At 42.8% G+C, this 121,896-nt stretch overlaps 4 protein-coding genes across 5 annotated transcripts in view; all 4 read left to right on the top strand.

Annotated features, from left to right (window-relative positions):
* Positions 1-5,796: 5,796 nt before the first annotated feature.
* PIR (pirin) lies at positions 5,797-49,794 on the top strand. Its single transcript, XM_056861950.1, has 9 exons — positions 5,797-5,909; positions 11,954-12,046; positions 27,173-27,256; positions 28,418-28,624; positions 39,401-39,485; positions 42,706-42,750; positions 44,738-44,820; positions 46,923-46,989; positions 49,664-49,794. The coding sequence occupies exons 1-9, from the start codon at positions 5,814-5,816 to the stop codon at positions 49,777-49,779; spliced, it is 876 nt and encodes a 291-aa protein (XP_056717928.1). The 5' UTR covers positions 5,797-5,813; the 3' UTR covers positions 49,780-49,794.
* Positions 49,795-50,893: 1,099 nt separating this feature from the next.
* VEGFD (vascular endothelial growth factor D) lies at positions 50,894-77,991 on the top strand. Its single transcript, XM_056861699.1, has 7 exons — positions 50,894-51,050; positions 64,304-64,514; positions 66,671-66,861; positions 68,537-68,685; positions 69,526-69,623; positions 76,292-76,487; positions 77,762-77,991. Exons 1-7 carry the CDS (start codon positions 50,967-50,969, stop codon positions 77,886-77,888), a joined length of 1,056 nt encoding a protein of 351 aa, XP_056717677.1. The 5' UTR covers positions 50,894-50,966; the 3' UTR covers positions 77,889-77,991.
* Positions 77,992-84,675: 6,684 nt separating this feature from the next.
* On the top strand, positions 84,676-102,481 carry ASB11 (ankyrin repeat and SOCS box containing 11). 2 transcript variants are annotated; one of them, XM_056861700.1, is made up of 7 exons: positions 84,676-84,912; positions 89,329-89,408; positions 93,337-93,444; positions 94,377-94,527; positions 95,740-95,874; positions 98,004-98,195; positions 102,324-102,481. In XM_056861700.1, exons 1-7 carry the CDS (start codon positions 84,735-84,737, stop codon positions 102,446-102,448), a joined length of 969 nt encoding a protein of 322 aa, XP_056717678.1. In that variant the 5' UTR covers positions 84,676-84,734; the 3' UTR covers positions 102,449-102,481. The 2 variants fall into 2 exon arrangements, with proteins under 2 accessions (XP_056717678.1, XP_056717679.1); XM_056861701.1 differs by lacking the exon at positions 84,676-84,912 and adding an exon at positions 87,057-87,229.
* A 10,477-nt stretch (positions 102,482-112,958) lies between these two features.
* Positions 112,959-121,896, top strand: part of ASB9 (ankyrin repeat and SOCS box containing 9) — a 21,167-nt gene continuing 12,229 nt past the window's right edge. The window contains exon 1 of the mRNA XM_056861703.1: positions 112,959-113,077. Coding sequence (XP_056717681.1) covers positions 112,990-113,077 — 88 coding nt within the window. The 5' untranslated portion in view covers positions 112,959-112,989. The remainder of the gene's footprint in view (positions 113,078-121,896) is intronic.

Here is a 121,896-nt window from a genome sequence, read left to right as displayed (position 1 = left end):
GAAAGACCAAAATGGGTTAAAGAAAGACTCATTGCCTGGTTTTAAGAAGCATGTGCATTGCTTAAGGGAGCAGGAGATTTTAGTCCCCGGTTTGTAATCCATTACCTAGGTGATGAAAACTTGTACCAGCCTTCATGTCATGGAAATCGGAAATCTCCCAACAAGCCTTTCGTGGGTACCATGAAACAGGTGTTTGCAGAAATGGAAAGTGGGCTTGAGTTGTACAAAGAGCCAATGAAGGTGTATAAACATTTGCAAAGCATGAAATCTCAGGATGCTTCCATCAAATATATGCCTGTTGATCGTCCAGCAAATCTCAAACAGGTACAAAATGTGTCATACAGGCAAAAACAGAGAAAACGCATCAGTAATGATGAAGTGTTTAGCACTGTTGAACTCTCTGTCCATCTTGATTCATTTATATTCAAGTTTATGATGCTGCCTGACCTCACTTTCTCATTTGGACATCCAGAGCTCATTAAAGAGGCATGTGCTCTTATTTCCTTATCAAGTGAGGATGATAGCTTGCCCCAGCTTGTCTCATATGATACAACCTTTAAACTTGGGGATTTCTATTTGTCTCCCATAGTGATGAGAAATATCACATTGAAAGGTGATCCAGTATTCCCTTTGGCTTTAAACAAGGACATTTTACTCCTTCCTTTCAACACTGATTTATACTCTACTGGACTTCACTGGGTACTGGGCATAATAATCTTCAACACAAGAGAAATTATCATTGTAGATTCGGCAAAAGATCTGGATCGATCACAGCGACATGGCAACATCTTGTTGTCAGTTGCTGCTGCATGCCATCAAATAGCAGGTGTTCCTTTTAGGCAAGTACAGTGGAATTTAATTTTGTGTGCGGACACAGCTCAGCAAAACAATCCTTATGACTGTGGAGTATACTCAACATTAAATGCCTATAGCATCATATCAGGAGAAGAATATGGTTACATATGCAGTGAACGTGTCTGAAACTGTAGGTTTGCACAGGAATTGTAAATGCAGACAGAATTCAAAACAAAAACTGGTTCAAGGATCCTACCGAAACTTACACCATCAACTTCCTTCCATGGCTACTGAAGTACACATACAAGAACAACCTCTGCTATGGTACCTTTTGTCATTAGCTAATAAAAATACCAGCCGATGGTCAACCTGCCCAGAGAAGTCCTGCCAGGGCACCTTCACACCAGAAGATTGCATGGTGTTCTGCTGCAGCTGCAGACGCTGGTACCACACAGCCTGCCTACCACCACCCACCATCAAACTGCCAACATATTTCATTTGCCAACAGTGTGTGCAGTTGTGATGATATCAAACAAGTTTTGTTAAATAGTTAAGAAGTTAAACAGTTGCACAGTTGAACAGTTAAAAGTTAAACATGCTCTGTGGCATAAGTATGAGCGGGTCACAGGCCACAAGAATCAATCAGGTTATGCTCCAGCTGCATGCCCATTTTACAAGGAACCACACTGCATCTTGAAAGGGAATGCCAGAGTTCGGCTAAAACGAGTTGCCTGAAGTTTGACATACAGTGAGTCACTGAGGAAACAACGGCAATCCAGGAGTGCGCTGATGGTTCAGAGGAACTTTTTCATGATGATCTCATCACCATCAACCAAGAGGGCATTAGATGTTCCACTTCCATAGAAGCAGGTAAGGGACAATTGTTTCCCCCCCCCCCCGATTGCCGATCAGAGTTGCAATGAATCGCTCCTACTTTCCCTGACCACTTACTAACTCTGTTCCCCCAATAGGTAACAGGGGCACTACGGTGAGTGGTGGGTCTACCAATCCATCTTCTGGCCAAGACCTTGACGAGACCATCATTATTCCCCAGTTGCAGCAAGGTTCGTTGGAGTGAAGAGGGGATAGGCATCTTTATTTGTTGCTCCCCTCAGTGCTCAGGTAAGGGACACCTGGAAGCATGGCTGGGATGTGGGTGTCTGGTTTTTTATGGGGGGGGGGTTACCATGGACTTTTGCCATTTGGAAGCATGCCTGGGATGAGGGTTTCTGGGTTTCTTAAGGGGGGAGATGTCATGCCACCCCCTTACCTTTCTTAGACCATGTGTTCTTTTTGTTCTAAAAAAAAAGGAGCATGGGTTTCCGCAGATGATTCCTTTGGGAGGCTTTGTTTAAAAGCATGAAGTGATATGTTCAAGGGAAGATGAGAAACATGACCCATGATGCATATTTTCTCTCAATTCCAGTGTTTGGAAAAAGTAGACCCACTGTCCCCGTCTCACTGCCTCTCACATGATGGCCTATGTTTGTTCTCCATGACAGGAGGTCATCCATCTTCGGGAGAGCAAGATGTCACAGGGGATCTTGATGGAGGCCACAAAGCATCAAAAAATGAGGAGCAGGGTGGTAAATACTTTTTCCATGAAAGCATGTTCTTAGTGAGAACAATATACAGCCAGTAATAAGCATCTTCAAGAATATGTGCCCAACACGGTGCTGGGGCATGCTGCTTGTGACATTTCTGCTTGATCTGCCTGTTGTTTCCCAGGTGTATGGTTCTCTGTTGATACATTAGGAAACACGACAGGGTGCCACCATCCATTATGTGCATGTGTTAGCACTCTCCTATGTACACTAGTTTTGGGAGGTGAGTGGACTTGGTAGAAGCTGCTCAGTGAGTGTCTGTGGGTGGGTGTGCAGGACAATCATCTCAATCTTTCACTGAGTATTTTGTTCCAGGGATGTGTCCTTTAATGGCTACAGTGTTCTCAGTTTGTGAAAGATGTCATAAAAAATACAGAAATACTCTTTTGTTTCTTGTTAGCACAGAGCAACAGGATGAACATGAGGTTACTGAGCTGTCTCTGGCATGACGTCTGGCCAATGCCAGAAACCAGAAAAGGCGACTTTCAGTGCCAACCAGCAGATGATATGCCACTGTGCCAGCAATGCAGACAGTATGAGCTATTGACATCATGAGATATTGAAGAGGATAGATGGCGTCAAGATGAGAAGGGAACATGCAAGATCATGATGGGGAAAAACAAGCTGTGAAGGAATACCTTTCAGGATGCCATGGACAGAAGCATGACTGTTATGCAGGTGGCTTTAAATGCATTTATATCCTTGTGTGAGATTCTGCTGTCCATGACAACAGAGGAGACATCAGGTAATGATGCCAGTGAGCCAGTAGATGCCCAGAGTAACTCAGGGGGAACTTCACTTGCTGCTGGCCATGACAGTGAAACCTGTCCTCCTGCACCTGCCCACGAAAAGCGATCATATGCGGGATCCAAAATGACTCAGCTACACCTGCAGTTTTAGTTGTGGTTTTCCATGTTAAGGTGCCCAATTCTTGCTGTTTAGTTGAACATTAAAAACAGTCATGTTCTATGTTCTGCTTCTAGGGGTCTTTTCTCATCTTCTATGAGGGTCATAGGTCAGTTCAATACATGGTTTTCACTACTAATGTAATGCAAGAGGAACACTCTCGTGTATGAATTTTTAAAATATACTATAAACAGTTACAACAAATTTTAATGATAAGAATGCATAAATACAAATTTATCTCACAACAACACAACTAAAGACCCTGCCCCTAAGCTCCATAGAAACAAGCAATCGAGGGAAACCTTAATTATCATTTATCCTCTTGACATTCCTTTACAGACAGTGATATTAATGATGTTAAAAAATTGAATGTTTGGAATCATAGGCTGTGATTAGTGTCGTCTGCTTTGAAAGTGACAGCAGAGTAAGTGATTCTGTCACGACTACCCCCAAACACTTGTGCTAGTCCTAGGGGCTTTCAATCCCCTTGGGGGGCTGTCATCCCCTCTTCAGAACACTTCTGGGGGTCCCAGGGGCTTTCAATCTCCTTGGGGGGGCTGTCATCCCCCCTTCAGAACACTTCTGGGGGTCCCAGGGGCTTTCAGTTCCCTTGGGGGGGCTGTCATCCCCACTTCAGAACACCTCTGGGGGTCCCAGGGGCTTTCAATCTCCTTGGGGGGGCTGTCATCCCCCCTTCAGAACACTTCTGGGGGTCCCAGGGGCTTTCAATCTCCTTGGGGGGGCTGTCATCCCCCCTTCAGAACACTTCTGGGGGTCCCAGGGGCTTTCAATCTCCTTGGGGGGGCTGTCATCCCCACTTCAGAACACCTCTGGGGGTCCCAGGGGCTTTCAGTCCCCTTTTTGTGCTGTAATGTATTTCAATGGAGTCAATGCAAGTCAACCGACATTCCCCGCTCCCATTATCTTCAATGGGCTGGGCAGCCTCTCCCATTGCTTCCCATGGGCTGTCTTGTCATTCGCTTTAGTACATCCCGTCTTGAAGGTGCTCCTGGACTCTGGCCCTTTTCTACTACTGCAGGCAGACTAACACGGCTACCCACTGTGAATTAAAGACAGATGGATTCACATCCTAGCTGTATCTGAAGAAGTGAGCTGTGGCTCATGAAAGCTCCTACCCTGCCAGGAAATATTCTTGCTAGTCTTTAAGGTGCTCCTGGACTCTTGCTCTTTTCTACTACTTCGAAGCGAGCTGTGGCTCCCGAAAGCTCACACCCTGCCAGGCAAATATGTTTGTTAGTCTTTAAGGTGCTCCTGGGCTCTTGACCTTTTCTACTACTGCAGACAGACTGACACGGCGACCCACGGTGAATTAAAGACAGATAGATTCACATCCTAGCTGTATCTGAAGAAGTGAGCTGTGGCTCACGAAAGCTCACACCCTGCCAGAAAATATTCTTGATAGCCTTTAAGGTGCTACTGGACTCTTGCCCTTTTCTACTACTGCAGGCAGACTAACACTTCGAAGGGAGCTGTGGCTCACGAAAGCTCACATCCTGCCAGAAAATATTTTGGTGAGTCTTGAAGGTGCTCCTGGACTCTCAGCCCTTTTCTACTCCTGCAGGCAGACTAACACTTCGAAGGGAGCTGTGGCTCGCGAAAGCTCACACCCTGCCAGGAAATATTTTGTACTACTGCAGACAGACTAACACGGCTACCCCGTGTGAATCAGCCCAGGAAAAGATGAGCGGCGTCTCCCGCCTAACCAATCAGCAAGCGAGCAGCGGCGGAAGGTGATGACTCAGCCTTTTGCTGAGTCATGCCGCGTCCGCCGGCGCTGGCAGGAGCGGAGTCGCGCCCCGCCTGTCCTTGCGCGATCCCGCCCTCTTTAAGCTGCGCCAGCGTGTTTATTATTATTATTATTATTATTATTATTATTATTATTTTGGTTTCTGGTTGTTGCAAACCTCCTTCAAGAGTCTCCCCCCCCCGTCCTCCTAAATCCACGTGCGCGGAAGTCAGTCCCCCCGCACACCCGTGTTCCCTTCCCCACCCTCGTTTCTTCACGCTTGATCCAACTTGCTCAAAGCCCCGGGCCGGCCTTTTGCTGAGTCACGCTGCGTCTCTTGCTTGCCTGCGATCCGTGGTGGAGACGGGAGCTTTTGCTGAGTCACGCTGCGTCTGTTCTCTTTCCCCGAGCCGTGACGCAGCACTCCTGGGGGTTGGCTCAGGGTGGAGACGGGAGCTTTTGCTGAGTCACGCTGCCGTGACGCAGCACTCTTGGGGGTTTCTGCTCGGTTGGAGGGCAGGGATCCCCGGTGGGGGCGGGAGCTGGAGAGGAGTGCTCGGGGGCCGCGCGTTTGGCAGAGGGGAAGCCCGAGGGCGAGGACGCCAAACCGGTTTCTGCTCTGCCCGTTTGCATAACAGGGGTGTCGTCGAGGTCTCGGTGCCCGCCCCTGCTCGTTTGGCTTTTCGGGCCGCTGTAGTTCCCCCTCCCAGGCTGCGAGAGGTTATTGAAGGCTCCAGGCTTGGCTTTCCCCCCCAGGAAGCATGGCTGCAGCGAGGAGAGTGGTCCAAACCGTGCTCAGCAAGGAGCAGGCAGAAGGGGTCGGGGCTCGAGTGCGCAGAAGTATTGGGAGGCCCGAGGTAAGGTGGAAATGGCTGATCTGATCTTTGGTGCATCTCTTCTGATCTTTGCTCTGATCTGCCAAATCTGATCTTTGGTGCATCTCTTCTGATCTTTGATCTGATCTTTGGTGCATCTCTTCTGATCTTTGCTCTGATCTGCCAGATCTGATCTTGGGTGCATCTCTTCTGATCTTTGCTCTGATCTGCCAGATCTGATCTTGGGTGCATCTCTTCTGATCTTTGCTCTGATCTGCCAGATCTGATCTTGGGTGCATCTCTTCTGATCTTTGCTCTGATCTGCCAGATCTGATCTTGGGTGCATCTCTTCTGATCTTTGCTCTGATCTGCCAGATCTGATCTTGGGTGCATCTCTTCTGATCTTTGCTCTGATCTGCCAGATCTGATCTTGGGTGCATCTCTTCTGATCTTTGCTCTGATCTGCCAGATCTGATCTTGGGTGCATCTCTTCTGATCTTTGCTCTGATCTGCCAGATCTGATCTTTGGTGCATCTCTTCTGATCTTTGCTCTGATCTGCCAGATCTGATCTTTGGTGCATCTCTTCTGATCTTTGCTCTGATCTGCCAGATCTGATCTTTGGTGCATCTCTTCTGATCTTTGCTCTGATCTGCCAGATCTGATCTTTGGTGCATCTCTTCTGATCTTTGCTCTGATCTGCCAGATCTGATCTTTGGTGCATCTCTTCTGATCTTTGCTCTGATCTGCCAGATCTGATCTTTGGTGCATCTCTTCTGATCTTTGCTCTGATCTGCCAGATCTGATCTTGGGTGCATCTCTTCTGATCTTTGCTCTGATCTGCCAGATCTGATCTTTGGTGCATCTCTTCTGATCTTTGCTCTGATCTGCCAGATCTGATCTTTGGTGCATCTCTTCTGATCTTTGCTCTGATCTGCCAGATCTGATCTTTGGTGCATCTCTTCTGATCTTTGCTCTGATCTGCCAGATCTGATCTTTGGTGCATCTCTTCTGATCTTTGCTCTGATCTGCCAGATCTGATCTTTGGTGCATCTCTTCTGATCTTTGCTCTGATCTGCCAGATCTGATCTTTGGTGCATCTCTTCTGATCTTTGATCTGATCTGCCAGATCTGATCTTTGGTGCATCGCTTCTGTCTGGAATGCTTGGGGGCGGCTCTGAAGCAAATCCCATCCCGGCTACTCTGATGTATACCGGCAGCTGTAAGGAAGATTTCCACATGCAGTGATGTAGGCTTTCTGGAAAAGGCTGACAAATTTCCAAAAGGCTTCCCATAGAACCCGCTGGTGCGCTGAGTTGATCGGCATCTTGTGTTTGGCTTATACTTAGCATACAAAATTAAAACCATACGCTGAGCCATTCTTGTCTGTAGAAATCACAGGAGATGTTTTCCCTAATAACTAAAAGTAATTGACTTGAAATACTTGGTTGGGTAGAAACATATAAACAATATGCAGTGTGCTTTGGTGGTCATAACAAGTTCAAAGCTGTAGATGTTTTAAGGTGTGATAATAGCACATTTCATAGTTACACAGTTTGCAGTTGTCTGTAATTGTCTACCAATCACAGATACTTGTTTGGGCGTGCTAAAATTAAAGTTAACAGTCTTCGTAATTTTCTCTTTAAAAGTAATTTTAGCATGCCCGAACAAATGTCTGTGATTGGTAGACAACCCATTAGACTTTAAATACTAATCACACCAGGAAGCTGAAAGTTAATCTACTCATTGTGTTACTTTAACCCAGGGGTGGGGAACCTTTTTTCCACCAAGGGCCATTTGGATATTTATAACATCATTCGCGGGCCATAAAAATTATCAACTTAAAAATTAGCCGACCAAGCCCCAAGCAGGCAGCTGCCCCAGATGACCCCGCCCCCATGCTGGTAAGCAGGCAGGCATCCAACCAGTGGCGCACTCGCCCACCTGGTGGCACAGGATGGTCTGTTGCACCAGCTGGGCATAGCCGTCCAGCCGCACACCGGAGTTGCTCCCCGGGGCCAGATTCTACATCCGGCTCCTGCTTCCTCCGCCTGCAGGGATGAAATGAGGACACACTGGCTAAGAACTCACCCCCCCCCATTCTGGCCCTGCCCCCTTTAACCCCTCCATTGTCACCACTTCTGCACCCAGCCCTCTTGGAGTACAGCGGGAATACATTTCTCCACGGCCCAGGTGGGAAAGGGTTAACACCGTTTTTTGGGCGGTCCTAGCAGCTCCATAGCTAACGACTCTTCTGCAAGGGGGAAAACAAACTCACATCCACCTTGAATAGAGGCTATTCCTGTCCGCGGGAGGGGGCGGATCGCCAGTCTTAGATCCTTCTGAGCAAGAGATCTGCCAGGACCCATGAAGGGCCAGACCAAGTGATTTCGCAGGCCTTAAATGCCCCCCGGGCCTGACATTCCCCACCCCTGCTTTAACCCCTATATCATAGCATCAGACTAGGGCCTAGGAAACCCAGGTTCAAATCCCCACTCGGCCATGAAAGTTTGCTGGGTTACTTTGGGCCAGTCACACCCACTCAACTTAACCTACCTCATAAGGTTGTTGTTATGAGGATAAAATGGATGAGAAGAAAATGACGTAAGTCGCCTTGGGTCCCCATTGGGGAGAAAGGTGGGGTATAAATAAATAAAAATAAATACTAATTTATTTTGTAGAGCAATGAATCTTTAAAAATACAAAACTTTGGAAAAAAATATAGTAGGGGAAATATTAACATTATGTTGTTTACAGAAAACATTATGCCTCACATCTCCGGCCAAAGGCCAATTATCTGTATTTCAGTGCCTCACTATACATCAAGCCAGGGGTTAACAGTTTTAATATGAGTTAATAAGAGTTGGGTGTATTAAGATGTGTTAGATTGACTAAGGTCCATCCCAGTCTAGCGTTGCCCATGATTAACAGCAGCTGTCCTATCTGAATTCCTTTACCTGGACTCACTTGGGGTTGAATGGGATGCTTGGCATTCATAGGATGAGCTATATCCCTTTGCAGCCCACAGATGGATGCTGGTGGAAGAACAGAAGGTGGGAAAATGTGGAAGCCAGCATACAGTTAAAATGCATACAGTTGCTACAATGGCCCAAAGCCATTTATGCATGGGAAATTTTGCCTTAGATTTGCCGCTCTCTAGATGCACATTTTCCTCACCCGAATTCTCAAAACTCTGCATAGGGGCTTATTGTTGAGTTTTGAGAATTTGGATGGCGAAAATGTGCATCTAGAGAGCGGCAAATCCAAGGCAAAACTTCCCATGCATAAATGGCATTGGAAAGGGTGAAATATGCTGGAAGGTCTGGGAGTAACCTGTGCTTATCTCATGGCACTCAGGTATTCTCTTCTTAGCCACGCATCTGTGAAGGATTGCGTCTTCGTAGGATTTCAGAAGTTTGAGGACTAATCTTTCCGGTTATGCAGGGCAAACATGGTCTGTCTAAGAGAGCTATAGCTACACTGGAGAGTACACCAACATAATTAGTTTCCTAAAAGCATTCTGGGGAAAAAATGTAGTAGAAAGGCGATAATAAGTTATATTTCATTTTGAGCAATTTCTAGCCTACTTTTCTTTTTAAAGGAGCAAGGGTAGGTTATGCAATCAGTTAAAATCCATAAATAATAGTGATCTATTATCAAGCATTTGGTTTTTTATCCCACACTTCCCACAAAGTCTGGCTTTGTTATCAGTGAATAACACTGATATACAACTCCAGAGATGATAAGCAAAATGAAAAAAGGAGGCACGGATTTATGCTGGAAATGTGGAAAGGAAAAAGGCACTTTTATGCACGCCTGGTAGATATGTAAAAAAATAAAAAAAAATGGAAAAAGGTTATAAGAGAAACTAATAATTTGATTAATATGAGAGTAAAAAGAAATCCTGCATTTTGTTTATTGGGGATTCCCCAAGAAAAAAATAGATAGAAATGATACGGTCATTTGTCAATATAGTTTTGCTGCTGCAAGAATTGTAATAGCCAAAGTCTGGAAGCAAGTAAATGAACCTTCAGTTAGGGACTGGAGAGAAAAATTATGGATGTATATTAGGATGGCCAAATTAACAGAATTCCTACATGGAAAAGATATGGAAGAATTTAAAATAACATGGGCGAAGGCCGTCACATATTGGGATAAACTGGCAAAAATGGATTTTACTAAATTAGTTAGTGAGTTATAGAAACAGGTTTTGTATATTCTTTATATTATTGTTAATTATGATATCTTTAAAACTGTTTAGACACTTCCTCGGAAGTCCAGTGATGGGTCACTTTTTATAGTGGGTAGAGGGGCAAAGGGGTTCTTTGAACTTTGTTTTTTTTTATTTAGATTGTATTAATGTAGATTATTTCATTGATACTCTTTTGTATTTTCTTTTATATTTTCTTTTATTATTGTTTTATTGTTTGTTTTATTTTATGTTATATATATATATATATATATATATATATATATATATATATATATATATATATATATATATAAAAAAATAATAATACGGAAAACACCAAACTTGAAACAGCAGTGCAGTTTTAAACTGCAGTGGTGGAAGGTCAGATATTCTTACGAATTCTTGCTTAAAGAGCACTTCTCTGCAGAGCTTTCCAAAAACGAGCAGAGTTACCCCATTGAGTCCAGCAACTCAGTCAGCGCCCATCAGTTAAACCATCTGCGGCCCTCACTTTAGCTGGGTGAGGAAGTCACCAGTCAACACATGGCGATACAATGGCAGCATAATGCAACACCATCCAAACTTTCCTATACACTAAATATTCATAGCATCTCTTACAGCATATCTAAAGCCGAAGCCCAGTGGTTAAGACGGCAGCAACCCATGCCTGCAGCCATGAGTTTCAGGCTCTCTCTCCCTGGGCAGTCCTTATGGAACAGAAAAGGGGCCCTGACACCCCACATAAGGAGGGACTGCTTTTCCAGTCACAACAGGCACCCAGCTCCATAGCTCATGAGGTGTTTTTCCTGACACCGGTCCTTCAATGGAGAATAAAACACGAGTGTTTGAGTAGCTGGATTGCAGGTCTTGGCGTTCACCAGCCAAGGTGCTTATTCACTGCCCCCTCCCATCACTTGCACTGTTGTGAGATGGGAGCTTGCCTGCTTGGGGATGGGGTATTCCAGTAGTGCCCTTAACTACAAAGTTTTTCTATATCATTTTTTTCTATATCATCATTTTTTTCTATATCAAGTTTTTCTATATCATTTGTGTGTACACTGATGCTCTCCGTTGAGCGAGGGAGCGTATCCAGCCACAAGACTGTTTTTCCCCATTGCGGGGAAGGTGGGAAGCACTCTAGCCATGGGTGTTTGGATGTTCTGCACATCCATCTCTGGGTGTGTTTTTTTGGGGGGAGTTTTATTGGGGAGATAAAGTGCCGCAGTCCTATTTTTAAGTTATAACACACTCACACGCTGTTTTTTTTTTTCTTTCCTAGTATTTTGTTCGTGAAATCCCAGTGCTGGGAACAAAGTAAAGGTTCCTGCTGGCAAGATAACTGTAAGGGGTTTCAGTAAGAAAACTTGTCACCATCTGCCCTTCCTGGATTTGTTTTTATTGTTGGCCGCTCATGTTGGCTGCCCTTACTACGTAATGTGCCTAATCAATGTTATCCTTCAATGCAAGCCATGAGGAGCTGTCCCCTGGCAGGTCCTTAAATGTATGGGGGCAGTGTCATGTTTGGCTACAGAGCTGGACTAGCCTCCACTGTGAAGGTGAGAGGGAACTTGTCTGGCGGTCTTCCTTTAATTCTTTGGGGGTATTTTGACTCAGGCCACACCTTTTGCAAATGTAGCATTCCAGCTCGGATCCGTTCCTCCTCTGCCACCCTCTGCTCGCTTTTTTGCCCTTTGTGACCATGTGGCATGAATCTTCCTTGCCAGTGTATCTTTTTTTTTCTTCCAGTGGGCATTTAGGGATGATCTTGTTACTGAATGGGCATAGCTCGAGGACAGAATTGCGCTACTGACGTATGTTCACTGTTCTCACCTGTGTCTTTCCTCCTAGCATCAATATTTCAGAAAAAATTATAAAGTTCTGTTCTTTAATTTTCAGTTAAAAAATCTGGATCCATTTCTGCTGTTTGATGAGTTCAAAGGAGGCAAGCCGGCTGGCTTTCCTGACCATCCTCACCGAGGTTTTGAAACTGTAAGTAATCCCTGCTTTCACTAGACGTAGTGCAATCCTAGTCACTCTTATGCAACTATTCATATTGGAGACAGGTTGAAAAACAGTTCTGGCTGGTCTCCCCTTCTCCTTCATTTCTGACTCGGCATGGATTCTAGTGTGTATGTGTTTATTTTCTTTAAATAGGTGTTTATGGATAATGGTTGCTTTTTTACTATTTGCTGGTTTGTAAACCACGTCCAACAGTAATGTATGCTTGTCACGTACATTTCCTGAATATGTCACTGGTTCTGTAAATAGCAGCTGATCTCTGTAGAAATGAGCGTAGGAAGCACGGAGCCCTGGTGTCGCCTTCCTGTTTCTTCTATAGACCATTCAAGCAGCCAGTCTGGTGTTGTTTGTAGATAGAGCGGCACACTTAGGACCCTGAGTGACCTGGGTTTGAATTCCTGCTCATACTGTGGAAGCTCACTGGGTGACCCTGGGTCCTTTACAAACTCTCAGACTGGCCTACCTCACAGGGCTGTTGTGAGAAAATGGAGGAGGGGACAACAGTGTTGTAAAAGCTTTTTTGAGTCCAACTGGGGAGAAAAGCAGGATATAAATAAATGTAGATACATACACATGTCTTAATTTTTTGGACTGCAAAAAACAAAAACAAATCAGTAGGTTATAGATCAGTGGTTCCCAACCTTTTTTTGACCAGGGACCACTAGGGCTTTTTTGTTCGGTGCAGAGACCCCAAGGTTCAAAATAAAAATTCCAAGAATTTGAAAATAAACTTTAATCACAACTGTTAGTTAAAACATTAAACTTAGAATAATATTTGAATATATTTTTTATAATAGAGAACTTTTAATTGAAAATATTAATTTATTATGGGTTTATAACTTTGTTTTGCGGACCTTAATTTAGTTCTCGCGGACCCCTGGGGGTCCATGGACCCCTGGTTGGGAACCAGTGTTATAGATCAAATCAAGCCTGAACTGACCCTAGAATCATAGAATCATAGAGTTGGAAGGGACCACCAGGGTCATGTAGTCCAGCCCCCTGCACAATGCAGGAAATTAACAACTACCTCCCCCCACATCCCCAGTGACCCCAACCCTCACCCCGCCATGCAGGATCCCACAATCAAAGCACTCCCGACAGATGGCCATCTAGCCTCTGCTTAAAGACCTCCAAAGACGGGGCTAAATTGACTAAACTGAGGCTATTGTACTTTGGTCACATTATGAGAAGACAAGAGTCACTGGAAAAGACCATCATGCTAGGAAAAGTTGAAGGCAGCAGGAAAAGAGGAAGACCCAACAAGAGATGGATGGACTCAATAAAGGAAGCCACAGCCCTCCGTTTGCAAGACCTGAGCAAGGCTTTTAGGGATAGGAGGTTTTGGAGGACATTGATTCATAGCATTGCCATGAGTCGGAAGCGATTTGACGGCACTTAACAAACACACACACACACACACACGTCTGCCCTTCCTTAATTCCTTATTTATGTTCTTCATATTATGTCCATTTTTATATTTCTTTAGCTGTCCTTGTGTGGGAATTCTGGGCTTTGAATCATCCAGGGTGGCTTCAGTCATACTCATGTACTTCAGTTTCCCTCACATCTGTATTACCACTGACCTAGTTCTCACTGGGGTTTGGAAATCTGTGCCTGGACCTTTACGGATTTGAGCTGCAAGCCAGGCCTCTCATGACTGAATGCTCCTCTCTTAAAAAATAAAATGACCCCTTGCTGACAACCTGGGGGAAGTCTTCTCCCTGATGTGCTCGTTCTCTATTTGCAGGGAATTTAGTTTCTTTGGAGGAGCGTTCAGTCGTACACGCGTCTGTAATGGTGTAGGCCTGTTACCAGTTTACCACTTCAGCCATAGTCGCCCAATTTTCTTCCCATATTTTTACTGTGGGTGGGAAACGAAAGGAGAGAGACAAAGTCTCAGATACTCAGCACGGTCCAGCGGTGCGTTCTTCATATCAACACTGTGGGAAGTGTTTGTACATTTGGGGGAATTAGGACTGAGAAAAAGGAAGTCACGGAAAATATTAGTGGGAGCAGTTTCCGAGCACAGGGAGAGGAAGAAGTCAAGAGCCTTTTGGGGACAGAGTGCAGACAGGAGTTATTTGTGCTAATAGTTTGTGTGTATGTGTTAAGAAACATATCAGTTTTGACCTAATTTGAAGGAGTGAACCTTTAGCAGGACATTAATAATGTAAGAACGAACAATAAGTTCGCAGGTTTTCCCCTGAATCTATGAAATATCATTTGAACGTTTATTCTGAAAGTTGTTTCTCATTCCCTAACACTTGTCGTCATCATCTTCTTTTTTTGCTGTCAAGTCACATCTGACTAATGGCAGACCCCTGGTGGGGTTTTCAAGGCAAGAGGCGTTCAGAGATGGTTTGCCATTGCCTGCCTCTGCCTCACAACCCTGGAGGTTCCTTGGAGGTTCCCAGTCCAAATACTTGCCAGGATCAACCCTGCTTAGCTTCTGAGATCTGACAAGATCAGGCTAGCCTGTCCCTTAAATCCTTTGACAGATCCCAAATGTCCTCACACAATCAACCCAGTATTCCAACCCCCCAATCTTTCTGGAATAGTAAGTAATACTGCTTCAAGCACTCTTGTAAATTCAGGGATGTGTAGAGTGAGAAGCCAGTCTTTATATATTGCCGTTAATTTTCATTGCTTGGGCAGATTATATAAGTAACATATAGAAAGAATGATCACTATCTATGTCTAATTGATGTGTCAACAAGTCTAATGATTATAAATGAAATGCCCATCTTTTGGGCATGGGGGTATGGGGGGCTAGTTTGGAATTTCCTGCATTGTGCAGGGGGTTGGACTAGATGACCCTTGTGGTACCTTCCAACTCTATGATTCTAAATTAAAAATACATTATAATAAATCCAACTGAAATCTCATCTTTCACTTTCTCATTGTTAACCTCGACATACGTGAGCCTCGACATACTTATAAAACGATTTTCATATCTCATAATGCTGCTCACAAGACGTATCTTTTTTGCTCAAAAGACGTATTTATCATATCGGTCATTTTTGCCATAGTGGCGCATTCCATTAATTTGTTTGGGCTGTTCCATCAATTTGTCCTACCATTCTTCTATATCTGGAATGAGTGGTTGTTTCTATTTCCTCGCTAAAATCACCCTCGCAGCGGTAGTGCCATATTTGAATTTTTCTTTAGATCGTTATGGGAAGTTCTGCAGGTGTGATGCCTAACAGCGTATTTTTGGCATCAAAAGGAAATTTCTGCTGATACATCTTTTGGAGTTCTTGATGAGCCAGATCGCCCTCACTCTTGATGAGTGTTTCTCCAATATGTCTGTAATTTTGGACAGGTCCACCATACATGATAAAAAGAACCGTCTGATGCATCACATTTCCAACAGGCTGCTTGGCTGGTCTTATTTGTCTTTTTTTTTTTTATCATATTGGGAGGGAGAAACATGTAGAACATTTTAAACCAGTTTTTCCAACCTTCTTGACGGAGTGAGCAGCCAGTCTTGAGGGGAGAATGAGTCCCATTTGAAGAGTTGTTTGGCTGGTTCACATTTGCTAACAAATGTTGGGGTGCTTCCTTTGCATGCCAGCAGATGGTGGTATTCAGCAGCAGCTGGGAGAAGTCGGTCTTGACCTGGAGCATTACAACTCTTTAGGAAAAGGGTCTTGAGTGGGCGAGGGAATGACGCGGTATCAGCCTATAACCAACAATATTCCCCATTATTTCCACACTCTGGACATCCCACCCCTCCGCAGAGCCTTCTCTCTCGCTCGGGTTAATGCCTTTCCTTCAAGGATGCTATATCGAAGGTATCAACAAATACCGATCCAGGAAAGGACTTGTCCCTGTGATACCTATTCCCTGGACTCAATTGATCATATTCTGTTGGTCTGCCCTCTATATGAAACACCCCGTGGGAAATGGTTAAAAAATTGGCTTCTTTCCAAATATCACCTATCTACCCAAGCAAAATGTCAATCTTTATTAAATGACTCCGATCCAGAGGTTACTGCAGATGTTGCCAATTTTCTAGTGGATGTGATGAAAGTTCAAAAAGCCCAAAGTTTGTAATTTGTACTTTTGGAATTTACTGGCCTATGTTTGTATCTTAATGACTGCATATTTTATGTACCTTCTGTAACAATTGTAATATTACGTATGCCATTAAAGGTTTTTCATTCATTCATTCATTCATTCATTCATTCATTCATTCATTCTTATATTTATTTTATTTTATTTATTACATTTCTACCCCGCTCTCCCCAACCCGAAGAGCGGCTTACACAGTCTAAAAACACAATAAAACAATAACCCATTAAAATAGTTTAAAATACAATTTAAAATAGCCCAATGATGCCCCTCAATGGGGCCAAAACTCCAGAGACAGAAATTTGTAATAAAATTAATCTAACCGCACCCTAAGGTGGTATAGAAGGGGTGGTGCTCAGCAGCGGGGAAAGGGGGGGAAAGGACTAGGGAGGCCAGTAATTATAATGAGAACCGTCGCTGGCCTCAACCATAAGCCCGGCGGAATAGCTCCGTCTTGCAGACCTTGCAGAACTCCTGAAGGTCCCGCAGGGCCCTGGTCTCACTAGGGAGGCTGTTCCACCAGGCAGGGGCCAGGGGCAAAAAGCCCTGGCCCTGGTCGAGGCCAGCCGAATACTCCTTGGGCCAGGGATCACCAGCAAGTTGGTATTACATGAACGTAAGCTGCTCTGGGGAACATACCAGGAGAGGCGGTCCCATAGATACGAGGGTTTCAGTGGGTAATGATGGTTTATGACGCTTTCAGTGGGTAATGATGCAGCAGCTCAGCTCACTGTAATATATTCAAGCCCATATGAATAAATACATTCTCATGAAGTGTGCACAGCAGTATTTTTTTGTACCATCAAGTCAGAGCTGACTTTTGGCGATCCCCCCCTAGGGTTTTCTAGGCAAGAGACGTTCAGAGGTTGTTTGCCATTGCCTGCCTCTGCGTCACAGCTCTGGTGTTCCTTGGAGGTTGCCCATCCAAACAGCTTCTGAGATCTGGCGAGATCAGGCAAGCCTTGGGCTATCCAGGTCAGGAGTATAGCCTTTAAAAAAAAACAAAAAACCAAGTTGTAATCCTAAACACAGGGGGCAGAGCAATCCTGAGGGGTGCTTATGTCACCATGGCTGGCCACAGCATAACTGCAGCGTTGCTAGTCCACTCCCTGTAGGGCTTAGTTATGTGGTGGCTGGCAGGAACACCATGGATTTTCTAGGATTTCTATGCCCACAGAAACAGCACCTGAGAGGTCCTCCTTGGCATCTACTCCATGGGAGTCCGCTCCTGCAAGGGAATGAGTCCAGGGACTGTGGGGTTACCGGCTACACTTAGCATGGTGGGGCTGCACACATACACACACACCCTCGCACCTTGTCCGAAGGGGAGCCTGGCAATTGCCTCAGCTGCCAGTCCACTGCTGAGCTGACAGCTTGGGTCCCTTCCCCAGCAGCTGTTCTGGCCCAGTCCCCACGCATCGCACACTCTTGAGTGTGGGGGCAATAGTGGGGGTCTGGGGCTTCTGCCAGCTGCCGGGCTCGCGAGTGGGAGGCGTGGTGGCCAGGGCAGCTCCGGACAGTGAGCAAAGGGGAAGGAGGTTTGGGGAAACGGTTTGCTGCCTACCTCTCAGTGTGCAGTCACCCCCTTTGGGTCCTGGCTGAGGAGCTGGGATACCTGGTAGGGTTTAGAGCTGGGAGAGGACAGCCACAAAGTGGACTTTGCTCTTCCTGCAGGGTATTTTTACAGTGTGATCACCCAGTAATGCTATGGGCCCTCTCTGTGCTTTCCCCACCCCTGGGGTGCCTCGCTGCTCGCTCTAAGCTGGCACGACAGAGAGCTGTCAGACAGAATCCCATGCTACATGTCCTTCCTCATGAATTGTGGGGTGGCCGTGTTTGGGCCTGGGAGGGGGCTTGGCTGCCTCAGGGGAAGGACGATCGGTCGCGCCCTTAGTCAGCATCCTGAGCTGCTTGGGCCCTCTTGGGCATGGCCATGGCTGGCAGGGAGGGCGCTTGATTTTGCACTTTAGCGGCTGCCCATGGGCTGCGCCACCATTTTCCTTGGTGTCATTTTGTGCCTCTTAGGAGGTGTTCCAGGGCTGAAAGGACTCAGAGAGCCCACCAACTCCAGCCACACCCCTTGAATTGCCTGCTGCCCTGCTGGTGCAGAGCCCTGCATCTGGGTTACACCAGTAAGCAGCCCCTGCCAAGCTGCGGCAATGCCCGAAAGTGGTGCAGTGGTGCTGGGGGCCTGTGCTGGCAAAACGACCTTGCGCTGGTGTATCTCCAAGATACGCTGGCATAAGGATCAGTCCGCTCCTTGTGTCCTTCCCCCCCGCCTTAAGATCACACTGAAAGTCTGGTACTGTAAGGACTGCACTGTAAGTCTGGTGTTGAAATCAGTGGGGTTTTGACAGCTCAGTTCTGCCAGACGGCAGAGTCCAAGTAAACCTTGGGCCAGTTCTTAATTCATCCTGTCAGCAGCAATGTAATTGTCTCTAACTAAAGTATTTATCTTCTCCTTCTGTTCTTTATATGTTAGGCATACAGGATTCAAAAAAACGTTCTACCGCACTTAGTTTCAATCAAAATCTTAATTGGTTCTTGTAGGTTATCCGGGCTGTGTAACCGTGGTCTTGGAATTTTCTTTCCTGACGTTTCGCCAGCAACTGTGGCAGGCATCTTCAGAGTAGTAACACTGAAGGACAGTGTCTCTCAGTGTCAAGGGTGTAGAAAGAGTAATATATAGTCAGAAAGGGGTTGGGTTTGAGCTGAGTATTGTCCTGCAAAAGTATTGTCCTGTAAGTATCAAGATAATGTGCTAATGAGGGTATGGTATGTTAATATGGAACCATTGTATCCTGAAGTGATCTGTTAATGTGTGTAATCCAAAACTAATCTGTATGGCTATTGTTGAATGTTGTCTTTGTCTGGAGGTGTTTCAGGGCAGGAAGCCAAGCCTTATTCATTCTTAAACTCTCCTCTTTTCTGTTAAAGTTGTGCTGATGTTTGTGAATTTCAATGGCTTCTCTGTGCAATCTGACAAAATAGTTGGTAGAATTGTCCAGTCTTTCAGTGTCTTGGAATAAGACCCTGTGTCCTGTTTGTGTCAGTCCATGTTCAGCCACTGCTGATTTCTCAGGTTGGCCAAGTCTGCAGTATCTTTCATGTTCTTTTATCCTTGTTTGTATGCTGCGTTTTGTGGTCCCGATGTAAACTTCTCCACAGCTGCAAGGTATACGATATACTCCTGCAGAGGTGAGGGGGTCTCTTTTGTCTTTTGCTGATCGTAGCATTTGTTGTATTTTCTTGGTGGGTTTAAACACTGTTTGTAGGTTATGTTTTTTCAAAAGTTTCTCCATCCTATCAGTGACTCCTTTAATAAATGGCAAGAATACCTTTCCTATGGGAGACTGTTTTTCTTGAGTTTTCTGATTTTTGTTTGGTTCAATGGCCCTTCTGATTTCATTCTTGGAGTAGCCGTTTGCTAGCAGTGCATGATTTAGATGGTTAGTTTCTTCCTTGAGAAACTGTGGTTCACAGATCCGTCTTGCACGGTCCATTAATGTTTTGATTATTCCTCTTTTCTGTCGGGGGTGGTGGTTGGAGTTTTTGTGTAAGTAGCGATCTGTGTGAGTTGGTTTCCGGTAGACCTTGTGACCTAACTGAAGGTTTGATTTACGGATGACAAGGGTATCAAGAAATGGGAGTTTACCCTCAATTTCCTTTTCCATGGTAAACTGAATGTTTGGATGGATATTATTAAGATGGTTTAGAAAGTCCATTAATTTTTCTTCACCATGGCTCCAAATGGTAAATGTATCATCTACGAACCTGAACCAGACTGTAGGTTTGTAAGGTGCTGATTCTAATGCTGTCTTTTCAAAATATTCCATGTAAAAGTTTGCTATTACTGGACTGAGTGGACTTCCCATAGCTACTCCATCAATCTGTTCATAAAATTCTTGATCTCATAGGAAATAACTTGTTGTCAAACAATGGTGAAATAAGGCTGTTATATCTTCTGGAAAAATCTGGTTAATCAATGAGATTGTGTCTTTAACTGGAACCTTGGTAAAGAGGGATACAACATCAAAACTGATTAATATATCCTTTGGATTGAGTCTTAACGGACTGATTTTGTTGATGAAGTGAGTTGAATCTTTGATGTAAGAAGTGGTTTTTCCAATGTGGTCCTGTAGGAGGGTGGTCAAATATTTAGCTAATTCGTATGTTGGGGAACCAATGGCACTCACGATGGGTCGGAGTGGAACGGAATCCTTATGAATTTTAGGTAGTCCATATAATCGTGGTGGTTGTGCTTCAGTCTTGCATAGTTTTCTGTGTGTGTCGGGATGAAGAGTGGAATTCTTGATCAGAATGCTAGTTTTCCTGGTAATTTTGCAAGTTGGATCTCGTTTTAGTTTTTTGTATGTGGCAGGGTCCAGAAGTTCCTCAATCTTCTTTTTGTATTCTTCTGTTTTCATGATCACTGTGGCATTGCCTTTGTCAGCTGGTAGAATAATGATTTCTGGATCTGCATTGAGGGTCTTGATGGCGTTTCTCTCCTTGCGAGAAAAGCAAAGCCCCCTACCAGCAATATACGAGAAAAGCAAAGCCCCCTACCAGCAATATAACACGCAAGGAGAGAAACGCCATCAAGACCCTCAATGCAGATCCAGAAATCATTATTCTACCAGCTGACAAAGGCAATGCCACAGTGATCATGAAAACAGAAGAATACAAAAAGAAGATTGAGGAACTTCTGGACCCTGCCACATACAAAAAACTAAAACGAGATCCAACTTGCAAAATTACCAGGAAAACTAGCATTCTGATCAAGAATTCCACTCTTCATCCCGACACACACAGAAAACTATGCAAGACTGAAGCACAACCACCACGATTATATGGACTACCTAAAATTCATAAGGATTCCGTTCCACTCCGACCCATCGTGAGTGCCATTGGTTCCCCAACATACGAATTAGCTAAATATTTGACCACCCTCCTACAGGACCACATTGGAAAAACCACTTCTTACATCAAAGATTCAACTCACTTCATCAACAAAATCAGTCCGTTAAGACTCAATCCAAAGGATATATTAATCAGTTTTGATGTTGTATCCCTCTTTACCAAGGTTCCAGTTAAAGACACAATCTCATTGATTAACCAGATTTTTCCAGAAGATATAACAGCCTTATTTCACCATTGTTTGACAACAAGTTATTTCCTATGGGATCAAGAATTTTATGAACAGATTGATGGAGTAGCTATGGGAAGTCCACTCAGTCCAGTAATAGCAAACTTTTACATGGAATATTTTGAAAAGACAGCATTAGAATCAGCACCTTACAAACCTACAGTCTGGTTCAGGTTCGTAGATGATACATTTACCATTTGGAGCCATGGTGAAGAAAAATTAATGGACTTTCTAAACCATCTTAATAATATCCATCCAAACATTCAGTTTACCATGGAAAAGGAAATTGAGGGTAAACTCCCATTTCTTGATACCCTTGTCATCCGTAAATCAAACCTTCAGTTAGGTCACAAGGTCTACCGGAAACCAACTCACACAGATCGCTACTTACACAAAAACTCCAACCACCACCCCCGACAGAAAAGAGGAATAATCAAAACATTAATGGACCGTGCAAGACGGATCTGTGAACCACAGTTTCTCAAGGAAGAAACTAACCATCTAAATCACGCACTGCTAGCAAACGGCTACTCCAAGAATGAAATCAGAAGGGCCATTGAACCAAACAAAAATCAGAAAACTCAAGAAAAACAGTCTCCCATAGGAAAGGTATTCTTGCCATTTATTAAAGGAGTCACTGATAGGATGGAGAAACTTTTGAAAAAACATAACCTACAAACAGTGTTTAAACCCACCAAGAAAATACAACAAATGCTACGATCAGCAAAAGACAAAAGAGACCCCCTCACCTCTGCAGGAGTATATCGTATACCTTGCAGCTGTGGAGAAGTTTACATCGGGACCACAAAACGCAGCATACAAACAAGGATAAAAGAACATGAAAGATACTGCAGACTTGGCCAACCTGAGAAATCAGCAGTGGCTGAACATGGACTGACACAAACAGGACACAGGGTCTTATTCCAAGACACTGAAAGACTGGACAATTCTACCAACTATTTTGTCAGATTGCACAGAGAAGCCATTGAAATTCACAAACATCAGCACAACTTTAACAGAAAAGAGGAGAGTTTAAGAATGAATAAGGCTTGGCTTCCTGTCCTGAAACACCTCCAGACAAAGACAACATTCAACAATAGCCATACAGATTAGTTTTGGATTACACACATTAACAGATCACTTCAGGATACAATGGTTCCATATTAACATACCATACCCTCATTAGCACATTATCTTGATACTTACAGGACAATACTTTTGCAGGACAATACTCAGCTCAAACCCAACCCCTTTCTGACTATATATTACTCTTTCTACACCCTTGACACTGAGAGACACTGTCCTTCAGTGTTACTACTCTGAAGATGCCTGCCACAGTTGCTGGCGAAACGTCAGGAAAGAAAATTCCAAGACCACGGTTACACAGCCCGGATAACCTACAAGAACCAATGAACTCTGACCGTGAAAGCCTTCGACAATATTTCAAAATCTTAATGTTTCTGACTTCATACAAGTAGATAAGATTCTAGGCAAATGACCCAAAGTTAAACCTCGTTGTTTTCAATGGGGGAGATCTGAGTACCAATGCCCGAAGCTTGAGCAGTAAGGAGTTAGAGCTCCTAATGCAGACAGAGGGATATGATTTAGGAGGCATTGCAGAGATTTGGTGGGATGATGCCCATGACTGGGAGGTAGTAGTGGATGGATATGAGTTTTTCAAGAAGAACTGAAAGGGCCGAAGAGGAGGTGGAGTGGCGCTTTATATGAGGAGAGGGTTTCCTTGCCAGGAAATACTGGAGGAGATGGGTGACAGCCCAGTGGAAAGTATCTGAGTGAGGATAAGGGAAGGAAAGGAAAACAGTATTGTGGTTGGAGTCTGCTATAGACCGCCTGACCAGGGTGAGCAGATGGTTGCTGCCCTCCTTGAGCAGCTTGACAGAGTATCCAAACAACATGACCTGGTAGTTATGGGTGACTTCAACTTCCCTGATGTGTGCTGGGAGACAAACTCTGCAAGGGCCACAGTCACACAACTTCCTTACCTGCCCGGCTGTTGAGAGTAGTTCAACAGTGGAATCGGCTGCCTAGGGAGGTGGTGAGCTCCCCCTCACTGGCCGTCTTCAAGCAGCGGCTGGACAAACACTTGTCAGGGATGCTGTTGGCTGATCCTGCATTAGGCAGGGGGTTGGACTAGATGGCCTCTGTGGCCCCTTCCAACTCTAGGATTCTATGATTCTAAGCTGCCTTTTTAAGTGCCTTTTCCCCCTTTCGGTTATTTTACCGAGTGTTCAAGGATGATGTTTCTAGAGAGGCAGCATGTACGTTTTCTAACAAATAACTGATCTTTCAATGAACTAAATCTTAATCCCAAGAAGACAGATGTGGCACTGGTGACTGGAAAGACTGATTTGAGATTTGAAGGGTCTCCTGTTTCTGGATGGGATTACACTTCCGTTGAAAGAGTAGCTTTGAGCTCTGGGGGGTACTGCTGGATCCAGGCGTCTGGTTGGATAAAGGCATGGCAGTGGTAGCTAGGGATGCCTTCTACCAGCTTTGGCTGGTGAACCAGCTGCAGTCTTTTCTGATTAGGAAAGATCTTGCTATTGTGGCACCCGGGTGCTTGCCCTGGTAACATTTAGATTAGACTACTGCTAAGTGTTAGGATGTTGTCTGGAGAGGGTCCTGGCTAATTCAATTCAAAGTGCTGGTATTTACTTTTAAAGCCCTTTATGGCCTCAGACCTGCATACCTTAAGGTCCACCTACTCCTATATGAACTAAGGTCCATCTACTCCCAACCATTATGATTATCTTCAAGGGCCCAGCTTTGGGTGGCCCTGTCATCTAAACCTAGATGGGGCCTTCTTGGTTGTGGCACCAAAATTATGGCATTTCCCCAAGGAGTAAACGTCTGCTAGGATATACTGCTCCCTACTGGCTTATATAGATAACTACAGCTTACAAATATAAAATGATATTATATACTTGTGTCTTCATAGAGTAATATTTTTCTGTGCTTTTATCTTCTTTATATATCTTGTGAATAACTAACATGCTAAGATTTAAATCAAAATAAACTGAAATTCTATACTTCCCACAATGGGGTGATGTCACATCCCGACATTTTCTAGGCAGACTTTGTTTTTATGGGGTGGTTTGCCAGTGCCTTCCCCAGTCATCTTCCCTTTACCCCCCAGTGAGCTGGGGACTCATTTGACCGACCTCGGAAGGATGGAAGGCTGAGTCAACCTTGATCCGGCAACCTGAAACCGACTTCCGTCAGGTCTTAGGCAGACCTTTATCAACAACCATTGGCTGAGCTCATTTGAACTGGAGATAGCAGGAATTGAACTTGGGGCCTTTTGCATGCAAAGTGCAGAAATGCAGCCGCTTCCTTTTCCTCCGATAATCTGTCGAAGGAGGTAACAAGCAGATGAATGCTCTGTAAATTATGTGGAAATCTTCTGAGTTACATAAATTTTGGAAGGAAGAGTAGGAGACAAGATTTTTTAGTCTGGTTTCTGTATGATTAGGAGTGTGGTTCTCTTATTTTATGTTATAAAAAGTAATAAAAATTTATAAAAAAAAGGAGTGTGGTTCTTTTGGATGTTTATGAGGTAGGGACAATATAGCAAATAACTAAATGTCCAGAAATTTCTGCAATAAAATATTCCACAATAAACAAGTGTGGCATGTTCAAAGATATTGTGACAGTTCTGGTGTGTGTTTTAATATTTTGATAGCTTAGCCATTATGGTCTTCCAGAAACAGTTAAGAGGACCCCCTGCGGTGTTTTGTCATTAGTTCTAAACCATTTGCTGTAAGCAAGGCTTAGATTACATCTTTGCCTTCTGGTTGTTCATCTGCAGCAATTTTAATAGCTGATTAAACAGCTGTATTTTTTAAATAAAGCTTTGGTGTGAATCATGACAGATTTTCTTGCAGGACTTGAAAAAAAAATGCTCTTGCAGCTTTGATCTTGATTTGAAACTTTGTGGGAGATGCAAATACAGCTGTGGGGCTAGGGAGGATTCTGAAGGGACTCCCTTCTACAAAAAGGAGAGACACGGGGCGAAAACGCACGGTCGCTTTAGCCTCCTTTCTTCCCTGTTCCAGTCAGGATTCAGCCAGGATCGAACACACGACTGTGCGTTCGATCCTGGCTGGATCCTGGCTGAATCCTGGCTGGAACAGGGAAGAAAGGAGGCTAAAGCAACCATGCATTTTCGCCTATGGAGTAGGCCAGAACGTTGTATTCTGTCGGGATAATTTCATGGGACAAGTGAGGTGCCAGCGTTATGGCTTGGCAGGGAAGTAGGCTACCACAGGACAAAGTTGGGGAAAACATATTAGCATGGCTATAGTATGTTTGCCCTGACCTGGATGGCCCAGGCTAGCCTGATCTCATCAGATCTCAGAAGCTAAGCAGGGTCAGCCCTAGTTAGTATTTGGATGGGAGACCACCAAGGAATACCAGGCTTGCTGTGCAGAGGAAGGCACTGGCAAACCACCTCTGTTAGTCTCTTGCCATGAAAACCCCAAAAGGGGTTGCCATAAGTCGGCTGTGACTTGAAGGCACTTTACACATACACACATAGTATGTTTGGCACAATGTAAATTTAATCCAAAATGCTAATAGGTTTTATATCATATACACACTTTTACCACTGGCCTAAGAGGGTTTAATTTAGTGCCGTGACTAGGGGTTAGAAATTGCTGTCTGCACTTAACTAGGGATTGCAATAATATTAACTGTAGCGGTGCAGTTCCTCTCTTTCTCTCTTTGTTTCTTCTCTAAACCCTACTTGCCTGCTGGGATGTTCAGTAGGAAACTCCGCAGCCAGGATCCACCCCAAACCATTTCCATTCATAAATGTTTGTATGTGTCCCAAATCCAAAGGGAACTCCCTCCAGCATTCTGCAGCGTCCCAATCTGACGGTTCTTCTGGCGACTCGCAGTCTGGCTTCAGTTTCCTGGGAGGTGGGAGAGGCAGAGAGTGGAGAGCGAAGATGCAAGCATGACGGACGTGTCATCTCACCCGAACCATTAGCCTGTCTTCCTGCCAAACCGGGTTGCCCCAGGATGGCGTTTTGGTGTTCAGCATTTCCACGCCCTGCCAATCGCTGTACCCGCTCGCTGGCATTGAGTTTCCATATAAACATGGTTCTTGTTTGTGTGAGCTATTTTATATTCTGAGGCTGTGCCTGCTAAGCAAGAGCAAAGGATTTGCTTGCACATGCGGTTGGGCACAGCTGCGGAGATCCAGGATTTGCTCCCTCCGTGCCTGCTGCCCTACGGAAAGGGGTTAGTGTAGAGGCAGAGGCTTAAGGCTTCTCCCCTTCCATGATGGGGAAAGCAAATGCATGCTCACATACCCCTAGGGTTGCCAGGTCCCTCTTCACCACCGGTGGTAGATATTTGGGGCAGAGCCTGAGGAGGGCAGGGTTTGGGGAGGGGAGGGACTTCAGTGCCGTAGAGTTCAATTGCCAAAGCGGTCATTTTTCTCCAGGTGATCTGATCTCTTATCGGCTGGAGATCAGTTGAATTAGCAGGAGATCTCCTGCTACCTGGCAGTTGGCAACCCTGCATACCCCTAAGAGAGAGCAGCGATGATGAGGGGTCAGACAATCTGTGTGAAAGCCATTCATTCAAGAGCTGAGGTCAGAGTCAGGGGTCCCTGTTGCCTGCCGCCACTCCGAGCAGTGGTGGGAGGAGGGCAAAGCACGACACCGGCTGCAGCAACACATCACTTCCGGTAAAAATATGGAAGTGATGTAGAATAGCTGTAGGAATCGCCACTGGTAGTGATGTGCCACCATGTTCCCCCCGCCCCCCCACCATATTCCCAGCTACGGCCCTCCCCCTCCCACCAGGCTTGAGCTGGTTGCTGTAAATCCTTCCACTTTCTTCATCAGGTTTCGTATCTACTGGAGGGTGGTTCCATGGCCCATGAAGACTTCTGTGGCCACACGGGTCAACTGAATCCAGGAGATTTGCAGGTATTCTGAACTGAAGAGAAATTAGATTGGTTATCTTAATGAATTCCTTTATGATTTCCTTACCCTTTTATTCCCTTTGCTTTAAGAGGGGGTCCTTTAAAAAAAACCAGCTACTAATATATGTATACATGTATGTGTATACAACAGGTTCTCCAGATTCCCAGTTTTCATTGGTAAAAAACCTAATCTTTAAACGTTTTGTTCTCAGGAAAGACAGAGAAAACCCAGGAGGTGCCTGTAAGCATCATGGTTTGCAACTGAAAGTCAGATCCCAGAAACTAGATGCATAGTGAGGCTTCCATACCTCTTAATAATTCTGCAGAAAGTGTGCAAGGTGTAGTTTTACATGATAAGCTGGCACCTGCCACTGCTTCTGTTCACCTTTAAAAATACAGGAATCCTGGGAGCTCTTTTGCATCAGTTAACTGCAAAGCAGGAAGAGAAGTACCAGGTTATACTGTAAAATAAGTGGGCCCAGTTTTTCAGCTTGGAGATTACAGGTGGGCCTTGGTTTGAAAAGAGTGCTATTGTAGAAGTCACTATTTCCAAAACAACTCATACAATATTTTCAGAGGTGTGCAGTGTTTACTTGGTAGATAAAGACCCTCCTGTGATCTGCCTTAGACCATTCTGTTCCATAGCTAGTTAAAATTCTTGTAATATGTTCAGCTCTGTTTTCTTTTTCTTTTTTTGCCGTCAAGTCACAGCTGACACGGTAGGGTTTTCAAGGCAAGAGACATTAGGAGGTGGTTTGCTGTTGCCTGCCTCCGTGTCATGACCTTGGTATTCCTTGGAGGTCTTCCATCCAAATATTAGCCAGCGTCAGGGCTGAGAGTGTGACTGGCCCAAGGTCATCCAGCAAGCTTATATGGCGCAAGTGGGGATTTGAACCTGGGTTTCCCTGTCCTAGTCCAATACCTTAACCATGACACCATGCTGGCTCTCTGTTATCATAGCATGAAGCGGTGTCCTATGGTGTCTGTGAGCTTGACCTAAATGATTTTATTTTAGATAAGATTGCCATCTTTGAGTGAGAGTTTGAATTCAAAGCCATTACGTGATTTTGTAAAGGGGAAATTTTTGTCTTACACTTCTTTACAGACTCTTAAAGGTAAGTATTGTGATTCTCTGCCTTCTATTCCCTTCTCTTTTTGCATCTAGTGGATGACAGCTGGCCGTGGTATTCTACATGCAGAGATGCCTTGCTCTGAAGAGCCAGCCCATGGCCTACAGCTTTGGGTCAACTTGAGAAGCACTGATAAAATGGTGGAACCTCAGTACCAAGAATTGAAGAATGAAGAAGTACCTAAACCTTCACAGAATGGTGTGACAGTGGCTGTCATTTCAGGAGAAGCTCTGAATGTAAAGGTAAAAACATTTCATGACAGTCTAATGAAGGGTAGAGTCTTAAAACATCAGATATTCCTGCAGGTCATCTTGTGGCGTAACAGTATTTACACTCATGATTTCCATTAGCATTTTTGAGTCAACCCTTGACCTCAAATCATCATACCTTTCTTATTTAAAGCTTCCTTCTATAGGACAAGAAAAAACATGCCTTTTGAGCTGTCTATCCTAGCCTTGATGATAAGTTCCTCTTCTGGTCTTTGCTGGTATACATGGTGGTGGAAAGTGCCATCAAGTCACAGCCAACGTATGGTGACCCCATCAGGTTCTCAAGGCAAGAGACGAACAGAGGTAGTTTACCATTGCCTGCCTCTGATTAGCAACCCTGAACTTCTCTGGTGGTCATCCATCCAAGTATTAATTGGGGCTGACCCTGCTTAGCTTCCAAAATCGAGCTAGCCTGGGCCAGCCAGGTCAGGGCACAGGCATGCATACAGACCCTATAAAGAAGACTTGCTGCTGAGGAAGGATTCCAACCTCCTGCCTCCCTTACAAGCAACTATGATAGTGGGGAGTTGGGTAGAAGCAACAGTTCTTCCAAACAAGACTATCTACTTGGAAGGAACAATTGTATATTATTCCCTGCCAACTCCAGCTAGGCTTTTTGGAAGAAAAGGCTACGGCTTGTTGGGTGGAGAATCAGAGTGCCTACCCTCCTGCCTTGCATGGATTCACTAGCTGGAAAGGAGCAAAATGCAGCTCGTAATGGTGATTCATGTGCATTGAAAGGAAAGTGAGAATCTCTTTAAGTCACTCGATTTGCACAAAACACTCCAGAAAAGGAGCCTGAATGAGGGAATCTGCCATGATGAAATGTCAGCTCCGCTGGCAGTTCACAGGTCATACATACACTGAGAACAGCTGGTGAGACACTTTTGTGTCTTCAAAACTGACTTCCTAAGAAATGTGGTTTGATTGTGTGCCCCCCCTAGTTTGTGGTGATTTTCCAATCTCAAACTATGCTTATTGGTCAACCTTGGAAACCTTGGAAACCAAAAATTTGGGGTCACCATGAATCTGCCCCAGAGGAGTATGTGTCTTGTATCTGACAACACAATAAACGTTGATCACAAGAAACTGAAGCACAGAGAAAGTCATTGACAGTTTCCCATCCTTTTCCCATGCTCCAAGCTCACATAAAGAGCAGTACAACACATAGAAGATCTGTACCTGCTTTCCTCCTTCTTCTCCTCTTACTCTTCCAAGCACACAAGCTGCTTATTCTTCCTCCCTTCACAGAACTTCTGTGTGCTAAGCACTTCTAAAATGTGTGCCACTGTCATTTGGGCTGCTGGAGGACAAGGATCACTCTCAAGTGTTAAATCATTATATCCACCTGAAGGATGCTGGGAAACAGAGAAGGGGAGAAAACCTGTGTGTTAACTGCTAGCTGGAGTTGCGGGAATGTGCAGCTCATCATACTGATTGGAAGGGGAAGCATGACCCTCACCATGACAAGCAGGACTGGGGAGAGACTGTGTAGTCTAGTGGATAGGGCAGCGGACTGGGATCCTGGGTGACCAGAGTCCAAATCCCCACTTTTACCCTGGAACCGCACTGGGTGGTCTTGGGCTCATCACAAAATCTCAGCCTGGCGTATCTCACAGGGTGGTGGTTGTGGAAAAAATGGACGAGGGGAGAACAATGTTCTAAAAGCTGCTTTCATTCCCATCTGGGGAGAAAATGGGATATAAGTAAATAAATGCAAATGCAGGGAATGCACCATGTGCCTCCAGTCTCTAGTATTTTTCAGCAAAGTATAATAATTATGTAACCCCCTATTGTGGAACAAGGGCACAGTACAGAGACCAGACATTCTGCCTGATTCCAGTTGTAGAGAGCATGATCTATGAAACAGTGGGTCTAGGACCAGGTGTAGGCAACCCTTGGTGTGTGTGCTTGGCACCCAGGACCAGATCTTTCCCCAAGCAAAGAAGGCACTGGCAGCACTGCTGAGGCCGGTGGTTCAGGTGAATATGACAGGCATCACATGCCTGTTATCGTTACCCCTCAGACCTGCAGCCACCAGCTAAGTCCAAGAGTGTCTGGCAAAGTACAACTCTTGTCTCTCCCCTTCCACCTCCCCCCAATTCTGTTGTCAAAATTTTCACAGGTAGACATTGCAATATTTTCAGCACTTGGGCCCAGAAAGTTTGCTGACCCATAGTCGAAGTCCATAGACTTGGGAAGAGTGTGCTCTCCCTTCTGATCTTTCTGGAAATAGTTTTTGCCGTTGAATGAATGCCACGAAACAGCGTAGACTTAAAATTCCACTCTTTAAAACACTACTTAAAGCTGCCTATAATGAGGCAAAAAAAGAAAAAAAAAAGGGAGTCAGGGCCTTGCCAGCAGAGGCTGAGTATCAAGGATTGTAATCTTGGTATTTAAAGCAAGCATTTTATTGGGTATTTTATAAGCTAGTTTGCCTTACAGTGACTGAGGAGCACGTAAAATAAGTGATCGAGTCTCGTCCCATATAATGCTGAGGCATGCCTTGGTGATATACTGGAATGTGGCTTGCAAAAGAAGCCAGCCGTCTTTGTTCTTGCAGTGAACCCACATCCACTTCCAATCAAGAAAGGTTACAAAGGAAAAACAAGCAGCACAGCTTGTGAGGCCAGTTTGAGCTGGCCCCAAGCAGAAAGCTGAAGCCCACCCCTCATTTTCAGAGGTGAACCCTGACCTCTCTGAGTTCCTCTTCTTTGTTTTATTAACTGAGCCACTACCTGTATAAAAAGCACAGTGGCTCTGGCATTCCTGCAAAGCCCGTTGTCAATCCAACGGCTGTTTTGTCTTAATTCTTGTCCCCATTTTGGCTTTTAGGATTCTCACCCATGAGACGGGTGGCGATGGGAGGATCTGTATTCCTGCAATGTGGGGTAGGATCACAGAAATAATCCCCTTCTTCCCATGTTCTGATGCATCCCATTTAAAACTGGACGTGTCCGTTCTGGGATCTGCGTGGTTTTTCTTTTTTCTGTATTTGGTAGGCAAGAAAGATAAACCCAGCTGCACAACAGCTTTAGGATGTTAAACTTTGCTGGGCTCAGCAGAGCTTAAGCAACACACTGGGCCAAATTGGTTTATGTCCGCAATCCCCAAACGTGACAGCCAACTCTACTGACTGGTGTTTCCAGGAGAAAAATATTGTCTTGATAGTGCTCATCTTGCCTGTGGTCAGTATTGGAACTTCAAACTGTGTGGCACTTAAAAATGTTGTATGTTAAGGACGTGGTACATGGGTGAGGAACAATTCTGTATTGGATATATATCATTTTCACTGTATCCTTCACTGTTTAAACAGTTGCTGACCTTCTTCCAAGTGGAAGAACTCAAGTTTCATAATAATATGAAGGCTCAGGGATGCTTCGATCTAAAGCATGGAAAACAGATCTGTATTCCAAGCTTGGAACCAAGCCTGAATTGAAGAGGTATTTTGAACTTCCCACATTCTCAGAATCTGACATTCAGCTGTGGCAATTGGCTTAAGGATCTAGTGCCTCTTCTGTATGAATTTGATCTATTCCTGTGTTCAAAATCAAATCATTGTATTCGGACTGGATTAAGTAACAAATTTACACGACCCTAGCACATGCTCAAAACAAGCAACTCTAGCTTGGGGATGGGTAACTTGGTTTTCCATTTGCAAGATATTGAGGCATCCACCCGGATCTGTGTGTAACCATGTGTCAAATGTTTGCTTAATAGTCAGTAATGTTTGCCTCTGTTGATTCAGATGGATCACTTCATTCATACATATTGTTTTGTTTTCCCCCGGAGATTCTTACCTACTGCAAACTTACAATAAATTGGAACTGGGGGAGGTAATTGTGAAATGTTTTGGAATAACAGCATATCTGGTAGAATCTCTGAGGTTACCCAAGTGTCTGCCTCAACCTTTCCTGTCAATCGATTCCTAAGCTGCAAGTAATGCCATTTTTCCTGGGGTGGTAAAGAATACTTATTTTGTAACACTGCAAAACATTCCAGAGTATGTCATTATCATTAATATCCTCAAGGGTTGTATGCCTTATCATGCCTAATTTGTCGAAGTAAAGATTTACTTTTCAGTTTTAACATAGGCTAGGCAGGGCTTAAATTATAGGTATCCATGTCTTTTTGAATTAACTACACGTTTCCATATATTTCTGGGTGATCAAGTATGTTACTTTTTTTTTTAAGGCTTGAGTAGGTAAGCCTTGAGTAGAGAAAGCAATAGTTATCCTGCGTAAACTCCATTTGGTAGATATGGGCGAAAAACGCATGGTCCCTTAACCCACTTTATTCCCCATTTCAGCCAGGATCAAATTGACCCGGGCTGGGTGGAAACTGTACGCATTGCCTTGAAAAGCAGGGACGAGGCTGTGCGCAAATCCATCCATGTAAACAGAAAGTGCAGGACACGTGCACCATTCCTGTTTAGCTTGCAACGCCCCCGGTGATCGGTCGTTTCCCGGGGCAGGGAAGACCTTCATTGGTCAATTTGAAATGACCAGTCACCAGGGGAGGGGTGTGACCCTACTCTTTGGGTGAGAACGCACGGTCACTTTATCCTCCTTTAATCCCTGTTTTAGCCAGGATCGAACGCACATTAGGCGAAACGCATGGGTTCGATCCTGGACGAATCCTGGCTGAAACAGGGATTAAAGGAGGATAAAGCGACCGTGCGTTTTCGCCCTTTCTGTTTTCATGGATCGATTGGCACAGTTATGTCCCTGCTTTTCAAAGTAATGCGTACAGTTTTCCCCCCAGCCTGGGTAAATTTGATCCTGGCTGAAACGGGGAATAAAGTGGGTTAAGGGACCATGCTTTTTCGGCCTGGGATAGTCTTCTCTTCTCCTCCCACCCCTTAAATTGCCTGTGTGGAAGTAAAATATCTGTGATAGCTTTGCAAATTAACAGCTAGATTCAAGTCCATCTAGCTGTTCCGCTGCAGGCCAACACAGCTCGCCTCTGAAACTGCCGTTGCAAATTAGCTGCTGCTATTTTTGACTGAGATTTGCAAGTATTAAATATGCATGATGTTCCTGGAGCTGCCTGCCAAATTTTGTAAGTATTTGGGCCAAGGTGTCGTGGTTGTTTTTAATGTATGGGGGAGGAATAGACACAACTACATTGGTCCATGTGATATTCATTTTAATTACCAGAAGCTTTCCCTATGATCAGTTTCACAGAATTTTTTTGTGACTGGACCACCTGAGTATTTTAAACTGTTTTTCTTTCATTTGAAGGGCTGCTTTTTGGACAATCATTTTGATTGTTCCTTGCCTAATCTTAGCAGTAATTTCTTACTCTCTCACTCATTTGATCGGTTCAAAAACATGTCTGTAAATTGCAATAAATGGAAGGCCCGTATCGTCTGTGCCCAGACCCAACTGTGTTCAGCATATTCAAATTCAAATACAATTTATAAATTGTAGAAGGATAAAAATTAAAATAAAATTTATATATAATTCATTCCTTGATGTTACGGTCCTTCTTCAGACTCAGTTCCCATTGGTTGGCTGTTATCATCCGGAATCTTGCCACGTTTTCTGTGGTCTCAGGATCTTGATCGACTAATAGTTTATAAAACATTTTCCTGTTGTTTGGGGAAAAGTTCGAAACTAGGGGTTTTATAAGTGTTCAGCATATTAGCACCTATTGGTCACCCTGACCCTGTCATAGTTAAAGAGTTGCCGGCTCCGGGTTGGGAAATATCTGGAGATTTTGGGGGTGGAGCCTTAGGAGGGCAGAGTGTGGAGAGGGGAGGGACTTCAATGCCATAGAGTCCAATTGCCAAAGCAGCCGTTTTCTCCAGGTGAACTGATCACTGTTGCCTGGAGATCAGTTGTAATCTCAGGAGATCTCCAGTCATAGTGCATCACTTCCAGCCAGTCATGGGCTTTCACCATCACCTCAGCCCTCTGGAACAGTCTTCCAGGCAAACTAAGGAAGAGCCCAACCCTTCTGTACTTCCCAAAAGGGCTATAAGTTGGAATGTTTTTTAACAGGCCTTGGGGGCCGCTTGATGGTATTACACAGTGCAGTCCTAAACACTTGCGCTGATGAGATGCTAGGATATTGGGAGCAGATGTCTATTTTAACTGTTTAAATGGTTTGGCCACCCACCTTGAGTCCCAGGTGCTGGGAGAAAGACAAGCTTGTAAGTATTTAAAATGAATAATAAATTAGGAATTGATTTAAAAGAATGAAAAAAGCCCTGACCTGGATGGCCCAGGCTAGCCTGATCTCATCAGATTTAGAAGCTAAGCAGGGTCAGCCCTGGTTAGTATTTGGATGGGAGACCACCAAGGAATACCAGGGTTGCTGTGCAGAGGAAGGCACTGGCAAACCACCTCTGGTAGTCTCTTGCCATGAAAACCCCCCCAAAAGGGGGTCACCATAAGACGGCTGCGACTTGACGGCACTTTACACACACACACACACACATATATAAAGATACTTTAATATCTGTTCTTCCGTTCTTAAGACCCCGGCACAGACAAAGACCACCTGCACAGGGTAAAACAGCAATGAAGTCAATCCCTCTCTTGAATCTCCATGCATGGAAAATTATGCTGACCAGCATCCTTTAGTTGCATCAGGCAGTTTACACTATTGAGCATACTCAGAAACCATGAACTTTGGGAATAACTATATTAACCTTGGAGACCAGAAGTACTGGGGGAGGAGCAAACTGAAACAGAACCAAGGGAGGGTGGGTGAGAGGGTAATTAGGTAAGTGACTAGCAATGCAAATTAATATTCATTTACATATGAGCAACAATATTGCCCTTATAGAAAAAATGTTTTGGAAGCTTGCCTGGTGACCTTGGGCCGGTTACACACTCTCTTCCTAAGCTGCCTCGCAGTGGTGGTTGTGAGGGTAAAATGGAAGAGAGGAGAACAATGAAAGCCACTTTGGGTCCCCATTAGGGAGAAAGGCAGGGTATGAATGAAGTAAATAAATTTTACAGTTCCTGTGCACAAAAAATCCTAGATTAGTATATGTGTTTTTATTAATTAGATTGGTGTTTGAGTCCTTCAGAGTCATTGAAAAGGGAAATACTTGACCACATCTTGCATGTTATGACATAGCCTTAAAGAGAAAGCTCCATCAGCTTACCGTAAGAACATAAGAAGATCAACGCTGGATCAGACCAAAGGCCCATCTAGTCCAGCATTAAGTTCATACTGTGGCCAACCAGCTGCTTCTAGGAAGACCACAAACTGGATGACTACACCACCATCATCCTGCCTGTGTCCGATAGATTTTAGCTAGGCTGGCCCTGCATTCAGTGGCAGACAAAATCATTTTTCTTTTCACTGATGAGGATCATTTTGTCACCTATATGATGGCTCTGTATGCATTGGCAGCCAAGAAGATTTGTGCCAAACTCTCATCCTGATGTTTAACATGCTGCAATCTATGTTAGGCCCTGGCCCCAACAATTTTAAAACAGTTTTTAACCTTGTGGTGTTTTCTTTATTATTATACATTTATTATTTCTTGGGCGGTTAGTTTTGCTGCATTATCATCCTGCCTGTGCTCCCTAGCAACTGATACAAAGAGGCACACTGGCTATGGTACTGGAAGTATTTTCTAGGGCTTTTTGTAGAATTCTCTGCAAAACTTGAGTGGTGAGGCGGTTTGTGTTTTCCTCCCAGACCAATGCAGTGCCGATTCAACTTCCTTCCAAGCAAACATTACCCTAGTGAACAGTTCATAGCACCCTTGAGCATGCTCAAAAATTGTCAAGCTAGTTGAGGGGAGGCCCGCACAACCTCTGCTAATAATGAGCTGTTTCTTCCCTGCCACCACTGATGCCTGTACTCCTTCACAAGTTTCAGTGTTGCGTCATCATGGCCAATGAATGTTGAAGGCGCCTTCACCCATGCCGCTACTGCCCAGAATCGCTTAACACCCGCTCCGATACAGATAATGTCAGCAAATATGTTCAAGAGTGGGATGCGGAATGGAATCCCAGGGTCGCATTTTGAGACAGTTACTCATTTTTTATTACAAAACCTACTCAAACAGCACTTGTGTGTGGAATGCAGACTGGGAAATAATAGCATGGCGTTTAATGCTGCCCAGCCATTAGTAAGCAACAAGTGGATCTGACCATATGCAGATACCTGGCATTTAAAAATAAGGCTGTGTCTGTAGTTGTAAAAGTGTTTCATGCATTCAAAGGATGACTTAATATTGCATACTTTTCAGAAGACTTTCCAATTGCAGGTCTTTAATTTTATCACTGTCTTGCATTCCTCTCTTGAAATTTATTAGTAAACGTGGTATTCATTAGGAAGAAAAATCAATGCCACATGTAAACTACATGGCCTAATGAAATTGCATTCATACCGAAGGGAAGCTGCCTGCCCTTTCTGGTACAAGTGTGACAGACAGACACAAATTTCTCCAAGGCCGGCATAATTTTTCCCCCTGCATGATGAAGGTGCCTTATTGAACCGTTTTAATGCTATGGTTTTATTGCCATGCATAACTTAAAAAAAAATAACACAGGTAAGATGAGACAATTTGGGACATGCATACCACAGCAGTCATAAATTCTTCCAACATGTGGCTTCAAATAGTTCCATAAGTACTTTGCAGTGCTCTTTTATATGCCTTTATGATCCGTCTCTTTTCAGAAGGCGCACTTTTCATTCAATACGATGGATTTCCACTTTATTCATTCCTGAAAAGGATTATAATTTGTACATTGATTGAAGCACAGCTTGATATTTCATACTGAGAAGGAACTGTCATTTCAGTTTGCTTTGTTCCTCTAGGAATGGGGATTCTTTTTATACTAACGAAAACAAAATGGATTTGCAAAGTATGATTTATTATGTAGGTAGATGATGTACTTTTAGGGGACATTGTAGAATAACAAAACAAAGCATCACTGAAGCATAATTTGTTTCATTGGTGTAATTTTAATCTGATGAGTAAAATCATGTCTGCATAGAGGGTAATATGGATTTCACCAGTGCTCGGAAACTATTTGGTACTAGTTCATTTTCCTGTGTGGAAGTGATAATTGTGTTGGAAGATTTGACCGGAGGCCCAATATATTAGTATAAATTGAATGGAAACAAATGCTGAAAAGATAAATGAGGATTAAAGAAGGTTATGCACATGCTTCTAGATTTTGATGGTATGTTCCCTTATTGCGCTGCCAAGATTGCTCACAGGGCAGTGAGGCTGTGAATGAATTGCAGTTCTTTCTCCTAAAGAGACCACCTCTGGGGGTGAGAGGTCATTCTTGGCTATATTAATCCCTGACTTCCCTGCTGAGGCTAATGAAGTCTGTGTGGTATTTAGGGATTAGGTTACCTAAGCACTGGCAATGACAGAAAACAGAACAGAAATGCCCTTTTTAATTAACTTTTTGTTGCTATGCTCATTTTGACAATAAATCCAGTTAAGAGATGGTTTATTTTTACCAGCCATTCCTAAGTATGACGGAAGTGCATACGTTGGTATTCTGGTGGCATTTCCATGCCAGATATTAAAATGGTGTGCTTAGTAGATTGTACTTCAGTAAAATAATAATAATGAAGTGTGTATATTTATTTGCATGTGTGCAGACAGAAAGAATGTGTGCATACCTGTGGGTCATTAAGAGAATTTATGTAAGGCACTTTTGACTTGCCTTAACGGCTTCTATGAGTGAGAGATTGTAAGATGTTATAGGGGCTCACACCTGATGCACTTTTATATGTGTTGTATTATGTATGTATATCTGGTATGTTTTAATGCTGGTCTTGGACCGTATAAAACTCTCTTTGGACTTTGGACTTGCCTTTCTGTTCAATGGATGCAAAGTGAATTACATTGTCAATTAAAATATGTATTCAGAGCGCAAAACAATTAAAATCAGCAAGTTCAGGCAACTGTAGATAATAAAATGTGCCTAATCAGTATGGCTGCTAATCTGGAAAAGCTCTTTTGGCATCAGTGTAACAGCAAAGAACAAAAGTACAGAGGTTGTCATCTGGTCAGATGTTAGGTATATCTGCAAGTTAGCAGATCTGAGGCACAGAGCTGTCATACAGGAACATAGTAGGAGAGGTAGAGCTGCAGATACGGCCTGATAGGACCCTAGGTAATAAGCAGATGCATTTAAAATAGGTATATTGATAGGTATATTGTATATACCTATAGGTATATTGATGCATTTAAAATAGGTATATTGTATAGGAATGTATATTACAACCTGATCCTTCTTATAAATGAGCTGCAGCATTCTGCAGTAACTGAATCTTCTGAGTCATCTTCAAGGCCAGCTACATCGAACGTGACAGTAGTCCAGCTGTGAGCTTATTATTTCATGGCCAAATCAGCAGAGTTAAACACAAGCCAGTTCCTGTGTCGAACACAGTAGGTAAAATGAGCTTTTGGCTGCTCAGTTCTCCATGAAAAGGACCGTGGTCACCACCACTCCCAGACTCTTAACAGAGTCAGACATGGATAACGTTATCCCATCAAAGGTAGGGAGCACTATACCCTCTAGGACCTCAGCCATAAACGTCATCTCCATCTTAACTTCAGCTCCTTTACCTTTAAGCACTAGTCATGGACCAAGACGGCCAACCCTTGGTAACATTACTGCTTATTAAAAATACGATGTGTCATCAAAATGCACTGCTGTTGAAATCCCTGTTTGCCTCGACGGGGCCTGTGGTGCCAGAGAATTTGCCTTCTGCGGAAATCTAATTGTGATTTTCTTGCTATTGTGTCTTCAGTCTAAGGTGTATACTCGCACACCAACGTTGTACCTGGATTTCAAGTTAGACAAAGGAGTGAAACACACACAGGCCGTTCCGAAAGGTAGGAGACGTCTTCATCTAAATAAGGAATGTAATGAAGTTTAAATTATAATGCCTGGATCTGAATCTCGTTCATGGTCGATTGCCATGGGGTAAATGGTTCAATGCTTTTCACGTCATAGACGTGAAAACAAAATTTCTGTCCCATGGGAAAAAATTGTCATATCTCAATGGAGTGGAAAGCTTCCAAAACAACAATGAAATGAAATTCTGAATTCCTTCAATGAGCTTGATTTTTTTTTTTGTTCTGTCTTGTGAGCACATGTATCATGATTCACTAGATACAAAGAGGAAGTGTGGTGCAGTAGTTCATGTTGGACTATCACTTGTTGGGCAGTTTTTAGAAGTGCTTTGGTGAGGAACACTGCTGGAGGGGAAATTTATACCAGTTTGAGACCAGATTTTGTGAAAGGCTTGGGGCAGTGGTTATAAAGGTCACATTTATAATGTCTGTTCTGATCTGCCTGCTCATCTGTTAGAGTTTAACCCTACCCTTTCTCCATATAAGCTCACAGTGGCTTATATGATTCTCCCACTTCCCCATATTCAGCCTCATTAAAGCCCCATGTGGTATGCTAGTCTGAGAGAGAGAGAGAGTGACTGGCCAGAATGGCCTCAGAATGGCAAAGTGGGAATTTGAACCCAGGACTCCCAGTTCATTGTCTGACACTCTATCCATTATACCACACCAGCTATCTATTTAGAACACTGGTTCCCAACCAGGGGTCCATGGACCCCCAGGGGTCCGCGAGAACTAAATTAAGGTCCGCGAAACAAAGTTATAAAGCCATAATAAATTAATATTTTCAATTAAAAGTTCTCTATTATAAATATATATATTCAAATATTATTCTAAGTTTAATGTTTAACTAACAGTTATGATTAAAGTTTATTTTCAAATTCTCCGAATTTTTATTTTGAACCTTGGGGTCCCTGCACCGAACAAAAAAGTCCTAGTGGTCCCTGGTCAAAAAAAGGTTGGGAACCACTGATTTAGAAAGAAAGATAGTGTTATTACATCAGAAAATTTATGCATAAGAATTTTCTCATCAGAATCGCATGACTGTCTTCTTGTTGGGTCCTGTGACATTACATGAGATTCATAATTTAACCTGGCAGTGTGGTACAGCTTCAGGAATCCTCAATAGACATCATAGCTTCAGTGCATATATAATCTGTCTGTATGTTGCAGAATCAGCTTTGGCCTTTTTTATGACTGTGCTGTTTTGCAGCTGGTTTCCGTTGGGATGTCTTCCTGAAATATATGTGCCTATTTATGGAGAAAGATGGTGGTCTTGCTTCAGGAGCTTTTACATATCAGGATTTTCTTGTCAAAATGACAGGGCTATCTGCTTATTCTGGGATTTGTGCCCAGAGAGTGAGGAGGCTGTAGCCTTGAAAGGAAAATTACTGTTGCTAAAAATCCTTGTGGTTATTTCAAAGGTTAGACTTTTTTTAGAAGATACTGTTTTTCTGACTGTTGTAGTATCAGCAATTATGATTTAACAAAAGAATGAGAATTACTGTGCATTACTTGGTTTGCATGTAGAATGTTTTGGCAAATAGTTCATATTTGAATTTAAAGGAACTTCTAAGTAAACATGTTTAGGATTGCCATAGAAGAAGACTTTTCAGCCCCAAATATGAAAAAGAATGAACCCACTTTGGCTCACAAATTATAATGCTAGTGAGATACAGGATCTAGGTTCTGAGCGACCTTGATGATTGTGGAAGCTGTAAAACTAATGCAAGGTTGAACAACTGCACAGAAAGCTTTGGTTGGCTAGGTGCAGCCTTCAGGGCTTGGACTGCCATTCCCTGTTAAAAATAGCTTATTATATGTTAAAGATAATTTGTATTCCATCAGTATTTTTAAAAATTGTTTAAATGGAAAAAAGGTCACTTTATTTGTTTTCCTCTGTAGCTTGCATAGTTGAAACTTTAAGAAAACAATTGCAATTAAAACTAAAAGTCTTGCACTCTACCTGGAAAATGTTGCCTCTATAGCCCACTATATAGAATTTTTGTATTCTTAAACATTCTTTGAAAGTGCAAGCATATTAGCAAGTTTAAACAAGAAAGAAACTTGGCTGGACTTAGGTTTAATCATTGGTATGATATATTATGTTTGAAATGTTTAAAATGGTATCTTTAGAATATTCCCTATCATTTATATAGCAATTTTAATTTGAAGAGGCCTTTGCAGTGGCTCTAATAACATCGTAGTGTTGTACACCATTATGGATGTTCCCATTTTATTTATGGGGAATTAAGGCTGAAAGAAGATTTCTGGGCCACACAGTACCCAATGCAGATGCAACTTGACCAAACTCTTAATAATGCTTAAGATACTGAAACAGGGGGGAGAGTCACACGCTTTCCCTCTTTCCCTTCCCCATGTGAAATACCCCCTTCTCTTGTTTCCATTGTGGGCCCAGTGCTTAGTGGGGAGCCCGATGCCAGCCCGCATTTAACTCAGGTATTGTCAGCGAGGTACTGAAGTCTGGCAGGTATAGTGTTACATCTGCACCAACACTGATCATGGATGATGTTATCCACAGTTGGCAAACACATTTCTAACCTTGATTTTGAAACCAGGGTTCATGTTCTGAACCCGGATAAAGCTAAGTTCAGTTAACATTAAAAGCTTGGCTAGTACCAGTGCAAATGTAGCCCAACACCACAGTTAATATGGGAACTAGGAGCGAGTTCATGGACCTGTGGCTCATTCCTGTTCTCTTAACCATGGCTAGAATTTATGTGTCATCATCCCAGTGGAAGAGATGATCTAACTCATCTAATGATCTATGGAAGAGATGATCTAACTCAAAACCTCTGTGCCCACTGACTTACTAGCATTCTAGGTCGCAAAATGCTATGGCCGTTTATGCTTGGCCATTAGCAGCATGTTCCAGGCTGGAGTGCCCCACATATTTTTTTTGAGTTCTTCACGCTGAACCGTCATTCCAGACAGAGCAGGCGAGAGGGGCAGGTGCGGGGAGTGGAATTTGTTGGACTTTCACCTCTTGCATCGGGACCGTGAATAGGCATTTTAAAGGTCGGATTTTAAAAAGGAGCTTTGAACGAGCATCGAAATCGACCCTGCATAAGTGGCCTATATGATTGACTTCAAATATTGATGGAATTACATGAATAGTTGGACGCAGTCAAATACTGGATGCTGTAAACCAAATCCTATATATTTTGTCATTACATTTTAGGTTGGACAGCATTTATTTACACCCTCTCTGGTAATGTGTACATTGGTAAGTTTCTTGTTGAATCCTCACAGTAATTTAAAGAATTTATTCTGTTTTTAAACCTATTTCTTTCAAAAGCAGGTTTACAGTTTTTCTATTTGCTTTTATAAAAAGTAGAATTCAGGCTGTTTTTAACATATACACTGGTTTCTGATGCTGTTTTGTCACCCTCTGTTGTCTGATCCCAGCACACCTGGGGGACTTTCCCACCAGATCTATCTCTTCTAGTCTGTAAAGAGTTGCAGATGAAACCTTGCTGAGTGTCTTCATGGCATTGTGGCACCAAAGACATTTGTTTCTAGAGGCATTTGCTGAGTAATGACTTAAACAGCAGCCAAGATGCATAAAATCATTATCTAGAACAGGGGCCCCCAACCTTTTTGAGCCTGCGGGCACATTTGGAATTCTAACACAGCAAGGTGGGCACAGCAACAAAAGGGCTGCCACAAAAGGGCTGCTGTAGGAGGCAGGACCAGCTTAACTTCAGTAACACAGTGTAGATCCTTGTGCTGTGGTAGCAGCTGGTGCCAAAGCAACATATAAAAAAATCTGCCGTCAGTCAGCAGCCTTGTCAGGCAAAAGCTCTACCTGGCCCCACCTACTTACTACACCCACGAGCACCAGAAAAGTGTTGGACCCCATAGTGCCCATGGACACAATGTTGGGAACCCCTGATTTAGAAAGGTCCAAAGTAATGCCAGATGTCCCATATGTTAGCCAAATTGCTCGGTTATGAATATTTATATGGGGATATTAGCAGATCAATAACCGGCAAGGGGCATAACCTCGGGATCTAACCTTTGTTTACGGGAGTCCGTTCCAAGATTCAAACAAGAGGCGGAAGCAATGGTTTCTTTTAAGAAGTTTACTGTAAAATATGTGCACAAGCACACGTACACAACACACAATCAGAGTCTAAGAAATAAAGGTAGGAGTACAGAGACGTTCGCCAATGTGGCAGTTTCCCTTTGAAGAGGGGTAATACTACACCTGGTCCAATAGTGGGGATGTCCGGGCTTCCGTGCAGCCAGTAAGGAAGAGGAGGGAACGGGGATTCCCAGGACTTGACCAGCAAGTCAGGGGAGTATATTGGCTGGGCTGCGCAAAACGCACACCAGCGAGAGACAGCAAGTATGAGAGGGGAAAAGGAAGGGTTACTTATGGCTGAAAGCGACCCCAGTTATACTCTTTTTGGGGTGGGGGATGATGGGCTTACCCCCTCGTGGTTCCCATGCGAACAGAGGCAGATAATAGCGTTAATGATCGGCTACTAAGGTGGGGCGATGGGTGATTTAGACGGGCTGACTTAAACCTATGGACTTTGCACAGTTCCGTGAGACCCGGGAGACGATCGTTGATGGGTTTATTGAGTTGACACAAAGGCGCGAACAGCTGCATCCGGGGTGAATCGCTTCCTGGTTGCCTGAGGTGTGATCTCTTTGGTGCTGATACCTCGGGGCTTCTGCTGGATCATTAGTCATGCAGATGGAGAGGGGGGGCTGGCTACGTGTCTAGTTGTTCCTTGTGAAATGGCATCTGCTGGACACTTGAACGGGATTGCAGGAAAATGGATTCCCCCTGGTTCACTCGGAGGGGCCGTCCTGCCCGTGGATCCTTAGTGCCTGTCTCACGGGACGGTGCATGAGCTCTCCCCTTTAGCATCTGGGGCTTGCTGCCTGTCTGGAACGGTGGCGACACATATCTTTGGAGTGGCCAGGTAACACAGTCCGGTAGAGGGCCACTGCCAGGTAACACATACTTTAAAGAAATATCCTTTATTTCACCCTGCTTCTACTGATTAAGCATAGTGACTCCATAAAATATTCATTAGACATTTAAAATTCATTTTTGTGATGCGCGTGAAAAGAATTGTATGACCAATTTACTGACTGGATATCTAGTATAAGGTATGGTATATGTTAAAGAAACAACCGAGAATGATCCATTAACTATTTGGGATTATTGGCACTTTTAAAATATGTTCTTTTCAAAGGTCCTAGTAACGATCAACAAAAAGTAGAAGCCCACCACACTGCCGTGTTGGATGATGGTGACTGCGTGCAAGTGGAAAACAAGGTATTTGCAAGTGATCCGTGAGTTTGATAGAGTTTGGCACTTATAGATTCATAGACAGAAAAGCATCCAAATACTATCACCCATGGCAAGAAATAATAATTAAAAAAACATTAGGAAAAGCTGCAGCTGAATTTGTTTTTCTCTGTCTAAATTCTTCTTATGCTTTCCACTTCAGTAAGTCATGGACTCCCACTGAACTATGCTATTAGTGTTAATTTATTAGTGCTAATTTCACGTTTTCTCGGGGATTCTAAAATGGTGATAGGTTGTGTGTTTTTCAGGTGGTCTCCTAATAGCATTGAGGCACACACCAGAGCCCTTTTCCAGAGCAAACAAAAACTGAATAGCTGTGTCTTGAGCAGTCTAACATGTCAGTCATGTGTCCCACGCAACAAGGACCCTTTTCTTTTCACTTCACATATTCGGAACAGCTACACAAGAGGGTAGAACAAGTTGAGATATTACAGTGCGGTCCGATAGAGAATTACTTTAGTCTGAACGGACTGAAAGCAGTGGGTTTAGGCTGGAGTAAATCTTCACAGGATTCGCCTGTCATCTTCTCATGTTCTGGCTCAGTTAATGTAGTGATCTGCAAAGAACATGAAAACTAGAGCAGTGGTTTTTCAGTATGCATGTGTTTGAGACATAAGCCTGTGGCAGCCTCTTGTACTGTCAGTTGTCGTATGCCCCCAGTCCTTCCAAATTATTATTACTAAATCAATGTTTGTTAGATTGCATGATTTTATTTTAAAAAGTTGAATCTGTTTTATCTTTTTTCACGCTAAAGATTTAATGGCTAGAAAATACTATATGTTCTAGCTAATGGGAAAGAGTTCTTCAGTGTGGAAGAAGGAAATAATATTGACATATATGTTAAGTTTTTAAAAAATCATATCGTTTCTGTGAAAAATCTATCTGATATAATCCAAATATTATGTTCATTTTTGGTATGGGCTACACCCTTTTGTCCCAAGACAGTTTTGCAATACTGGGCAATCTGTGATCCTAAAACAGCAAGAGATTGTTCTGTTGCAATTCTTTCCTTATTAAATTTCAATCTGTGCATTCTTTCTTTGTTGATGAGGCAAGACTACTTTGTGGTACCTTGCAAGCCCATGTCATAGGTCAGGGGTGTCAAACATAAGGCCCAGGGCCCTGATCTGGCCCCTTAAGAGCTCTTATCCAGCCCACAAACCGGTCGAGGCAGCACCCCCCCACGCACTCCCCATCTGGGCTGGTAAGGTCGCTGTGGGCTCGCCAGCCAGGCTAGCCACCTCCCCCAGTCTCCCCAGTCCCCCCAGTCCCGAGGTGGCAATGATCAAATGCTGTTAAATAAGAGAAAATACTGTAAAAGCGTTATTGTGTTAATAATAATAACCTACCATACGGTTTTTACCATAATACCACTACCATAATAACATACCATACGTTTTAAATGGGGAGGATGGAAGGAATCAAAAGCCTCAGAATTTAATTACAGCATCAGATACCAAAATTCGATGTGAACTGTGCTTTTAAGAAGCCAGCTACATTTAACTGTGTGTGTATTTTTTGTATTATAATTTAGTGTGAGGATTAGTGTGTTGATTTACTGTACATCATTGTATTACCTAACAAATACTTAATAATTTTATATTCGAATTAATTTGCCATTTAATTTTCTAGAGAACTACTTGAATATCTTGCAGGTCTTATTGTAGTGAAAGTCATGTTATAAGATTAACTCAACATGGGCCTCATATTTTATTGCTTCAGCCTGAACTCTGGCTGAAATAAAGTAAAACCCAAGAGAAAGTAGACATTGGGTCATGGACCTTAACGGACTTTCTCTTGTGATTAACAGTTTGCAAAATAAGACCTTTGAGAATGTGTTTCAACACTGTAAAACTTTATTTCTAATCTTTCCTTTTGGTTTTGTTGGGAAGACTAAGTGGTAAGACCGGCCTTGACACCGACAATTAAATCATGCACACATTTTCTCTCTCATTTTAGTGAGTTTTGATATTGAAGTATTAAAAAAACACTATTAGATAGAAAACGCTATGTATAAAATGTCAATCAACTGCATATATTTACATGTTGTGTTCCATTTGTTGATTTAGGATTCCACAATAAGCCATTTTGTCTTAATTGCTGGTGAGCCGATTAAGGAACCCATAGTACAACGTGGTAAGAATTTATTACTTAAACCCCTTCCTTTTTAATCAGGTTGGGTGTGTGCGCTTTCAGCCACACTATTATTTTGGAGTCCTTTTTTTTCTTCCACCATTGCTAAATGCTAATAGCTTTTATGGTGTTCTACAAGTTTTTATATGAGATACATACAATTAATGAAATATGACAAAATAGATAGATACACACACACAGCTGGAGTATAAAATTACTTAAACCAAAAGGTTCACTTTGTTCAACCATTTGAACACATGAAACATCATTATAACTGATTCAGACCATTGTTTAATTGTCTACTCTGACTAGCAGTAGTTCTCAAGGATTGGAGATGTGCTTCCTAGCCACAACCAAGAAAACCTTAGAGATAAGGAATGCACCTAGGACCTTGAGCATACAAAGAACATGTCCTACCACTGAGGTGTAGCCATCACCATCATGCATTCTTTCAACCTATAGTCTTCTCCATTACAAAAAGAAAAAAAACCCTTGTTATATAAAAAACTCAAAGGCAAAGTACAGTTTTAGAGAGGTTTCACTTTAACATACATTTCAGTATGTTTTGTATCGCTTCTCTTTCCCTTCCGTGTAACACAGGTATGGGAGGAAAAGCTGGAGAAGCTGTATCTTAAATGTACATACTTCAGTTCAGACATTGCATGTTATCATGGTTCAATTAAGCTAACTATGGTTAGTGTGATTGTCTGACTGTCTCAAACTGAGATCTGAAACTGGCTTATTAAGCGCAGTTAGTCTGAACTATGGTTTTGGGCGATGTCTGGGTGCAAACACCATGCCTTATTCTCTTGCAGTGCCCTTCCAGGCAACAGAAAGACAAACATGAAACCAGTATTTATTCAGTGATTGTGAGCTGAATCTGGGTTTCACAAACTAAACATAGTTGTTTAGTTCAGACTATGGTTTATTTTTAACTAAGTTTTATTTTGATATGATCCTCAAGTCAGACATTGCATTGTTATGCATGATGCATATTTTCTTCCTGCTTGAAAATGGGTTCAGAGGTATAAATTTGATATTGAACCAACGAATGGCAGCACGAATGAGCATGTTTTCATTCCAATATGTTGAATTTCATTCATTCCAATTGGACTGTATTGTAGCGGGGTTTCCAGGACCTTTTTAAAATGAATGTGGAAGCTGTTCAATTGAGTTATTGTGTTGCAAGCAAGCAGAATACCAAAGAGGCAAGTTAAAACAAATGCCTCTCAACCTTGGCCAACAAATGCACTACTTTGAAAGCATCTGCTACATATTAAGGCCAGGGATGGTGCACCAGTACATCATTACAATCTGGAGTGCTGCGGTACCATCACAAGTCAGTCTGGATCATCATGCAAGTGGGATCAGCGTGAGTTGGTACTGCCATTCTGGCAACAGCCATTGTTGTTAGGAGTGTCCCAGTAAGCATTGCAAGGAGCTACTAGATAGCACAGAATTTGATAATACAAAAGGTGGTAAAAGGTAAAGGTCCCCTGTGCAAGTACTGGGTCATTCCTGACCCATGGGGTGACGTCACATCCTGACGTTTACTAGGCAGACTTTGTTTACGGGGTGGTTTGCCTTCCCCAGTCATCTTCCCTTTACCCCCAGCAAGCTGGGTACTCATTTTGCCGACCTCAGAAGGATGGAAGGCTGAGTCAACCTTGAGCCGGCTACCTGAAACCAACTTCTGTTGAGATCGAACTCAGGTCATCAGCAGAGTTTGGAGTGCAGTACTGCAGCTTACCACTCTGTGCCACGGGGCTCCACAAAAGGTGGAGAATAATTGAAATTCCCAGGTGTACACAGGACCAATTCAATATGTCTGGGGGGAAGTCTTTGTGGGAGGGTTTCTGAATCGTGCACTTTTAGAGCATATCCTCAGACCACGTGTAGGTGTGTAAGTCTGTGAGAGAATGTGAATGCATACTTGTATGATAATTTCTGCTTGGTGTGAACTCACCTACCCTTCAGACCTTTGCTGGTAGGTCCAGGGAGACATGTCCCACTGTTAAATAGAAGGCAAAGAGAAATGGGGATGGAAAGTGTTATGTCTGCAAGGATGATACACAAGACTGGAGACGGAGTTCCAACAGCAACTGCTTTATTAAGAACAGTAGAACAGAACTGGCGAATGTTGCCCCAAACCCCTGCTTATATGCCCACTCGACCACCCACAGCCATGCCCCCCAAGTCTGTGATTGGGCAGTTGTACCTCGGGAACCAATGAGAACAGACAACTCAGGAGCCTGGGGAACTCCAAGCTCAACAATAACCCAGCTTCCCGCTGCATACATAACAGAAAGTGTCCTACCTCCTTCGATCCCACCCCCTCTGCAAAAAATTGAAATCCCTTAGTATTATTATGCACAACATGGAAAATCCCCCATCTCCAATTACTCTCTTTTTGTGTGTATGGACCCTCATGTTATTCTCTAGAGGCAAGATGAAAGGAAGACTGTTCCTTATAATGCCGTTCTCCCATGTGAAGGTGATTGTAGTGTGAACCCTCTATATAGCTGAGCTTTGTAAATGGACTTGGGGACCAAAAGGAGAGAAGAGGGAGAAGAAGACAAGATCTGTTTTGAGTGTTATAGTCTGAAGACTGGAATTATATAACAAACAGTATTTTAAACTGGAGAAGTGAGTCAAGATTTTTTCTTTCTTGTCCTAGGTCCATTTGTGATGAATACACAGGAAGAAATTCTGCAAGCCATTGACGACTTCAGAAATGCTAGAAATGGATTTGAGAGAGCAACCACTTGGAAATCAAAGATTGGGAACAAATGAATGGCAACAGTAGAAGTGGGATGGGCCAATTTCATATTTGCGGCTGTGTATCTTGAGCTCTCTTTCCTTGGCTTATGGAGCAGCATCACGGGTTTTGCTGGAGCTAATCATATGTGCTTGCTGAGTGAAGCCTGAAATATACAGCTACAATACCTATAGAACCAAAGTTAACTGTTATGGCTACCTGTAATAGACGTATTTGTGACTTCATAACATGGAAAAATGATTTCTATTTCTCTGCAATATTTGTATTTTCATGTTCATTTTACATTTACATATATATATATATATATATATATATATATATATATATATATATATATAAAAGACGCTTTTAATGAATGTAATTCACTCCAAAAAATGGTCAAAAGTGTTCTACAGAGTAGAAAACATAAGTGTGTGTGTGAGAGAGAGAGAGGGAGAAATGGAGACCAGCCGGATGAGTGGTGTTGGTAGGGCCATATTAGCTAGGTTTGCTATGGCTTATGTGCTGGAGTTTCATGTTTCATTCAGGTAATGTCTTTAAAATTATGGCAGCCTACATTGCATCAGTTAGTTAGTAAATGCTACACCACTGGTAGGGGTGAAATGGGATAATAGCCAAAATGTGACTGTGTCTGATTTCTGCCAGTGTCTGTATCTGATTTAAGACGCAGGCTTCTGCAGGCTTCCATGAAGGCTCTGGGAAAAAAAAGTTTCACTACAGAGTTGGATTACAGCTCTCTCTAGCTCAAAACATTGGCTGTTATACTGCCGTCTTAAAAGGCAGCTGTACCACGGAGCACCAGAACCCCAGCATATTTGAACATTTCCGGAACTACAAATAAATACCGAGTTTCTGTTGTGTCCAGGTGGAAGATGGATTGAGTTTATCATCTGGAACCTTTATTTTCCTGCTTCTGGAAATACAGGGTTTTTGGTTGGTTGGTTTTTGTTTATTTTTTAAAAAAACCAAACTTATTTTTTTATCTTAAAAGTATCAACGGAAAATAAAATTCTACTTAAAAAAAAAAAAGCTCTGTGCCATAGTTGTTTACTATTCCATATTATCAGCCGTGGAGGAAAATTCGGGACGTGCGCTTGTTGTTTTTCATAAACAGTTCATAGAGAAATGCATTTCGAAACGGATTTCTTCTCAAGCTGTATGATATCAACTGTTTAGCGAAGTGTGGATTTTAAACACAAGGATGTACGAGCGGTGGGCAGCTGTGAATGTATTCATGGTGTCCTTTCTGCATCTGCTGCAAGGTTCCCAATTTGGCTCTGTAAAGGTAAGTTTCCTTGAACTTATTAGGACTCTGCTCCAGTGTATTTTGATGCTGAATGGATGCTTCTGTCTAAAATGACTGTAGGGTTATAATGATATCTTTTAAGTTCTCCGGGGTGGGGGTGGGGGGGCTTGTGTACTACATAAATCTATAACCCAATGTATAAATTGCATACATAGATAACCAAAGAGGAAACTTTCCATTTGCTTTGATCCAGCCAAAGTTAAGCACTTTTAAGTTTCATGATTCTAATGGGGGTGGGGGGATTTCAGTGAATGCCTAGCTACCCCATTGAAAGCTTGGTGGCTGAAAAGTGCTTTATCTTGAGTTAATTAGTGAATGGTTTTTTTAATGAAAACATATACAGTTTTTGACCATTTCAAATTATATGGCTGTTTGTAGTAATTCACTTTATTTCAGTGACAAAATAGAACTGCTTTTCTAGAGTTCTAATCTAGTCTTCCATTAATCTACTTTAAGAGCAATTGTAGCACTTAACTGTAAGGTTTCTTTTTCTGGAAAACAACAACAACACAAGTTTCATGGGGTTTTTTTTTTTAGTCCTGTCTTTGCTGTCTTGTTGCACAACTGTTCTTTTTCTGATCCGCTTTGGAAAGTATCTGTAATGTACTGTTTCCAGTTTTTGCTTTTCTGTTCCAAATATCCAAATATCCTCTGTTCTTTCTCCTACTGTTTAATTAAATAATTACATCCTTTATACCCCCACTTTCTTCTGAGTGTGGACCCAAATCCGCATATATTGTTCTTGTGAGTATAAATGGAGGAGATAACAACAACCCTGGGAGGTAGGCTGAGGGTATATGACTGGCACAAACTCATACAGTGAGCTTTCACGGCAGAGTGGGGATTTGAACCTTGGTCTCCCAGATCCTGTTCTGAAACACTAACCACTACACTACACTTGATTCCCCCTTTCTAATACGGTTTAACTTCTATATCTCTGAAATGTTATGTCATCATTTTAGCATGTATTAATATGCTAGAGAGGTTCTGCTTTCAGTAGTGAAACTGTCTAGTCAGTGGAATAAGACCAAATTGCCATCTGTTTTAATAAAACAGACTCTTTGCTGCCAAATACAACCTAGAAAGAACCTGCTAGAGTTAATTTATATCCTAAACTTTCGATGCTCTGTTAGCTTTTTTGTTATGTAAAGATCTCCTTGTTATTTGACACACTCTGCATTTCCTTTACATGTTACATGAAAAACCCTGAATCGCTGATGGCCTTAAGCTTAACCGAGTCATAAAAATGGATTTAGGACTCATCCAAGATGTTAGCGAATAAATGAATGTTATGACCGCTAGGATGATTCGCATCAAAGTTCTGAAACAATGAGTTAAATAGCAAAAGAATGCCATTTCCTTGGAATAACTTCCACGTGTTTACATAGAAAGTACGGTCTTTGCATGAAAAAAAGGGCTTGGTGTTTTCATGGGATAATCCTGTTCTGTCCGCACTAGCGAAAACAAAACTGTTATTAGATTAGTGCTTGGCTTCAGAGTGAAGCAGTCAGGCCCCAGGGCATTAGTGCAGCTCGAGAGAATGGCAAATGTATTCCAGGACTAGCGGAGAGACACAACACTGTTGGTCAGTTGGAAAGAAGACACCCCGTGCTCATTACTTCATGCTGCGGCAGAATGTAACTTTTGTGTTAGATGTTTTCTTTTTTATTGGTCTTCTGAGTCTTCTTACTTTATCGTTGCTCACTTCTAACAAGATTAAGGCTGAGATCCCATGTGAGCTTAATCTCTGCTAAACAAAATGGGATTTTGTTCAACGCAAAATTGGGCTGTAAGAAATTTCATCCAAGGAATAAGAAAAAAACTATCTTGGTTAAATCTCTCTTAAGTTTTGAAACCGTTCATTTGTAACATGCCTATTACTTGATAATTTCACATAATTTGGTCTACATTCTTTGACTGTGATACTGTCAGATAAGGGGAAGACTGTTCTAAAATCCAATTATTATTAGTTTATGAATAATGGATCCCTGAATAGGATTAATTAGTAATTATGCTAAGTGTGTTACAGAGAAGATCCCATACTTAACTGGTTTTTTCCTTCGATAGTGCAGTTATCTTGGAGCACCTTCTCATGGAATTTCCCCTTCAGTGGTCTCATTTACAATGACCCCACGGTGAAGAATACACTAACTGCGTTTACTGTTTCATATTACAAATTAATGGTCGTGTTTCATGTTCAGGAGAACTTCACAAAACTCACAGCCAGCCCAACGTGTTTTCTCATAATACTGTAACAAGTGCAGGCATGTGTTTAGCAAGGCAAAGACTGAGAATCTGCCTCTGTATTACATGCAAGCAGATGAAAGACATAGCAATTGGACCAGGATGTTGTGGGGTTTAAATACCATTCAGTGTAAGCCCTTGGTCGTTTATGCATGGGTACTTTCACTCTTGTTCACACGCACACACCCCCATCTGTCTCGGTTGTTCCTTGGAGTTATGCATAAGTTTTCCATCCACTGGAGGTGACCTCACTGCCTGCCCTCACAAATCACGGGACCTCCTGTTCCTCTGTTAACCCGATTCTTCCCTCTCCCCTGAGCTCAGCCCGGGTGAAATTCCTGTTCGTAAGGCAAAGCGTGGGACACGCAAGCTTAGTTTCTACCACAGCCGATTACAAAGCAGCATGTAAAGAGGCAGGGATTCAAATGCTTCGTGGGAGCTCTTTCTGAGCAGAAGAAAGCCTTTTTCGAACTGAGGCTTGGATTTATCCTCCCCATTCCTTTCAGATTGCTCTGTTTTTTGTTCTTAAAAAGCATTTTTATGCAGCAATTGGGTTGGGGGGGATTTTCTCTCACAGTAAGCTCTACAGAGTAAGCCCAATTACAAAGCAGCATTTAAAGGGGCGGGGACTTGACTTGAGTTTGGAGACTGCTGGTGCATAGATTCCCGACAGGAAGGTGTGGGTCCAGCAAGCAACGGACATCAGGAAAAACTCCCGTGCATAAACGACCTTTGTCTAGCTTAATCCAGTCATGCCTGTGAAGTTGATCTCTGAAGGGATCTAATGTATCTGCAGCAGAGCAACTCAGGCATGTTCCAACCCTGAGTTTCACGCAGTGGTATTTGCTGTGAGGCCCTGGGAGAGCCATATTCACAGCATCATCAACCAAAAGAGCCACAATGACGCCTGTCCCTGGCTTGAGGCCCACACCTTAGACTGGCTTACAGCTTGCCCATTACTCTGGTGGTTGTTCCAAGGTGTGTACAGTCTGCCAGCCACAGGCCCCACTGGGCAGTGGTCTTGCCCACTTTCCTGAAATATGGGGCAAGTACCACACTGGAGAACAGTGTTCAAAAAAGCCACAGGTGGCTCTTGAGTCACTAAGTGTGCATCCCAGGTTTAGCATCTTCCAGTGTTATTGACAAATGGCTAGATTCTGCACCTATTACCAATGGGGGAGGACCCTGGTCCCTGAGAATTCAGCACATGAAATTGACTTAGACCATTAGTGTCTCAAAGTCAGTATTATTTTCTCTGACTGGCAGCAGCTCTTCAGGGTCTCAAGCAGTGGTTTTTCAGATCACCCACTACCAGATCCTTTCTTTAAACTGGAGATGCTAAGTATTGAACCCACGACCTTCCGGATATATGAACCTCCCCTTCTGTTTTGTCATCATGAAAGCATTACGAAGGTTAGGCAGAGGGAGAGAGTGGTTGGCTCAGTGCCACCTAGTGAGCTTCATAGCCAAGTGTGGTTTGAATCCTGGGTCCAATACACTAACAACTATATCACACAGCTATATAACAACTATATCAACTATACACTAACAACTATATCAATACACTAACAACTATATCACACAACTATATAACAACTATATCAACTATATCTCACAGAAGTCAGAAAAGATCTGGCCTGATTGTGGCCCTACAATCCAAGATCCTCTTCTACTGGAGTTAACAGAAGTTGGAATGTCTACTCTAAACAGCTGATCAGACCCAAAAGAAAAAACAGCCCACATTTTCCTTTCACCAAAGCTAGAACTTGTAGTACATCTCCAACTTGGCATCATACTGAAAGAGAGAGAGAGAGAGAGAGACTTCTATCATGTACAGAGTACTTCAGCAAATAAGCATGAGCAGGTCTACTTAGTAGGGCATCCTGGGGCAGATGTGGCATGGGGAGCTGTCACCGTCTGCTATGAGGAAAGGAGCAGGATGTTTTGCAAAAGCATTAAAGCTGGAGAGGAACCGAAGCAACGCCCATTCTGGGGACCGAATTAGATTTCCAGCTCTGTGCGATCGGGCGGCTGCCAAATGGGCCCCGGTCCAAACAAGCCGCTGGCCTTGCCAACCCAGTCCAGACTTCCTGATTAACCAGGGGAAAAAAAATTATCTTTCAAGCCTGCTAGTTCACAGAACTTGTTTTTCGTTCTCCAGGAGATAAATGCGCAAGTGGAAATAAAGCCAAGGCAGTGCTCCAAGGCTGCTGAGAATTGCCTTTCCAATTACGACTAGTGTGCGTTCCTGTCTTAACTGTAAAGCGAACTTTGTAAAGTATCAACACTGTCAATAAACATTTGTTGCCTTTTAGTATCTGTTGCTCCACTGTGGCTAAAATGACGAGCAGCAATGCATAAAACATGAGGTTCCTATAAGTGAATCATTCTCCTAGAAATTGCAGTTGTTTCCCAGGAAGTCATGCAAGAAAGGTAAGCTTGCTTCGGCAAAGGCAGATAAAAGTATATTATTATCCCACAGTGCATCTACCCTTGACTCATTTCCTTGTCAGTTGGGGCGGGGGGAACGAAGAAGGCTTTTTTGTTCATGAGAATGAGCAGAGAGAAATCCTTCCTTTTTTTCCTATGTAATATGAGAAATACAGTTGTATTATATTTTCTTGATGTGACTAAGCAAACAGACTCAAGATAGTAGCTAAGGAAATACGAGTAGCTGTCAACTCTCAGGGATCCCATCATGAAATACTTTACATTAGTCACCAGCAAGATCCTTTTATCTCTGAGATTTGGTACTTTTTAAAAAAATCAAAGGCATTTTAGTAATACCAATGCTACTTGCACCTTGTGTAGATGCCATGCTAAGGCACTTGCAATATTCTGCCACGCTGGATTCCTGTCGTGTTTGAAAGCTGACAGAAGAAATGGTAGACGATTTTATACACATGATTTAAAAAAAATTACATCAGGGCCCATACTGGCAAATGTATTAGATAAATACCATCCAAATTTCCCTGTTCTGTTGGATGTTGAAAATAAAACCATCAGTATACTAGTACGCTTGTGTGCAGTGATATGGTGTGGCCTCATTTAGAATACACTCTATAGCTACAGTCACTGCATTTCAAAGAACATTGTAGAGCTGGAAAAGATGTAGAAAAGGAGAACCAAAATGGTCAATAGGATGGAGCGCATTCACTTTCAGGAAAGGCTAAAGAGGGGCTTTTTAGTTTAGAAAAATGTTGGGGGGGGCCATGAGACAGACAAAATTATGGCATGGAGAAATGGCTAGAGAGAATTTCCCCTCATTTTCTCATAATACTACAAATTGGAGGCACCCCATGTAGATTGTAGGTAATAGGTTCAGGCCAAACCAAGTATCTTTTCATACAGTGCATCATTAGCTTGTGGAACTGACTGCCCAGGATTTTGTTTACGATGATGGGTACTAGAACCGATGGCTTTAAAGGGGATGGTGGTTAAATAGAGCCATGCTCAAAGACCGTATGCCTCTGTGTGCCTGTTGGGAGTTACAACAAGAAGGAGGCTTTGGCCTATGTGGCATGCTTTTGGTCTTCTAAAGATATCTGGTTGGTCACTATGGGAAGCTGGTTATTAAATTGGATGTATCATCGGTCTGACGCAGCAAGATCCTTCTTATATTTTGTCATATGATCCACTGGCATAATCTCAGGCAATAATGGGTTGGGGAACATATCTTCTGAGCTTGGGGTAAGAACTGCAGTTTTACACTGAAGAATGCTTTCTGATTTGTTGGGAGGTTTATTGGTTTGTTTTCCTGATCTTGCATCTTTTGAACATGCCTAATACTTTGAACCACAAGGAAAGGTGGGATATATATGCTTTAATAAATAGATAAATGTAGCCATCAGAGGCGGCTGCTCTGGCCACTATTTCCAGCCTGCTAGTTCAAAAATGAAAAGAGGGACTAGACTCAGGACCAAATCCATGAGAGTTCAGCAAAATATAAATAAACCTCAAGACTATTTGGTCCCTTTTTTGTTCTTTGCCCAGTTCTAGTTCAGGGTGAAAAACTACAATCAGGACAAAGCTTAGAACAAAGTTGGTAGGCAAAGTTGATGCAATGACAGCTTGTCTCAGTAGTTATAGGTAGGGTAAGGTTGACTTTGACCAGGTGAAAAGTTTGGGAATTCTACTGGACCCTCCTTTGCTAGGAGAAACAGGTTGGTGTTGTTGCTTGCAGAACCTTCTTCACTATCCTATCTTCTAGACTCAGGTTAAGACACATGGATCTTTAACTTCTAAACTGAATTATTATAAAATATTCTACATGGGGTTGCCCCTAAAGACATTCTAAAAGCTGTAATCTGGAAGGCCTTTCCTGGGCAAAAAAAGGTCTTGGTGATTGGTATATGCCCTGATAACATCTAGATTGGACTACTGCAATGTGTTCTACATGGAGCTGCACTTTTAAGAGTGTCCAGAAGCTACAATTGGTACAGTTTCAGTATCACTGTAGCCTTGTTCCACCTACACTGGTTCCCAATTTACTTCCTGCCCCAATTTGAAGTACTGGAATTCACCTTTAAAGCCCTATACAGCTTGCGGCTAGCATACCTTAAGGACTACTTACTCCCATATGAACCTACACAACTACTAAGGTCATTTTAGAGGTCCTGCTCTGAGTTCCCCCCGTCTGAGGTTGGATTGCTGGCAACCCAAAAAAGAGCCTTCTTGATCTTGTCATTAAATCTATGGAATTCCATCTCCAGGGAAATTTGTCTATCCCCTTTGTCATTGTCTTCTGCCAAAGGGTGAGGACATTTCTGTTTTGTTTGGTATTCACTCACTGGTTCTCATTGACCCTCCTTCCCATTTATGTGTTGATGTGATTTGTTTTGTTATAAACTTTTTGTGTGTGTCCAAATCACACAAAATGATGGTCTCACTTTGCTCTGTGTATACCTCACTTGGAGTATTGTGTTCAGTTTTGGGCACTGCAGTTTAAGAAGGATGTTGACAAGCTGGAACTTGTCCAGAGGAGGGCAACAAAGATGGTGAGAGGTCTGGAGACCAAGTCCTATGAGGAAAGGTTGAAAGAGCTGTGTATGTTTAGCCTGGAGAGGAGATGACTGAGAGGTGATATGATAGCCATCTTCAAGCATTTGATGGGCCATTATATAGAGGATGGAGTTAGTTTTCTGTTGCCCCAGAAGGTTGGACCAGAATTAGTAGGTTGACATTAAATCAAAAGAGTTTTCAGCTAACCTTAGGAAGAACTTTCTGACAGTGGAACAGGGCATCCTCATCACACGGTGGGCTTCTCCTTCTTTGGAGGTTTTAAAGCAAACTATGTTTGCTGCCTTAGGAAAATGTTTTAAATAAAAATGTAAAATATAGCTGCTTCCTTGTTTCTAGGCATAGGGCAACACATGCACATTAAATCTGTGCTTTGTTGGCAACAATATTTAATCATTTTATTGGCTGATTATTATAAGCCACATTGAGCATGGGATAAGGCATGGTCACATTGCATAAATATCTGTTGATAATATAAAGGAATGTATTACAGACAACCTACCGTATAGGTGAATAGCAATTATTGCAACATTGTGTGAGCACAGAGGTAAGACCATTTACACGCATGAGAAAAATGCAGTATAATGTTTTGAGTCAGATCTACAACCCAAGTTGTACAGGATGAACCAGTGGAGAGCAGACATACTCTGCTTTCATATGAAGAATCTGATTTGTATGAAAAATCCTCTGCATCTGGTAATTAGTTTAGTTCAAATAAATTCAAGTACCACTTAACAATACATCCATGTTTTCCCACTCAGTTTTTCCTCTTGACTTAAAGTATTTTCTCACATGAGGCTTAAATCATGCTCTGGTTGCTGCACTATTTTACGTGAATGTGCATTCTGACTAACACCAATTTTATATCTGCAGTTCAAACAAACCTAAGGGGGGGAAATGCTTTGACCCTCATATGTGACAACAGGCACAGAAAACTCTTCTGCCTCAATGTACTTTCAGAAATCCTTGCATGCATTGCATCAAGCCCCGCTGCCAAGAAGCTATAAAAATCTCCAGCTTGGCTTGCTTTTGTAACTTTTAACATCAACCCTATTTGTAGAGATCAGCAGGAAAAGCTTTGCATAGCACAGAGATAAGTATTATTGCTGGCTTATGTCCGCAGGTCAAGCATTTCAGCACTTCTCTTCTGGCAGTGGTTCCCCATGTGAATAGTGAGTTAGTATGCGTAGACTCTAGCACACATGAATTATTTCTGGAAAGAAACCATATATGCACCACAATGAGTGAACAGGCTGGTGGACAAGGACTAGAGAGTGCTATGCCCAAATCCCTGCTGAGCCGTGAAGCTCAGTGAGACCTGGTCTACACACATGCAGTAGAATGTGATGAAGAAGTTATGAGGTAGTCCTACTGTAGCTTGAGGAGTTCCATATTTTTCATGGTCCCTTGTGCAAAAACTTCTCTGCAAATTAAAATTTTGCATCTATCAGTGGAAAATAGATCCAGCCTAGCCCTTCATAGGCTATACTGGTTTTCCATTTTCAGTGAACTGTCAGTCTAGGGAAACTGTGACCAATATAAAGTTCCCCCCGTAGTCTGAAGTAGGACATTCCACTCTACCACTTTAGCACTCTGCCCCTCATTATGCTGCCCCTGAAGACCAGATCTGAGTCACCTTGAATCAATCACCATCTCTCAGCCTATCCCACCTCACAGTGTGGTTGTAATGGTAAAATGGGATAACCCACAGGCATGGCCTTCAACAAGTGCCTCCGTCCTCTCCCCTAGCCTTGTGAGACTTCTGGGTATTGTGAGACTTCAATTCCTAGGCATCTGCTGATCTACTGGGTAGCAAACTCTATACAAACATGCACTGCCCAAGTGATTGTGCTTTGTTGCTTTATATCAAGCAAGGGTCAAACTTCAAGGGCTCACATCAGGTAGTGCTGGGGTTGCCAGCCCATGAATGGCAGCCCCAGGGAGCTTTGGGGGTGGGGCGGACATTGCACAGTGTCAAGCAATACTGTAATGTGACCTGGTTGCAATCCAGAAGTGATGTCATGCATCACTGGGACACTCTAGAAATCCTCCAAAACGTTATGGCTTTATCAGAGAGATTTGGGAGATTACTACTATGGCCCAGTGATACATGATGTTTATGCAGCCGGAAGTGATGTCATGACTTTTCATGATGGCACTTCCCTCCCATTCCCCCCCTGCTGCACCAGACAGCAGCCAGAGGCCAAGGGTAGAAGGTCTCCCTCTATAGTAGGAGACCTGATCCCCCTACGTAGTGCCCACTGCCAATGGCAGCCCTTGAACAGTCCAAAACACCCAGCTAACTGGAGGTTTCTTTGGGAAAGCACAAGATCTCCTAGAGTATGGAGCCATGAACAGTCACTCCAATTCTCTCTCCTTCCCCAAGGGAGTCTCTGCCCACATGTAAACTCTGTGGGTTCCTTGGAGGAGGAAGACAGATCATGTCTCCCCCTTGCAGGAAAATAGGAAACCCGTGCCTGCTTTGTTCTGATTCTTAGAATAGTGGCCATTTTGTTCTGAATCAAAGGAACTAGGCACAGGCTGCAAAAGCTGACCACTATTCCCAAGCAATGTTCACAGTGAAGTGGTTTATGTTGCAGCTAGGATTCACTGGGATCACTCTGCCCAGCAAATGGAATGCAGTACAAATAAATGTCTTGGACTAGACCATTCATATTTTTGTGGTGCTGAAACAATATATCTTCTGGACAGGAATCTTTAAAAATAGCTTGGTTAACATCCAGCATTCAGTATTATAGCTCTCCTAAAATTTCTGGTGTGCAGACTCATTAGCTGAACCCTACAGGAACATCTCATAGAGCAGAATGTTTCAACATGAAGCAAATTCAGCACTCAAATTTATCCTAGAAGTAATTTGAGAATATTTATATCTGAGAAAAAGAGAGGAGACGCTCTAAGAAAGCCTGACACTATAGTGTTGATGAAACACCATTTCAGGGCCATGGAAAATATGGAAGCAATGTGCATTGATTTGTGCAGTGTGTAACTGAGTGTCATCAAGTTGCTTCCAACTCATGATGATCCTATGAATCAATGTCTTCCAAAATGTCCTATCACTAACAGCCTTGCTCATGTCTTACAAACTGAGGCCAGTGGCTTCCTTTATTGAGTCAATCCATCTCATATTGGGTCTTCCTCTTTTCCTGCTGCCTTCAACCTTTCTAGCATTATTGTCTTTTCCAGTGTCTCTTGTTTGCTCATAATGTGACCAAAGTATGACAGTTTAGTCATTTTAATTTCTAGGAAGAATTCAGGCTTGGTTTGATCTAGAACACACTTATCTGTCTTTTTGGCAGTCCGTGGTATTTGTAAAACTCTCCTCCAAGACCACATTTCAAAGGAATCTACTTTCTTCCTGTCAGCTTTCTTCATTGTCCAACTGTCACACCTGTGGATAATAATGGGGAATATTATGGCATGAATTAACTTGATCTTGGTTGCCAGTGACACATCCTTACAATTCATAATCTTTTCCAGCTCCTTCCCAGTCTCAATGACCTTCTGATTTCTTGGTTAAGTCTCCCTTTTGGTTGTTGATGGTGTTAGCGCCCAGACTGCCCCAGCTACCTGGTATGCCATAAAGGCATATAGGATCAAGGATGACACTAAAGCAAGGCACTGCTGCACAGATATGAAATCCATCTTTGTATCTGTGTGATACTTTGGAACTTGCAGGCAGTAACACATCACTTTGCATTTCCCCAGGCTCAGGGCGTGAAAGGCTGACAGGCAATGGGAGAAAGCAAAGCCTCCCTTGCATACGAAATGAAGTGCTCCTAGCAGACACCTGGACGATAGTGAGAACTTTTAATCCCATCAGCAATCGAGGCTGTTCAGCCAAAGCCCAGCTATCCTTTGCATATCCGATGCAAGCATTCAGGGGAGGTTGAAACCATTTCCTGTATGACTCACACCTATCCTTGGACATTTACTCACATTCTAATAACTATGCAGAGCAATCACGGGTATTTTTTGCTTCCTGACATTATCTCATACTTCTCAACCCTATTATCCAAGCTACTGGAAGAGCAATCAGGTTCTTTGTCCCAGGCAAAGCTTTGTTTGTCCTCAGGGCATGAGCTACCTAAGTCGGGTACTAGGGCTGCACCGAAAATAATTTTTTAAAAAGCTGAGCTGAAATGGCAATTCTTGAATAAGCCTAATATATATTCGGCCAATCAGGAATCAGCTATTTCCCCTTGTGGCAGGCAAGGAAAGTGAGTGATTATTTCCTTGCTTGCTGGGGCAGCCTACCTGGACTCGAGGATAACTTACCAAATAGACGCAAGGTGGAGAGGAAGTAGGCTAATTGAAAATTCCCACCACTAAAGTCTATGGGGATTTTGTTCCAAAGCTCCTGTGGGGACATTTTTGGAAGTAGAGGTCCCAAATTTTCAGGGTAGCTTGAAGGGACTCTCCTTGCAAGAACCCCCAAGTTTGGTGAAGACTGGGGCAGGGGCTCTGATTTTATGGGATCTGGAAGAGGTCACCCCCTCCTCCATACAGAAGCATTGCAATGTCTCACTTTGCAGTGCTTCTGTATGGAGGAGGGGGGTGACCTCTTCCAGACCCCATAAAATCAAACCCCTGACCCAGTCTTCAACAAACTTGGGGGTCTTGCAAGGAGAGTCCCTTGTAGCCATGCTGCAAATTTGGGGGCCCTACCTGCAACCCCCCCCCCCCAGGAGCCGCAAAAAGTCTCTATGGACTCGAATGGCTGAATTTTTTCGGGAAACTCAAAAATAAGCTGAATTCCCATATTTACCGGTATGGGAATTCAGCTTATTTCAGGTTTCCTGAAAAAAATAAGGACTAATAAACCAAACCTGAAATTTACCAAAACAATTTTTTTTGCACACCCCTAGTGGGTAACAATGGAGCCAAGGAATTGAAAACCTTGAGCAATTTCAATTTCTTCATTGTCAACCTTAAAGTTGTGTAATTATCCAGTAGTCATTACTTTTGTCTTGATGTTCAGCTATAATCCTGCTTTAGCAGTTTCTGTTTTAACCTTCATCAGTAGTCATTTCAAGCCTTCACGATTTTCTGCCAGTAATGTAGTATCATTGGCATATCTCAAATTGTTAATGTTCCTTGCACCAATTATCATTCCATCTTCATCTAAATCTAATCCAGCTTTCTTTATGATATGTTCTGCATGTAGATTGAACAGATAGGGAGATAAAGTACATCCTTGTCTGACACTTTTGCCAATTGGAAACTATTCTGTTTCTCCATATTCTGTCCAAAGAGTAGCCTCTTGTCTGCAGTGCAGGTGAAAAATCAAAACAATCAGATGCTGTGACACACCCATTTCTTTTAAAACCAACCAAAGCTTTTCATGATCCACACAGTCAAAAGCTTTGCAGTAATCTATGAAACACAAGCTGGTTTTCTTCTGAAATTCTTTTGTATGCTCCAGTGACCAATGTAAATTTGCAATGTGATCCCCAGTGCATCTTCCTTTTCTGAATCCAGCTTGAACATATGGCATTTCTCGTTCCATATATAGTACCGGTCGTTGTAAGATTTTGAGCCTCGCTTTACTCATGTGAGAAATTAATGTGATGGTCTGATAGCTGCTGTAGTCTTTGACTTTGGGCAGTAGTGGGTAGTTAAAATTTATTATACTGTGAAATGTCATAAAATCCTTCCCATGTTGACAAGCCTGCTCGCTGGGCTGATGGTCTGCAAAAGTGAGCCATATCTGGATCTGGGTCCTGACCCTCCAGTTATTTTACTAATTCTAAGGATTGTAATCTTCAAAAACCAATTCCTTTTGGTCAAAGTTTTTTCTTTACTGCTAATGTGATGTAATTATGATGTAGTTGGATATATATTACATTGGCACATTCAATAGATTTGAATGCTCTTTTCCCAAGATCTAGATAAGCAGGAGACTTCCATTCCACCATTGTTGCCCTCTTGGTTTTCCTCCTTCCATCCAGAGACCATCGCTTTCTGCGCTGGAATGGTCAGAGCAGCAGATCAGGAAAGCTGCCAGTCTGGAAGAACTCCTTCGAATTACCCACTCTGAGGACTGGAAGCTGTGGAAGTGCCGTCTAAAACTCAAGAGTGTGGCCACCCAGGACTCCAGATCTGCATCGCATCGCTCCACAAGATTCGCTGCTGCTTTTTATGATATAGAGATACTCAAAGGTAGGTGGAAAGTTTATGAACTTCAGATTTCCACATCCTCTACACAACATGTGTTGATAGGAATTAAATACACCGTTTTGTTTCTTATTTTAATTATAAATACCTGAGATTATGCCTGGGGATTATTCCTGGGTATGAAATATATACACATTTACTGAGGTTTGTCTCTTTTTCATTGGTTTGTTTATAACAAGGTGCTCTTGAACGATACAAGCATGGGGCTCTCAGCCTTTAAAGAGAGTTCTAAAAGAAAAAGGAGTATTTTTAAATGGCAAAAAATGGCACCGGTGGTGTAAAAGTAATTGTATCTTTAATTACAGTGATGCCACAGGCATCCTTCAGTAGATGCCCACACTACTCCCAGGGTCACAGCTGCTGTGTTTGTTAGGGGACAATGGCATTTCTTCAGCCAATGAAATAGTGAAATTTATTGTTGGGAACATCTGACACCCCACTGGAGATCATCAGCAACAAAGAAGAACTGTGCATTTATTGCATGGTTTGGCAGTGCTGTCCCAAGCAGAGTTACACTCTTCTAAGTCCATTGAAGTCAATGGGGTTAGAAAGTGTAACTCCTTTTAGGATGGCATTGCAAAATGGTCACTTGGAAAGTCCCTTAAGAATAAGTGCACAGGTTTATTTTTTACAAAAAATAATAATGAAATGTAAAGTTTTAGAAAGGGGGCTGACCTGAGATGGAGAAATGAGTTCATATTTCTGCTGAGAGTCAGACATATATGAAACTCATTCTGAGAAGCTATTTAGACTTGAAGAATCTGATGCCCATGCCACATCTGTATTGTATAATATGGGGAGTGCCCCCTATTGACAGATACCCACAGAAGTGAGGAAAACAGGATTGTGTTGACAAAAAGGCTTCTGAGCCAGATCAAAGTTATTTGGGTTTTGTGGTCAAAGCTTTTTGTTTTCTTTTTTTGGCTCATTCATTACAACCCAACAGATATTTGATTTAAATAGGGATTTTTTCCACTAAAAAAGAGAGTAAACATGCAATGTAGTCATCTGAAGAATCTGCCAACAGCAGCTTGTAAACACACAGAACTTGCCAACAACCCAGAAATAAATAGGCTGTAAAACAAACATTTAAATTCCTGTTTTTATGAGGAGTGTCCTGATATAAAACACCTCATTATCTTGGACATGGGTGGGTGGGAACGGTCTAGAGGAAGGAAAGCCCAGCATTGTGAAAAGAATAATGTCTCAGATCCAGTTCACAAACCAGTGATGGGCTGTGGTTGCTCCTTCTCTGTGTCTGGGCGTAAAGATGCTGTTGAAGCTGCCACCTGCCACATACGATATGTGCCGGATTTATGTATAAGCTAAACAAGCTATAGCTTAGGGCCCCACTCTCTTGGGGTCCCCCAAAAAAATTTAAAGGAAAAAAAAACCTGGATGTTCATTTCCAAAATATAAGATAAAAAACAAATAAAATAAAACCTACATGCAGCAACAGTGTTTTGTGTTGTGTAGGCTCCTATGACGTAAGTAATGGGCCCCGTCTTCTTAATTGTATTTCAGTTCAACAATTACTTTGATACAATGCATATTTTGTGATGTGCAAATGGCTTTAGATACCGATTAGGTCCATAAATTACCGTATAGCATATATTCAACACACACACACACACAAAAAACCAGCGACAATTTGTTGTTCACAAAGGACAGCTGGACATATAAAGGGTCCCATTACCTTCAATAGCTTAGGGCCTCATCAAACCATATCAGGCCTTTTTAGAAGACAGGCCAGGCCAGTGTTATTCCTGGCTGTGGTCAACCTCAGCTTGGATCACTTGTCATGCCAGCATTGTTTAATAAAAGATGGTAGTTCCTACAGCAATGCTGTACCTGCATGGGGGCTGGCCACGCTGACAAGGCAATTTCTGGCACAACCCCGTTTCAATTCTGTTTGGGTTCCACAGACTTCCCTGTAAGGTACAGAAAGGTTAAGGAGGAAAATGGTATCATTATGTTACCCGTAGAGATTTGTTTTAAGATTTGCAAATCAATGTTGTTTGTATATTAATGGCAGTGCGCTGTCCTTTCTAACACAGTTGTAGCAGGCTCAGTGGTGTGCTGATGCAACTGTGAATCCAGTTGTGACTACTGCACTTTTAGAACAACTGTGTATTCTCCAGTTATAGATGAAGAGTGGCAAAGAACTCAGTGTGTGCCAAGAGAGACCTGCGTAGATGTTGCAAAGGAGCTGGGCACCACCACCAACAAATTCTTCAAGCCTCCTTGTGTGAACGTTTACAGATGTGGCGGCTGCTGCAACGAAGAGAGCCTGAGCTGCGTGAACTCAAGTACTTCTTATGTTTCCAAAATGGTATTCAAACATTTCCTGTTCCTCTGTGATTGTACCACCTTGACACAAAGGAAACATGAGGCTCAAAGAAGTACGCCATGGCTCAAGGGGGGGGGGTTGAATTTGCATGGGATACATGGTTGCTATACTTTTTCATTATTTCACTATGAAATAATTATTTCACTGAAATACCCTTTGTGGGGGATTATTACCATTATAACTGGGTAATAGAAACAAGGTGTTAGTGAAAATATTGTCGAAGGCTTTCACGGTCAGAGTTCATTGGTTCTTGTGGGTTATCCGGGCTGTGTACCAAGACCACGGTTACACAGCCCGGATAACCCACAAGAAGGTGTCAGTGACTTGCTCAAGGCAATACAAGGAGGCCATGGCTCATCAGCCACGTGCACACTAGTGTTTGTAGCACTAAACCTCGAAAACTCTGAAGGGCAGACATAGTATTCAGCCTGTTAAGAACATGTGAGAGAGGCACCCCAGGTAATGGTGGCTGGTTGCATCTTCCCAGAAGCTCAGGTCTCTGTTGCATGAAGTTGCCAGGCTGGGCACAGGACGTCCTGTGTACGGGATGTTGTGCCCACCCCCAGGTCCCCATGCCTGAACCTTCCACCAAGTTGCCAGGCTGTGCCTTTTTAGAAGACAGGCTGTGCCTGGCAACTGGTGGAAGGTTCGGGCATGGGGACCGGGGGTGGGGGTGGGCACAACATCCTGTGCACTGCTACATCATTTCTGGGAAAACCCAGAAGGGGCATAGTGTAACGCTAGGAATCGCTGGAAAAAATCTGTGGTTTTATCATAGAGAAAAAAGAATAGCTGAGAAAGCCCAATAGTGTAATGCTGGTGAAACACCATTTCAGGGCCATGAAAAATATGAAATAACTACTGATTTGGACAGTAGTGTACACTAGTAGTGTTTGCAGCACTAAATATAGTAAAATGTGAAGGAGAGACATGTCTTCACCCAGTTAAGACCATGTGAGAGAGGCACATCAGGCAGCTGTGGGATTGCAGCTTCTCAGAGGCTCAAGTCTCTTATTATCTGGCAACTGGTGGGAGGTTCAGGGTGCGGTCAATGGGGGGCCGTGATGTGCTGTGAGCCGCTACGTCAGAAGTGAGAACCCAGAAGTGATGTACGGTGGTTCTAGGAATCTCTGAGAACCATAGAGTTTCCAGCAATTCCCAGGGCTACCCTCTGTCATGTCCAGGTTCCCCCTGGAAGTAATGTAGCAGAGCACAGGCTGCTAACAGAAGGCCTTCCTCTATAGGGATGCCAGTCTCCAGGTGGGACACAGGGATCCCATGGGATTACCATTCATCTCCAGACTACAGAGATCAGTTCCCCTGAAGAAAATGGATCCTTTGGAGGGTGGACTCTATGGCATTGTACCCTACTGAGGTCCCTGTCTTTCCCAAGCTCCATCCCCATATCTCCAAGAATTTTCCAACCTGGTTCTGGCAACCCTACCCCCCATCCCCCACCAATGGCCAGGGGGGACCTGGCAACGCTACTCCTCCATGGCATGTCTTCAGTAGTAGTATCGAAGAACACTCATAATTTTAATAAGGGATACAGGCCTTCATTTTCCTTCTCCAAAGCTGAAAAATGTGTGTTTTAGGGAGTGGACAGGCTAATAACTGAATTAATAATAGAAATTAATACTGTGTTTCAACTTTCTAGCTCTTTGAGATTTCAGTTCCTTTGACAAATGTGCCTGACCCAATTCAAGTCAACATTGCAAACCACACAGGTTGTAAGTGTTTATCAAATGCTCAGCGCCAACCATATTCCATCATAAGAAGATCTGTCCAGTATTCACAGGAGGATCGGTAAGAAAGATAGTTCTCCCCTCCATGCTTTTTATACCCCTGCCTCTTAAAAAAATTAACCATGAAGCTTTTCTAGGATTGTCCATACATTATGTGAAGGCTACTGAATCCTTAATATTGTGTGATATCGTATATATTTTTTATTCAGAGGAATGTGCTAAGATTACTTTGACAAGGTAAACTATGTTACATTATCTATGGACAGGCTCTTTTAGCAGCAGTTTTTAATTACCATGGCATCTTTAATATTTGCAAAGAAAAAAAATCTAATTCAACATAGACAGCTGTGGCAAATTAAGAAACAGCAGGCAGAAAGAATGTAGTTTGTGGCCCTAGCTTAATTGCTTTGCAAATGTAATTCCTTGAATTGTTCCTTTGATGTTAATGAGCCTTTTTGTTGTACAATTTTAAAGTTGGACATGTTTTTAACTTGCACCTAAATATAGAAGTCTCTCAACAAACTCTCTGAACCAATTTATGGAACTGACCATCAGTCCGCTTCCTTTGATTAGTCAACAAATTTATTTTATTTATTTACTTCATTTGTATCCCACCTTTCTCCCCAATGGGGACCCAAGGTGGTTTACATAATTCTCCTCTCCTCCGTTTTATCCTCACAACAACCTTGAGAGGTAGGTTAGGTTGAGTATGTGTGACTAGCCCAAGCTCATCCAGCGAGCTTCCATGGTAGAGTGGGGATTCGAACCTGGTTGTCCCAGAACCCAGTCCAACAAACTAACTGCATGCTGACTTTCACCCAGTTGGCTCGTTTATTACCATATTTATATTTGATTTACTTTCTCAAGGTTTTCTTAAAATCTGCATTTTGTTTCTTCTCAGTTGTTCTCATTTAAAAAAAATGTGTCTCAATGGCTGGATATGGGACAGCAATAAATGTGAATGTGTTGAAGATGAAGATCATCCCAGCAGAAGAGAAGGTATACCTACTACTATATATTCACCAACTGTGAAAAAGTACATTTAAATTCTATATCAATAGTTTACCTTGCCCTAACAATTTGTGGTTTTTTTCTCCTCAGTGTAGTTACTCATTTTATTATCATTACCTACGTATTGCACCAGGCTGCTGAGAGAATTGGTCTTTGGGAGATACCAGACATATGGATCCTGTCTATTGCTGCCATTGCCAGTTATTCCTTCCTTTGATGGAAGCAGTGTATGGCAAGCTTCCCCCGCCTTCCTCCTCCTCCTACAATATGCTCCCAGAAGAATGATTCTCTCAGCCATCCTGTGCATGGTAGATGTTTCTCATGCTGACATGCCAGCACCATTGGCCTTCATTCAACCTCCTCCATTTGTGGCATTAGCGGTTGCAAATCAGCAGAAGCAACACTTCCATGTAAAGGAGCAGTTGTTAGAACTGGCCCTGAGAGAGACGTAGGCTATTTATGTATGGTCGCTTTAACCTCCTTTATTCCCTGTTTCAGCCAGGATGAAATTTTTCTGTGTGCACATAACCTCATTCCTTGTTGGCTCAACCCTGTTTCAACGCAAAATGAACCTGGTTTTTCCCATTCCTCTTTTGGCCCGAATTAAACCGTTCATCCTGGCTCATTCCGGAATCACTGAGCGAGCATACACCTTTCTCGGGTGGAGCTTCGCCCCACCCTTTTCTAAATCCCTCTTCAAGGCAGCATGCAGAGAGCCAAACGGGAACCACAGAAGATTGGCTTCTCTCACAGCCAATCACGAAGCAGTGTGTAAAGAGGCAGGGATTCAAGTGCTTCCTGCTACCTCAGAGCTCTTTCTGAGCAAAAGAAAGGCTTTTTTCAAACCAGGCTTGGATTCCCCCCCCCCTTCTTTCAGATTGCACTGTTTTTTGTTTTTTTGTTCTGAAAATGCTTTTTTATGCTGCAGTTGGGTCTGGAGGGAAGGAAATCTTCTCTCAGGGTGAGTTCTGCGAAGTCAGCCAATTACAGAGCAGCATTTAAAGGGGTGGGGCTTGATTTGAACTTGGGAGACTGCTTTTCTGTATTCATGCCTCCACTAGCACACAGTTTTGTCCCTGATCATTCCAGCCAATGCATACAGTTTTCCCCAGCCCGGGTTACTTTGATCCTGGCTGAAACAGGGAATAAAGGAGGTTAAAGCGACCATGCATAAATGACCGTACACAAAGGGGTATAGAACCCAAAAAAAGACTGAACCCTGGAAGCTACTTTATCTTTCCTGATTGGAAATGGGTAAAGAGGAAACAAGAGCCATGTTCAGTCACTATGATTTTGGTGATCCAATTGCATGCAAGGGGAGAATGTTCGCCATTTTGTATAAATAGGGTATATTTTCCTGTTTCAGTATGTGTGACCAGAAACCCAGATTTTTGAGGGCAGGGTTCAAAATGTTGAAGCTGGAAAATGCATGCATTGCCCTATTCACACAAAATGGCAACTATGTTGGGAGGTTTGTGGGTAGCATGCTTTCCAGTGAGGCAGGAGCACTAAAAGGGATAAAACTCAGAATACAATACCAGACATGGTGTCATGGGTCAGCCTGTTGTGGCTTCCTCAGACGAAGAAGATCTTGAAGCAGAAGGCAGTGAAAAAGAGGAGCAGCAGAAGGCTGAGCAGCCACAGACAGAGCAGCCTCAGGCAAGCAGGTCCTCCCCGTGTCTACAGCCACCCAGTGTGGGGGACTCACCTGTGTCAGAAGTCCAGCCATAGGCAGTGTCACCAGAGGCCCCCCCCCCCAAGGCCACAGGCAGTGTCACCAGAGAGCCCCACAAAGCCACTGGAGCAGAAGCGCAAAAGACTCTGGGCACAGCTACAAGATTGAAGAAGGGGTGCTAGACTACAAGCCCAACGAAGAACACTCCCTGATGACAGTGATGGGACTAATGAGCTTCACTAGGCATGGAATGGTGAGACAGGGTAATGAGCAATAGCTGGTTCACCCCAGGTCTATTTAAGCCATCAAGTAGGCTTGGCTGTTGTGCAAGCAACTCGTCACCAACCTCCTTGTGTATTGGCTTTGTCTCCCTGTTATACTTCGGATTCCTGGCATCCTGATCTCTTGGACTGACCCTGCCTCATGCCTTGAACTGCTCTTGCCTGTGTTGGTATCTTAGACTCTGCCTGAACCGTGAATGACCTTGGACTGCTTCACAGACTATGCTTTGAACCTCTGTCCCTCACTCTCTGCCTGCAGCACAACACATGGTGGAAACTCAAGCTCATGTTTGACTTACACAGTGTCCTGTGCCTTTAAGACAAGTAGAAATTACTAGGTGAAGCTTCCTTCAACACAGCTTCTGCTTGCTGGAAAAAGATGTGCTTGTATGGTTTATGCCTGTCAGATAAGGTACAGGAGCCATAAAAAGGAGAAACTGACCACATAGTCAGAATACAAGCTTTAAAGGTTCTATAATGACCTTAGATATCTATTTATTACACCCATCCTCCAAACAAATCCCAGGAAGATTGAAGGAACTGTATACTGATGGAAAGGTTCAAAGCCAGACCAAGAAAGCATCAGAATTAATGTTCAAAGTATAATTATAAAGCGACTTCCTATTACTTATTTAGGAAGAGATGAGGTCATTTACATTTTGTTCTGAGGAAAATAAACCAGCTCCTTGGCTCCATGGCAACTATCCTAAGTCTAAATCCTTTTGACCTGAATAAATGTGGAAGTGTTTACTCTTACTCATTTATATAGTCACATTATTATTTATATTGAGAATGGAAATTTGGACCAGCTCAAATGAGAATGTCATAAAACTGGAATAGGTGGACATTGAAGGAATTCCCCCCTCCCTTTCTCAGTAACTTCTATTTTGCAGCAAAAGAATAAATCTGCCAAACGGGTAGTAAAAAATACTGTAACCATCAGTCTCTACGGTTCATGCCTTCTTGACAGATGCCCTCGCAAAGCAGATATCCTCAGACCACTTATTAAAAAAATGCTCCCAGGACCCTAATAATACTTCTGTTGGCCAGTTGCTAGTATCCCTGTTGGGGAATTCAAGCAGGATATGCAGCCACGGACCTTTCTGATGTGGATTATGTAGACCAGGGGTGTCAAATATGCGGCCCGCAGGCCAGATGCGGCCTGCAGAGGCTTTTCTCCGGCCCTCTCCCCTGTCCCTTTCCAAGTTCACTGGGGCCGCTGCGGCCTCGCAGGCCCAGCCTTCAGCCTCACTCATCCCTTTCTGGGCTTGCCAGGGCCACTGCAGCCCCAGTCTGCCGCCTCCCCCATCCCTTTCTGGGCTCACCAGGGCTGCTCCGGCCCCACGGGCCCAGCCTGTGGCCTCCCCCCATCCCTTTCCAGGCTTGTGCTGTGGCCATGGGGTGCAGCCTGCAGTCTCCCCCCATCCCTTTCTGGGCTTGCCAGGGCCAGCCAAGGCACTCACCAGCCACACCCTCCCAGTCCAGATCTGGGCTGGCAAGACCACTGTGGGCTCGCCAGCCAAGGCACCCATCCCCCTCTTGGTCCAGATCTAGGCTAGTGAGTCCGCTGCGGGCTCGTCAGCCAAGGCACCCACCCCTGGTCCAGATCTGGGCTGGTGAGTTCGCTATAGGCTCATCAGCCAAGAAAGCCACCCCCCAGTTTAATTTTTTTTAAAAAAATAATAATGCCAGGGATTAGAGATACAAACGTTATAGACTACACATGCAAAGTCAATTAATTATATTATTTTTACTTTATTTTTCACTTAAAATACAAACATACTTAAAACAATAACAGTAAGACTGTTAAATAAAAGAAAATACTGTAAGAATGTTATTGTAAGCTTGTTTGTTAAGTAAAAAACAGTACAATTAATTGACTTTGCCAGCGTCTTTTATAAAGTTTGTATCTTTAGTATCTGGCATTACATTTTATGGTATTTATTTATTTGTTTGTTTGCTTGCTTGTTTGTTTGATTCACACGGCCCGGCCCAACCAAGTGACATTTATGTCATATCCGGCCCTCCTAACAAATGAATTTGTCACTCCTGATCTAGACCCATTTCAATCTGGTTTCTGGTCCAATTTGGGACTTAAACTGCCTTGTTCCCACTGGGACATGATCTGTGCCAGGAGATAGACTGGGGGAGTGCAGTCCTGTAGGTTGAATAAAATTGAGCATTGATTTATTATCTAGTGGAGTTAGGAGTTGGAAGAATTGTGTTCCATCAGCTACACTATGGCAGGTGTATTTTGGATAGTGGTGCTAGAAGACAGTGGCATGGCATTTATGCTATGGAGTTCCACAGGCCTTTATTTTCTCTAGCTGGAAAAGTCATCTGGAAATTTTGGGTGAAGTCTCATCAGTAAGTGGATAATATTCAATGCTGTTTCTCCTTTTCATTTAATCTCAGTAAGTCAGTGAAGCCCTGACCTGGATGGCCCGCACTAGCCCAATCTCATCTTGGAAGTTAAGCAGGGTCAACCCTCGTTAGTACTTAGATGGGAGACCACAAGAAAGTCCAAAGTTGCTATGCAGAGACAGGCAATGGCAAACCACCTCTATTTATCTCTTGCCTTGAAAACCTTATGAGGTCGCTGTAAGTCGGCTATGACTTGGTGGCACTTTTCCCAAGGCAGTGGATGTTCTGAACAGGAGCTTGGAGTTGGTAATGAGATAGGTTAAGCACAGTAAATTTGAAGCTGGCGTTCAACTGATGCAAGGTTGCACTTCTCTAAAATATCAGGTTTGCAGCTCGAGAGTAATATTAGATCTTGCATTGTTTGTGGATTCACCGGTGATACTCATAGCTTGAAGCACCATCTGCCAACATTGGTTGGTGTGCTAACTGTGGCCACTTTTGGACAAACTTGCCACAGTTTATCCATGTTTTAATGATATCTATGTTTGGTTACTATGATATGTTACACATAGGTCTGCCATATTTGGCAATTTCAGCTAATCCAGAATATAGCGGTCAAATTGCTAACCGGAAGTTATTACAATGAGCACATTTTTCAAGCATGTCAAGAGCTTCACTTGCTTTCAGTCTGCTTCTGGGCACAATTCAATGTGTTTTAAAGCCTTAAATGTCTGAGACTAGTCTTAAGGGTGCTCTTTGATGAACCTGCCCATCAGCTGAAATTGTCATTGGATGTCCTTCCTCAGGTACAGTTCAGACCATTAATGACCTAGTTCTGCACGTTCAAAGGGACTAATTTCTTGAAAAATGATTCTCTGTGCAAAATAGCAAACCCATTTTTTTAACTGACAGCACATTCAATAGAGGTTTGTGAGACAATATTCAAAATAAGCTCAACAGTGAATGTGGTGTAGAGGTTAGAGGGAGTGTTGGAGCACAACGAGTTGGCCATTTAACTTACAGGGAAATTTGCCAGTGGGCCACTGCTGTACGGAGCCACTGGTGGCCAAACCAAGCAGAACCAAGCCCAATCAATTCTGCCTAAGCCTCAGGGGCCACATGGGCCATACCCCTCATCAGCAATGGCAGATGCTATCAGCTCACCAACTATTTCCTCCTGAATAGGGTTGCCAGGTCCTTACCTGCTACCGGTGGGAGCTTGCTTGTAGTGGGGAGGGAAGCAATCTGCGCTCACAATAATGTCCCTTCCAGGTTTGCCCTGGAAGTGTCAGGAACGCTCTAGTACACCCCTCTATGGTTTCCATAGAGTTTTTTGAGAGATGTGCTAGAGCATCCCCATCGCTTCCAGGGTAAACCCAGAAGGGGCATTATTTGCCATGCGCTACTGCGTGTGCAAATCCCCCCCCCTCAGCTGGCCTGCTTCCACCTGCTGGCCAGCTGAGGGGCGGCGGGCATGCCAGTTAATTGGTGGGGAGTTGCCCATCATTAACTAGCATATGGAAACCCTATTCTTGAACCACTTCTAGTTTGGGGGATGATGCAGTGGGTAAGCTAGTAAGTTAATGCCCATTTCCAGCCCTACTGAGCTGAGTGGTTCTGCAGTGCTGGCTTGCTCCAGGGCCATTTTCACTTCCCAGTCCACTCCTGTGTTGGACCAGGACTGGAGCCACTCAAATTCCAATCTCCGCCCAAGCCATAAAGTTCACTGGGTGACCTTGTCTTTCTCTCCACCTAATTTATCTCACAGTGTTGGTACAAGGATAAAATTGAGGAGAGAAAAAAAAATCATGTATACTGCTATGAAATCCAGGGAGGAAATGTAAAATATAAATATGATGGAATAGTTGGTAACAATGCCAGAAGGGGTCTGTTGTTCAAAGTAAGTAAATGAACAAACAAAAATCCCAATATATATTCCTGAGCCCTTGGACATGCCTAAAATAGTGGCTCCCAGCAAATGCCAACCAGAACAGATAATTTTGTTTAAAAAGGCATCTGACCACCAGACTCCATGCTGACTATGCATTTTTTTTTGGGGGGGGGGGAAGGGATACGAATATCCCAATATTATGTTTCTAGCCATATATTGGTGAAAATTCCAATTCTAGGAGTTCCAGGCCTTGAGTAGACTGAGCATTTTATAAATTAAGTAGAAGACTTCTTTTAAATCTGCAGGATAATACCTATGAGTTACTCCCTATTTCTGCGACCTTTAACAAACTGATAGGCTGCCAACGTTTTAGGGGCGTTCAGTGGGAAAGGACTTTATAAATCACTGTCCCTCTGGGCTACAAAACATGTGTCTTTTGTGCCAGGATTTCCTCCACTTGCTGAACTTGCGATGTGTGCACCAAATATGGACTTTGATGAAGAGAACTGTGAGTGCGTCTGTAAATGGAAGTGCCCGGGCAATTTATTTCAGAACAAAGAGAACTGCAGTTGCTACTTGTGCACAGAGAACCAGGAAAGCTGCTTTCAGAAACATAAGACGTTTAATCCAGAAACTTGCAGGTAAGCAATTCCTTGCATTTCCGTTCAAAAACAGCAACAGCCTGTTCAGTCCCCACCAGTATACCTGATGGATCCACCCCCAACTCAAGCTTGGAGTTCATGCTGAACGATGAGGCTTGAGTGAGGATAAGATAGACTTGCTCAGTTAACCGTTTTGTTTAACAACGGGCTAGAGAATTACTTATTTTTAAATGAAAGCTGGGAATTAAAATCACCTCTTAAGCCTGTTGTTACAATGCTTCAGTGATATATCAATATTTCAGTGTTGTTTAAAAAAGAACAAGAAAAATCACTCATCTTCAGAGTGGGGGACAGAAAGAGGGAGTGGTTTGACCACAACAGTGGGCTAAAGGTGGGTGAAGATGGGCAGGACAAAAAAAATGGACAGAAATATTACAAATGAGAAAAAAGCAGACTCAAAATTGGCTTCCAGAAAAACATTGGGGTAAAAGTGGCCTTGAAAGAATTGGAAAAAACCCAGAGGAAAAAAAACAAAGTGAAAGGCATAAAAATGTGGGTTCAGGGGATAAACAAAGCCATATGGGGCCAGAACTGACAAACTAACCATGCGGAAAAGCCCGATTTGCATCCATACTGCAGTCCAGCAGGAGTTGGGCAGACTTAGCTCACACTAACAGCGTCACCTTTATTCTTAACGTTGGTTTCTCAACATCTTGGTGTAATTTTTCTTGCATTTTCTGTACAGCTATGCTTACTAATTTCTGGATGGTGGACTAACCTGTGCAAATGTAAAGCAATATCTAAAATCACAGTCTGGGTAGAAAAAAACCCCCACAAAGTTTGAAGTAAAGGAACAATAGCAAGATAAAGAACATTTCAGGAAGTTGTCCCAGAATGATTGATCTTTTTTAAAAAAACGGGGCCACTTTCTCATGGAGAAACTTAATGCTCAAGTAGCTGTGAAGCTGGGAGTTCCATGGATCTGATATTTTGATAAATATGATCCCATATTTTTCCTCTAAACATCAGGTGTGTGGGTGTCCTAATTCAGATCAGGAGCAAAACATGAAGGGTGGTGTTGGTGTTTAAGCATTTCCAAATGGTGCCATTTTCCCATCCTGAAATAGCTCAAGGGAACAATACAAGTACTAATATAGGGGAGGTGGCAGGGTGGTGTGAAGATGGCCTGGCTTTATGAAACAGGTTTGGATTACATGGTTGTTGTTGCTTTTTTTTTTTAATCACTCCCGGTTCCTATTCTGTGATGCAGAACTGTTTACTGATCATATCATCTTTTCTGTTGTCTTAAACAGTTGTGAAGACAAATGCCCATTCCAGGCGAGAACGTGCCCAACTTCTAGGCCAGTGTGTTCAAGGCACTGTCGCTGTTTCAGAGGAGGACGAGGCCCTCATGGGTCTCAAAGCAAAGAAACCCCTTGATCGAGCTTTTGTTACCCTTGCACAAAACATGCACTCTCTGTTTTGCAAAGTAGCTGTCTACCACTAGCTATTCAACTATAATAATCGTGGGATATGGGCGACATAACTAATTTTTAAAAATCCAATCTGTATTCATTATGAAGAAGGTGAGTGGGAGTGCGAAGACGTTACCATCTGGCTTTAGATGTCTGCTGCAACAGATTATCCTTGTTCTTCAAAGGGTTGCTGAAAAGACCTATATCCATCATGACTGTCAAACAAGAATCTGGTCTGCTTGTTGCAGCAGGATAGTCATCATCCATCGTTTCGGAAATGCAAAAGAAAATAGTTCTACATCATCAACCGATCCGATAGATGTTATTGAGCATATTTCTTTTGAGCGAACTTCCATAGTTTGTGTTCATCATATGTTCAGCACTGAATTATTTGATCTACTGTCATTTTTATTATTTAGATTTATCGTAGAACTACTGTCTGATTTTGTTCCATATTTAAAATGTATATAGGAAAATAAATGCATTATTATTAATAAATGTATATTGCCATATGTCATTTACAATACAATCTTAATCACAAAAAAGAAACTAAAGGAAGGTTTTTATTGTTAAGCCCTTCCATGCACATGAAGCTTCACAAAGAAACTTCTCATTTGGCACAGCTGGATTAATTATCTCTTTTTTTTAAAAAAGAAAGAAAGATAGAAGTAAGTTTCCAGCACTCATTATTATTATGTGGAAAAACAAACTGTGGAAGCCCCTACAATTAAACGGCTCTAATGCAGGGGTGTCAAACTCATTTGTTACGAGGCTGGGCCATGTGTACCATAAAATTTAACGTCAGGTACCAGAGCTACAAACTTTATAGAAGACACAGCAAACCCAATTAATGATACTATTTTTTACTTAAAAAGCAAACATGCTTAACACAATAACACCCTTACGGTAATTTATTTAAGAGTCGTTAATCATTGACACATTGGGATGAGGGGAGGTATCCAGTTCTGGAGGTCCCTACAAGGCCTGATTGGATTAATGCATTCAAATCACATGGTGTACTATCAATCTTTGTTAACTTGAGGAAGGTGATAATGGTATACATTCTTCTGGGCTCATTACAATGTACTCTCCACTTAGAACATTAGCCAAGAGAGATGGGATTTATAAATGATGCCCTGTCATCCATTTTACATGGCCGTCTCTAGCGTTAGTATCCACTGAAAACACCCCAAAAGTGCTTAAATTGAAGAATCAACAACTGTTTTGCACTGAAAGAGGAAAGGATATGATTTGTAGCCAATGAGGCATGACTGGTATATTTAAAAGGTTGCAGCACAGAAGCTGTAGTACTTCCCCTCTTTGTTTTACCCTATATTATGCTAACCTTACCTCCTAATGTCACCTAATGTTGGTTACCCTTCTCATTAATGGAGGAAATCTGCTCAAATTCAGTTTTAGCGTTGTGTAACCCAAACCCAAAGAAGATCTAATTATTTATCTCATTAACATAGACTAGGTCCCTACATCAATCAAGAAATCTGTGGCATATTTTTACATGGGTTATTCAGTAGGGCATACCCTTGTGCACGGTTCAGACAGATGGTTACAATGAGAAACAAAAATATCTAGCTCTGGTTTCTCTCTCAGGAAGATCGTGGTTAATGAAATCTCATGATGATAGCTGTCCTCCCACACTCTCCTACTGTAGCACACTGAACCCTGAATTTTTGCACCTGGGGGGACAAGAGACACTCATGAATTGGGGATTAATGTAGAGTGGGAGAATTGGTAAAACTTCCCATCAAAATAAGTGACTTTTGATAATTCAAACATTGAATTAGGTATTGGCCTTGTTTTGGTATGTGGTGGTTGTGCTGTGATTCTTTAAATTTATCTTTGTTCCTCAAGGTCTGATTTTGCTTTACTGGAGTGGTAGCTTTGAATTCACAGCTGAAAAGCAATCATGTTTGTTCTTCTGACTTTCCAGCACCTTTGTACAATGACCTCAGTGTAAATAACAGCTAGGTCTGCATTCCTCATAAAGTGCTTTGACATTTAGCCAAATGATTATATTTCTCCACAAGGTTCCATTATGATGGACTAGTTTGACGAAAAGCAATTTGCAAAATGGCTTTCATGTTACAGCTATTAGGTGCCTTAAATTCATGCCAGAGTGGTAATGGGTTGTATTTTATAGTAAAATACAGAGAGGTAGTAACTTGCAACTTATTACCATATACAGGCTAATCTCCTTTTAGTCTTAGGGGTAATTAACTGTCCATTTTCACTAATGTCCCTTTGAAGTAAATTGGTCTGGGCTACTGTAAGTAGCCAATAAACCTTTCCTTTCCTCTGGCACAACAGAATAATTATACAGGAGAACATTTATATTCCTATAGCTCCATCTACTGTTTATCATGACGGTATTCCTTTTAATAACAACTTCCTCAAATACTATCTTTGCGGTAGGAAATAAAGGGTAATTTCTTTAGCAGTCTTCAAAAATTGTTTGGGTGTCTAAATACTTTATGTTTCTTGTTCATCAGTGCTGGTGCTAATGTGGCAACAGGACGCTACACTGTACAATGCCATTTTTTCCCGTGGACCAACACAAATTAATCACATTTTAAAAAAAATGGTTATCTAACAATTTTTGAGGTAACTTTGCATTCTCCCCAATATTCTGAATATTCAGTTGAAGGGTGTCTCAATCTCAGTCCTTTTTGGTGGCACTCTTGATGCACATTTATTAACCTGTGGGCCACAGGCTGTGGCTCATGATTGTTCTTAATGCTGAGAATTTGTCCTCTGGGTATTGAGCAGCTATGTAGCCATCAAAGCCAGATGTAATAGCAACAGCATAAGACCTGTAATAAACACTGTAGTAAAATTGGACTACAAAGTTAGAGAACAATGCAATAGAAACAGTAGGAGACATAAGAAATGCAAAAATAGGATTACAGATTTTTTTAAAAAACAGTAAAAACAAAAGGCATACCATTCCACCAAAAGAGGCCAAGATCTGAGGCTGAAGGAACCTCTTAGAAGGAGAGCAACCTCAAAATTGGGGGGCATGTTTATAAACCACATGGTCCTAGGTAATGCAGAAGTACCAAATAGGGTTGTGCAAAAAAAAAAATTCTGTAAATTTCAGTTTCAGTTTTTTTCAGCCTGATTTTTTTTCAGTTAACCTGAAATAAGCCAAACACCCATACCAGTAAATATGGGTATATAGCTTATTTTCGGGTTTCCCAAAAAATTCAGGCCCATTATAGTCAATGGGGATTTTTTGAAGCTCCTGGGGGGCATTTTTGGAGGTAGAGTCCCCAAATTTGCAGCATGGCTGCAAGGGACTCTCCTTCGACAGTCACCATAGTTTGGTGAACTTTGGGACAGGGGATCCAATTTTATGGGCCCACAAAGGGGGTGCCCCCATCCTCCAAGCATTTGCAAGCCGAGCTGTCCATCAGGTTAAAAAATTCAGCGAACCTGAGGACTGGCAGAAATAGGCGATTCCAGGCTGGTGCTTTAAAGTCTGGGGTCTGCCTTTGTTTCTGAGTCACTTTTCTTTTCTTTTGGTGGCAAATTACATCCTGTGAGCAGTCCTCTGGTCACCATGTGGGAAAATGAAGCCTCTACTCAGGGCAACCTTCTTTTGGAAAGCAGGTTTTTGTGGGTGGCGGTGGTGAAATCGGAGCTGACTGAAGTCATGACCACGGTGGCTGTCTGAAGGAGACTGCTCACCCATGTGGATGAAGAAATCTCCTTCAGAAGCCTGGTGGTTTGCTGCTGTCTGGCTATTTTTAGTTGAGGGGTTTATCCCTCCAGACGGGACTGGGTGAGCCCTGTTTTTTAAATAACCCTACCTCAAAAGGGCCCCAACTATGGGGCCCTAACAAAACCAGTCAAAAAAAAAGAAGAAAAAGGGGAGAAAGCACAGAGCCATGCCTCTGAGCAAAGGTGAATAGCCAAACCCGAAAACCCTAATATTTATTCGGCTTTTTCAGGAATCACCTATTCAGGTACAATGTGCAAGTAGATCTATGAAAGTTTTTTATTATTATTTTGTTCTCACCACCTTTCAATCATAATCTCTAATTTAGTAGTCCAACAGTAAAGCACGCATCGGGACTCTCAGGTGGGTCACAGAGTCCTACCTCTTGGAGTCACCTTTTTCGTTTTGTTATGGATTATAGTGTCCCCCTCCCCACCACCCCTCAGTAGGTAATACATATACCATCTCAATCCTCTGCAAAAGAGAACTACTCTAATGGCCAAAATACACTATATGTTGTCATACAAATACACTATATGTTGTCATACAAAGGATTAGTATAACACACCATGGCTCCAAATGCCATGCGGGGTATGGGGAGGTCTTCAGGTTTCTGTTCTGTGCTGTTTTTGCCAGAAGAAATGACTTCTTCCGGCTCACATGTTTTTCCTTTAGTAATGAAGTGAGAAACACCTGTTTCCCTTTTGGTCACAGCACAGGACAGCAACAAGTAAAAAACAGAGCTGAAAGGGAACAAAAAAAAATGCAAGAGGACAGTATTTGTAGAGTGAGAAACAACTATCACTGCTCTCTATTAAAAAGATACAGAGGAATAATGGTTGGTGTCTTGTGATGGAGCTCAATCGCCAGATACATTGATTTGAAGGCAAATCCCTTTGAATCCAAAATTACTCTTATTGAAGCCAATGCTATTACAAGCCATTGTAAAAGTTATAAACCCATAATAAATTAATATTTTCAATTAAAAGTTCTCTATTATAAAAATATATATTCAAATATTATTCTAAGTTTAATGTTTAACTAACAGTTATGATTAAAGTTTATTTTCAAATTCTTGGAATTTTTATTTTGAACCTTGGGGTCCCTGCACCGAACAAAAAAGTCCTAGTGGTCCCTGGTCAAAAAAAGGTTGGGAACCACTGGTATAAACAAATGAAAATCTGTGCAAGTAATGAGTAAAATATTAGTTTGGGTATAAAACTGATCAGTTAAAATCTGAGAATCACAGAATTTTTTTGTTGCTTATGCTAGTACCTGCAGATTGGCAACCCTACACTGAAGTCGCTCCCCTCCCCAAACCCAACCCTCCTCAGGCTCCGCCCCAAAAAACCTCCTGTTGGTGGCGAAGAGGGACCTGGCAACCCTACTTGCGATGCACAGACCACAAGTTAAGAAAGAATCTTTTTGCTATGTCTGGTAGTGGCAAGGATGAGGCTCGGCAGGCCAACCAGCTTATTCTCTCAAACACAACCAAGAACAGAGAACAAGTATTCCACCCACTTCAGACACCCCCCCAAAACTACAGTTGCTGAAGAGGCCCAAATAACCCCAACTAAAAGGCACAATACCCTCCTGACATACATGACCCCTTTAACGGGATTAAAGGGTGGTTTTTCCCTAAGTGTAGTGATAAGCAAGACAGTCATGCTAGGAAAAGTGGAGGGCAGCAGGAAAAGAGGAAGACCCAACAAGAGATGGATTGACTCAATAAGGGAAGCCACAGCCTTCAATTTGCAAGATCTGAGCAAGGCTGTCAAAGATGGGACATTTTGGACGGCTTTCATTCATAGGGTCGCCATGAGTCGGAAGCGACTTGACCGCACTTAATACACACACACAGTGATAAGACTCCTGCAGCGGCTCCCTCCTATCTCATATCTTTTGGTGAGTGCTGTGTATGTAGGTACCTGCACATGTGTGCAAACTAGGGTTGCCAACCTCCAGGTATTTTTAGCTACCACATAACATCATACATAGTGACAATCTATCATCAACCAATGACAATCCATAGTTCATGGCATATCTTGGTACATTTCTTCCAAAGTATGCATTTTTGTTTGTATCCCTTTGTGGAACTTGGCGACTATCTGGAATATTAGAATGCAGTCATGAATTATTGAAGCTGGAATAATATAAGATTGATTATTTAGGGGACTGAGGAAGAACTGAACAGAAGAATTTTGAAACGGCCATCCCCTTTCTACTATGATCTCACATTTTGAAGATACCAGCTGGGTATTGCTTATGCATACTTTGGAAGAAATGTACCAGGATATGCCATGAACTATGAATTGTGATTGGTTGATGATAGATTGTCTCTATGTATGATGTTACGTGGTAGCTAAAAATATATTTTTGCACTTTATTATATATTCTTGCTCCTGCACTAATTTCCTAACTTTGTAGTATCAGTACAGTGGTGTCTATTTTTTCTACAACCTCCAGGTATTAGCTGGAGATCTCCCACTATTACAACTGATCTCCAGCCCACAGAGATCGGTTCACCAGGAGAAAACGGCCGCTCTGGCAATTGGACTCTATGGCATTGAAGTCCCTCCCCTCCCCAAGCCCCACCCTCCTCAGGCTCCGCCCCAAATACCTCCCATTGGTGGTGAAGAGGGACCTGGCAACCCTAGTGCAAACTCATACATGTTGCTCTCAAACTCTAAAAGTCACAATAATCTGCTTCGCCATAAAGTCAAACAAGCTAGTACATTAGAAAATGACGTGTTTTGCCTTGTATGCAATTTAGAATAATGCATATTTTTAACATTATTTGTCTTCTGAGTGTTGTTTATAAATGCAAAGCTGCATTCTATCATTTTTGGACACATTTCAGGGAACTGTGTGATTTAACCATGACAAACTTGCAACACTTTTTATTCTAAGCATTGTTATTTAATACCTTGCCTTTAATAAATAAATAAGCAGGATTTATTTTTGGCAGCTGAGGAGCATCAACTGCTGGAAGGTTTAAAATAGATGTCATATGATGCCAATAACAGTGAAGTGAAACTCAGCAGTCCTGTGAAATTGTACAAAGGGCAAACCGAAATGGAGGGCAGTACGATACTCCATGCTTTCAATAACATTTATTTTGCCATCTTTGCTTTGTTTTGTTTCAAGCTCTTAATTAAAATTTCTTTGGCTTTATTGACTCATTTTTATATTGTGAAAGGGAACAGGAAAGAGGCTGCCAGGATAGCAGAAGAAATCTATGGAATAGCCCCAGGTAAAAAAAAAACGTGATTAAAAACACTAAATAGTCGTTCTGACACACTTTGTGTTTTTTACAGTGAAGTGGTTAAAAATGGTACTTCCTTGCAGTAGTGCAGAATGAAAATGCTGATGATGGTCTTGCAGCTAATAGTGTGGGCTGGAGTGTATGCATATTCTGAATTGACCTGGGAGACATCTACTGCCTGCTTGAACCACAGTAGCAATCTGATTTGCTTGGAGTGATGCACCCTCATTGCTCTTGCTCTCTGTTGCACTGTGACCCAGATTGTGCTGGGGATTTAATGCATGTAGGGGTCAGAATGGGGGGACTTTGATGGCCTTCCAGATTGCTTCCAGTTCTTGTGTTTTTTTGGGTGTGTGTGTGTGATACTCAGTTATAGCAAAATTGCCTGGCAGGAAACTTAACAGAAGTTGCCAGAGTGGAGAATTCTATATAGACAGACTTATTCAATTGGTCTCAGAATATTCTTCATGGCTTACATTTTGCTTAGTACTTTATAGGGTTGCCAGGCCCCTCTCGCTACTGGCGGGCGGTTTTGGGGGTGAAGCCTGAGGAAGGCGGGGTTTGGGGAGGGGAGGGACTTCAACGCCATAGAGTCCAATTGCCAAAGCGGCCATTTTCTCCAGGGGAACTGATCTCTATCGGCTGGAGATCAGTTGGAATAACAGGAGATCTCCAGCTAGTGCCTGGAGGTTGTACTCTATAAAGAGAGCAGTATTAGACCAAAGTAACATTGCAAAAAGGTGCTATATTATATTTACAGTGAACACTCTAACTTAAGCAATTCTTATATTCAGCATTGCTTATTTAAACCAAACAAAAAAAAACCTTCAAACTTTTAGAAGCATTTTCCATATATGTTCCAAACAGGAAGCGTTTAGAGAACGCTGAGTTCCTCCTTTCGCAAAAGCAGATACACTAACTGCCTTGGAGTAAGTAAGTCTTTATACGTACAGTTTATATTTATAACATATTTTTGTAAAGCTTGATATAATTGGATTTAAGTACTGCAAAAAATGTTGTAACGCGGGCAATATTATAAAGCAAGCTACCTCCTCATAATATTTTATATGACCTAAACATGATGATTGATTAACTGAATGAACATGTGCATATGAATTATAGCATGTTCTGATGAAGACAAAGGGTCGAAAGAGGGCGAAAATTACCCAGACCCCTGTAAAACACGCCCTCTGGACTGGATTGTTTGAGAGACCCCAACCTTGCATCACAAGACAATGCAACAAACGGGATACAGTTCCACGTATGCACTCTTCAACACAAAATTGAACTCTTTACAACTGTGAATGGAACATAGATGCAAAATGCTTCTAAAAGTTTGAAGTTTTTTTGTTTGGTTTAAATAAGCAATGCTGAATATAAGAATTGCTTATGTTAGAGTGTTCACTGTAAATATAATATAGCACCTTTCTGCAACGTTACTTTGGTCTAACACTGCTGTCTTTATAGAGTATAACCAACATTACAGCAGGCTGATTACTTGTTTTACCAGTACTTGGAGGCTGGCAACCCTATTTATTTAGTGCATTTTTATTCCAAGCCTCCAAGGAGCTCAGAGTTCTCCCTTCTGCCATTTTATTCTCACAACAGCTCTGCGAGGTAGATTGGGCTGAGAATGACTGACCCCAAGGTTACCAGTAAGTTTCACAGCAAGTGGGAATTTAAACCCAGTCCTAGTTCAAGCAGTCTAACCACTACGCAACTCCTTTGTACTTAAAATAAACAAGAGTGCACAGTAGTAATGCTGTAAATCTTAAAAAGTAAAAACGTGAATAAAAATATTATTTCAAAAGCCATTTAAGATAAAATGCCTAAAAGGATACTTAGAAATTTCCTAGTAGTAGAAAAGAACGAGAGTCCAGTAGCACCTTAAAGACTAACAAAATTTCTGGCAGGTTCTGTTTGGTCACAACAGTTTCTCTCACCAAAGCCTTTCCTATCTCATTTAAAACACAAATTTTAAATTAATGCTGTCCATGACTTTAGCCTCATGTACGCATGGGTCTATCTTCCATCTTTTTCTCTGCCAAGTTGTCTCCTGTAATTCTGTCCATTGGGTATCATCTTTCAAAACAGTCGTGACCACTTCATCACTGCTTTCTCGATAAGACTGCAGAAACATAGTCACAGTTGAGCTTTAAAGTAATGCCATCTACAGAAGGAGTTAAAGCTGGTGGATTTATCTCAATAGCTTCAAACAAATCTCATCTCTCTGGGATGCCTTTAATAACGGGAGAGTTAAGAGAGGCCCCTTATGGGAACTACATTTGCCATACACTTCAGGGAGGTATGTTTCTCTAGTTAGCATGGAATTACGTAGGTGTGTTTGTGCAAAGACAACTGTATGTTTCTAATTTTAAAAGTGGTATGTACAGCTATTTATACATTGCAGATGTTGTGTTCTCAGAGCAACATGTTGAAGATGAGTCATCTTTAATGTCTAGGTTACAGAATTGCAGCAAAGTCACCATTTTTATCATTTGAGTTGAGCACAAAGATTTGAGCAGTCACATTCAAAATCTGGCAACATAGAGTAAAAAGGTCGTATCAGTTTAGTATTTTTGTTATGATAAAAGTGTGTGTGTGTGTGTGTGTGTGTGTAAAATGCTGTCAAGTTGCAACCAACTTATTGCAACCCCATCAAGGGGTTATTCAGGCAAGTAAGATGCATGGCTGGTTTGCCAGGGCCTTCCCCAGCAGAGTCTTCCTTGGTGATCACCCTGCCAAGTACCAACCCTGCTTAGCTTCTGAGAGCTGATGAGATTGGCTTATACCATGCCCCCTCCCCTCCCCAAAAAGGGCATAGATTTTAATATAGATTTTAATATAGATTTTAATATTTCACCACAAAACAGTGAGTTTTTCTATTTCCTTATTGACCCCAGACGGGGGGCAAAGGAATGGAAGCTCTGTTTCCACCTGCTGAAGCTTAATGGAGCTTGCTCAGCCAGGGATCATTACCAGTGTTCTTGCATGAGAGAGTTTTTCCAGCAGGTTCTTGTAGGTTATCCGGGCTGTGTGACCGTGGTCTTGGTATTTTCTTTCCTGACGTTTCGCCAGCAGCTGTGGCAGGCATCTTCAGAGGAGTAACACTGAAGGACAGTGTCCTTTTCCAGCAGCTTGCATGCAGGACTAGATGGATCTGTGGGCTGATTCTCCCAGGGCTCTCATTCTTGAATATCTGTCTTGAATGTCAAACATTTCCAAAAGTCGTAAAAGTCTGGTGTGTGTTACGCTTGTCCAGGTGGGGCCTGCAGATGTGGAATTACAATTGATCTCCAGATGACAGAGGTCAGTTCCCCTGGAGAAAATAGTTGTTTTGGATGGTGGACACCATGACTTTGTACCCAGCTGACGTCCTTCCCTTCCAAATGCTCCATCCCTAAATCTCTGAGAATTTCCTAACCTGGAGTTGGCAATTCTAAATATGTTAACCTGTGACTCACACATATATCACATTTAGGAACTAGAGAATTAGAACTCTTATTTATGTTGTTGCTGATTTATGTTTTCCTGGAGATAAAGTGTAGATGACGGGGGGAGGCAATAGCAATCCACCTGATAAATATAGTCTGCCTAGTAAATGTTGTGATGTGACGTCACTGTATGGGTCAGATATGCCTTGAGATCTAGTCTTTCACTTCCCTGTACTTCAGTCATGGAAGGAGCTCAATTGCTGAGCACCCTTATGTGTCAGTTCACTGTCTTGGTTTTTTTTTGTTGTTGTTTAACATAAGGGGCCCAAGAATTCACAGCACAGCTTGATATCCTTGTTTCGCCTAACAAAATACAGCAAGGACGTGTTCTGCTGAGTGTGTGTGGCAGTGATAGCTCCCTCCTTATCTAAATCATTGGGCAAGAAGGAGATGGAAGGAGGATCTTGAATCATGGCTGCCTTTAGTTGCTTTGGGGACTTTCCCTATGATGCCTCATTAAGGTGTAAACATATGGCTATGATATACTATAACTCATAAAATTAATTCACTGTCTCAATATGATCACATATAACCCTTTAATAGAGGTTATTGTTATTCCTGCTTTAAAACAAAGTGCCTTGGGCCAAGACAGCAGGTGAAACTGTGAACAGAAACTAGAACTGTTAAAGCTCAGAGCTCTTGCTCCATAAATTGTAGGATCACTTGCACAATACGATAGTCATCGCATGCAGTTATTTCTCCACCTCTGTTCCACCATTCTGTGCTGTTGGCAGGACTGGGGAAAAAGACACAAGATGACACCCCAAGTGATCCTTTATGTTAGAGGTGGAAAAGGATGCATCTCCTAAGAAATGTCAAAAGAATGTTTTCTCAAGCAGAAAAAGCTTTAGATTGTTAGTATTTCCATGTCTTCAGATTTGTCTTTCAGTGGATGTTACCTTATTTTTAGGCTCATGGGCAGATAGGTCTCCTCTTCATGAAGCTGCATTTCAAGGACGCCTCCTGTCTCTGAAAACTTTGATAGCCCAGGTAAGAAATGCCAAACAAAGAGATTCAAAGTTTGGAGCGCAACATATTTTTTAAATGAAGCTTTTTCTGTGAGTGACTTAATAGATGAGTGTATAGAAACAAAACAAATGCTAAAACAAAGTGGACAAATAACAAAATAAACTGGACAGCAGCTTGCCAGTACTTCGTGACCTAAATTGAGGGTCAGTTCAGACAACCACTGTGCAGGATCCCCCCCTTGGTTGTCAGAGAAATAATTACGGTACATGTGAACAGGTCCAAAGGAGAGCTATGAACATCATAAGAGTTTGCAGATGGCCATTCTTGATAGTGTTGTGCAGATACTTGTATGCGTGGAATGGGAGAGGAATTTCAATTCTGGCAGCAAGTCCTGCCTTTGTATGCCCAATCTCCACATGTTGTACGCATAGCCTGTAATCATGTGAATTGCACCCCAGAAAAAAACCAGAGTGTGCAAATCATGCAATTTAGAGAGCCAGCGTGGTGCACGGACTAGGAACTGGGAAACCCAGGTTCAAATCCCCACATGCACCATGGAAGCTTGCTGGGTGACCTTGGGCCAGTCATACGCTCTCAGCCCTGACCATGGCTAGTATCTGGATGGGAGACTTCCAAGGAATACCAGGGATGTGCTGTGGATGCAGGCAATGGCAAACCACCTCCTAATGTCTCTTGCCTTGAAACCGTATGAGGTTGCCATAAGTCAGCTGTGACTTGACAGCCAAACAAATAATAATCATGTACTGTAGCTTTTACACTCAAGTTTTCACCAACATGTGGAGCTTGGGGGTATGGAAGGGCTGGGCTAGAAGCATGGTCAGGCTCGCTTGCTCTCCATGTAGGAAGGCAACTGTGCTAAAGGAATTGGATATATTTAGTCTAAAGCTAAGCTACACACTCTAAAAAAGTCTTTCAAAAGAGAATGAGTTCATCTCCTCTACCAAAGGTGGGTCATTAAGCATTTAAATTACATCAAAGTGAGTTTAAGAAGAACAGTTGGTTTTTATATGCCGAATCAAGGGAGAAACAAGCCGTCTTACAATCCCTTCCTTTCCCCTCCCCACAACAGACACCTTGTGAGGTAGGTGGGGCTGAGAGAGCTCTAAGAGAACTGTGACTAGCCCAAGGTCACCCAGATGGCTTCATGTGTAGGAGTGGGGAAACAAATCCAGTTCACCAGATTAGCCTCCGCCGCTCATGTGGAGGAGTGTGGAATCAAACCCGGTTCTCCAGATCAGACTCCCACCACTCCAAGCCACCGCTCTTAACCACTACACCACTTTCTAAATGTTAAGCTAAATGTTAGGAAGGAATTCCAAAGATGTAGAAAAAACAGTTTGTCAGCACACACAACGTCTAGGGCAACTGTGGATCCTTCTTTCTCCTGGGGAATTTCAAGAATTGGTTAATACTGCTTTGCATGTTATACAGATGGCTAATGACAAGGGTTGCCAACTCCAGGCTTGGAAATTCCTGAAGATTTTGGGGGTGGAGCCTGGGGAGGGTGGGGTTTGGGGAGCGGAGGGACCTCAGCAGGGTATAGTACCATAGAGTCCACCCTATAAAGCAGCCATTTCTTCCAGGGGAACTGATCTCTGTCGTCTGGATAACATCTGTAATTCCAGGCGATCTCCAGGCCCTACCTACCAGGAAGTTAGCAACCCTATGAGTTGTATTAGCAACCCTATGGGTGTATTAGCAACAAATATAGAGAGTAGATGTATGCTGGGAGGGGGGGAACCCTGCACTCGAGAGTTTTATCCCATGGTGACTTCAAGATGAATGCTTATCACACTTTTCAATATGTTTCCTCTTCCAGTATAAGATTCTTAGGTCTGGTTCACCCGTCAGCACCTTCGCTGTGGCTTCTTCCCACACTGCTTTGATTACACATGCATGACAGAAACAAAAGGGCAGGGACTAATTCCATGGTTTGATCTCATGCAAATATTGCTTCGCAGCCCAATGATATTTGTGTGCAGTGAGGGATGTCATCTGCTCTGCTCTTGTGGCTCTGTCATGCACACATTTCTGGAGCAGAGGGGGAAGAAGCCTTGGTGAGGCAGCCCCTCTGTTCATGCTAGAGACTAAACCAGCCTGTACATAAAGAGGTGGACCGTTATATTGAATGGGAAGGCAACTGAGCACCATTCAAGTTATTGTTTAGAAATTAAAAGACATAATAGTGCCATTGTTTTGTGTGTGTGTGTGAAGTGCCGTCAAGTCGCTTCCGACTCATGGCGACCCTATGAATGAAAGTCCCCCAAAATGTCCTATCTTGCTCAGATCTTGCAAATTGAAGGCTGTGGCTTCCTTTATTGAGTCAATCCATCTCTTGTTGGGTCTTCCTCTTTTCCTGCTGCCATTGTTTTAACTGACACAAATCTCTTTCCAAAGCAAGTTAGAGAAAAATGATAGGAAGAAAGTGGTATCAAGAACTTTCCATTTTCCAGAAGAAAAACTATTTTCATATGAAACCAATACTGCCCTCTTGTGAGATTAAGTGCAAGAAATCTTAAACAGTACCTTTTATAAGCAATTTGTCAAATTCTGGTCAAATCCTCTGATTAGTGCTGTTGCTGGATATTTGCTATAATGCGTCTACAAATAAATAACGGTCAATATTGATATTTTGGTGTTTTACTATATGAAACGTTAGGGCTTTTTGTTTTTTTGTAAACAATCAAAACTTCTTTTTAGATTTGTTTCATGAATATATTACGATCATTTTGGAAATATATTACTTCAAGTTCACAGAAGCAATTTTTCATGCTGCAACCCACTAAGCCACCCAAAAAACTGCTCCTGAGGGAACATCATGGGATGTTTTAACATAGAGGAATGCAGCTAGAAGAGGGGATTTGGCAGTCTTGCATAAGCTGATCCATGACTTGAGCAAGAGGGATGTGTCAGCTACCAATTTCCCTTTTCTGACTGCATTCCCCTGAGTTCTGTCCATTGTTGCTCCCGGAGGTCTCCAAATCCTCAAAAGCAGGTTTGCAAGGGACCTATTACAAAATAGTATTTGCATATATTCGATTCCTGTTACATACAACTTTTCAGTTCTCCATGATTTTTACTTGCCCTTCTGCCAGTTCTACACTTGGAAAGATGTTTCCGTCAGATTTTCTAGTTGCTTCCTTCACACTTGCTCCCACAAAACTTTGTCTCTGTTGAAGATCGGTGTTTGCCAGTTCAGGTTCTCATTCACATAACTGCATTCACATCTTACTTAACTGCAGGTAAAAATGACCACAAACCTGCCTGTTGCCAGGTATCTGTGTTCCTTGCTGCTGTACCGTCCCTTCTCGAATGGAGAACAGCTGTGAAGTACTAAATCCAGCTATCCATAATTTACAAATGTGCATTACCTGGAGTAAATTTCCTTCCACAAACCTGGATTATGAGGCTGGATTAAATCCCATTTTAGGATCGGGGGGGGGAGGCGGGAGGGTAATTCTGATCATACATAGGGGTAACTGGATTCTCCGTGCAAGATGGGAAGAACAAGGCACACAAGCCCAGTGATCATTTCACAGTTAAGTAAGACAACCTAAAGGCAGCCCATCCACGCAGGGGTCTAGCATGCGGCATGCTATGCAGTTCCTTTAGCTGACTGGCCAGTAGCTATCATTCTGGGCTCATACTTTGGAGCAGGCCATACTGTATAGTAACTTTGCTGGATTCCAATACAGTAAAACTCCAATGAATCAAATCTCTCCATTGGTCAAAGACGCGGGCACTAGGATTATTAAAACTGTACATGCCCCAAGATGATGATTCCTGATTCAAAAGAATTTTGCCAAAATGTAAACTGTGTCTCTGACCATTGTGCAGAATACCTAAAAAAAAAAAAAACTAGTTGAAATACTATTTTTTTTCTATTTCATGGTATTTTCCCCTCCTACATATTTGTTCTGAGTTCTAGGGATTCAATGTGAACATTGTTACAATTGACCGTGTTTCTGCTCTCCATGAGGCATGTCTGGGAGGCCATGTTGCCTGTGCAAAAGTCTTGCTGGAGAATGGTGCTCATGTGAGTATTACAGCATTGCCTCTTTTTCTGATGCTTCCTCTTGTGGTATCTAACAAGGGGGCTGTGTAAATCAAATGGTCTTAATAGGGTCTGTCCCTGGAAGGGGCATGGCCAGAAGGGAGTTTGTTGAGGACAGGACAGCCCTTTCAAGGATTCCTCCACACACACCCTTCCCTCCTGCCATCTCCAGCCCTAGATCAAGTAAGGGGCTTGGCTGGCTTCCACCACTCATGGGTTTGACTGGGGAAGACCCAAAGTATCCTCTAGGGTTGCAAACCTTCAGGTGGTGGCTGGAGATCTCCTGCTATTACAACTAATTTCCAGGTGACAGAGGCGTCACCCAGTTTACTCTAAATGTCAAACACATTGGCTGTCCTTCATTTTGCACTTCTCCGTTAACTTGCTGATCGTTTCTTTTTTGGCAGTTTATTGTCATAGATTGATGCAAAATAGGATTTCTAGGATAATCATAATTGGTGTATTAATAGGGTTGCCAAGTGCCTGGTGGTGGCAGGTAAAATCCCACCAATCCACTGGGCTACCTGCTGACTAGATGAGGGCCAGCGGGCAATGCGTGCACCCGCACCCGCTTGATGCACCTATGTCACTTTCAGGTTTACCCGGAAGCGACCTCCACAGAAAAGTTTTGGTAGAGATTGCTAGAGTGTCCTCTTCGCTTCCTGGTAAACCCAGAAGTGATGTAGGCGCAGCACGCGGGAAGCGTGCACACATTGTGCCAGGCGTGTCGTGCGTCGCAGCAACGGTCCAAAAAAGCTCCCACTGATGGAGCTACGGGACCTGTTAAGCCTATGTATTAAGTGTAGTTCTGAAATGTATGCGATTTTAAAGGTGCCCATTGATGCAAAGTGCTGACATGCATCTTTTCCTTAATTTTGTCTCTTCTCCCCCCCCCCCCCCCCCGAATATTTCAGGTCAATGCAGCCACGGTGGATGGGGTCACACCTTTGTTTAATGCTTGCTGTAGTGGCAGTGCAGCTTGTGTCAATGTGTTGCTTGAATTTGGGGCCAGGCCACATCTGGAGAATCACTTTGCTTCCCCAATTCACGAAGCTGCAAAGAGAGGTAATGATAATAGTTTTGGACCATTCTAGCTGCAAATAAGGACCTTAGATTCTGTGCAGAGCTTGTCAAGCGCAGCCCAGGTATGATTCAAGTTGCCACTGACTGTCAAAAAAACTCAGCCCCCTCACTTCCCCCCTTTCAAATCACTATTGCTGACCAAGAGAAGAGGAAAACCAGCCAACCAGCCTGGGTTGTTGGGGAGGAGGGTGGTTTCCCCTGATGAAGACATCTTTGAGTGAATTGAAATTTCTTTTCCCACTGCACCATCTTCCCCTTCCTCTTCCTTGATTCTGCACTGATGTATCCCTCTTTCTAGTTTCCAAAGGAGTTCCCTTTCCCTTCTAGATGCATTTTTGTTCAAAATACCCCCTTCCTTCAGCAGCTTTTCCAGTTGGAAAAATCAGTTTGAGGGAGAATTTCAAACAGAAGAAATAGCTGTAGAGGAAAGGGTTAAGCAGACATTCTCTAGTGCCATTCCTCCATTTAATCTGGCAGCTTTCCAAGGTTACTTTAGGATTTTAAAATATTGGGGGCAAGTTGCACATTGATTGTGTGTTGCATGTAGTTTTGACCTCTTACATGGCATAACTCAACGGTTGTGATCATAGAATATAGGACTTGAGAAATTCCTTATATAAACAATGATAAACATTTAGCAAGAATCTACGCCCAATTGCTTTTTTATTGGTGGAAATTGCCACCACGTCACAGCCAGCTTATGGTACCCTGATAGAATTTTCAAGGCCAGAGACGAACATAAGTGGTTTGCCATTGCCTGTCTCTTTGTAGCAACCCTGGACTTCCTTGGTGGTCTCCCTCTTGCATATATATCGCGCACTTGTTCCCAGAAGACCTTGCATCCAGGCATCGACCAGATCTAGACTGGCTTAGCTTTACCAAGATTGCTGTGTCATATTCCTGCCAATGATGCCCTGACTGACCACTGAGGGTGACCCTTTGCCTAATCTTCCCTCTCATAAAGAGCTTGGCATGTCTCCCTTGTCTGAGGATGCTAGATATGTTTCATTTAGCACAGAGGGTATCAGGTGTGCCTATAGGTCATGCCTATAGGTAATGACATCTCGGTTTCTGGCATACTATAAGCACATGTGAATGTGTTCAGAAACGTTTGACTGTGGAAGATTTAGAGAATCACTGTGTCTGTTGTAGCCCCGCTCAATGAGGTTCTCTCTCTTCACTGTGTTCATTTAGGTCACAGGGAGTGTATGGAAATTCTTTTAACCAATGGTGTGGATGTAGACCAAGAAGACCCACGGCTTGGAACTTCTCTTTATGTGGCCTGTGTGAATCAAAGGACAGACTGTGTAAAGAAGCTTTTAGAACTAGGTACTCTTATGTGTGTGTTCAAGGAAGGGGCGCTCACAGGAGTTTTGTTTGGCAGATTGGATTGGATGTTTCTGGCATGGTGTTTCAGTCCGATCTGGCCCCTTTTTTCTTCCACACTGCTACCAGGCATGTTTCAAATAACCCAGAACAATCTCTGAATGCCTGGCCCTACGTATGTCATCAATTAAGGACCAAAACATAAAGGTCTGATTTGCATAAGTGAATGGAGTTATCACAATTCAAGCATCATACATAGACTTCACGTAGGCATGATTGTCAGTTGCACCAGTGTGTTACACACACACACCTATAAATCATCAGTTGTTGAGAGCACCTGATGTGCACACTGATGGGAATAATTCTTTTATCAGAGGTTATGGATCGTATGATTGTGGCTGGTGAAAGTCAAATTAAAGCACACGCACACAATGAACAAAGCCCTTTGTCTTAGCAAAAACGAAACTTTACTCGCTATAAAATAGGGTAGGGTAGACTTGAGTTTAAAACAAGAAATCCTTACTACATTTCTAGTTTCCTAAACGTGCCAGAAAAGATCCGGCAGTTTCTAAACTTAAGCACATGGCATCTCTAAAATACAGAGTTGCCCCATCCTCTCTGGTTGAGATCCAAAAGGTAACTGGGTACTGCTTTCTCTTCTAAACAAAGGAAGAAAGCAGTAATATGCAGACTGTGGTTACGTGACCAACAACATGTTTACAGCTGATCCTCATTGACCAATAGCTAATTGACACATTGGAGATTACATCACCTTCTTGAACTGGTCAGCATCAATACAATCAATTTTAACCCTTGTCTGTCTGACATGTAACGAAGCTCGCTATCTATTCCCCAACACACACATGTGTGAATGGGCTATCTATATGTCTGGCTTCTCACTTTCAGTATAGGGGTGACCTGGGGGGAAGGTGCCCACCATCTTCTAGATATATTTCCACACTCAAAAGTTAATGCTGTAGTGAGAGGTCTGTCAGCATTGAGAAGCTACTACATAAGCGCAGGGTAAGATTTCACCACCCTGTTTCTCTAATGGCAGAGCATGACTCTTCTGCCAATAGCAGAAAGGAATCCCAGGATCCAACCTATGGCCTGTGAAATAGGGGTGGGGGAAACCCTGGAATAATAGTATTTATCCTCCCCATTAATGGGTTCGGGCATTTCATGTATATTGTGTTGTTGTTCTTCCAAGAAAGTGAGGTCATGTTGTTATCTCCACATTGCAGACATGGGGCTGAAGCTGTGGAGAGCAGATTGCCTGAGTCTACCTAGTGAATTCATGTCAGAGGCAAACTTTTAACCTGGAAATTTCTGATTTGTAGCTCAAACTCTCATTTGAAGTAGTATTAAGTGATCATCTGCTGTTCTTCTACTTGTAATACTATAATTATATTGTGTGAAAAGAAAGAATTGCTGAAGACCAATTTGAAGTTGGGGTGAGCGGGTGAATGAAATGGAAGATGATATTTCTGCCTGCCCTGCCGCATTAACAGAGATCCATTGGTTCCAGTTGATTTGCGTTAATGACTAACTTTCCCAGCTGATTTATATCTGCTAACTGAGAGTCTTTTTGAGACTATGAATTGTACTTTTCTTCAAACTCGTCTGTTATTCTTTTGTAATTGGCTCAGCAATGTTAATGCCTGGCCTTGAAGAACATTCCTGCATCTTTATTAACTGCCTGGAGATACAAGGTTGGGAATTGTAGCTACTCTTGCCACTGCATTGCCAATGAGGTGAGAAGCTGAGTCTTGGACATCTCCCAACCAGTAGAGTATTAAAGAAGCAGAATCTGGCATTCTGGTATTCCCGCTTGCCAGTTGTTTAAAGTGTGTTTCTTATCATCAAATCCTTGAATTCATAGTCATTACTGATGAATTTGACATTCTGTTTACTCAGGCCTTACAAAGGTTCACCACTGCATGTAATCTCTGTGTGTTCTCCTGTCTCATTTTTAGTCGTGATTATACACATATCTGCGGCTCTTGTAACTTTTTAGCAAATAATGTTAAAAAGAAAATCAAAATGAGAAAGAAATCTTCAGTTTGCTCTTTTATGGCTGTGTCTTGTTTCCATGTCTCTTTGGCCAGTAATTTCTGTGCCTTCTTTCCTAGGAGCAAGTGTTGACTTGGGTAAGCAACTAGACACTCCACTTCATGCGGCAGCTAGAAAATCCAGTGTGGAAATTGTCAACCTGTTAACAGACTACGGGGCCAGTTTGACATGTCGAAATTCTGAATTCAAATGTGCTCTGGACCTTGCTGCTCCTAATAGTTCTGTCGAACGGGCATTGTTGCTTCGGGAAGGTAATGGCTCAAGAGTCCTAGTGTATTACTAATGGGGTAGTGGGTAGGGATGATATTTCTGTTTTGCTGGTCGACATGTTTTCCCACTGCAGTATCTCAACTCTGAAGAGTGCAGGGTTAGCATACATCATAAAGATTCTGAATAACTGCTTGGAAGTGGATGAGGCCAATAACTGTAGCTCAGTTCAGAAAAGATTGAGATGCTGTTGGGTGACAATATAGCTATTCTGGATGGGGTTGTATTTCCCCTAAAGGAGCAAGTTCATAGTCTGATGATGCTAATAGACCAGTGCTTATAAATGGACACTCAGGACTCCTCTGGTATTCAGAGCCTTTAACCAAATTCAGTTGATGTGCCAGGTGACACGTTCTTTGTATTGGATATTGCACTGTTGTTGAACTATAGCAATAACTTGAAACTGGACTGGAATATCCACACAGAAATATTCAGTTGCAAATTATTGCTATCACATGAACACATGAAGTTGCCTTATACTGAATCAGACCCGTGGTCCATCAAAGTCAGTATTGTCTACTCAGACCAGCAGCAGCTCTCCAGGGTATCAGGCAGAGGTCTTTCACATCACCTACTTGCTTAGTCCCTTTAACTGGAGATGCTGGGGATTGAATCTGGGACCTTCTGCATGCCAAGCAGATGCTCTACCACTGAGCCACAGCCCCTCCCCTATTGAGCAATATCGAACAATGTGTAGATGCAGTCATGTTCTATACGGGGCTGCTTTTAAGGACTGAAAACTTAAAACGATTCAGAATGTAGTAGCAAAATGGTTAGCTGGCGTACGTTAGAGAGAGTACCTTGTACTGGTTTTAAAAGAACTAGATTGGTTGACAGTGGTTCCCCAAATGCTGGTTATGTCCTTTAAATAGGGATGCTAGTTGCCCGCTTACAGCAGGCAAGCTCCTGGCCATGCTTCCCATCCCCCACTCGCGCTCAATGGAGCGGCACAGGAAAAAAAGGGAAGGAGATGTCACTCAACACGGCTACATCACTTCCAGGTGAAAACCTGGAACGGGCATCATCATGTTGAGCAACGCTCTAGGACAGGGGGCTCCAACCTTTTTGAGACTATGGGTACCTTTGGAATTCTGACACTGGGTGTTGGGCACAACCACAAAATGGCTGTCACAGGAGGCGGAGCCAGTCACAAAATGGCCACTGCAAGAGGCAGAGCAACACACAGAGGAAGCCCAAGTGCAGGAGATAAAAGTAGAATTTTTTAAAAATACACAGGGGAAGAAGGAGCATGAGAGAGAATAAAACCAACACTGTGGCAGCTGCCCCTGCAGGGCAAGAGCCCCACTTGACTTCACCCACTTCCTAAATATGCTTGGTGGGCACCAGGAATGGTGCTGGTGGGTGCCATGGAGCTCATGTTGGGGGCCCTTGCTCTTAGAATTTCCCCAGACTCTATGGAAAATTCCTAGACTGTTGCTTGATGCCTTCCTTCTCCCCCGCAAGCCCTTGCCTCCAAGGATCTCCCAGGGGTTCCAGGTATGAGCCAGGCAACCCTACCTTTAAAGCCCAGTCTGAGGCCAGAATATTTGAAGTTCCATCTATTTTCATACAAACCTACCCATCAACTAATACTATACTGATACCTGTACTGATACTTATGGGGATTCAGAGGTGGGCAGGCCCAGAAATAAAGCTTTGCTGTAGAAAGGGCATTACCCACCTGAGGTGCCTCTACAGGGATTTGTCTGGTACTAAGCTTTTATGCCTCTTAAATTGTAAGGCTTTATTATTCTATACACACACACACACACACACACATACACACACACACAAAGATTTTCAAGTGGATTAGTCACATAGATGTCCAGGATTAAATTGTAGAGGTCTTGAGCCTGTTGGGGCTCAGTAAAACAAGTTAATTACTAGAGAAAGAGTTTTCTGACTTTTCTGTGCATGTCTGAATCTTGGAATCTGTATGCTGGGAACACTTAAGGTCTCTAGAGGCATTCATTGACGTGTAAAGAAAAAAAAAACCCCAGAAGTGTTAAGCTACTAAGTAAATCACGGGGTTTATGTATATGACAATTGATTGTATTACTTTAGTCTAACTCAGTGGTTCCCAAACATTTCGGGCCACCGCTCCCTTGGTTCCACAAACTCAACCCCAATGCCCCCTACCCTATCCTATTAAAAGCATTATTCAAAATAGGGGGTTGCATGACGCACTAAAGAAGATAATAACAACATTTCAAAACAGTAACAATTAATTGCACATCTATTCAAAATCAAATTAAAACTTTTTAGTTAAAATTTATTCAACAAAACTGATGAACGTGATCCAGTGGTATCAGCTCTTCAAAGTCTGGAAAAAAATTCTGATAGTTTCCACCAAATTTGCCAGCATGGTGCCATAGCTCGATCTTTTGTAAATTAGTGACAACACAGTTGAAGGGGCCCACCTCTAGCGCCTCTGCTGCCCCCTTGCCTCTTAGTGCCCCCCTAGGAAACCCCACTGTGTTAGCCAAATTGCTCGGTTATGAATATTTCTATGGGGGAATTAACAAATCAATAACCAGCAATGGGGATGCTGGAACTGACCGAGATGGCAAAGCTTACAGCTTTGATAAACCAGAATGATAATGTACAATTTTGGGGGGAATGGGAGGCTTGGAGAATGTACTGTGAAAATCATTTTTTAACGGGACCATTTAAAGGATACTCTTTGATCTAATCCCTTATTTACACTTTGTATTAATTTTTATATTAGGTATTGATTTAATAATGTTGGATAAGATAAGAAAAGGTTAATTAAAATAATATTGGGATTAGTTCCGTTAGCAAAAGTTTATACAATTTATTTTTAGATGGAAGAGGGAGAGGGGGGAGTCACTTTATTGTTAAATTAGAGATATTACTTGTTTTTCTTTTTATTATTACTATTATATTGTTTCTGTTGATAAACTAAATGAAGAAAAATAAAAAAATTATTATAAAAAAACAAACAGCAATGGGCATAACCGCAGGAACGAAGCCTGTGTCTACCAGAGTCCGTGCCATGACCCTCAAAATAAAGCAGAGGCAATGGATTTAGTTAAAAGGTGTTTACTTGATTATATGTTCACACACAAAGAAAACAGATTCTTACAAAACACACACAGAGCCTAGAGAATAAAAAGTGGTAGAGTAGAGACATTCGCCAGTGTGGCCGGTTTCCCTTTGAAGAGGGGCAATACTGCACCTGATCCTGTAAGGGGGACGTCCGAGGTTCTGTGCGGCTAAAGGAGGGGGAAGGGGTAGGGATTCCCGCGGCTTAACCAGCTAGGCTGGAGAGCTGTGTGGTCTGGCATTGCTTACCCTGACCAGCAGAGAGCTCATGGATGAGAGCAACTCCAGTTATACTTTTTCTAGGGGTGGGGGAGTTGGGTTTACCCCCTCGTGGTTCCCATGGCAACCAAAGACGGACAAAGAGACCTTAATGGTCAGCTGCTAAGGTGTGACAGGGGGCAATTGAGACAGGCTAACTGAAAATCGATGGCTTGCGCTATTCCGGGAAGGTCAGGAGACGATCGTTGATGGGTTTATTTGACAGGAGACAAAAGGAGAGAATAGCTGTGTCCAGGAGCGTCCTTTCGCAATGCCCGAGGGGCAATCTGATAGCTGCTGTTATCAGGGAGGCTTCTGATGGTTCGTTAATCATGCAGATGGAGGGGGGGGGGAAATGACTGCGTACATGTCCGGTCGTCTCTTGCAAAATGACAGCTGCTGGAGACACGATCTGGGCACAGAGAGAGAAAATGGATCCCCTCTGGTTCTTCCTTCTTGCTAGTGCGGGGGCCTCTGTCCATAACGTCTGGGCTTGACTCCCATCTAGAGTGGCAGGAACTCATGTCTATGTGGTTGCCATGTAGTACAGTCCTGGAGTTGGCAACTGCTGGCTTACAACCGCCCCCCAGGGGGTGGTACTGCCCACTTTGAGAACCACTGATCTAACTGAACAGGATATTCATAGGAATTACTATGGTCAATAGAAGGTGTTTCTATGCATTTTAGGTTTGAAATCCCATAATGAATTACATTTTTGATTATGGATTGTAATACCTATGTATGCTGGAGTAACGTTGAAGTCACGTTTTTCTTTCGTTTTCCTCCAGGCCCTGCTAGTCTTGCCCAGCTGTGCCGGCTATGTATCCGGAAGTGCTTGGGACGATCGTGTCTTTATGCAGTCCACAAACTATGCCTGCCTGAGCCACTTGAAAAATTTCTTCTGTTTCGATAGCTTTATATTTAGGTTGATAAAGTGAGGGTTAAGAATGGGGGAGGGGCAGGTGGTGTACTCTTGAAATATTAAACCAAGGTGAAATTAAAACAAAGGCCTCCACTACTCTGTACTACATGTTCAAAACTACTGGTGTTGGAAGGCTGAATGTGACAGTCAGTTATGCATTTATGTTGACTTCTAGACTAAACCCTTTCCAGAGGCTGTTGAAGTGCCATTGCATATATGGCATTTTGTCTCAATAAAGCAGCTTCTGAACCACATGTAATCACAGCAAAAGAGGTTCTCTTTCACAAGTGACATTATATACAGGAACACAGTGTAGCTGGAAAATGCAGTTAGTGCAAATTAACATTAGCCTCCAGCTGTGTTACCTGAACACTCTCCTGTAGCAGCCAACATTTTTTCAAAGCACATTCTGTTCAACAGACATGAATGCTACACATGGAAGACTAAGGATTTCTGGGGTGTGCTTAGAACATCATGCATCTTGCACTGTAACCACATTTCACCATGAACCCCTAATCATACCTGTGGTTCCTTGTGAGCCCCTCCCAGAAGGGTGGTGAGAAGCTACTATGAGACTATCAAGCCAATTGAGCTTGGGTGATGTCCTTTTAAAACAGAGACAGAAACCTGTAGGAACAAATATGCTGTCTTTTCATTTGTTACCGTTTCAAACGTTTGCATTGTCCTTTCTTTAATTTGGAGGGTTTGTACACTGTTTCCATTGTACAGCAATGATATATTAAGTTCACATTAGCGATTTCAGAACTCATTGCTTGATATGCAAAGAGAGTGCAACCAAAGGAAGCCAGGAATACAGTCAGAGCCCATCAAAAATATATTAACACCTCCTACACTATTTTCTCTAGAATAATTTTCCAATACTGTTAGAGGTTTACAGTACCACAACATTATGTCATATCCAAGAGTGTTACACCTCTAGGACTTTGGGTGACGGGCAGCCCATTTCTGAAGGGGGGGGTGGATCCACAGCAGCTGGGAGCAGCACAGCCACGCTGCCTCCTCAGAGGCTTCCTGGCTGCCACAGAGGGGGAAAAAAGCATTTTTAAAAATAAAATAATGAAAAAAGGAGAAAATGCCCCTTAGCGAACAGTAAGGCTGCGCTACCAAACAAGGTGGCACGGCCCTGCTGCTGCTCAAGGGGGAGTTCCTGGGGCAAAAGGGCTGTGGGTGCTGCTTAAAGGTGGCTCCATCCCCGGGAATGCCCCCCCCCCCATGATATAAGTTAAAAAAAGGTAACGGTCCCCTGTGCAAGCATCGGGTCATTCCTGACCCATGGGGTGACGTCACATCCCAACGTTTACTAGGCAGACTTTGTTTTATGGGGTGGTTTGCCAGTGCCTTCCCCAGTCATCTTCCCTTTACCCCCAGCAAGCGGGGTACTCATTTGATCGACCTCGAAAGGATGGAAGGCTGAGTCAACCTTGAGCCGGCTACCTGAAACCAACTTCCATCGGGATCGAACTCGGGTTGTGAGCAGAGCTTGGACTGCAGTACTGCAGCTTACCACTCTGCACCACGGGGCTCCTTATGATATAAGTACACATAGTTTAAACATTTGGATAACCTATCACACTGTGAGACACAGTGAAATTGGGGGCGAGTTGGGTTTGGATTCTTACTCAGCCATACTGCTTCCTGGATTATTTTAGATCAGTGTCTCTCTTAAGGCTAATTTACTGCACAGGTTTGTTGAGAGAAGAAAATGGGGAAGGGGAGAGCCATGGATAAGCTTGGGGGGGGAGATGGGTGGAAGGTATGATAAAACATCCTTTCGCCTAGTTTTAAAAAGGAAGGTAGCTCAGGAATAAAATCTGGGATTTAAAAAACACACTAAGATTTAGTATATGGAAAATTGTTATTGTTACTTTCCACAAAGATATATCTGTAACAGCTGGTCTATTACTGAATGCTGTCATTTTCCTGCCTCTGAAAAACTTCCTGTTTTTGTGAATGCTTTCTGTAATTTCCATTGCTGTTAGGATTCTGAGCTCTTGATGGATTGACAAGTAATTTCAGAAACAAAATTCTCCCTCCATAAAACTGCTGCTTGTTTTGTAAGAAAGCCTATCATTTTCTTAATTCTCTCACATGAAGTGCAGCCGTCATTGGGGCAACTGTGTGCCAAATGAAAATGAGGTCCTTTTTATTTTTCCAGTAGGCAGTCGTTGGAGGAATAAAGTGTAACCCAGGTGTTGGACCCAAGGGTGAGTTCAAGGTCTAGGGTCTCCTTTCTTAAAGCCCCCCCCCCTTTCTACTCACACACCTATTCATATTTATTTCTCCAGTTATTATATTCTGTGAAACTGGGCACTCTTTTTCAAGATCTAGTAGAAGTCACGTTCAGTGGGCCTGCTTTGATACAAGGGCCCCTGACCGTTTACTCGTAAATGGAAATTCCAATTCTAGGTAATAGTTACATTCGCGGCATTAACTTCTTTGTGGAAAGCAAAACCACCTTTATATTTATTTAACATGGCGCCCTGATAACAAGTGAATTCTTTTCCGTTTCTGCAGTTACCAGTTTCCTGGAGCAAAATCATCCCGACCTGTCAATTCATGCAGCCAGCTCCTGGTCTCCAAAGAACTTTCACACTGGGCGAAAACGCACGGTCGCTTTATCCTCCTTTAATCCCTGTTTTAGCCAGGATCGAACGAACATTAGGCGAAACGCATGCGTTCGATCGAACGCACATTAGGCGAAACGCATGCGTTCGATCAAACGCACATTAGGCGAAACGCATGCGTTCGATCCAGGCTGAATCCTGGCTGAAACAGGGATTAAAGGAGGATAAAGCGACCAGGCGTTTTTGCCCACTCTCATATTTTCCTGTTAACTAAAATCCTTCTTATTTCAGCATGGATTCCATCTGCTCCTGGACATTTCAGGTTTCATGAGGCAGAAGTACCATGTTGTCAGGGTGACATTAACACCAAATAGGCCCATTATGATGCAGTCAGAATGTGCATAGCTGGAGTTTGGATTCTGCTTGTGTTGCTTTGTTCAGAGCCAGCTGCCTCACAAGGTGACCCACTTGCTACAATAGCCTCACAGATGCTCTAAATACCCTCTTATTTCACGTATTTCTGCATCCAAGAACAAGCAGCGGCATGCTGGGGGTGGGGTGGGGATTTAGTGCAGGGCAGAGTCGTAGCTGAAGAAGGCAAGAGTCAAGAAGAATTTGAAAGGGAGCAGCAGCCAGGCCTCAGTTCCTGAATCTTTCTCAAGGGCAAATTCTGTTTATTTGTACGGTGAAATATGCATTGTTGAGCTTTGGCTTGACAATAATGAACTTAGACAAGTGCAACTGTTCTCATGCTGTTCTGCCATTTCTTGTCATTCTGTTGTGTTAATATAGCCCCTACTGATGTTTTAGGTCTCTATCAGTTACATGAGTGAACTGTAGGAATAAGGTCAGAATCAGAAACAAATTTAGTGTCATAGTAATAAATAGCATTTAGGATGATATTAAATTCTACAGCACAGGATCTATTCTGTTACACTGGATGTATGGCAATCCCAGAAGCTACGCGTCGCCACCGTCCCAGACGTGTGGCAAGCCCCAAACGCTATGGAAAGGGCTCTTGCACCGTGCCGCGAAAACAGACATACAGGAACTATGGACAGGCAGGCCCCTCCTCGTGAACCAGAGGGAATCCATTTTCCTGTGAACCCCGTTCAAGTGTCCAGCAGAAGCCATTTTGCAAGGAACAACCAGACATGTAGCCAGCATCCACCCCTCCATCTGCATGATTAATGACCCGTCGGAAGCCTCCGTGATATCAGTAACGAAAGATCGCTCCTCCGGCATTGCAAAAGTGACTCGCCCGGATGCAGATGTTTGCACCTTTGTATCCAGCGCCAGCCCAATAAACCCATCAGCAATCGTCTCCTTACCCTCCCGGAATTGCACAAGCCATAGGTTTAAGTTAGCCTGTCTCAATTGCCCCCCTGTCACACCTTAGAAGCCGACCATTAAGGTTTCATTCACCTTTTTGTTCACCATGGGAACCACGGAGGGATAATCCCATTATCCCCCACCCCAAAAACAGTATAACTGGGGTCGCTCTCAGCCATAAGCTAACTTCCTTTTCCCCTCTCATACTCGCTGTCACTCTGCTGGTGTGGGCTTTGTGCAGCCCAGCCACGATACCCTCCCGTCTTGCTGGCCGAACCCCAGGAATCCATTGTCCCTGCTTTTCTTGTATTCTAGCCGCACAGAACCCTGGATGTCTGCTTCTGGATCAGGTGTAGTATTGCCCCTCTTCAAAGGGAAACTGCCACAATGGCAAACATCTCTATTCTACTACCTTTATTTCCTAGGCTCTGACTGTGTGTTGTGTACGTATTATCGGATTGCTTGTGCACATATTGTTAAGTAAATCTTTCCAAAAGAAACCATCGCTTCCGCCTTATTCCTTGAACCTCGGAATGGCCTCCCGTAGACACAGGTTAGATCCTGCGGTTATGCCCATTGCCAGTTATTGATTTGCTAATTCCCCCATATAAATATTCATAACCGAGCAATTTGGCTAACAATTCCTGCGAAGGAAGTAATGGTGTGATAATGCTATGCTGTGCTATGAATATATTTACTTCTCATTGTAGCCTCATCTGGAGATACTTAAATCTGCAGACTGGGGACATGTACAGGAACGAATCTTTTTCTACAAACTTGAGGGACCTCTGTGGGCCCAGCCTCATCCATACCTGGCAGATGCCAACACTGCTTGGCAGGAATGTGGGAGAGGAGGAGGAACCATCACTGTCATGTGAGCTGTGGAAGTGGTGGTGATATGGACTGATGAATGTATGGGTGAATGGAGGAAGAGTTTGAGCCACTGCCCCCCGCCCTGCCATGTGAGCCACGGAGGGGCAACAATGCAGGCAGGAGGGTGGCAAGGAGAGGTAGGAGATATCACCACTGTCACCCTCACTGCTGCATGAGCCACACTGTTGTGCTCAGGCAGGAGTGTAACATGCAGGCAGTAACCAGGCTGGAGGCAATGGGAGTACTGTGTTGACCAGAGCCTGACGCAGGCTTTTTTCTTCCAGTGGACCAGGCTAGACTAAGGTAATTAGCAGGTAAAGGAGTAGAGGCACTTAGCAGCACAACCTCCTTGTTTATCAGATCAGACGTCAGCTTGCACGCCGGGGTGAACTGAGATAGCTTCAGTTGCTTGAAGCTTCTGTTTGCTTCTCTCAGTCAGTGGCCTTCAACATGTGTTGAACCCACAAAAACTCTGGCAATCTGCCTGGCCTTTTATCAGCCTAGCAGTTCCAGCTTCTTCCACTCCTCCCTGCCCACCTGGCATTTTGCCTTCTTTCCTTTAATTGAAGCCGGGCCCTGATTCTCTGCTTTTCAGCCAGCTTGGGAGAACTTGCAGGCGAGGAGTCCTGCTCTTCTTGCTGTTCTGTTTGCTGCCAGAATGAGCAGCCCTCATCCCCTGTCATGGGTCTTGGTGGCTCTGGTGCCTGTTCCTGCTGTTCCAGTGCGGTCCTTGGAGGAACAGGCCCAGGTTCCCAATCCTCCTGTTCCTCAGAGGAGGAGGGCAGTTCCAGTTGGCCTACGACATACTTAAGAGCAGCAATGGAAAAAGTAGGATGCTGGCAACCTTCAGGAGACTAGGGGGTTGGAGTTATCCAAATGCCATCCACAATGCTGCCACATCACTTCTGGCTGTATAAGTGATGAGGGAAAGATTTTTGTCTTCACATGTTTCAGGCTGAGGTATGTTCTGATACTGAAAGTGGATTAAACTGTATTAAATTAAACTGTACTGATTCAAGAATATAACTAAATGGTGTGATAAAAATGGAAGGTTTTTTTTAAAACATAAGGAAAGTAAACAAGCATAGAATAGGATTCAAGAAAGACTCCAGCAAAAAAATTGGTACAGTACTTTGTGTTGATGGTTTTGACAGGTAAACCAAGTAAGTTGTTATATATATGTGAGCAAATAGAGACACTTCTGAACTGACACAGGGTGCTACACTTTGTGACCATAACAAACTTCTCAATTTCTCCCTTCCTCATCCATCTCATTGTGTTTGTTTCTCTACAAATTAAATTTTATTGTACTCTTTATTTAGTTTCTCAAGTTACAGTATGTTGATTAAACTCATCCATCCTCTTTTATACTTCAGTAAAACCTTGGCCTTTAATAACCTCATATCCATGGGCAGACTATTTCCTTTTTAGTATATTATATATTAAGTTTCTTACATGACTCATGTTAAGATACTTAAAATAATATTAAGCACAATAATCAACAAATCAAAACTAGAACATTTCACAAAAATTCCCATGCCTACCTAAAAAACCTACATGCTGTAGCCATGGTATGTGACAACTGCTAAAGGTTTTAACATACGTTAAATGCTAGCGCATTTAGAAAAACTCCAGTCAGTGTAAATGAATTAATCAGCGACTGGATTAAGAATAGGCTGTCAATTGAGATGTAGAGCATGGGTGTCAAACATAAGGGCTGGGGTCCGAATCTGGCCCCTTGAGAGCTCTTATCCGGCCCACGAGCCAGACGAGGGGGCCACCCCACTCTCAATCTGGGCTGGTGAGGCATGGCCCGGTCCGACCAAGTGACATTTATTCATATCTGGCCCTCTTAACAAATGAGTTTGACGCCCCTGATCTAGAGTTTACTACCCTTTTGTAGGATCAATGCTAGGGTTATTACTACTTTAATGAGTACGGTATTTGTTATAGTGCAATAGATTAAACAAACTGGAGACCTGCAAGTACTTGTGGGGGTCATCTCTTTCCCCCCTCCCACACTATTTCCACTTTCGCTTCTCTGAATGCCCCCATTGCCTCTTCCCTTTTCCTGCTTCTTTCTCTTCTTCTCATCTACCAGCCTACCTATTTTTATCTGCCCTCCCTCTTCCATTTTATCTCCTTCCATCCCCCTGGCCTCTCTCTCTCCCTGGGAAATCTCTGGCTGAGTTGCACAGTGACATCCCCCAGGCCAGGCTGAGACCTGTTGCACAGCGGGGAACCCATAAGGGCTTGCAAGGGGCATCTCCAAGTCTTCCTGCCACCACTATTTCCGCTTTTCTCCTCCTGAAAGCCCCATAACCTTCTCTTTCTGTTTCATTCTCTCCTTCCCACCTAGGGTTGCCAACCTCCAGGTACTAGCTGGCGATCTCCTGCTATTACAACTGATCTCCAGTTGATAGAGATTAGTTCACCTAGAGAAAATGGCCACTTTGGCAACTGGGCTCTATGGCATTGAAGTCCCTCCCGAAACCTCGCCTTCCTCAGGCTCTGCCCCCAAAACGTCCCACTGGTGGCGAAGGGGGACCTGGCAACCCTATTCCCACCCACCCTCCCACCTACCATTTATCTGCCACCAATATTCAGCTATATTTATTTTTCATTTACTTCACTTATACCCCACTTTTCTCCCCAGTGGGACCCAAGGTGGCCTACATAATACTCCTTTCCCCCATTTTATCCTCACAACAACCCTGTGAGGTAGGTTAGATTGGGAGTATGTGACTGCCCCAAGGTCACCAAATGAGTTTCCATGGCAGAGTGGGGATTTGAACGTGGGTCTCCTAGATCCTAGTCTGAAACTCTAAGCACTACACCATGCTGGCCTTTGTGTGGTGGCTGCTGTCGAATAGTAGCGAACAGCTGGCCTTCTCAGTGGTTGCGGTCAAGCATGACCATGATGAGTCCTCCCTCAAAGGTCAAAACAGGCCTGGAAAAGGCCATGCCTGCTTCCCTGCCTTTTACTGAAAGAAACCTAGGCTTGAAGGCTGACAATACTGTTGTGGTTGCCTAGCAACCCTTACAATGGCCACTGCAGATGTTATTAATTTCTTAAAATGTTTGTATTATTTATTTGGGGAGTTAACATGGTTGTTGTTTTGTTGTTGCTTTAGGTTTCAGATTTTTCTGCATACCTGGATAGGGTTGCCAGGTCCCTCTTTGCCACCTACGGGAGGGCTTTGGGGTGGAGCCTAAGGAGGGCGGGATTTGGGGAGGGGAGGGACTTCAATGCCATAGAGTCCAATTGCCAAAGCAGCTTTTTTCTCCAGGTGAACTGATCTCTATCAGCTGGAGATCAGTTGTAATAGCAGGAGTCCTCCAGCTATTACCTGGAAGTTATTCAACCCTATGCAGTCACTATGGCAAATAGTGACTGCATTGCCATAGTGACTGCATAGGGTTGAATAACTAATTGTTTGCGGTCCAAGCTTATTAATTACCTGGAAGTTGGCAACCCTAAACCTGGGGCTCTTCTCAAGTTTGTTGAAAGATATGTTTTGTATGTTCATGGCTCCAGTCTTTGAATTTAAGAATGCACAGATGGGGGCCATATTGAGAATTAGATACATTGATTGAAAACTGAATCTGCTCATTGTTAAAGAAATCACTTTTAAAAGTACCTCTTAACTGAGATTTTTACTGTATAAATTAATTTGGGACGACATTCGTTTCTCCACCCCTCCCTTGTGTACACCCACTTCTCCCTTCTGTTTCCCCTCCCCTCCCATCAGCAATTTCCAAGTGTTGCCCAGCGTTTTAATTTTTTAAAAAATTCATTAGCACTAATGATGCAACAAAATAACGAAGATACAGCATTTGGGCATTGGAATAACCCCCCCCCACACACACACACCTGTTTATTTCTACATCGCTTTGTGAATGTGTGTAGGGCTTCAAAGGGTTGGGTTGGGGGATGAGACAGATACACGCCACCTTGTTCAGACTGTGGAGGGTAGAGGTAGCATTCCCTTTTCCTTTTCTCTTTCTTCCTTTTAAGGCTCAGGGGAGCTGCGGCGAGAGCGGGGGAGAGGAGGAGGAGCGTGCGCTGACTCGGCTCCCCCACCGGACTCTGCTGCCCTTACAACGGTGCCAGAGTCAGCCTGCCTGCCAGCCCACCCAACTCTGTTCTGTTGAAAATATGTGGAGTACTGAGCATAAAGATAACAGTAATTTTCCAAAGAGAAATGGACAGATAGGAGCATCATTGTTATTTTTTAAAACTTTTTTTATTTAATAATAGAAACAACACAAAAATATAGAAAATACAGAACAGAAAACATAATACAGATTAATAACATACAAATATCAAATATTAATTACCTAGGTTTGCAACAAAATATACTTTTAACCTAAAATAATATAACTGCTTTCATGCATTCACTTGCTTGAAACTACCTTGACATAACTTAACATCACTCCCGGTACATTTTTAGATAGTTTAATATTTCTAAAAAAAAGATAACTTCTATATTCTATCTTTCTATGTTTAACTCTAATCCTATATATTGATAAATTCTAAATATTTTAACTTTAATTTATGGGATCTTATTCAACATATTGTAAACATTGTATAGAACGTATAGGTTTAACTAGTCACACGATTATAACTAATTCAGTCTGTTTAATAACCTATTTATACTGGTTAGCATCTAACTTCTACATATGACATAACTTTATTCTTGATTAAATTTATTCTTATTAACTCTAATATTTGCCATAGAAAAATCACGTTCTCCCAATATGCATGCACACTCACACTTGATTTTAAGAAGTATATAAGAAATATAATCTCTATTTAGTCTTGAAATTGTTTACTTGGCCTTCTGTTCAAAGCATTGTTATTGTTTTCATTGTTTGCCTCAATGCTATTTTTTCTTATTTTCTTTTTCTTATTATATATCTCTGTGAGTATCCTTGAGATAAACTAAAAACATACTAACTAATAAACAAGCCTGCTGAATATTGTGTGTTCCAAGGCATGGGGAGAATAAAGCACTTGTTGAAAAGGCAGCTTTCTTAACATGTGGTTTTAATATCCTGCTAGCATGCGACGGCCTCTTCTACGTAAAAAGAATTCAGGCTGCAATTTCTTCATTGCAGTTGTCCTCGTGCGCTTTTCAAATATCAGTGACAGTAGGCAGTAAACTAGATTTTGGAATCAAAGATGTTAAAGAGGGTGATTTCTGAAAACAGTTTGACTTGTGCCTTGGGATAAAGGCAGAGCAGAGAGAACTAAATTCTCTCTCTCTCTCTGTTGCTTTTATAAATCCCCCGAAGGCAGAGTTTGCTGAGCTAGTTAAACTGGCTCTTTCTGTCTTGTTTTTTTGGCAGCTGAGAAGTTCCCTTCTTATAAAAGCAGAAGGCAGACTTTGCGGATTGGACATGGTTTTTGGAAAGGATGTGACATCAGCTGCAGCCCTCGCTTTTTTTTGTTTTGTGAGCTGATCTCTTCTTGTACTTTCACCCCACGGAGTCAATGAAGAGGTGTTCTGCTAACCGGGATTGCCCAGGTATTTGCAATATTTGCAAGACTCTGAAGCTGTGGCTGGCTCTGAAGTCCTGCTCTCCTCCAAAATGTTCTTGACTTGCACACAGGCAGCTCATTAATCAATGACTCGGGGAACTTGGGTTTTTCAACAGCCAAGATGGAATTTGAACTCTCATGAATCTCAGCGGCGAAGTGGAATAACAGTAGTCCGGCTGTCCAGAGTTGCTGCGGCCATGGAAGAAGGAAATGTGGACTCCAGCCATTCTCAAGAGGCGCAAAGCCAGTCTCATTCAACGTACCTATCAAATCCATTGATGGGCGGTGAGTACTACTGTCGAAAGACTTTCACGTTACGAATGGAAGAGTTGTAGACCAATTTATTTATTTATTTGTTTTATTAAACTTATATCCCACCCGTCCCAGCAAAACCGCCCCACCAATTTCACACTTGTAGGATTTCACGGTGTTGTCTGCAGATGTGAAATCTGACCCTTTTAACAATAATTCTTATCACTGTATGGATCATGCTCTTTAAGGTTTTTATTTCAGGAGTTGTTCTGCGTAGAAAAGTTGACGTTTGTGCTCAAGATTTTTATGATTAGGGTTTTTTTTTATATTGGTGATTGAAAGTGGGATTATGGATGTAATAATTCTGGGGTTTGTGAGCTGAATATGCCAGCTCAGTTTTAAAAAGTGCGTGTTGTTTAAAAATTTACCAACTGAAACATCCTGTTTTAGATTACTTAAGTTTGTTAATAACAGGGTATATTGAAATATTGTGATCACAGCAATTGCAGCCGTTGTCTTTTCATTATATCCCCTGCACACACACACACCCCTCCCACACACACATCATTCACATTTAGACTGCATATTCCTTGGGGCAGGGAGCTGTCTGTTTTTGCTTCAGTTAATGTGTACAGTGTTGTGTATGCTAAAGGTGTTAACACTGAGATTTTTGTAAGGGAATTTCCATATAATATTCTGAAAGAACATTGGTTTGTCTGTAGTAGAAGATGGTTAAATCTAAAAGTAGGTCACAGGAGTGGTCCCATTTCACTGACTGTAATGAAGACAAGTATACAGTTCCTGCCAGTCTTTTTATACACATAATGTTGTGTCATACAGCTTTCTGTAGGCTATCTCATGTGTACACAAGAGTTTTCCTTAGTTGTTGTCCTGTTCATTTCAACAGAGGATACAGATCTCTGGGCCTATTTCCATGTTGCCTTTATTGAAACGAATAGCTCAGTTTCTTCCGGCATATTTGTAAAGTGTGGATGTCACAGGCACGTACACATGTCCGGCAAATGTGCATATACACAAGTCTGGGGAACTAGCATTCACTTCACAGGTGCATGCTCATGGATGTTTAAGATGTGGCATCCGCATTTCATGTAGGTCCGTATAGCACACTGGTTCCCAACCGGGGGTCCATGGACCCCCAGGGGTCCGCGAGAACTAAATTAAGGTCCGCGAAACAAAGTTATAAACCCATAATAAATTAATATTTTCAATTAAAAGTTTTCTATTATAAAAATATATATTCAGATATTATTCTAAGTTTAACGTTTCACTAACAGTTATGATTAAAGTTTATTTTCAAATTCTCTGAATTTTTATTTTGAACCTTGGGGTCCCTGCACCGAACAAAAAAAAGTCCTAGTGGTCCCTGGTCAAAAAAAGGTTGGGTATAGCAAATGGATAGGGTTGCCAGGTCCCTTTTCGCCCCCGGCAGGAGGTTTTTTTTGGGGGGGGGGGAGCCTGAGGAAGGTGGTGTTTGGGGAGGGGAGGGATTTCAATGCCATAGAGTCCAGTTGCCAAAGCAGCCATTTTCTCCAGGTGAACTGATCTCTGTTGGCTGAAGATCAGTTGCAATACCAGAAGATCTCCAGCTACTACCTGGAGGTCGGCAACCCTACAAATGGAATATGGGAGCATCCATCAGTGTGGATTTGGACCAGGCATCCCACATCGGTGCCCTGCTAGTTAAGCTACTTACTGCATGGCACTTGCTGATCGCTTAACTGTAGGCATATTTGTCCTTTACATAGGTAGACATAACTGTGAGGGGGTGCTCACATCTCCAAACACTTGGAGACATGTTGGACACATCCCAGGGAACCTGAGCAGGTTTGCATGTGATCTACTGTGATTGCAAATCATCATGGGACTTCCCTTTAACACTTTACATGTTTCTGCAAAAACACTGGATGTAAGTGCTGCAAATACTGCTGCCGTTGTAAAGTATAAGATGGCCCAGAAATGTGATATGCAGGGTCTGTAAAACGGAGCTAGTCCACCAGGCCTATAACAGTGGACAACAGCAAGAAGAAGATCCATTTTTACTGGCCTCCCCATCCCGCCCCCACTCTTGAAACCTGTGTGGGGGCTGATCTGCTGACATTTATCTGCTGTGGCACCTAGGTATAATTATGGCCATCTGATTAGGATTTTAATGGTTTTAATGTTTACGGTTTTAAGGAAGTATATCGGATATTTATGTCTTTAATTGTTGTACTGATGCCTAAGCTCTTACATATGAGCATGGCATCTTATGTTAGCTTGTGAATATGCATACATGTGAAAGGATATATGTTTTCCCCATAAATGAAGTTAATAAGGCATTACATTACCCGCCCTGAGCACGGTTAGCTGGGGATGAGGGTGGGTTATAACTTTGAAAAAATAATCAATAAAAATAATAATATTTTTTAGGTTTTGGTCTCAGCTCACAATTGGGGATGAGGGGTTGTTCCCAAGATACTACTTCTTGAACCTTCAGCAATATTATTTTTAGAACCCCAAACAAAAACCACAATGTTAGCAGTGTTATAAAACTTGCAATTTGGTGGGGTTGCCAGCTCTGGGAAATATCTGGAGATTTATGGGGTGGAGGGTGGGGAGGGTGGGGAAGCAGCCGTTTTCTCCAGGGGAACTGATCTCTGTAGTGTGGAGATCAGTTGTAATACTGGGAGATGTCCAGAGCCCACGTGGAGATCGGCAACCCTACACTAGGCTAGTGAATCTGAGCCAATTTGAATGTAAGGAGAGCCTCCTGGATCACATTGGTGGCTCACCTAGTCCAGCATTCTGTGTCGCACAGAGGCCGATCAGTTGCTCTGGAGGGACAACAAACAAGGCAGAGGCCAAGGTCTCCCCCACAAAAAACATGTTTCCTCATAGTGTTGGACATAGTGTTGGACAGAGGATCTTGATCTTCATACCCATTCATAAAAAATCTTGCAGTTCAGCTTTCTAGGACCGTACTCTTATCACAGAGCTAGTGAGAGATTGATTGCAAGCTGGAATGCTTTCCCGCAGTGTTTGAAATAGGGTGGGATGCCATCCTTTTTTCCCAGATGGTCCCGAAATCATCCCACTTCTTCTGAAAGGATGTGAACTACCCCAGTGCAAAGTGGCACCAGTTGCACCAGCATTACTGAATAGTATCCCACGTTCATTAATGTTTTGACTTCATATATAGTAATTGCTCTTGCTGATTAGTGATAATTGATTTATAATGCAATCCTAAGCACAATTACACCTTAAACTCATTAATTTCAAAGACTAGCTCTGTATATGTTACTGTGAATGAATGTAGGGTTGCCAGCTCTGGCTTGGGAACTTTCTGGAGATTTGGAGGCAGTGTAGTTGAGGAGGAGAATTGATCTCTGTAGTTTGGTGCTCAGTTGTAATTCCAAAAGAACTCCAGGCCTAAAGGGCATGACCTACAACCCTAAAATCCGGCATGTACAATATTCATCTGTTTGTAAGAAAGAGCCAACGCATGTTCACGTTACAAATGGAATGGAAAGAAAAATCATGTGTACACTCTATACAGATTGTACATGTGTTATATTATGACTTGTGAACACAGCTTGCATAATTCTGTTTAGGATAGGGTTGCCAGGTGACTTGGAATGACGGGCAATTGCCGGCTCACAGCAAGGATCACACGTGCAGCTGCGAGCACTTCTTCTGGCTTACTTCCGTAAGCACAGCAGCACAAGGAGACAATTTACTACTCAAATGTAAACTGGAAGGGATGGGATCGCATCACTCACGGCCACACGCGTGCGATCCCTGCCCCAAAAATCTCCTGCGGGAGGAGAGGAGGAACCTGGCAACCCTAGTTTAGGACAGCATGGCCCAAGAACCAAGTGTATGGGTATATGTGGACAGGGGAGAGACCAGGAGGGCTCCCCTCCTCATAGAAACTCTGAATTTGCTGAAGTACCAGTAATTGAGAAGGTTGCATAGGGTATATTAAAATAGGGTAGCATTAAAGGAAAAGTTGAGGGCAGCAGGAAAAGAGGAAGACCCAACAAGAGATGGATTGACTCAATAAAGGAAGCCACAGCCTTCAATTTGCAAGATCTGAGCAAGGCTGTCAAAGATAGGACATTTTGGAGGACTTTCATTCATAGGGTCGCCATGAGTCGGAAGCAACTTGACGGCACTTAACACACAGCATTAAAAAAGCCTTTTGAAAATTCCAGTGAAATTAAAAGAGGATGATTTGTGATGTCAGTGAACATGATTCGATGCATTTTCATGTAGCCATAGACTAACAGTGCTATTATCAATAAGAATTTTCCCTTCAACATTAAAAACATACATGTTTAGTTTTTAGAGTGTTAAATCACATCACTTTGAAATGAACTATTCTACTGCCTTCTGCTTACACCACGAGCACCACTTCCTCATATATAAATATTCTTGACCATGGAAAATAGCATGTCAGTTTCAGTACCTTTTATTGGCATGCTAAGTACAATCAATAAGAATAAAACTAGCAACTGTACATCATTTTACCTCGTCTCTTAATGACATCATCCAAAAATATGGCTACAGATTCGATGATCTCAGGACTTCGGGAAGATAACAACAAGTTCATCTTACTGTCATCAGCTTGGTTAGCCTAGTTTGATAAAATAGGGTTTAAAAGTGCAGCACGAGTTTCGCAGTAAAAAGGACAGTACAAAAGAATATGGTCAGTACTTTCTATCTCTCCCATAACACAATTACACACTCTGGCAGAGTATGGGATTTTCTTATATCTCCCAAACAGAATGGCAGAAGGGAGAACATTAAAACGGGCTAGCATATAAGCTCTCCGAAGGTGGGGAATAGTAAGACGGGGAAATACTCCGGGGGAGAATTTGATAGCCCCCATCGTAGTGGTGAGCATCTGCCAGAAGCTAAACTTCTAAGTTCTTGCCTCTCAACATCGATGATCATCAAGTAGGGTTGCCAAACTCCAAGTAGGGTCTAGAGTTCTCCCAGAATTGCCAGAGATCTTTGTACTACTATGATCAATTCTCCAGGAGGAAACGGCAGGGTGGGTTGTATGTTTAATGCATTTATTGGCCACCTCAACATGGATTTTTGCTGAGAGGTCTGGAAGAATCAACAAGTTCCCCCTCTCTCCTTCTTTCTGGCAGGTCCTAGAGCTTACTGTCACATCTGGGTTTTTTGTGTTTTTTTACCGGAAGTGATGTCACACCACACATGGCAGCGATTTGTTTTCATTATTTTTCTCCCGCCAGCCGCAGGAGCGGTAGAAATGAGAGCTGGTGGCAGGGGATTCCCACCCCCCACCCCCACCCCCATGTGCAAATGACAAGCCTGGGTTGCATATCCATATTGTGGTTCCTTTAATATCCTTCTGGGTTGCATATCCATAAAGTTGTTCCTTTAATATCATTCTGCCTCTTGCCTGGCAACTGGGAGCCTGATAATGGCCTTCAGATTGCCAAATATAGCCCCGGGGCTTATAAATTGATGATTCCTAGTGTAGGCGTTGCATAGTTTTAAGGTACATAATCGTAGGTGTTAGAGAGAAACCAAGTTCCTAAATCGTCAGCAATAAATATCAGTTAAAATAACACACACACATTGCCAGTAATGCTTATGAAGCCTTTCTGATGCTGCTGGGTATAAAGATGGAAATAAAAGATTTAAATAGAGGCCATAAAAATGACAGAAGTTGGCTTGGAGTCTGAATTCTCTCATAAAGGTAGTCTTCTTCATGACTACTTTATAGGACTTATCATCCACAATTTTTTTATATACTTCAGGTAAATGAGATTGCAGTATGCAGTGATGAAATGACAAGGAATAAGTACAAGTACAGTGAAAGAAATCGTTTGGACTTAGAGGAATGAACACATGGTGCAAGTATAGATGCTGAAGTGTTGCCAGAAAACAGTACGGTGTATCTTGAGGATCAGTGGTATGATAGACAAGAGTGAGAGATCCAGGTTAATCCTTTTGGAGCTACTAGACTAGACTTTGTTAAGAGGGCCTTAGGCAAGCCACTGTCACAGTTGTAATCTGCCTCGGAGGCCATGTGATAGGTGCTTTTGTGGGTTATCATTTTAATTAATAAATAAACATGCTGAAAGCAACAGATTGCAGGTGAAGTGAGGGGCAGGTTAAACCCCTCCTCCTACTTTAGATGTGAACAGATGGACAGATGCATAAATACATGTGGATCCCTTGTCACATCTCATTTGGCCCTAAGATAGCACATTATGTTTTTCCCTGAGCTCCTTGGGAGAAAGGTAGCTTGTACATGTGTTAACTGACCACTAAATTCTTGAAGGTATTAATAAGAAAAGTTTGAGCATATGGATGAGATTCACCAATGGTTGAAATGTCCATCAGTCATCATGTAGTAGTCTGTCATCTTAAGAAATGTAATTGAGTGGGACAGAAATGGTTGAAGAAAAGACATATGGCTAAGTGAATATTTCAGTTTTTTATGTCTTTCTCAGGGACAATTGAAGTGCATTGGGCTGAATTCTACCACACTTTTCCACTGGTGCCAGCACATTTCTCCAGCCCAAGGAGCCTTGCACCAGTGCAAGAAGAGGCTCTTCCTTGGGCCAAACGTGTCTTGCACAGAGGAGCATGCCAGACTGTGCAATAAATTGGCGGACTCCAACCCAGCATAGTGTAGTGGTTAAAGTGTCAGATTAGCATCTGGGAAACCCAGGTTTGAATCCCCATTCGTGCCGTGGAAGCTTGCTGGGTGACCTTGGGCCAGTCACACACTCTCAGCCCTGACCCTGGCTAGTATTTAGATGGGAGACCTCCAAGGAACGCCAGGGTTGTGAGGTGGAGGCAGGCAACGGCAAACCACCTCCAAACGTCTCTTGCCTTGAAAACCCTACCGGGTCTCCATAAGTCAGCTGTGACTTGACAGCAAAAAATAAATAAAAAAAAAATACACAAAAGAAAAAAAAACCCTACACTGTCAGTTCTGAGACTGTGTTTCCAACAACTCCTTACTGCTGATTTATGTTTGCTTAGTTGTTTGGTTAATTGTCTCTGACAAGGCATGGATAAAAGGAGTCTTGTGTCACAGAGGCAGGAGTGAAATGTTCCATCTTTATTATCAAATTGAGCAGAAAACCACACATTAGGCACCATCTGGACCTTGTCTTAGGAATGTTCTGAAAGCATATTAGTCTGACCTCTCTTCACTGTGAAAAAGGTATTAGAGAGCAAATGTAATTGCAAACTGTGACTTTTAAAGCATGTTACCATATAATTATAAAAGCACAGCACTACAAATATATTTCTGATAAAAACAGCAGCTATCATTAACAAGTGCAAAGCAGAAGGTCTGGCCTTCTGGAAAACAACTGCAACTCAGAACGCAACCTTGGGAGGACATTTCCCAGCTCTGTACAACCCTTGCTAATAGACGGAAAGGACGCTTGCTCTTGTGAAATCTGCCTTGCCATGTGCATATGGTTGCAGTTACGTTTTCAGTTCTGCACATTTCCTTTTAAAATTGTCCCTCCCTTGTTTGTTTTGCTTAATCAGTTCATTTCAGGTTTCTTCAATGCTTCAGTAGGAGAGTAGTGAAATTCTAACCAACCTATGTGCCGATTTCAGACAGGAAACTTGTTAGAACTGAAAAGAAAAGGTAGTCGAAAAGTTTCTATAATATGCTTTAACAATTGCTAAACTGAATCATAGGCCAGAAGCTTATTTTGAGCATGGAGGTTTATGATTTTTTGCAGGCCTTTGTAGTTGTCCTCCACTTCTCCTTTGTTAGCAAGTAAGAACTTGTTTGAAACAGCGGGTTCAACTGCTGCTTCAAGGCAGCTCCAGAGGTATGAATCTTCACCTAATTTTCATAACAAAGTATAAACCTAACCTGGTTTGCTTAGGGTTGCCTACTTTCAGGTCAAACTGGAGATCTCCCAGAATTACAACCGATCTCCATACCACAGAGGTCAGTGCCCCTGGAAAAAATTCTTGCTTTGGAGGTAGAGATGTCAACCACTCCCCCCCCCATGGGGGTGGGGAATTCCCCACCCTGAGGTCCTGTTGCCTGCTACCTCTTGCAGCAGTGTGTGTGTGTGTGTGTGAGAGAGAGAGTTTTAAAAAACTGCCAACATCGCTGGAATGACGACATCACCTCTGGGGAAAAACTGGAGGTGACAACGGCTAGCTCTAGACCAGTGGTTCCCAACCTTTTTTTGACCAGGGACCACTAGGACTTTTTTGTTCGGTGCAGGGACCCCAAGGTTCAAAATAAAAATTCCGAGAAGTTGAAAATAAACTTTAATCATAAGTGTTAGTTAAACATTAAACTTAGAATAATATTTGAATATATATATATATATATATATATATATATATATATATATATATATATATATATATATATATATATATTTATAATAGAGAACTTTTAATTGAAAATATTAATTTATTATGGGTTTAGAACTTTGTTTTGCGGACCTTAATTTAGTTCTCGCGGACCCCTGGGGGTCCATGGACCCCTGGTTGGAAACCAGTGCTCTAGACATTGCCAGAAACTCTATGGTAAAACCTCAGACCTGCATGTTCCCCTTCATTGGGTGCAGATCTTGAGTATGAGCTGGAGGTGTCAGTGGATAGCTGTAGGCATCACCAGAAACTCCATGGTAAAACCTCAGACCTGCATGGGCACATTGGGTACAGATCTTGAGTATGAGCTGTGCCCTACGTAAACCATAAGAAGGCTTTGTTTATTTAGCTGCGGTGGACAGCTTATGTAAGTGGGTCTGTTCGTTGGGTGTTTGTATGCCTGGGATCGGGTTCATGTTCAAAATTCTAATTTGACGTTGGAAGGA

Source organism: Euleptes europaea, chromosome 16 (assembly GCF_029931775.1).
Source record: "Euleptes europaea isolate rEulEur1 chromosome 16, rEulEur1.hap1, whole genome shotgun sequence".
In the NCBI taxonomy this organism is placed as follows: Eukaryota; Metazoa; Chordata; class Lepidosauria; order Squamata; family Sphaerodactylidae; genus Euleptes; species Euleptes europaea.
This window is presented reverse-complemented; position numbering and strand designations above follow the sequence as displayed.

Excerpts from the sequence above, each read along its gene's own strand:
- PIR (XM_056861950.1), top strand. The coding sequence starts at position 5,814 with ATGGCTGCAGCGAGGAGAGTGGTCCAAACCGTGCTCAGCAAGGAGCAG. Across the intron at positions 27,257-28,417 it reads TGAATCCAGGAGATTTGCAG|TGGATGACAGCTGGCCGTGG; the intron begins GTATTCTGAACT and ends TTTTGCATCTAG. Across the intron at positions 46,990-49,663 it reads GGAACCCATAGTACAACGTG|GTCCATTTGTGATGAATACA; the intron begins GTAAGAATTTAT and ends TTCTTGTCCTAG.
- VEGFD (XM_056861699.1), top strand. The coding sequence starts at position 50,967 with ATGTACGAGCGGTGGGCAGCTGTGAATGTATTCATGGTGTCCTTTCTG. Across the intron at positions 66,862-68,536 it reads CTTCTTATGTTTCCAAAATG|CTCTTTGAGATTTCAGTTCC; the intron begins GTATTCAAACAT and ends TCAACTTTCTAG. Across the intron at positions 76,488-77,761 it reads TTTAATCCAGAAACTTGCAG|TTGTGAAGACAAATGCCCAT; the intron begins GTAAGCAATTCC and ends TGTCTTAAACAG.
- ASB11 (XM_056861700.1), top strand. The coding sequence starts at position 84,735 with ATGGAGGGCAGTACGATACTCCATGCTTTCAATAACATTTATTTTGCC. Across the intron at positions 84,913-89,328 it reads AATCTATGGAATAGCCCCAG|GCTCATGGGCAGATAGGTCT; the intron begins GTAAAAAAAAAA and ends CCTTATTTTTAG. Across the intron at positions 98,196-102,323 it reads GGCATTGTTGCTTCGGGAAG|GCCCTGCTAGTCTTGCCCAG; the intron begins GTAATGGCTCAA and ends GTTTTCCTCCAG.